This window comes from the organism of the source record quoted next, unplaced genomic scaffold (genome assembly GCF_019419815.1).
Source record: "Pyrus x bretschneideri cultivar Hongxiangsu unplaced genomic scaffold, Pyrus_bretschneideri_v1 Contig1, whole genome shotgun sequence".
Lineage (NCBI taxonomy): Eukaryota > Viridiplantae > Streptophyta > Magnoliopsida > Rosales > Rosaceae > Pyrus > Pyrus x bretschneideri.
Genome location: NW_025999390.1, coordinates 10,894,687 through 10,998,761, shown reverse-complemented (window position 1 = coordinate 10,998,761; position 104,075 = coordinate 10,894,687). Strand labels below are relative to the sequence as shown.

At 37.3% G+C, this 104,075-nt stretch overlaps 14 protein-coding genes, 1 long non-coding RNA gene and 1 pseudogene across 28 annotated transcripts; 9 read left to right on the top strand and 7 right to left on the bottom strand.

Moving 5' to 3' along the window:
• Window positions 1-507: 507 nt before the first annotated feature.
• On the top strand, window positions 508-4,171 carry LOC125477997 (cytochrome P450 734A1-like). Its single transcript, XM_048585584.1, has 5 exons — window positions 508-957; window positions 1,933-2,156; window positions 2,243-2,484; window positions 2,588-2,969; window positions 3,219-4,171. The coding sequence occupies exons 1-5, from the start codon at window positions 672-674 to the stop codon at window positions 3,693-3,695; spliced, it is 1,611 nt and encodes a 536-aa protein (XP_048441541.1). The 5' UTR covers window positions 508-671; the 3' UTR covers window positions 3,696-4,171.
• Window positions 4,172-9,447: 5,276 nt separating this feature from the next.
• On the bottom strand, window positions 9,448-14,746 carry LOC103939799. Of its 10 annotated transcripts, none has more exons than XR_007258830.1 (7): window positions 14,591-14,746; window positions 13,376-13,807; window positions 12,209-13,078; window positions 11,505-11,762; window positions 11,259-11,325; window positions 10,405-11,135; window positions 9,448-10,126 (listed from the first exon to the last, which is right to left on the bottom strand). XR_007258830.1 is itself a non-coding variant. In XM_009349911.3 (3 exons), the coding sequence occupies exons 2-3, from the start codon at window positions 13,775-13,777 to the stop codon at window positions 12,299-12,301; spliced, it is 1,182 nt and encodes a 393-aa protein (XP_009348186.2). In that variant the 5' UTR covers window positions 13,778-13,807; window positions 14,591-14,746; the 3' UTR covers window positions 11,921-12,298. The 10 variants fall into 10 exon arrangements, 1 of the variants encoding a protein (XP_009348186.2); XR_007258829.1 differs by having other exon boundaries at window positions 11,259-11,320; XR_007258826.1 differs by having other exon boundaries at window positions 10,405-10,540; window positions 10,682-11,762.
• A 6,048-nt stretch (window positions 14,747-20,794) lies between these two features.
• Window positions 20,795-24,138, bottom strand: LOC125477981 (protein arginine N-methyltransferase PRMT10-like). The gene is made up of 7 exons (XM_048585561.1): window positions 23,926-24,138; window positions 23,182-23,374; window positions 22,985-23,090; window positions 22,310-22,499; window positions 21,799-21,984; window positions 21,625-21,708; window positions 20,795-21,165 (listed from the first exon to the last, which is right to left on the bottom strand). The coding sequence occupies exons 1-7, from the start codon at window positions 24,136-24,138 to the stop codon at window positions 20,989-20,991; spliced, it is 1,149 nt and encodes a 382-aa protein (XP_048441518.1). The 3' UTR covers window positions 20,795-20,988.
• Window positions 24,139-26,432: 2,294 nt separating this feature from the next.
• Window positions 26,433-28,121, top strand: LOC125469418 (probable receptor-like protein kinase At5g20050). The gene has a single exon (XM_048566762.1). The coding sequence runs from the start codon at window positions 26,489-26,491 to the stop codon at window positions 27,983-27,985; it is 1,497 nt and encodes a 498-aa protein (XP_048422719.1). The 5' UTR covers window positions 26,433-26,488; the 3' UTR covers window positions 27,986-28,121.
• An 859-nt stretch (window positions 28,122-28,980) lies between these two features.
• On the top strand, window positions 28,981-32,777 carry LOC125477976 (acyl-protein thioesterase 1-like). 3 transcript variants are annotated; one of them, XM_048585543.1, is made up of 10 exons: window positions 28,981-29,104; window positions 30,004-30,099; window positions 30,613-30,727; window positions 30,999-31,035; window positions 31,120-31,189; window positions 31,340-31,444; window positions 31,807-31,957; window positions 32,046-32,128; window positions 32,308-32,401; window positions 32,491-32,777. In XM_048585543.1, exons 2-10 carry the CDS (start codon window positions 30,069-30,071, stop codon window positions 32,573-32,575), a joined length of 771 nt encoding a protein of 256 aa, XP_048441500.1. In that variant the 5' UTR covers window positions 28,981-29,104; window positions 30,004-30,068; the 3' UTR covers window positions 32,576-32,777. The 3 variants fall into 3 exon arrangements, with proteins under 3 accessions (XP_048441500.1, XP_048441504.1, XP_048441511.1); XM_048585547.1 differs by having other exon boundaries at window positions 29,098-29,126; XM_048585554.1 differs by lacking the exon at window positions 28,981-29,104 and adding an exon at window positions 29,348-29,725.
• A 124-nt stretch (window positions 32,778-32,901) lies between these two features.
• Window positions 32,902-35,768, bottom strand: LOC125477977 (deSI-like protein At4g17486). The gene is made up of 4 exons (XM_048585556.1): window positions 35,355-35,768; window positions 34,162-34,449; window positions 33,586-33,666; window positions 32,902-33,485 (listed from the first exon to the last, which is right to left on the bottom strand). Exons 1-4 carry the CDS (start codon window positions 35,506-35,508, stop codon window positions 33,325-33,327), a joined length of 684 nt encoding a protein of 227 aa, XP_048441513.1. The 5' UTR covers window positions 35,509-35,768; the 3' UTR covers window positions 32,902-33,324.
• Window positions 35,769-37,035: 1,267 nt separating this feature from the next.
• Window positions 37,036-39,795, bottom strand: LOC125477974. Of its 2 annotated transcripts, none has more exons than XM_048585539.1 (2): window positions 39,588-39,795; window positions 37,036-38,408 (listed from the first exon to the last, which is right to left on the bottom strand). In XM_048585539.1, the coding sequence occupies exon 2, from the start codon at window positions 38,354-38,356 to the stop codon at window positions 37,373-37,375; it is 984 nt and encodes a 327-aa protein (XP_048441496.1). In that variant the 5' UTR covers window positions 38,357-38,408; window positions 39,588-39,795; the 3' UTR covers window positions 37,036-37,372. The 2 variants fall into 2 exon arrangements, with proteins under 2 accessions (XP_048441496.1, XP_048441492.1); XM_048585535.1 differs by having other exon boundaries at window positions 37,036-38,405; window positions 39,588-39,794.
• A 1,883-nt stretch (window positions 39,796-41,678) lies between these two features.
• On the bottom strand, window positions 41,679-46,643 carry LOC103958279 (serine/threonine-protein kinase CTR1-like). 2 transcript variants are annotated; one of them, XM_048585531.1, is made up of 8 exons: window positions 43,906-44,207; window positions 43,677-43,754; window positions 43,433-43,585; window positions 43,065-43,228; window positions 42,768-42,915; window positions 42,528-42,650; window positions 42,370-42,442; window positions 41,679-42,265 (listed from the first exon to the last, which is right to left on the bottom strand). In XM_048585531.1, the coding sequence occupies exons 1-8, from the start codon at window positions 44,059-44,061 to the stop codon at window positions 42,099-42,101; spliced, it is 1,062 nt and encodes a 353-aa protein (XP_048441488.1). In that variant the 5' UTR covers window positions 44,062-44,207; the 3' UTR covers window positions 41,679-42,098. The 2 variants fall into 2 exon arrangements, 1 of the variants encoding a protein (XP_048441488.1); XR_007258814.1 differs by lacking the exons at window positions 41,679-42,265; window positions 42,370-42,442; window positions 42,528-42,650; ... (1 more) ...; window positions 43,065-43,228; window positions 43,433-43,585 and having other exon boundaries at window positions 43,906-46,643.
• Window positions 46,644-48,640: 1,997 nt separating this feature from the next.
• Window positions 48,641-49,497, bottom strand: LOC125469402. The gene is made up of 2 exons (XR_007251713.1): window positions 49,123-49,497; window positions 48,641-49,025 (listed from the first exon to the last, which is right to left on the bottom strand). It is a non-coding gene; the product is annotated as an uncharacterized LOC125469402 (long non-coding RNA).
• Window positions 49,498-50,355: 858 nt separating this feature from the next.
• LOC103958354 lies at window positions 50,356-53,552 on the top strand (annotated as a pseudogene).
• Window positions 53,553-59,065: 5,513 nt separating this feature from the next.
• On the top strand, window positions 59,066-60,997 carry LOC103958280 (protein kinase PINOID 2). The gene is made up of 2 exons (XM_009370538.3): window positions 59,066-59,728; window positions 59,992-60,997. Exons 1-2 carry the CDS (start codon window positions 59,148-59,150, stop codon window positions 60,890-60,892), a joined length of 1,482 nt encoding a protein of 493 aa, XP_009368813.2. The 5' UTR covers window positions 59,066-59,147; the 3' UTR covers window positions 60,893-60,997.
• A 5,323-nt stretch (window positions 60,998-66,320) lies between these two features.
• Window positions 66,321-68,030, top strand: LOC103958281 (early nodulin-93). The gene is made up of 4 exons (XM_009370539.3): window positions 66,321-66,587; window positions 67,137-67,198; window positions 67,295-67,370; window positions 67,487-68,030. The coding sequence occupies exons 1-4, from the start codon at window positions 66,509-66,511 to the stop codon at window positions 67,591-67,593; spliced, it is 324 nt and encodes a 107-aa protein (XP_009368814.1). The 5' UTR covers window positions 66,321-66,508; the 3' UTR covers window positions 67,594-68,030.
• A 7,333-nt stretch (window positions 68,031-75,363) lies between these two features.
• Window positions 75,364-77,716, bottom strand: LOC103958282 (pentatricopeptide repeat-containing protein At1g08070, chloroplastic). The gene has a single exon (XM_009370540.3). The coding sequence runs from the start codon at window positions 77,656-77,658 to the stop codon at window positions 75,448-75,450; it is 2,211 nt and encodes a 736-aa protein (XP_009368815.2). The 5' UTR covers window positions 77,659-77,716; the 3' UTR covers window positions 75,364-75,447.
• A 5,768-nt stretch (window positions 77,717-83,484) lies between these two features.
• On the top strand, window positions 83,485-85,273 carry LOC103958283 (RNA-binding protein involved in heterochromatin assembly dri1). Its single transcript, XM_009370541.3, has 4 exons — window positions 83,485-83,745; window positions 84,191-84,529; window positions 84,773-84,843; window positions 84,952-85,273. Exons 2-4 carry the CDS (start codon window positions 84,204-84,206, stop codon window positions 84,957-84,959), a joined length of 405 nt encoding a protein of 134 aa, XP_009368816.1. The 5' UTR covers window positions 83,485-83,745; window positions 84,191-84,203; the 3' UTR covers window positions 84,960-85,273.
• A 9,981-nt stretch (window positions 85,274-95,254) lies between these two features.
• Window positions 95,255-97,866, top strand: LOC103958286 (zinc finger CCCH domain-containing protein 39). Its single transcript, XM_009370544.3, has 2 exons — window positions 95,255-96,631; window positions 97,345-97,866. The coding sequence occupies exons 1-2, from the start codon at window positions 95,863-95,865 to the stop codon at window positions 97,596-97,598; spliced, it is 1,023 nt and encodes a 340-aa protein (XP_009368819.2). The 5' UTR covers window positions 95,255-95,862; the 3' UTR covers window positions 97,599-97,866.
• Window positions 97,867-98,160: 294 nt separating this feature from the next.
• Window positions 98,161-100,323, top strand: LOC103958285 (nudix hydrolase 19, chloroplastic-like). Its single transcript, XM_009370543.3, has 6 exons — window positions 98,161-98,770; window positions 98,986-99,126; window positions 99,210-99,314; window positions 99,437-99,536; window positions 99,646-99,738; window positions 99,939-100,323. Exons 1-6 carry the CDS (start codon window positions 98,282-98,284, stop codon window positions 100,223-100,225), a joined length of 1,215 nt encoding a protein of 404 aa, XP_009368818.2. The 5' UTR covers window positions 98,161-98,281; the 3' UTR covers window positions 100,226-100,323.
• Window positions 100,324-104,075: the final 3,752 nt, after the last annotated feature.

The window sequence follows — 104,075 nt, the reverse complement described above, 5'->3', positions numbered from 1 at the left end:
ATCACACTGTAAAAATTATCTCTGCAAGAAAAAAAAAAAAAGAATTAAAACTAAGATCGTTTAGCCAATGTATTCTAGCAAATATATAGACGGTTCGTAATGCTTTTACCAATTTTGTTCATTTGTTTTTATACAGTTTGATGAGTAAACAACCTTAGTTTTAATTGATTTTTTTAGAGAGGATCTTCATAGGTGATTTATAATATGAACGATTCCGATTATAAACATAAAGTTCTATAAATTGGTAACAAACAATTTTGAGTAGGAGTTCCTACTCATCCTTTGAGTAGCCAAGTATTATTCTTTTAAAAATACTTTCAAATGAATCCTAAAACAATAAAAATGCTACTCTTACAATATCTCTAACAGAAATGAAACTGACATGTTTTAATGGACCCAACTTCTATTAGAAGAGTGGTACAAAATATGATTGGAAAATGTGATAATTAATTGTAGCGTTACTCTTAAAACAATTCCTCTCCTCTCTCTCTCTCTCTCTCTCTCTCTCTCTCTCTTAGCTTTTTGTAGTATTAAAACCCCAAAAACCACCCAAGAAACACTATAACTAGTAAACAGCAGCACAAGCAAAGCAGGTAAAAGAAGCAAAGCAAAGAAAGGCTGCTTCACTCTCCATACTAAGGAAAGGAGAGCGGTTTTATTAGAACGTTAGGATGGAGCAGGAGCTCTTCTTTTCGTGGCTCAAATTTGTTTCCATATCTTTAATGGTGTTGGTTTTTTCTCTGAGGATGGCGGTGGTTCTCTGGTGGAGGCCCAGAAAAATTGAACAACATTTTGGGAAGCAAGGGATCAGAGGACCCCCTTACCGTTTCTTCATTGGAAATTACAAAGAACTTGCCGGCATGATGATCAAGGCCTCCTCTCAAACCCTTCCTTCCTCCTCTCACCATATTCTCCCTAGAGTTCTTCCTTTTTACCATCACTGGAGAAAAATCTATGGTACTTCCTTCTCTCTCTCTCTCTCATTCATCATTTTTGGTTCCTTGTTTTGAAGTCATTTCAAGTTTCAGCAACTGGGTTTTCAATTGTTTGGCTTGTCATCATTTCTCTTGTTTTTTTATACAAGCAATATTGAGGGAGGGGGATTCGAACTCAGACCTCGAGTGTAAAAGAAGAACGCTATTAAACATTTGAGCTACAAACCATTTCTCATCCTTTCTCTCGTTTTAAAACCTTTAAATATTTGGATATTGCACTGACATGTTTGGATCTTGGCCTTATGTTTTTCTTGAAAATCATTAAAGTGGCTGTTGATGTGTGCTATCTTCTACCATACATGATTGTTCCTTTACCTTGGTTTTGTGATGCTCAGAGTTTATGGCTTTCTGAAAGGCTTTTTTTTTTTTTTTTTTTCAGTTTTGGGTACTTCTCCTGAATCCTTTTTCAGGCTTTCTTTCCTTCTGAACTTGGATGCTTGATGTTGAAGTTGAGATTTTGTTCTTTTCCGCAACTTTTTTTTTTTCCCATTCATTTCCTTTAAAACCTCCATGGTAACAATAATCTTGTTAATGTCCTTTTTTTCCCCTTTTCAAAGTGAAATATGATGAAAAATGTTCAACTTTTTGCGGGAGTAAAGCTTTCACTATTTTTTTTCAGTTTTCCATGTCTTGTTTTCTTTTGTTTGTTTTTTTTGGAAGGCTTGAGTTTCCCAAATGAACTTGTATTTTTCTGTTTTGTATTGTTTATAGCTTCGCTTTGAGTTGTCTTCTTCCTTACTTTCTTTTGTTTTTGCTCTCTTTGTAGGGACTACATTATACATCCTTATAATTACTCCTCCATTATTAAATTTATTTATTTATAAAAAATTCAACCTACATTTTATTCGGTTACGTTCAAAGATTTTGAATCCTGAAATTTTAACCACATAATAATTACTTTACTGTTTTTTAATTTTCTCCAATATTGTTACCGCAGGTGCAACATTTCTTGTGTGGTTTGGACCTACAGTTCGACTCACTGTTGCTGATCCTGATCTAATTAGGGAAATATTTACCTCGAAGTCAGAATTTTATGAGAAAAACGAGGCTCACCCACTTATTAAAAAGCTGGAAGGTAATGGCCTCCTCAGTCTCAAAGGTGAAAAATGGGCTCGCCACAGAAAAATTATTACCCCTACCTTCCATATGGAGAATGTCAAGGTAAATATTTATTTAACTCCCTAATTATTTTTTATATTTACTTAATTATAAGAAAATTATTTGATTGAAACTATAACTCATTTCAGTTGTTGATACCGGTGATGGCAACAAGTATAGTAGACGTGATGGACAAATGGTCAGCAATGTCCAGCTCCGGAGAGGTAGAGATTGAAGTTTCCGAGTGGTTCCAAAACCTAACTGAAGACATAATTACCCGTACGGCGTTCGGAAGCAGCTACGAAGATGGAAAGGCCGTTTTCCGGCTACAAGCTCAGCAAATGGCGTTTGTTACCGATGCTTTTCAAAAAGTTTGCATCCCCGGTTACAGGTAACGTATATTAAAACTCCCTTGTGCATCTGTATGGCACTTCACCTTAGTATAACCGCCGGCGGCGATACTTAAAAGGTTAAAATTTTAATTCGATTTTCAGATTCCTGCCCACAAGAAGGAACATAAATTCTTGGAAATTGGACAAGCAAATTAGGAAGTCGTTGATAAAGCTGATCGATCGACGGGTAGAGAATTCGAACTCGGGCGACAATGTGCATGATAAATGTCCAAAAGATTTACTAGGTCTTATGATTCAGGCCTCAAATTCTTCCCCTTCTTCCAACATCACTGTCAATGACATTGTTGAAGAATGCAAGGGCTTCTTCTTTGCGGGAAAACACACCACATCCAATTTGCTGACATGGGCAACGGTTCTCCTAGCAATGCACCCACAGTGGCAGCTACAGGCACGTGACGAGGTGCTGAGGGTGTGTGGATCACGTGACATACCCACAAAAGATGATGTTGTAAAGCTTAAGACGGTAAGCCAAACAAAAGCTTTGGATAATGTTTTAATTAGGACGGAAATCGTGTTTTGTCTCTTGTCCCACGTTTGTTTCCTGAAAAAAACAAACGGCCACCTTTTGCTTTTTTGTTACATGTTTAGATTGAAAACATCCACCGGCAGCATAGTCATTTGCACATGCACAAGTTAGGCACCGAGGGCATTTCAGTCATTTCGCACTTTTGATTCGAACTTCTATTTACGGGGCAAATGATATGGTGTGCAGCTGAATATGATCCTCAATGAATCACTACGATTGTACCCACCTGTGATCGCGACGATCCGGCGGTCAAGAACAGATGTGGAGCTCGGGGGATACAAGGTCCCACGTGGGACTGAGCTTCTGATTCCGATCATAGCCGTCCATCATGATCAGAGCATATGGGGCAATGATGCGAAGGAATTCAACCCGGGACGGTTCGCGGAGGGTGTGGCGCGGGCGGCCAAGCACCCGGTGGCATTCATTCCATTCGGGCTTGGGGTCCGCACATGCATCGGGCAGAATCTAGCGCTGTTGCAGGCAAAACTAGCCCTTGCCATCATGCTTCAACGCTTCTCTTTCAGGCTGGCCCCCACCTATCAACATGCACCTACGGTACTGATGCTACTTCACCCACAATATGGTGTACCCATCATTTTCCAACGCCTGCCACAACATGATCAGGGTCAAGATCAAGATCAAGATCGAAATCAAGGGCCATGATCTCTTATTGTCACTATGCAATACCAGTCATTTGCGTGTGAGTGTGCCGTATGATTGGAAGTGAATTGACCGAAATACCCTTTTGGCCTTTTTTTTTTTTTTTTTTTTTTTTTTTTTTGTTTCTTTTTGTGCTGGGTTTCCTTAAAACTATAGAAGCTAAGCTTATTAAGGTCAAAGGTAATATCTTAAGAGAAAGATGTTGCACTCCCTTTCATCTAGCTTTTTACTGACCCTCATGACCATGGTTTTCTTACCAAAGGGGAAAAGGAAAAAAACTAACCCTGGCGTGTAAGCTTTTTTTTTTATTTTTTTATTTTTTTATTTTAAATTTCCCTGAATTTAATTAGGAATTAGTGAATTGCTAACAACTAGGTTAGCTTCCTTTCTCTATTGTTTGTATGTAATGTATATTCCGATCTCTTTTATTCTACAAGGGTTGTGATATCATTCGCATCAATGGACCTTGGTTGGTTACATATCTCTGCCTTTGAAGAATTTCACTTTTTCCACATTGAATTTATTGGGCAATTTTTGAATGTGGGCGTAGTTATATTGATCAATCAAAGCATGTGTTATCTTTTATGCACTCGAGTTCAAATACACTTCTTACATTTCATATTAGTTTAACGGTAGAGTTTTCGGGAGTTGTATATGTTAAACTTATTTCGAAATTTGGGAGAAGCGAGTTGGGTTGATTGGAAAACAAGCTGTTGGAACCCAAACAAATGTATTGATGTATGTTACCAATGCAAAGTTATGTGCGCATTAAGATTTGCATATTTCATGGCTTACTCTACAGCAGGCTGTATAATATATGCTATTCTATATGGGAAATGGCTACCAGTTACGATGAGAAACCCAATGTAATTATGTCTAATAAAATATTATGCATGCATGAAGATTTTTTATAACACCATTTGGGGCACCTAATAATTTATTCAAAATGTTGAGTCCGTGTAGTTAGTAGTAGCAAGCATTAGGAAACAATATTGCTCACAATGAAACAAGTTTTTCCATTTTACATGCATAAGAAAAACTTGTATATTATGTGATGAACATTAGGTGCTGAAATACTTGATCCTTGAATTTTTTTTTTCTCTGAATTTTCAAAGAGAATTGTTATTGGTACTTTAAAATTCTCATTTTACACTCTAAACTTTTTATATTTATATATATATAATATTTGTAAGGAGTGCATAATGAAATTTTTGGAGGCCAATAACAGTTCCTTTTAAAAAAGAGGTATTGGCCGATCCCCCCTCCTCTCGGAACTTGTAAGAAGCTACTAATTTCTCCCTGAACTTTGATTTAAGCCAATTACCCTCCTCAAGTTTTGTAACTGACCAATTTTACACTTGAATTTTAATTTTAGCCAATTATCCCTGTGAACTTTTAAAATTGGCTAATTTCCCCCTTGATTTTTAATTTCTCTCCAAACCCTAAACACTAAAATTCAAACAAAAAGTGTACAAGTGTACTAGATGAAGAAGAAGAAGAAGAGAAAAAACAATATGTTGTCTACAATATGGATAAAATTACCTTTCTGCAATCATAAAATTAAAATTTAACAGGGAAATTGACCAATTATAAAAGTGCAGGGGATAACCGGCTAAAATAAAAATTCAAGGGGAAATTGGCAAATTATCAAATTTCAATGAGTAATTTGCTAAAATTAAAGTTCATAAAAAAAATTGACAGCTCCTTGCGAGTTTAGAGAAAAATTCGACAAATACCTCTTTAAAAAATGTATGTACTATTAATTTTTGGTGTTACTAACAACGCAAGGACAAATGCAGCACCCAAGGCATGAAATATTGTTTTAAAGCAAATTAAGAGACTGCAATCCAGCATGCAAATGCACTTTTTCGATACATTCTCCTTTATGGGGTTTAGGGCTTTTTAGTTGTAGTTTAGTAAGGAGTAAGATTTGAGAGAAACCAAACCTTTATTTTTGTATTACTTTTTGGGATCTTCTCATGCTCTTGGAAGGTAGCCTCTCTGATTTTTGGGGTTTGATGGTCCCCATGGAAGCATGTGGTTTTGAGCTGCAAGTAACAAATCTCTCCTCTTTCTGTTTTGCTGTATAATTTTTAGCTTTTTGTTAAAGGAATCAACAACAGCATGCCAAGAGGCATGTGATCTCATTACTCATCCCTAATTGCCTTATTATATCATCCATAATTTTGAAATTCACGAATTAGAGGAATGTTAGCAATTTTCTCAATTGAACATTCTTATTCTACAATATTGCATGATGATTTAAATTTATATGTCACTTTTCGAAGATTAATTCTATCAAAATCAACAGATTCTGAAATCGTTTAGCATCTAGCGGTTATCAAATAAATAGACAAACCATGTTCTTCAATTAAACACTGAAAGTTTAACTACATTCATTAAACATTTATGATTGAATTGATTTTCTTGGGGTTGAACTAAAACATAAACGATTTCAATCACCGTTCAACATTGTAAAATTAGATAGAAAATTGAGAAAGTAGAACAAAATAGTCTGACTAAGAAGGTCGGTAGCATACTAGCATCAACCCCCACCCCCCCCCCCCCCCACCCCACAAAAAAAAAAAATCACCTCTCTGTCTCTCTCACTGCACGCAGAACCGACAACTTTGTATTAGGACACAATTGGGATTTACATTATTATGTAGATTGTAATCTGATTATTCTTCCTTATCACGACGATTATCTTAAAATTCGTGCTGCAAGGACATGAAGAACCATTATTATGTTATGTGCATTTCTTATTAATCTTGGTGAGGTGTGCTTCCTTTGCTTGCTTTCTATCTGATTCTTCATTAACTTTTTTCCCAGTTGTTTAATCTGTAACACGATTCCCCTGATTAAAAGTAATCCATGTCCTAATCTTAAAATGTTTAAATTTAACTTTTCTTTCATAGATTAGAGGCTTCTTTGTTCACTTGTACTTCGTCCTGAGCATGCTTCCCACATTAACATCTAGGGCAATGTCTCCCCAACTTTGCTAGGCGACAAAATCAACACTCCAATGACTGATGGCTCCATCTTAAAAGGTCAAGCTACATTTGTGAATAATATTTGATAAATATTTCCCTCTCCATCTTTATAATTTAATACATGAGACAATATTCCAGAAAAACTTGGGGTAAAGTTATAGACTTATAGTTATTTGAACAAACTATCTTCTTTTGTGCAAGTAGCCGTTCGATTTAACCCTAAGAACAGGAAGGGCAAGCTAATTGCCTAAATGTTATGGATGAGAGGTTTTTTAATGTAATCGACACACTGTCACATAGTATTAATAATCTACTAATATTATAACAAGCATGCATGCTATTTTTTATTTATTAGTATGAAATCTCTAGTATATATATCAAATTTATCAATCACCCTTCTTATAACATATAAATTAGGTACAACACCCTTCATTAACGCATGCACATTCAAAACTTTCTTGGCAGTCGGCATGGACAAGAGATTAATTAAACTGATTATCTCCATGAAAGATGTCCCAACTCATAGCTTGTATATTGTCTCAAGAATTAAAATGGGTTTTTTTGTCCCCTCCACCAAATTAAAAAACTGGGGTTTTATAGATCCCTAGGAAAATACTTAAGATCTATGGTTGTGACAGAGTCATCTCCCAATTCCCTAATCAAATTGTATAGTATATTACACCAGTATTGAAAAGCAATATTAATACAAATTCCCTTCAATATTGTCTCCCAAATTTGCAGCCATGCCAAAGGAACTGAGCTGGCTAATGTCTGCCCTTGATTAATGCGACCTTGACGGTCCAAAGGCCTAGCTCTTTCTGTTTTGCATGATTGGCCATTTTCTCTTGCCTCCATTTGCCAATTTCGTATAACCTTCTGACTCCTCCTATATACTATATCATACATGATTCCATATCTCAGTGTTCCAGATAGTTACCCCATCATCTTCTTCTCCACCTACCATATGATCACAAGGCTTGACTAGTTAGTTGTATACGTAATAATACACACACACACATATGTATGTATGTATATGCATGTATATATGCCAGATGTCAGATAATTAATTTAAGTGGAATGTGATGAACATGATCTGCATCTGATATAAATATTAAGCAGATCCCAACATATGCTGACAACCCAATACATTAATACTGATTTGATTGAATTTCTATCCAAGTTTACAGTAGCGTATACACATTTGCGTGTTCATTGTTCCAAAAGGAAGTGGCATGGAAAACTCGATGGAGAGACAAAGAAAAAGTCGGCCATGCATTTAATAAGTGTTGCATATCTTAGGTGAAGGTAACTAAATTTTGTGTTGGACATTCAGATGACAACTTATAAGTTATAACATTCTTGTCCATATTGAAGGTCATAATTAATAAGATGGTGCAGCCAAGCACCCCCAACCAGGTCATTTGTTGATAAGTTAAGTTCTCGGGTCGGAACAAGTTGCAGTAGCTTAAAACCGACTTTGCAAGTTAAAATTTCGTAGTGTTAGTTTTGTTTGTTTTTATTGTTGGTGTTTGGTTTAACTAAGCCATCTAATTTACTTAACAACATATAAGTTAAGTTCACGAGTTGATTGGAATAAGCTGCAGTAACTCTTATAAAAGTTTGATTCTGTGAGTTGGTAGCGTTTTTCAATAAAAGTCTGTAGTTTTAATTTTGTTTTTTTTTTTTTTGTGTTGTTGGTGCTTAGTTTAACCAAGTAAATTGACCTTTAAATGACAGATACATATCGTTTTCTGATTAATGACGGTTGAAATAAGAACCATTGAGCTTCATTAGGAGGCTTAATCCAACTAATTGAGTCACAGTCATAGAGAAGCATCTCTATCTGTCTCTATTTGTGGGAGAGGCAAAATCACATGGCATTGACAATCATGAAGAGATTATAGTGAGATAATAGGAGAGGATTTGGTGGAGCCACATAAATGCACCACTCATTTCTTAATCCAAAAACGCCTTTGCAAAGAATGACACCTTGGAATTTTGTTGGTCATTTTTGTGACAAGCCCACCTGTTTGGTTGCTCCTTTGCTCCTAAGATTCTATCTAATTACTCTCTATCTCTCAAGGAAGGAGACGAGAAATTAAGAAACAAAAGAAGAAAAATAGCAAATTTTAATCGACATATGAACTTCGAAGGACGCGTATATAAAGTTGCAGATTGGCATGTGGTTTTCCTCTGCGCTGCTTTCTGTCATCACTGCAGTCGAACACATCGTGGGTGAATAAGACCGTAGTAGTACCAAGCACTCAAAGTCATAGAATCCTTCTGCAAAATATATGTTATGTCCATCTTTTACCTTTAAATTGGACATCATTTGAAAGTTATCATCCATTTTTTCATGCAATTAGCCTCGAATCTAGTGAATTACACTATCTAACCCAAGCCTCTCTAACAAAGGCAGCCTAAGTTTCCAATCAACTGCCTCAACGCGTTTTGGGACGAACTAACTTGGTTTGTGTTCGAGTGGCATTTCTTCCATACCCACAAATCATTCGCAAAATTTTTTAATATTAGTCGGTTTGGACATCTACTTAGTTTCACCTAAAATTCATCGTAATCAATGAAGAACAGTAGTTGTGAAGATGTGCAAGAAATGCCCTTGTCCAAAATTTTCCTACTTAATGCATATCAATTCAATACTTTTTTTTTTATTAGCTTTTCATTTAATACTTGAATAGTAATTTTATCCAAAAACTTATGCTGTGATGTGCATAGTGGGCTTTCTTCCAAGCCATCAAATCATATCCTTGTCAAAATTTAATATGATTTCTGATGGTGGGTTGCAAGTTGCAACCCAATGTGGGATACATGAAGCCCAAAAGTCTTATCCCTACTTATTAGCAAGTACAATACCTAAACCTGGACCCCTTAAATTGTTTTTTCTTTTGTCAAGGGGCCCATAAAACAGTGCTGTTATGCGTGTGCGGACAATTGGCTGTTCTTTTGAACTTCAGACCCCTAAGTAACTTACATGGAACAGGTTCACCGTCACTTAACGTTCAAATCGGTGAACCCGCTCCATATAAGACCTTCTCCTCAAGTTAGTAATTATAGATATCCACAAGATATGAAAATCTTCACGAGATGCAAAATCATGTGACGGTCTCATCTCATCTCATGCAGTGAATTCTCTGGTGATAAAAAACAAACGAATTTCTGGCATGAGCTTTCTCACTGCCAGACTTGCCATAGGGGATGACGATACAAGTGATCACAGATTTGGCTGAATTATTTGTGATTGCCGAGGCAATGAAATTTTTCCGAGCGTGATGTCATCCTGGAATATTTTGCAGTTCACATTCATGAGCATATACCACGGACCAACCATCAATTCTTACCATAATCAAAAGTTTCTGGTAGTTGGATATGTAGCTTTCAGGTTGGTTTCTTGCCAAGCTGATATATAGTTTTCGTCGAAAGCACCTGCAGCAGGAACCATAAAAACTGTAATTCAGGCAATGCTTAAACAGAAGGTGCAGTAAAAACAAATTACCCCTTCAAACTACAAAGGACGTAAAAAACAGGTAATGTTTTACTACAGAAACTTGACAAGGACAGAAAACGAAGAGGTAATGTTTTTCTACAGAAACTTGACAAGGACAAAAGCTAATGATTAAGAACAACGACAATCTAATGTACCATTAACAGAAAAAGACAACTTTGTTTCCTTCCTGCAACCAATTTAACCCTTTCTGGCCTACCTCAATTCAACTCTTGCTGTAAAAGAACATGGTTGACAATTTTTGTAGATCAGGGCAAGCAAAAGCGTACTCATACGCTTTATTCGCAGTTCTCCATTCGCCTTTTCTTGGAACATATTGTTCATCACTCTGCTCTCTGGTCAAAATGGAAAAATGATCCAGTTGCCAAAGCTAAAGCAATGAGTCTAAGCTAGAGAACCAGTCAGATCTATTACATATAAAAACTACAATAATCACAAAGAATTGAAGATCTGTAGGGTAGTCGAGTAGCTTATACATTGACATCTACTTGCTGTTTACACCTGAAGATTTGGCAAATTGGTTACTGATTTGTTGACCGAAGAATAGAGGTTGAAACTTGCAAGTTTGAAACACTCCGAATCAGAAGCTGAGGAATAATATCAAGAAAAAAATTGCATACGTCCTGCTGATCAACTTAAGATATAGCTTCTGAATAATATCAAGAAAAAACTTGCATACTTCATGCTGATCAACATAAGATACCAACCTTTATTCCAGCAAGAGGACCACCATAACTCAGTGAATGGCGTATTCAAACACTTCAATAGAGAAAAATATGCAGCTAAGGTACATATTAATCACATCTTTTGGAAAATTTACAATGTAAAATTTGTCAAGCTACAACTTTCAGATGCACCTTAGAAGTAGAAACAATAAGAAACAAAGCTGACTTTTAGTATCTTGGTTTGTTTTGAAGAACTTTCCAAAAACTGGAAAAAGAAAACCTAGAATTCATCAGTTATTTAAAATGCATTTGGCTTCTGCATAATCAACACAAGCCGTTTACTCTCCAGCCAAATTTGTTGTTATATTGGTTCAATAACAATGCTTACCTTTTTCATTGAACTTTAAGCTTCAAAATATACTTCCCATGCTTATGGACAATTTCAATATCCTGAACTTTACATTCAAAAATACCCTTGATCAGAAAATAGAAAGGAAAAAAACACACAGAAACGAAGAATATTGTGAAAAAAGATCTGCGATCACATGATAATCTTGTAGCAGATGGAGAATAAAAAAGATATCACTAAGTAATTTGTAGGTGGACGCGCTGAAGAAAATGTTTGAATTAAAACCTTTCGAGCATCCAAATCACATGTCATCCTGTGTTAGCAACAAGATTGTCTTACATCCTCAGCAAAACACATAGCTAAGGCTCACAGGTGGCCTGACATAGTGACATGGACGAATGAAGAGACCGGATATGTTAATGAGAACAGCAGCATCAGAAGCTGTCTTAAATTGCCCTCGAGTCTAGGCCGAGAGAAAGCTGGCATGCCCCAAGCTCATCTTTGGAGACTTGAAAGCAAGGCGACAAGCCTCCTACTTTGGCCCTGGAAAACGCAGTGGATGCATTAATACTGCCCACAAATGAAATCATGGAGCATATTAAATACAACTCAAGGAACCGAAGCGAAACAAATTAGCCTCAGAAATCAACAAACAAAGAAAAGATACAACACTCTATATCACTAAATGTACAGATGTGTGATAAGCGAACATGCACATTCATTACTCTTAAGTTGCAATATACATCGATAATACCCAAATGCTTACACGGAAAATACAGAAACTTCATATGGTAAAGTTTATTTTGAACCTCTAAATATTGATATGCTGTCAGTACAAACCCAGAGAAAAGCAAAAAAAAGAATAATTGATTCACAACGAAGACTTTGATAAAAGGCATACTTGGAAAAGTTTGTACTACATTGCGTTTGAACTATGTCTTGTTAACTAAACACAAAAGAACATCAAAACATCTCATCTTGTTTCTTACAGTGGAGCGAGGTCATTAATGAAAATGCTCATCGAGATTCTACAGCTACAAGAAAAATATGAATCAGAAGACGCAGTTCCAGATTTCCTGTCATCTGATATGAATGCTGGTATCTCCAGAAATTAGGTTTCTAAGCTCCATTAAATGTTCATCATTTGATATATGGAGTGAAAGACGAAGATTTGTCACCAATTCTTCTTGTTCCCAACTTAAAGGTCCTGATGCATGTAATGCCCCTATCGTGCAACGGTAAGCATGCAACTCTAACCTATGGATCTCTGCTGCCAATTCTTCTTTAGCAGGAAGGAGAGAGATTCCTCCCTTATATCCCAATTGACAAATAGATTCAGCATCAGAAAACTGATCATCAAAATCTTCAGTAGAACTAGCTGAAACAGGAGGAGGTAACTTATTGGAATCATTCGTATAGATACTACAACTACCAACAGAGCACGTAATACTATCAGCATCATTCGATTTAAGGTTCACAGCAAACGCACGCCCAACATCACCATTTGGTTTCCTCCTTTCCACATCCACATCAGGCAATACAGTTTTTCTGTTGTAAAGAGAAGCACGTAAATCTTTTCCACCCTGCATACGTCTTGGTAAATCAACATCTAACTGTTCAGAAAATGTAGATAAATTCGCAGAAATTACTCGGAGACACCTGCCCTCTTTATCACCAGCTCTAAACTTCTCAGCAGATCCATCATATGCTTCATCTTGAGAACAAAAGTAGGGTGATCTTCTCTTCAGATGAGAGGAGGCAGTCTTTGTTACATTCTTCTGAGCTTTAAGGTATGAATTTTGGTTGAACTTTAGAGTTAAAAGTTCACCACGTTGTCGATTCTCATAATGGTTCAAACCCTGCAAGCAAGTAACCAAAGATTAGCACATGGAAACAACATAGAGGAAATCTACTGAAAGTTATTTATGATAAGTACTATCCTAAAACCAAAGAAAACTTCCAACTTCAAACATTCAAAACGAAACCCTACAGAGTTTATATCAATCACTGTTATTGATGCTTATATTTTGTACGACTACTGATTAACTTTAATCCATCTTTTCGAGGTCCTCATTAACACTTAAACTCTTGGACACATAAAACTGAAAAATGCTAATAAACAAATTGCATCGGGAAATATATTAGGATGATATTACCTTTCCAATCACAACCCATTTGTCATCTTGCCAAAACTGTCTGACTCGGATTTCAAAATTTCTGACCTTGTACTGCCGGGAGGATCCGACTGGCCTGATTAAAAAGCACTCCCTTCCCAAAACCTTTGTAATTGTTGCCATTTTCCAAGAAAGTTTGTCAAAAACCTCAATGACATCACCAGGAATTAAATTCTCTGAAACTTCCAGTGGAGGTGGGCATGGCCTGATGGCATCTCTGGATACCCTCTCCACAACGGCGTTATCAGCATTACCCTCATATGCATCATATCTGACTGTGTAGTTGTGGCCATTACCGCAGATTATCTTAGCACAGCACCAGCAGCCTGAAGGCATCTCCTTTTTGCTCAATACTTCGACATTGCTCCCTCGTTTGAATTTCATGATGCTAGATGCAAATTCCCAATTATAAACCTGCTTTCAACAATAGAACTAACGTAAGACACAAGACAGAATCCAAATTACAGAATAAGATTATATTAATCTCAGCATCTGATAAGGAAGAGTGAAGATCAATGGCAATTAATGGATTCGAAACAGTCATGAAATAAGATTAAAAAAAAAAAAAAAAAAAATTAGAGAATCTAAGCAAACAAGTAAGATAAAAAAAATATTCAATGATTTAAATTTCAACGTTTCTCTGCATCTTCTATTCAGCCAAACAGTCATGAAATTGAAAAACTTGCAGAAACCCTTTGGTTTAAGATTAAAGGAAAAAAAAATTGAACAAGATCAGAAATTCAAATCGGACTGCCAATATGCTCTGTTTGGCTGCTGAGAAAATCAAGAAAATTAAAAAAGCACCAAACTTTAAATTCCCAACTTTTTCATTGATTAAGACATGAGAAGACTCAAACCAGCATTCAACTGAGCTAAATTCAACTACATGGTTTAGTTTCATCGACCCAATTTCCCAAAACCATCTACCAAACCAGCAAAATTACAGACCAACCCAATATTTATTTTCTTCCTGTTTCCACCGTTTTCTCGGCAACCAAACAGTCTGGGGAAGGAAAACGATTGAACCCAATACGAAAAATCAAAACTTTTTTTTCTGTCAATTCATTCTCTTCACCCAGAAGAAGATTAAACTGAAAGGAGATAAACAGATTGCAAAGCAAACAAATTTAATAAAAAAATATAAATGCAGAGAGAGATTAAAGAATTAAGAAAAGTAAACAGAGCTTTTTCACTGACCTTCTTTCCAATTCAGAGAGAAAATTTTGGTAATCAGAAAAAGTTTGAACTCTGTGATTCTTGTTGTTGTTCTTGTGTTTTTGTGTTAGTTTTATTGTTTTTTTATGTGATTCATTTTTTTTAATATTTTTGTGGGTATTTAAAAGGTCCAAATATTTAGCTTAATAAGCAACGAATATGGCATGGTTTTGGTTTCTATGCCAAGTTGCCACCTGCCCAAAAATAGCTTGTTGAGGTGGGAATTAACTGTTTACATTTATCCTCTCCCCTTTTTTACCCTTTTCCATTTACGATTTGTATTTTGAGAATTATTTACCTCGGGTTAAATTTTGACTGCAAATCTGAATATATACAATTTGAGTTTATAACTTGTATTTTTGACAGATGAAAGGTTATTCTAAACTATAAAAAGAGAAATTCTAACACGGAAGATTAAGCTACAAGCCACTTACGAGTTTACAACTTGTTTATATTTACGTTTTTTTGTTTCAAATCGCTTGTGCGCAATTCCAAGTCAAACTTTCAAGCTATGTAAAAAGAAGAAAAACATTAGTTACAATTTTGACTATGTTATTACTTTCATGGTTACTAAATGAAAATTACTTTTTTTAAGAAAAATATATTTTAAATTACTTTAGTATAAAAAGAAGGAAATCCAACTTAAGTAAGGGGCAAACACATTGCTCTAATCAGCAAATTTAACATAATGAATATTTAATTGCATTTTCACGAGCTAATTAATTATTGGATTGTCACGTTGGCTTCTATTGTAGAATTGCGTTCGTTTGGATGCCAAATTGAGATATGGGTGAATGAATGGTTATCCATCCCAAGGAATTTTCCAAATATTATGTTGGATATCGAATTTATGATTGCATAATTTCTTAAACTAATGATTTTCATAAAATAAAGAGAGTTTTAATGAAAAATTCGCGGTACTATTTACTTTAACGAAAAATCATATTTTTACACTAAAAAGTCAATCCTGGTACTATTCACTTTACCCTTTATTTTGTCCTTATCATTAAAACTCAAAGTTTTCAAGCACTTTTCATTAGTTTTCCTTAAAATTAAAAAATAAATAAAAAAAGAATGCTTGGTATTTTGTATTAGGAAAGTTTGCGAAAGAATTCTCTAGTTTTCTTTTCTTTTTTTTCCTTTACTTTTATTCAAATATGAAGAAGGCGAGCCTTGACCAAAAGGTCACATGTTCAAGTTATGGAAACAGTTTCTTTGCAAAGTAAGGGTAAGACTACGTACGATTGACGTACCTCTCCCGACCTTTGCAAATCGGAGAACCTTATTGGCTTGAGGTCACCCTTGTTTTCACTTTTATTCAATATCAAGAAGAAGAGAAACCAACAAGTGGTGAATTGTCTTAGTAGTTAGGATTTCCTGCTTCAACTTTTTGCGTTCTAGATTTAGACCCTTCCCCTTACCTCTTAATGTAAATTAATTGAAACATTTCTTGTACTAAAACAAGGGAATCGAACATAAGAATTTGAGGAATCGAACATAAAATTATAATTGGGACAAATAAATATAGATATTCCTAAATTAGTAAATAGGGAAATAGAGGACTTTGATACTAAAAAAGAAGCAACATGATTTGATAATCTATTGAAAACTTGAAATTGTTGATAAAAAAAAAAAAAAAAAATCGAAAAGCATCTTTGGATACGTGAGGTTTTGTTTTTCTTTTTTCTTGGGGACCAGTTAAGGAAGACCAAATATATAATTAGAGACCAGAGAGTTGTCTTACTTTGAATTTGAACTGCAAACGGTGGCTAACTCAAAATGTATATGATCAACTGTTTTGACTAGAACCTGTGAAGAACATGTCAACACGCATATTGTATTTAACTTTCATATGTATAATATATCAATTTTGTATTGTATATACCATATAGTCGATATATACTCATAAAGTAAGCAACATGATGACAGTAACTTATTTGAAGTTTGCAGGGTTAGTTCAAATTACGTAATCCACGATTAGGGAGTAATTTTTTGGTGTACTAAATGTAAATGCTATCACTCTGCGTGTTACGAAAGGACAATAAAGAAATAAGTTAGACTAAATTAGATCAAAAACTAGATTTCTTCCTTACGCATGCATGGCGGTCAATACTTATTTTCTTCAAAGCACGGGGATCATGCTTGCAATTAGCATGTCTTTTCCATGCAGTGCATGGTGATCGTTCAAGGGTCAAGTTTTCATAAACCAAGCAATACGGCGCTATTTTTTAACCTTCATTTTTCACTTAGTAGAGAAATAATCTTAGACCCCAAAATCTGCAAATTTACTTCCGAAAATATAAAAGGTGTTTGAGATTTGAGATATTAAGGGGAGAGTTAGGGGCGTTCAAATCTTCTATATCCCAAAGTCTATGTGGTCTCTCTGTAATTTATCTTATTTGTTGACACTTGGTCATTCATTCAAACCCTACTTTACAATATTAACTCTTTAACTTATCTCCTTAATAGAAAAAATTAAAACCTAAAGATAAATTAAGTCAAAAGAACACATATCTCTCAAGAAAATAGGTCACAAATAAACCATAAAAATTTGTAAGTGCAAAAGATTTAAACTCGAGCTAGGGAACCTAATTTCTGGTAAAAGTATATAATTTTAATTTTCTAATGAAGTGACATTTGCCTGTCATTATCTTCATCAACCAGTTGTCGTTTATAATTAATTGTGATATATAGCATAACATTCTAAATTATTAAAAAAAAAAAAAAAAAGAAAAAAAAAAGGATGATGATGTTCATGCGAGACCACATATTTGGCAGTTTGGATAAGCCAACTTAGCCAAGCCACCGTGCAACCATAGCCCTCTCACCCTCAGTCCCTCCCATTTGGGTGGGCATACACGTAACAAGGATTAGTTGTACTTACTTCTTGTTTGTCCCTTGTGAATTGATAATCCATGCGTTAATTAACCCGTTATATACAAAATATATTCACCTTTTGTTTTCCGTCATTTCAATTTGAGAATCCATTAAAATTCTTTTTTCCATAGTGTAAACGAATTTAGTGTAGGTTATGTTATCTTTTGTCAAAATACTAATAAGGCTTATTTACACATATACCCAATGTCTCTGTTTTATACTCATTTGGCCAACGTCATTCCGTGTTTGAGACCATTAGCCAACGTCATCCTTTTAATTAAATTACCGTTAAAACAAACTTCTTAAACTTAGTTTTCTGAAATTATAAGGGTTTTTTAAAACTATTTAAAAAAGTTGATTAGTATAATATTAAAACTTAAAAAAATTGAACAAAGGGGAAGGGGACTTAAGGGAGATGATGATATTTAAACAAGGCGGAGACAGTAGAAGAGGGGGGATGTAGTGGGAGATGGTGGAGCATGGGCGCCGTGATAGCGATTGGGGTGACACCAACGATGTGGCCTGTCGGCGAGAACAACGAGGGATTGGCTTAAGAACGGGGATGGCCATGTCGACAGAGACTAGGTGCTGGTGGGGTGGTGATGGCTTGGATTATGGTGTGTTCCTTTCTATTTCAAAATTGAATTTAAGTGTATGATAATAAAACTTTCAATAATTTAACAGCAAGTTAACAGATTAGACTTAATTGGCTAACTGTGTTAAACACAATGACTAAACTAGTTTTAAAAACATAGGAACCTAAATTGACTAAAAAGTAAAACACAAGGACTATTTTAACATTTAAGCCTTGGTTTTTTGTTTACTTTTTTTCCGCTTTAGATTCCAAACTATTTTGCAATTTTGATTTTGTAATTTATCCACATGGCAATATTTCTTTGATTGTGTGGCCGTCACATGAATGATATATCAACACATTAACAGAAGTTTTAACAAAACTTAACAACACATAAAAAAGTGAGAGACTAAATGGTTAAGTGGATAAGATAGACATTTTCATAAGATTCAATAGAAGACAACAAGAAAACTTAGGTCTATCTTATCTGTTTGCTATTTACATAAAGCTTACATAAAACTAATTTATTTAAGCGAAATGTAGAAAACGTATATAGTTTCTTGGATAACACGTTTCTTCATAATATTGGTTTTAATAAAGTTGGAATGTCACTTTTGGCCATCCTCCATTATCCTCTGTGATATTCATGAGTTTGCTTGGAGAGCACAACAACATTCAAAGCTGTCGAACCAAAATTGAAACAACGTTATTCATTTCTCTCACCTTTCTATTTCATTTGTTATTCTTTATTTATGGGAAATAAATATGACCTCCTACGACACGTATTTAATGTATCGTTGCATACATGGATAATGGATCCACGTCATTCTTTGCCATTATCGATCTCTTTTGAGAAAATAACAAATAAGAGATCCCGAACACGAAAAGAACTTCCATACACTTAAAATTCTATAATATGGTTATCTTTTATCACACACCTAAGCATGTACGAGGGAGGCACAATATATAACAATGTTTGATTGACCTAAAGTATCACAATCCCGATGATCTTGGATGCTTGGGAAAATGTGGTAGGGTTAGAGGTGGGTGAAGATTGAAGCCTTATGGTTGGGAAGATATTGGGTCTTGACCAAGCCCATCCAATTCCTATTGCCTCCAAGATGACAACTAGCACCCTCAAATATATGAGCAAGAGCAATCAGAAATTGGTTAATTAAGTATAAATTTACGGCAAAACCAAGGACAAAGCTAGGAAATATCATCGTCTCAATGTCACGATCATATTAATGGTGATTACGAATTTACATTTCCATATTATCAACTTTTTTTTTTTTTTGTTGTAGAGAGCAAATAAGATATCTGCATATGTGCGTAAGATGAGCACGTGTGCTCGCTCTAACTAATGTGGCTATAACTACGTCTGCTAAAGAGACCACATATTTAAGTTACATAAAACCAAGTTTACAGTTTCGTAGGATGAGAGAAAATCCAAAGTACAAAACCGCAGAGGAACAGAATGACGGGAATTAGATGAATGGCATTCTCTCCTCCTGAAGAGTTACGAAGCAGACCAATTTCCTTTCTGGTAGCATGGTCTGAGTTTTCAATGGAATGCACCGGTAAGTCTCTGGAAGCTGCTGCGGTTTTTAGAAGCGGAGTTGAGGCCAGGGACAGAGACGCCGGCGAGAAGTTCACCAGGAAACTCTTCAGAGGCTCGGGCAGAGCTCGGTGATCTATGCATTTTTCGGAACAAGAAGGGGAAAGGGTAATCGAAAACGATGGAGAAGAAGAAGAACGAAGTGCTTTCAGATCTTATAGTGGAGAGGATTAGGAAAGTAATTACTATACATAATGGAGCTTGCTAACATTGCTAGAAAAGGCTGGAAAATCAAAGGATAACAGCTTTTGCTTGCAGAGCAAAAAATGCAGGGAAGTAGCATGAGAGAATGTCGACTTAGCTTAAAAGCAGCTTCCAAGACAATTTAAGGCATGCATGTGACGAACAAAAATGTCAAATTACTTCTTCTTAGCACAAAGAAAAGAGATTATGCATGTCATGCGTAACACACTTGTTTTATTTTAAGAGATTATCAACTAGTAGATAAGAAGACAAGAACATCTGAGTCAAAATCATGTGAATCAACGTCGATAACAAATTGAAAAGATCAAAGAGTCCCCACCACGTCAGCTAAATTAACGCTTCGCTCATCTGTTGACGGTATGGGATGAGTCGATAAGTAGAAGATAATTGAGTGCGAGGAGTCAAGTGATATTTTGTATAGAGGACAAGAAACATGGCCAAAAATAATTCTTATTTTAAGCAATTATCAGCTGAACATTTGAGTCGAAGGTCATGTGAAAAGATATAAAATAGACCAATTGGATAAAGAAGTACCCTCGTCCCTGCTCCTAATTCAATTTCAATTTCCTTTCGTCGTAGAATAAAGTGGCTTAGAATGCTTTGTCAAAACAAAACAAACATATGAATCCAGGTTTCATATCTGGTTGCTAGTTTTCATGAACTAGATGCCATTCTGGGGTGTATCGTTACTAAGAGCTTGCTAAAACTGGGATTCGACAAACAGCTAACTAAAACTGAATAACCACATTAAATCTCAACCCTAGGACATGATATTTTGTTTTGAAAAATTCATCAGATATTTTCCGGAAAGAGTATGATACATTTTGGGGCCGTATAGACGTTTGAACGGAACCCAGAAAAAGGGGGAAAAGGGGTTCAAACGTTCTCTGGTGTGACACTGCAAAACTAAATGTGACCATAAGGACCTAGTTCTCATCAAATTGACATAACTTAGCTTCAAAATATCAAAAAATCAAGACGTAACGAATATCTAAGGATAGTAAAACGGCTGCAAAGCCCGCTGCAAAACTCCCACACAACTTGCACATATGATTTGGAGGATTGATCACATCTTACAATCCAGTCTTACAGGATCTGTGTCTCCGGTCACTCTATGAAATATCTATCTGTGAAACGAGGAACTAACTCGCCAGATTGCTGTCTAATCTCACAGCTGAACTCAGCCTCCATCAATCTATGATTCTCCTTTGATCGTTTCATTGAGAAAGAACCATTTAGTTGATCCCCTTCAGTGATGCGAGCAGGAGGGTTCAACAGGAAAACCTGTCCAATAAACAAGGGGGGACAAGCATGGAAGAAAATTAAGTGCTGTGAAATCAATTTTTATTGGATTTCCTAGAACATAGTAACGAAAACGTTACATCAAAGATTATTCCACAAAAGCTAAATTTTAGTAAAATTTATCAACGTGCTCCACATAAATTTGTCATGCCTTTACTCATTATATGGTTCCTGGAATTGTGCCTATGTATAAAAGAAGGTAACAGACAAAATTACTCAAAGTTAATTGTGATATTCTACTTATTCAGTGGCCTGTCACTATAGGAATTATAGGCTCTAATTACACAAAACTAACAGTGGTACAGATAGATGAAGTAAAGATTTGCAAAGTTGATATTTTTTTTTTCATTGAAATTTGCATCTTCCTATGATATTGCCCAACGGCATGTTGACCTTGACAATTACAAAAATAAGAGGCAAAGGATTTTTGGCAGAACAAACCTGTTGGCCCCAGTGAGTACCATCATTCACACTAGGAGCGGTAGTCAACTCAACCTCTTCCTGAGCTGGATCCTCCTTTCTTCCCTGGTACACCAAGTTTTATGTTACATTGAGCATGAAAATATTGAGAGTTTTTTCATTCAAAAAGATAAAGGGATGTGAATATCAACTTACTCGAAATTGAACATCAAACCATCCCCCGTAGCCACAGAGCCTTGTGTTCTGAAGAGTTACTGTTGATGAAAAGTTTGATTTGACTTCAAGGATGTCAGTGACCGAGGCAGTTAAACAATCAATCTCCTTTATTGAAGCAGCTGTCCCTATAACTTGATGCGGATGAAGGTTGTTCCACAATGATGTCTGCAGAAATTTCATAGCGTGCAATTTAGGATATTGGACACCCAAAGGAGTATGCATTAATTGACAAATTGAAGAACATCTATTGTGTTCCATTTTCTTTATAGTAGAGAAAGTGATGTCAAGAATTAAGTATGACTGAACATAGTGAGATAAAGAAAGAAAAAAGAAAAGAAATTTTTAGTAAGTTGGAAAATCCAGACTAAAACCATATGTACAGTACAGTATACGGAGACTCTACCTGAACCACACAGCAATGTGTAACATAAAATACAAGTATATCAACAGACTATGATGAACTGAACACTCGTATAATTATAGGAATTACCTGAAGATAGTATTTCTTCTGTTCTTGAGAGAAAGGCTTTGTTAGCACACTCATATCAACACCATAATAATTTTTGGTCTCATCTGCGAAACGTTCCCAATGGTCCATAGAAGACTCATAATCATTACTTTTTTGATCCCCCAATCCAGTCCTAATAGGTGCCACCCACATAGTAGCATGGCTAGGATACCTATGAAACCACAAATTCATTCCAAGTTATAATTTAAAATCATCAGTAAACAATTTGAGGATTGCCTAATTAACATACTAAAACTAGTGGTAACAGGGTCAAAATAAATTTCCTTCCCTCCAACAGACAGAATACTGATTATTCCCATCGTGGTACAAGCAAACTCCAGGACTCAAATCTAAGGACCAATAACGAGGAGATAAGGAATTGGTGAAAGCACAGTTCGAAAAAACAATTTATCACATTTTCAAAAGACATGAAAGCTTTTCGACAAGTACCCATATAATCTTGTCACATGGGGCTGCATTCAGATGACTTATAAACAGATGCATAAACGGATGCAAGTGTTGAGTTTCAGATAAATACAGATCTTTTTCAGTACTCAGTAGAACAGAAATTCACCAAACTTTAGACTACGAACACAAAGTAATAGTTATAACAGTGTGGGTTTGCAACATCTGATGTAAATGCCAGGGAAAACTTACATGACTCCAGTTGGCTTTAACCATCGGTCACGCGCGCATATCACCGAATCAAACATCGATTCACGCAGTAGGAAATACCCCATCCACTCCGAAATTATCACATCCACTGTGCACCAATACAGAATTACATAAGCATGACACGAATCAAAACAACATTATTAAAACCTAAATTGTCAAATTCTTCAACAATGCCAAACCTTTCTCTGGCAGGACAACATCCTCCATGGAGCCCTCAATCACCTCAACCACGTCTTGAAGGTTATTCGCTTTCACAACAGCACGTGCATGTTCAGCCATGGAAGTCGCTTCAACGGCGTAAACCTTCCTCGCCCCGGCTTGCGCTGACCAAATTGCAAGAATGCCACTCCCTGCTCCCACATCCAACACAGCCTGCTCCACAACTAAACCAAATTAGTCCCAAATATCCAATAGCACAACAAAATTCTCACATTCCTAAGAAACAAATGTCTACTACATAGCAAAGATAAGTAAGAGACACCATTTTCAGCAAAATTTCGTTCTTTTCTGTCCAAGAAACCAAATTAATCCCAACTTTGAGATGGTATGAAAAAATTTCACATTCCAAAGAAACAAATGTCTACTTCAAAGCAACGCTGAGTTTAAAATACAGCCTTTTCAGTAAAGTTTTGTCCTTTTCGGTTCTTAAAACCAATAATCCCAAATTTCGACAGTATAACACGATTATAACATTCCGAAGAAACAAATGTCTACTACAAAGCAAAGCTGAGTTAAAATACAGCTTTTTCAGTAACTTTTCCTTTTCGGTTCTTAGAACTAAATTAATCTCAACTTTTCGATAGTATAACAACAGAGGGTAAAATTTATAGCTCTTTCCAGTAAAGTTTAGTTCTTTCCGGTTCACAGAGCAACGAAACAGGGGACAAAAGAATAATTAACTAGTGGGCTATGAGGTGTTGTACCTTGCCATGGAAGTGGTGCGTGTTCTTGAAAACGGCGTTGTAATAAGCGTCCATGCGGACTCGATCGGAGAGCATCTCCTTCTGGTGGTAGAGGAAGGCGTAGGTGCAGAAGTAGTTGGCGAAGTCGACGCCTTTGTCCACCGCGGCGCCGCCAGCGTCGCCATTGCTGGTGCCGCTTTGGTCCCCGACGACGCCGTTTTTGTAGCTTCCCATGAAGTTATGCAGGAAATGGTGGTGGCGGACTGGTAGTGGTCAGTGAAATGCTCTCTCTTGGTCGGGCAAGATGAAGGGAAGAGAGAGGAGGGGCTTTTTGTATTGGGGTTTTAGGGCAACGTCGATATAGCCATTGCGTCAACTTGCCACTTGCAAAGTCTTATTAATAAATTAGGGCATAACTATAAAAACCCAATTTTGATTCGACCTTACGTTACTTAAAAGTCTTCATTTATTCATTTAAATTTAAAATTCGTTTCACTTTAACTTGTTAATTTTCATTTTCAATCTTGAAATTTGTTTCACTTTATTTATGTTTTCTTGACCTTATTTTTTATTTTTGAGAGAGTCTCCTTAGCATTTTCATTCCAATAAATAATTTCAAATACAACGAAAAATCATAGCATTACAACAAACATAATTAATTTTAAAATAGGGGATAAAATCATAATAAAAAATGTTGAGTTGTGGTGTGAAGAATGAAGAATATGGTTTGGGTATTATAGAAAGAAAAAAATTGGGTGTTTTTGAAAAAAAATTAGGAATTTTTTGGTTATTTTTTGGATGTTTTACAGTTAAAATAATCTTGGCCGTTGTTTTTTTAAATTATTACTGTTGGAATGTTAGGATTGTACCACGTGGCAGTTGACCAGATTGGACAAATTAATTTATTGTTGGAAGCCAACGGCCCAGATTAAAGGCTGTAGGAAATCCAACGGCTCGAGTAGATCAAGAAAGAGTTGTTTGGCTTTGCGAGGCAGCACGTGTGGGGGGAGGAGGCGCTGTTGTCTCTTCCACCCAATCACCTCTAACTTTTTCCACCGCTGGATCACATTTTTTTTGGCCGAGGGCAGTTCAACCCGGGCAATTAGATGGTCGCTGGAGATGCTCTTATAGAATTCTAATTCATGATATTAAATTTAAGTGAAATTTTGCAAAAATAATATTGCAGTGCGAACATACATAGTTAATAGTAAGTAATTTTGAATCATGTTATTACATTGCAAGAGAATTAAACAAGTGATTAGCGTCGTATTGCCTTAAATTGGTTAGTACATTTGATATTCCTACTTAAACGACCAAAACTTCTGAATTCTACTCTCGCACTCCAAAATCTAAGTCGAAGATAAACAAAATTTACAACCCTAATAGTCAAAATGGATAATGTTAGGACACCATATATATGTTCTATATCGTATCATGTTTTTAACAGAAGCAAAACCTACTTGTATTGATGAACTTCTACATTTATTAGAGAAATGATATGATAGATATACATAAATGTGGTTTCCTAACATCATTCAATCAATCATAGTAAGATTATAATACATAAGCGTAAATGATGAGATTGCGGAGAATAGGATTTTTAATTTATGTAAGTCGAGTTCAAAACCCTCCACTGCAACCAAAAGAAAAAGAACTTGTATCAGAGCACAACATACATTGTGCTTAAAAAGTTTGTTTTGTATCATTTCAACAGTAGTAGAATTGAGCCGTTGGTTTATGTGGTTTTGTTTGCAACAACAAAAACAAAGGCCCTATAATTTGTTATCACGATACGAATCTATGCAGTATCACATGAACCCAAATTAGTTGGAAATCTCCCGTTAATCCTCGGTTTTTGGTGCATTACTGATGCAGCATCAGCAATCAGAACATTGTTTTAGGTTTCATCATCCGTAATATATTGCGGATTCTTTGAACCTGTTAACTTATTCGGACTCGGTCTTGCAGTTTTGCTACTCGGAAATTAATCTCGGATTTGGTCAGGTTTTCGAATAAAATACGAATTCAGTCAATGTCAATCAAGAAAAACGTCGCTTTGAGTACAATTGACGGTTAAGGCACCTGTCTTTACCTAAAGGGATTGAATCAGTCAAGATGTTCAAAACTATCATTTGTTTATGGTCAATGACTAGGTCAGATTATTTTTCACTTCATCCTTTTCATATGCTAATTGGTATTTTCTTTCGTGTAATTGGTGATTTATTAAGTAATGCAAGCAGTGACTGATTCATAAATTTTTAGCATGTAAATATTTATGAAACTGATGTAAACGTTTATGAAACGGAATCGGCTTTAGAGTCATTTGTAACATCTCATGCGAAACTTAGATGTGAACAGCTATTTGATTTCAGAAGAAAAAAAAATATATATATATATATGTATGTATTTCTGCAGAATATATGTTTCCAAATAGGGTTTACCCTTCCAACTAATTGACCAGATAAAAGCCTTACATATTACAATGAAAGTCAGACAAGAAATTAGGTGACTTCTGGGTTGTATCATATTATTTCAACTCTTGGCTGATCCGTAGATGCAAACATTTCTTCCGTTTAATTAAATAATGCAATATTCAAAAGAATATTATTACCATAAAACTATGTTTTTTGTCACAGAGAGAGACTGGATCATGTCAAAAGAGAGAAACTTCCCTCTCTCTTATCTCTCTTTATCTGTAAACAAGAATGAAGCTTTAGCAATGGAGGACAGAAAAGCTAAGATAGTAGCTGCATCGTCGATCATCACTCTCGTTGTCTTCATAATCGTTGCACGAATCTCTCTCAAACTTACCCCAACTTTCTTTCTCATTTGTGGGGCAGGTGTTGCTGTGATCCTTGCTGTGTTTGTATGGCTAGTGATCAGACATCATTACAATTTCCGGAGAAGGCTCTTGGAATCAAAACATGCGTCAGAAGGCCGCGAGCTGCGCGTGGAGTATAGTTTTCTTCGAAAAGTTGCAGGGGTTCCTACGAAGTTTAGGTACAAGGAGCTAGAGGATGCAACAGATCATTTCGAGACACTGGTTGGGAAAGGGGCTTCAGCTTCTGTTTACAAAGGGATTCTAAGTGATGGGACTCAAGTGGCAGTGAAAAAGCTCGATGTAGAGGAGCGCGGAGAGAGGGAATTCAAGTCAGAAGTTGCGGCAATTGCAAGCCTGCAACATATCAGTCTTGTGCGCCTTCTCGGTTATTGTTGTGTTCCCGCAGGACCGCGTTTCTTGGTTTATGATTTCATCCCAAATGGATCGTTGGATTTGTGGATTTTCTCTCAAAAGGGAAGGTCTATTCGGTGTGGTGGGTGCTTGCCTTGGGACTCAAGGTACAGGGTTGCAATTGATGTTGCTAAAGCGCTTTCTTACCTGCATCATGATTGCAGGTCAAGGATTTTGCACCTTGATGTGAAGCCAGAGAACATACTTTTGGATGAGAATTACAGGGCAATTGTGGCGGATTTTGGCCTTTCGAAACTAATGGGGAAAGACGAGAGTAGAGTTATGACCACGATTCGGGGGACTAGAGGCTACTTAGCTCCTGAGTGGCTCTTGGAGCATGGAATTTCTGAAAAAACGGATGTGTACAGTTATGGAATGGTGCTTCTTGAGATGATCGGAGGGCGGAGAAACGTTAGCTTTGTCGAAATGGGCGCCAACGACAAGTCCCACAGGAAAAGGGAGTATTTTCCCAAAATTGTGACTGAGAAAATGAGAGAAGGCAAGCTTATGGAAGTTGTTGATCAAAGGCTAATAGAAAGCGGAGGCATGGATGAAAAGGAGATAAAAAGACTAGTTCATATAGCTTTGTGGTGCATACAAGAGAGGGCTAGGCTTAGGCCTACCATGTCACATGTGGTGGAAATGCTCGAGGGCCGGACGCCCGTGGAGGAGCCTCCCGACACCCAAATGGTGGTTGTCGATTTTTCAGCAATGGATGAAGAGGCGGCGAACGGCAATAGGAGGCCAAAGATTGGTGGTGCCGCCTTGGCAACACAAATAGGGAGCAATGATGCATCCGCATCAACATGGTCATATGGAGATGCAATGTCCATGATAACTCCAAGATAGATCCATAGACATGATTGATTAGTTGCTTCTTAATTTATAGATATTTTAGTCTAAACAATGCACTTTTTAGGCTCACCAATTTTTTCTTCGTGGTAAATTTTATGCTCCTTTATATATATGAACATCTTTTAATACATAAGCGTAAGTGTTGAGAGTGCGGAAAATATGATCTTTGATGTTATAAATTTTATGCTCCTTCATATATATGAACATCTTCTAATCTTCTGTTACTCTTAATTATCTGTGGTATACACTTGTGTATTAAACTATCGATAAAGAAATATTCAAATTCATTTTTGTATTGTCCTTAAAAATGTTCACAAATCATAATTCCCCTCTCCCTTCGGCATGTAACTCACCTTCGAAACTAAATTCCTTGTTCCACTTTACTGTATATCGTCAAGTCTGTTGAACTCTCTAATTAAGTCATGTAATGGGCCAACGTAATAAATTTAGTATCGAACAAGTAATTAACAAGAGTTGAAGCTAACTGTTCACTCATAACAAAGAAAAATATCATTAGACAGTTATACCTGGAGGAAAAGAACATGATTTTATGAATGCGATAGGACCAATGTCCAGTATTTCAAGTGTCTGTGTATATTACAGGAGCATTTTTGCTCCCACTATATTTTGGTCTATGCTTATCATACAACTAATCTTAAGTGTCCGTGTATATTATAGGTGCATTTTTGCTCACCACTATATTTTGTTGCATTCTTATCATACAACTAATCATTTGCCATGTATCCTTTCACGTAACTCTAATTAACTTACATTTAAATGTTACCTTTTAAATTTTGAAACAAATTAATCTAGGTTGAGTGAATGACACATGACAGATTACCCAAGTTTAGGACGGTAAGGAAAAGTGCTTCCATATATTACTGATTCTGGAATTTGTCCTTCACCCTTCATATTTCACAGACACGTGGCACACATAGATGGTGCTACGAAGATCGACGGATGAGAATCCTCAGCACTTATAAGCGCTTCAATTGAAAACGACACTCTGAATTGCGAAGGCAGAACATAAAACGACAGAAACGGGGGGGGTGAACTAAATATTTGGGGACGAAGGGAAAGGGGAAGGGAGACAGCGTCCAAGGCTTGACTGAGGTATGCACTCTGCATCAATGGCGTAAAACCCTAAAACCCAATTTTATTTTCTGCTCAATTTTATCTGATTTTGTTTTTTTAATTTGCTTAACTTAATTTTAAAAATTCAATCTTTATATCATTTCTAGTTTCTGTTTTGCTGTTTTGTAGGAACCGAACCAAGCCTTTAATTTTTGAGTTCTGGGGTTTTTTTTTTTTTTTTAATTGTGTTATTGGATTGTGTGGTTCGATTTATGGTAGATTGCAAATTTTTGTAATGATTTTAGTTTTTCTGTTTTGGTTTTTTTTTAATAAAATTTTTGGTTTCTGGATTATGAGGTGTTAGGAACAATGTTAAAGATTGCAAAATTTCTTGTTATTTTAGCCCATATGGTTGAAAAGAGTGATTGAAGCAGCCTATGGTGCATGTGTATCTGTTTGGCATTTGGGAAGACCAAAACTCCTAATGCAGAACCCGAGTTGCTATTCTTCGAATGCCCTTGTGTTAGTGTTGTTCGGATTAGATTAAGGTTTTCACGTTCTTGATATGATGAGGAAGATGCTGTCCGATTGGTCTGGGGAGGGAAGTTAGCCTTAGCCTCGTCCGGCCCTGCTTCTACTAGAAACCAGTGGCGAATCGAGGTACAGATGGAAATCTATGTGAGCTGACAGCTCTCAAAATTGTATTTCCTGCAGCCGGAGTTTAGGAAGTAGTTACATATTGACCTCACTAGTTTTGTAATGATCATGTACTGAAGGTTAAATGTTTGCTAGCATTGTCAAAGTAATTTTATGCAACTGCTTGTTTGAGTTTTCGGAGGTTGCTCCAACATTTTAACTATGTGTACTTTATTTGTTTTAACATTATGGTTTCAAAGTTGTAAAGCTTATATGAATTTTCTGGTGTTTCTTAATTGCAGGATCTGTGCTCTGTACACTTGCTGCAGAGGAGTTTGGTCAGTGGTATTTACTTGAGGGACGTAATATGAGCTTTACTGGTCCATCTGTTGGTTCTGGTTAGTTTGTTTGCCTTTCTTTCCTTTGCTATTATCTTGTAAAGAAGTTTTGATACTGATTGCCATATCCATGAGTGGTGACTGAGTCATGTCATTTTGTGTTTGTGTCAAAGGACAATTAACCTTAACCCTACCTAATTAATTGATCGTGTCAAACAACTTGACACCAACGGACCTGTCTACTAATGACGCTGTGTACAAGTCGACTCGTATATTTTATGAGCTAGAAGCATATGACTAGGATCCCATTTGTTCTTAAACCAAACCATTACTCGAACATTAATATCCACTATCTAAGAGCTAGCAACAATAAGAAAACATATCCTGTCCTTTTATAAGAATTTGTAAAATATTCTAGTAAAAAAACGAAGAGATCACTCATGCTTTTATGGTTCTTCCATTTTCCTTGTTGAAGATTTTGGGCTATCTTTCATGCTTATCAGTTTGCCTGAGGTTTCATTGGTTCTGTTATTTACACCTTTCTCATTAAATTTGGTTGTAACATGATTTCAGGTGGTAGAACTGCTAGGAGGGCGTTTGAGTTTGGAAGAACCTATGTAGTCAGACCTAAAGGCAAACACCAGGCCACCGTAGTTTGGCTACATGGCCTCGGCGATAATGGTTCAAGGTGATACTTTGGCCCCATTGCTCATGTTACCAATTTTCTGAAGGTTGCGCAGTAATTAAAAAACTGAGGAAGTGTTTCATATAAATGACTTTTTTCTTAATTTCTAAGTTCCTTCGTAAAAGGGAAAAGTAAATTTTTTTTTTTTTTTTTTGTGTGAATAAAACTAGAGAATCATGTGATCTATAGAAATTAGATTTATCCTTTTTTCTTTATATGTATGCACTTGAAGTCGTAAAATTTTGTTTAAGATTTATATTTTTCTGTCTGACAGCTGGTCCCAGCTCTTGGAATCCCTCCCTCTTCCAAATGTAAGAATAAATACATTCAAACTAATGGAAATTGAATTTTCATAATTTACTGTAATGACTTGTGGTGAAATTTATGTGATGCAGATTAAGTGGATCTGTCCAACTGCTCCTACTCAGCCAATTTCAGTTCTTGGTGGCTTTCCTTCCACTGCTTGTGAGTTTTTTCCATTAATAATCCACACGCTAATGTATGTTCAGCAGTTGACCCGATTTTAGTGACAGAAAAAGAAAATGTCATTTGGTGTATTGGATACTAGAATCAAACGTCATTAACTCCCCTAAAATGCTTATGTGATATGAACAGGGTTTGATGTTGGAGAACTTTCGGAAGATGCTCTGGATGATGTAGAGGGTTTGGATGCTTCTGCAACACATGTTGCAAAATTGTTATCGACAGAGCCTGATGACAGTATGTCTCCTCTTGCTCGATTTTAGCATTTGATGAACTCCAATTGCCGCTATCATTTGTTTGAATTGTTTCTGAGTGGATACTTAGATTTCATTGCCCCTACTGATCGATGAGATGTTTTGAAAAGACAACTTCAAATAATTTACCCCTCTTCTCTGTGGGGCCAATATTGCCTCTGTATGAACTTGTAAATTATGGTAGCTTTTTTTCAAAGTAAAATCTATGCAGGACGCCTCTTCCACGAAACTTTGTTAATGCCATAATTCTAACACCACATACACTTTTGAACTTTCAACTGTAGTTTTACCTTTGGTAAACTAAATGGATTTCAATATCATTGTGTCGAGTTTTTTCTGTTACAGTTAAACTTGGCATTGGAGGTTTTAGTATGGGTGCAGCTACTGCACTATACTCCGCCACCTGCTTCTCTACAAGAAAATATGGGAATGGTAATCAATACCCATGCAATCTGAGTGCCGTTGTTGGACTAAGCGGATGGCTTCCATGTTCCAAGTTTGGCCTCTTACACTCTCCTCATCTCGACTGAATTCTTTTGCGGTATATTTAAGTGCCTATAGTTACAATTCCCATTCTCTTTCAGGACCTTGGGTAAGAAGTTAGAAGAAGTAGATGAAGCTGCAAGGCGTGCTGCCTCCATTCCGCTTTTGTTATGTCATGGGAAAAGTATGCACTATTATCTCTCGTATAAAAAATTTGTTGGTTTTATTAGTCTCTTGAATTTGTCTTCATCGAAGAAAAGGTTTTGTGCATCCTTGTCTCTAGCATCTTCTTGCGTAGGCACTCCGAATTTTAAATTCTAAGCCGGGCCTAGTTCATAATGCTGTGGATGTGATTTATTGCAGGTGATGATGTGGTTCCTTACAAGTTTGGTGAGAAATCGTCGCAGACCTTAAGTTCAACTGGCTTTCAGAATGTGACATTCAAATCCTACAACAGGTATGTGATTCTTAGATTATGTTGAAAAGTTGTTGCATAAAAATTTATTAACACAATGAAATACAAGAATGATTTGTTTGAGTATGCAGGCTTGGTCATTATACAATTCCGGAAGAGATGGACGAGGTTTGTGCTTGGCTAAGATCAAAGTTGGGGCTTGACGGGACTTCATAGAACGCCCGTGAAACTCTCGAGCAGCGGCAAATGAAGAAGAAGCACAGAATATGTAGGAAACAATAACTTTAATGTGTTCCGTACGACCTTTATGTCCTTTATGACCTGTTATTATTTGGCTGGTGGCACTAGTTAAATCGATATTCGCATGTAATAACTGGCATTCATTATTTGAATTAAGAACATGTCGTTTGGAAGTAAACAGTTATCTCTAACGTAGGACCTTGGTTTGTTTATGTTGTCTCCCTTCGACTGCCTGAGATTGCAGTTTCCTGTCGAGTTATTTCTGCGTATGCGTCAAATTACAGAAGAAATTAAACATGAACTTGGCGGATAAATGCTCTTGCGAGACAAAATGAAACAATTTATAGCATTATTCAAACATTTGAAAAAATTAGAAAAAATAAATAAATCAAAGACTGAAACAGTCGGATTCGTTTCCGCTTGCAAAAACAGCTCCCTTACAAGGCCCTCATGCACAAATCACAAATTACACCAAACTATTTCGGATTCCTCAGTTGAAAAAATGAAATGAAAAAGCCAAAACATGGTATAAAAACACGCGTCGGTTTAATGCTTGTGAACACAGACAATGAGTACCAATTCGGGCTTTCTTTCGGAAACAGGAGCATGTAATTTCCTTCCAAGTAAGCCATCCGTAACAAAGACAGGCACAACAATAACTGGCCCAACCACCCTTTTTCCGAACGGCGATTCCTTCTTCTATTTCCACAAGTTGAGGGTTTGTTTCACTTTTGAGCCTCTTTAACGAAAGTTACATCTCCACTTCCCGCCACCGGTGAAAGTGAAGCCAGTGGAGACAGCAGGCGTTTTTCTTGATCATCATCAACTTCCGCTGACTCACGAGGCGTTGTGATTGATAGGGTTTCAGTACCATCTTCTAGAGAATCTGGACCCAGAAAGAAGAATGTTAGTGATGTAACAGCTATAGTCACCACGCTGAATACAGACACTAAAATATTGGGTTGAAAATAGTCAAGGGAACTCACCTGACTCATGATGGTATTCGGGTATCTGTTTAACAGTGGTCACTTGAAGGCTTTCGGGAAGAAGACAACTGCACAAGGCACCTGAAATTACAACGAAAACATGGACCTTAAGATTTCGAGCAATAAATCATAACCATGTGCGTTTGCACATGTATCCGAGAATTCCCAATCACCATGAGAAGTAAAGGGCAGCACAGAAATAATACACAGAATATGACACAAGAAGATGAGAGACACAAATCACAGCATCTAAATCCAAACCCTCACGGATTGGGTCATGGCTAAGTTAAAGCTATCACAAATGATATGATTTTGCAGTTTTAAGAGACATTCATACAGTCCTACCTGAACGAAAAAAACTATTTCATGTGGTAATTACAATCATCTCAAAGATTTACATCACAGACTAAATCAATTCAAAAATCATCTAAGCGTAAATGAGTTCCAGCTAACACATACTACTAATTGCTTCTAGATTATGTCCATAGACCATAATACTTGAAACTCTAAAAAAAAGGATCAAACACCAATGAAATAGAGGAGTACTAGAATAGTCAGTAGAAAAGTTCTCTTTACCTAGGCGAGCAAGTCGATTCACCCATCCAGGAACCTGTTTTTCTGTCAACCTACGTGCCATGTCATCTGTGAAATGGTTACAATTCTTGGAGATGAGGTGATAGGTATCCCCATGATACTCTGCCGCAACATGCTCAATAAATGTCCTAAATTCAGAGGGAGGCATATTTATACGGCCAAGTTGAATGGAACATCGATAAATGAAACCTGGGCAGCTCCTTGGTTCCACTTCAAAAACTCCACTAACTGGGAAGTCATGGGCTCCAAAACCATACTCTTTGCCATGGACTGTTCATACAACAGACAGATGACATCGTTAAACATAATTAATCCTTATCTGCATTTCAAGGAAATGAACGATAATTTACTCATTGGTCAGTGCAATTTCCTGAAAGGACGATTCAAGATTCAGTTTGACTTGTAAAACCACTTTCATAAAAGCTTATAATAAAGTAATATCCAAAGTCAATCAACCAGACTAACACACCGAGAAATCTATCTCTAATACCTACACACCCAGATATGCAGCACATTCCAATTCTTCATAACCAAGTACAACAACAACAACAAAGCCTTTTCCCACTAAGTGGGGTCGGCTTCATAACCAAGTACAAAGGAGCAAAAAAGCTGGCCAATTCATATCACATTGTAAAACTTGATCACCATTGCACCATACGATATGGTATACAACAGCATCGCTCTAGATCCCGGTGTAAACCTTTCAATTCTTCCTACTACACATCTCACTACAATTGGATGCAAAGAAGCCAAAGTATTCAATGACATAATAAGAAATAACTTCACTTTATATGCAAGCACATTCATACTTCAAAACTGCAAATAAGAATCAAACAAATCTGAAAACCCGACATCTTTCCTTCTCCACGTAAGTATTGAAAGTACCGATCTTCTTTTTTCCCTTCTTGAAAAACCAATCTTTAAACTCATAAACAATAAGAATAGATGCATATCATCATAATTAAGCATGCCCAGAAAAGGAAACAAACGAATCCAAAAATTAACCAAACAAAAACCAACAAAGAAAACCAAAATGCAGAGATACCCAGATCACCAAAACACATAAAGAAACGAAAAATCAAACAAAAAAGAATCAACTTTCAGAATTTTCAAAAAAAAAAAAGAAAAAGAAAAAAAAAAGAAAAGAAAAGGATTTGAAAAGGTTTCAAATTTACCTTCAATACCGGAGTGAAAGATTCCGAGACCGAACCAGACGGTGTAATTATTGAGGGGGGTGAGGTCGTAGACATTCAACACCACCTGTGTCTCGTAGCCCTTGCTGCTGTTTTCAATCCCGCCGCCGCGTCGAGAGGTGTTCTCCAACCCCATTTTTACCCCCCAATTGTTTTCGAATTTCTATAAAAGGCCCCACAAAGATTTCCAATTTTGCGTTTTTGTTCTTCTTCTCCTCCCCTTCTCAGGCCATCGGAGAGACAGAGAGAGAATGTTGAATGAGACGGCCTTCAGTTCAAAGATCCGTCTTCCGGCCAGACGAGGATAAAAATAGAAAGCTTTGGGACTTCTGATGATTAAATTAAACGAAAAATTAACACAACCAAAAAAGTTTAATTTCAAAAATGGAAAGACCTCATGGGCAAGACAAGCTGGTGAAATTTTTATGTGTGTCGTTTATGCTATTTCTCACGTGTATATTATTAAAATTTTATAGTGTTTCAGATTAATGAAATGTTTTAGATGTTTTCATCGTTAGATTTTATCTTGACTAAAAATTTAACAGTTAAAAATTTTGAAGTATCTCTTACTTAATAGCATAGAAAATCAAGTTATAATAGTAGTAGATGACATAATTAATTATGATTTGCTCCAAAAAAAAAATATTCAAATGGAACTGGTTGAGCGCTATTACGACTTCATTTAATAATACATATGGATAATATAAATATTATATTATGTTGAATTGAGAAGTCCATTTACCTTGTTCTATGTCAATCACATGCATTTTTTTTCTTTTAAAGTGTATTAATAAAAAGTAAATATACATGTTAATTTGAATGGTGCTATCTAAACATTCTTTTTATTTTCACATATTCTCTGTTAATTTTTCTTTAAACATCTTTAATTCATTCAACCGACAATTAAAAATTAAAAAGATATGTGGAAGTAAATTTTACAAAAAAAAATAGCACAATTAAATTTGTTTTGTAAGTTTATTTAATCATAACATTTTTTTTTAATTACCTAATAATAAGTCATGAAAAACACATCAATTTATTTATCTCTTATTTTTACATATAATGAATTTTGTCGTCTAATACATAATTTTCTTTTAACCTTTCTGAAAAAGTCATATTTAAAATTAAAAAAAACAATAAAAAAGAGTTTTTGCGAACCTTTTTGGTTGTGGATGTTAGAAGGACTGTGAATTTAGCAGGAGCGAAAATTTGGAGCGTTTTCTCGCGAGAAGTTTTATTTGCTCAAGGGTAGTCACATGGGTAATTGAGCAAGGGGCGGGGCACTTTCGCCGGTCCACGTTGTGGTACAGCAGTAGTAGGACCGTGACCGTGTGACACCATCCTACACTTCTGCTTTTTTTATTTTAAAATTTTTTGAATTGCTTACGTAAAGGCACTTCTACCACTCAAAATTTATAATTAAAACCCTCGATTGAATCGAGTTTACCGTATATTTTGATTGAATCGAGTTTACCGTCGCATGATATTTTAATTCCGATTTGTTAAGCAAAGTAAATCAGCATTATTATATACAAATTTATTCTTACATGACAATGCATCATTAAATCAGGACGACACAACGACGGTAAACTCATTCTCGGCATAAAGACGTATTCTCATTACATTGGTGGACAAAAATTCCAAATATGCAAGTGTTGCGAAATGAACATATAAATACATTTCTTCATTACCTCTCGGCATCATATTTATCAGCTTGGTTCGTTAACAGAATGTGAAGAAGTTTTTCCGGGCATTCATTCGTTTTTCTATTCGAACTGAAGCACTAAATCACATACATTTTCTTTTATCAGAGAGTTTTCGACAACAATCAGTAAGCTACTGAAAACTGCAGAATTGGAGCAAACTTACTTTTCAAACCCTTTCGGAAAAAGGAGGATGACAAAAAAAGAAACAAATTCACCGGTAGCGCAAACGTATGCAATCACGGTTGGTTGTTGTCCGGTGTTGTCCATCGCCGGAGGCGTGCACTGCGTCTCCTCCTAACACCCGAGTCGCCAGTCTGAAGACTCGTTATCCTCTTCTAGAGTAGAAGATGCTGCTTCGCCCTCGTAGCTCTCCCCCCAAAGCCTGGTTGCTCTCCTTCTCATACTAACTTGTGCTCTGGTTCTTGTGGTACCAGACCAGCTGCTGCTCCTTGAACTGGACCCGGGTCGAACTACTCTAACTAGAAAGAATATGGTTAGCCAGCCCGCACCGTCATCAGCCGGCAAACTACTGCTATCATCACCCCTATCCTCTCCAACTGAAGATTGGATTGAGCTGAACAAGTCGCCAATATCCCTCTGTCGCTCCAAACTCCTCCAGGTACGCTGTCGCTCTGGATCTGCCTCTGATGGGCACACTAGTGGATGCTCCAGCCTCGCATGCGTCCTGAGATCTGCATAGGTTCCGCTATAATTACATGTCTCACAAGAACAATTTCTTGATTTCGAGTTCATGAAACAACGAGCAGACTCAACAATAATCCAATCTGTTATCTCCCCACGGCAGAGTGGGCACACGAGCTTCGGATCAGCCTGATGCTCACAAGATACGGCATTCATGGAGGAGAGCACCTCCTCAATTGTACGATCGTTTTGCACATGAGTAATTGTTGATTCAAGAGTTGCAGATGGAGACGACTGAGTATCTGATATCTGAGTTGCTCCTTCTGGTGGGATAGTTGGGGAGGTTTCTGCCGAAAATGACTTGCAGTACTGGTCTAGACAATTGGAATGGCGGTAGCTCGTGTCACACATGTAAGGGCGGCACCCTTGTTCATACGATGAACATATTAGGAGAACTGCATTGTGTGGATGCTCCAGGCAAACAGGGCATCTGGCTTCTTCCCATTCTTTCACATTGTCCTCAGTTTCTGAAGGAATTCTGGGTGACGACCACCTTGTATGACTGGAGCTGCATGGATAAGGAGATGCTCTATACCTATCAGGAGTCACAGAACGGCCCCTCCTATCCTTAGGCATTTGAGCTCTCAAAGATGTTTCACGCTCTCCCAAAATGATAGTAGCAGAGCTATTGAAACAAATAAAAGGCCACATTAACATGAGTAATAGAACAACCACCTCATTTACGAATTACAGATGACGTTCAGCTAAAGGCTTAAGCGCATACCAAGAACAGAACAACAACAATTACAAATAAAAAAGATGTCAAAATTCAACAAACAAAATGAAAAAGTCTCAAGTACATTCAAGAAATTAAACTGACACCACATACGATTAAATGCACGTGAGCAGGAGGGTATGAAAAGATAATACACTATATGCAACTTGTTACATGTTTGTAAATATTACTTTGAGTACTGAAACAACAATCAGAAACAAATGATAACATAAATGCAAAGGCTGCAAACCAAGATTCAATGCATTGTCATTGAAGAAAAAGAAAACTCACAACACAAAGATGACCACTAAATCAACATACATCTATTTTCACAACCAGAAATCACAACTAACATAGGGATACACCTCCCACAACCGCATAACTACAACAATGGGCATTTTTGTCAATTATCTTACAGCATCACCCCGGTACTTCTCCTTTAAATACAAATCATTAGCCTGCTTTTCTCTTTCTTTCCAACAAATTAAGTACAATGTAATAACAAGGACTGAAACTCTGTAAGTTGATTACAGACTTGAAAACGCAATTGTGAAATCAAACAAATTCATATGGTTGGTTTAGGACTGCTCTTATAGGATTTTTAGAAGTGCTTTATGAAGAAGCACTTAACAGGTGCTTCTCCAAATATCTCTTCTATGATCCATAAGCACATTTAGTGCTTTTGGCAATTCCAAAAGTGGTCCCAAACATGCTCATAGTTACAATCCAAACCCAGACCAGACGGGAGTTTTAGCAATCAGAACCACCCACCAATCATAAACTATCAGCTCAAACATGAATAATGAAGCAACGAAAATAAAAATCCTTAATTCCTTATCCAAATCAATCAAACAAATCAAAAGCATCACCAATTTCACAGCTTTACCAAAAAATAAGAAACCCCAAAAAGCTAAAATCCCCAATTTTTCGAACTCCACCATTCCTGAGCTGGAAAACCAGCTCAACTCCAACTTTCATCGCTCGAAACACCAGAATCGAACCGAGAAAAACTTGAACAGAAACAAAAATCCGAAAGCATTCAAATCCAGCTACAATCAGAGCTCAAATTAGGTAAAGGATTAGATAAATTACCAGATAGAATTCGGAAGAAAACAAAATTCCCAAGTTGAAGTTCCGATTCAATTGATTTTGACTCGGCGGAGACGTTAGATTCTAGAAGCCTTGCTGGAGCAGCTGATTGCTCAGAGCCTTTTGAGAGAGAAAGGGGGACGAGAGAGAGATGAAGAAGCAGCCTTTCTAGGGTAACTGACTCAGCAGCAGCTACCGAGAAGAAAGGAAAAGGTAAAGGCAGCCGAGAGGGTATATATAGAACTCGTATACCGACATACATACATACATACACATCATTTGTACGTATATACTAATTGTGATGGTAATCGAGAAAATTTTCGTCGAATATTACTGTCACACAGTCCTATAGTGCTACAACTCATTTAAAATTAAATTATTTTAAGAAATATACTATATTATAAACATCTTCTTTGTTCGTTATAACACACGATAACACATTATTTTGTTTTAAAATAGAATAATTTTAACATTATCAATAATAAAATTATGAGACAGTGAATAAAATAAGATTGTAGTTGACGTGGACGATTATGATTCCCTCAATTCTTTAATGTACATTTTGTTAATTTGTATGGTTATAAAAATCGGCGCCGTTTTATTGTATTTGGAGGTGGATGGTGCTTGAAAGACGGTGATGATACGGTCTTCGCTTAGTATTATACTTGGACAGATAATATTTTCAAAAGAAAAGAAAACAATTAAATAAACGTGGCATCTTTTTATTTATTTATTTATTTAATTGGCCTCAAGTTTTCAATAAATATTTGACCCCAAAATTAGAAATCGATTAAATGGCTTGGATCGATGAACATATGTTTCTAAATAAAAATCCAAATATTTATCAAATTAGCTTATTAGCAGACTGATGCGTATTTACATATATATATATATATATATGTATGTATGTATGTATGTATACAAGAATATTAATTAACCTACAACCATGTATGATTCTTGTAATAGATTGATCGTCAAATAATTGGGAGACATCGCAAATATTCGTAAATAATATTGCCGTTAATATAATACATGTTAAATGTACTTATAACGGTATTTAATAGTTAGAAAAGAGAAATTTATGACAAATTTCTTTTTAATTTTCAAGTTGTTAAAAAAATAGGTAGACGGGTAAAAAAAAAAAAAAAAAAAAAGTAAACGGGTACACGGTTATAGGTAAATGGGTATGCGGTTATGGGTATGGTTATACCCATTTATGTAAATACCCAATGGGTAAAACCGTAGGTTACCCACTCACCATAACCGTTGCCCATCCCTATTCATATCCAGTCATGTCATCTCCCATTGTTTAAGCCTATATTATTTAGGTAATTAATTGATGTAATTGTGTAAGGATACAATTAACGTCAACCAATAGGATTGTGCCTATTGTAACATAATGTTATAGGAGAGAATCTAAATTCGAGTAAAATATTTCGCAACTCTTTGTCAATGAAATATTTGCTCGACCAAAAAGAGTGGTGAAATTATTCTTTAGAACTGACACTACATCATCTTAGCAAATTTGTTTGTAATCACATCGTCTTATCTAGAGCGAATTTATTCCCTTATATGCGGCTAAATTCATACCTCTTCATTGCATTTTAGATTAGTTGAAAGTATAATATTACGTGTATTAAGAAACACTTCATCATCATTTTTTAATCCAAAAGGTATTGGGAGAAGAATAATTCAAATCGAGTGCATGAATAAATAATATTAACAACTAGGGACACATGCAACGCTAACAATCTAACACTTGAGAGACAATATAATTGTAGGAGGATTATTGACATATAAAAACTGATTCGGGGCTATCGGCTATAGGTAGGTAGGAAGCCTGACAGGGCCAGCAAGGTTTTGTGCAGTTTCAGCTTGTTTTCTGAGGGCCACAGACAGACAGCAAGGAAAAACTAAGGTCATGGACCTTCAAATGCACATGCTGCCCTTTGCCTAGAACAAATTATGCCACATTCCCAGACACAGTTCACGGGAAATCATTTCCGCACTCCCTCTTTATCCCATTGCATTCTCCTCTTATTTCTAGCCGAATGATTGAATAATTTGACAGTCAATCAAGGGACATAAACATAATATCCTTCTCAAATGGCTTAGTTTCCATATAGTAATCACAGTTTTGCATCAAAATTCACATCTAAAGTGGAATATTCATTCATGGGAAAGGAAAATATAAGAGGTTGTTCTATACAGTATATATTCTATAGGAAAGTCCACAATCAAGGTCTTGATGAACAATTTTCAGGACCATCCAGCTACCGAGGACCGAAATTTTCACAAACTTCAGCCTCTGTCTATATACGCTACCTATTGGCCCTATCACATCCCGGTGCTTGCCAAAACGACACCCAGCATGGCCAAACCCTACTGCAGGATTTTCATTAGACGGCGCACATGATAGTGGACGGCAACTTAGCCATGTCTCAGCATGTGCGCTTCCTCCTCCTGATGATCCAGAAATATTTACACGAGTGTGTATGTGAGCTTCAATACTTGTCACTTGATGTTCATGGAAGCTGACATGGCGCGTAGCTCCTTCGCAATTTCTAAGAAAGGTGGCCTAGATTTGGGATCAAATGACCAGCACCTCTGCATTAATGATCTCCACGATGGATCGCACCAGCTTGGGATTTCAGGTCGGAGACTGCCTTTCATTATACCGGCTGAAACATCATAATAAAATGCTTTAAGCAAGTTCTGATCACCCATAAGAAAGCAATTCAGTTGTCAAACTTCTATTTTTTGCTAAGATTAACTTAATGAATACCTATTATTTCCTCCGAGCGCAGGTCTCCATAAGGTTCCTCCCCAGTCAAGATGCCAAATGAGTAGACATCAACCTGCGAAGTCATTTAAAAACAGTAATGTAAGCGACAAAAAGATGTGAAAACTAGAAACATTTGATCATTTAATAATGCTCTTAACCTTTTCTGTCACCAAGTTGTTCTTGCCGCTCAAAAGTTCAGGAGCCATCCATGGTACGGTACCTCGTACTCCACCAGAAACAAGTGTCCTCTGCTTGATCTTTGATAAGCCCAGATCACCAATCTGAATGCATTAAGTTGAAATTTCAAATTAAAAAGTGGAAAAAAAATATTCATAACAAGAATAAAGGTAGAAGAAATTCTAATAAAAACCACAGGATTTTTTTCCCAGGTTGCATACCTTGCACACTGGACGCTGAGGGTCCCTCATATTCAAAAGAAAGTTATGCGATTTCAGATCAAAATGGACAATGTTCTTCTCATGAAGATACTGCAAACCAAAAGCTGCATCCATTGCTATAATCAGCCTCTTTCGACGATCAATAGTCCTGTCAATCAGAAATGCAAAGTTCAGAAAATGATTCTCCTGCATTACTACCTATCCATCACAGGGTCTACGAGTTAATACTGAAAATAGGGAAACAGTCACAGCACTCCAACTTTCAAATCCTTGTATTACCCTGTAAAACTATCTTACCAATCTTTCTTTCGCAAAACTTGTTTTAAGGAGCCATTCACCATGTACTCTGTCATCGTTGCCAAATCCGTCACTGGTCCATCTGACACTACACCATAGAATGCTACAATATTTGGGTGGTGAAGCTGACCTAGTATGTCAGCTTCCTTCCAAAAATCAGCATGCTGAAGAGAAGTAAACACAAAGAGTTAACAGATAGCATGTAGGTATAGCTGCACCAACTATAGTTCAGATAACAAGCCAGAGATGTCCTCTCTCCTCACTTTCTTTCTTTCTACTCCACGCAAGCATAAAAACCAGATAACTCTTTATTCGTGAAAAGTGATTTACATAATATTTATGCCGAACAGTGGGAATGAAACAATTACCAATCGCTCTTGCTTCACTGTGTCTTCAGTAAAGCAACTTGGCTTAATCTTCTTTATAGCAACATCAGACCCCTTCCATTTTCCATAGTAAACGGTTCCATATGTTCCTGAACCGAGTTCTTTCATGAACTCAAGGTCAGAATATTTTATAGTCTGCATAACAAGGTGAAAACAAACATTCAAACCTACATCCATTCACTCTTCGCATGCTTATAAAGCAGAAAATGCAACGTTCAAAAGTTACCTGAAGCTCTCGAGTGGCTAGATGAGAATAAAACGCAGCAAGGTCACTGGAGGTTCCACCAATCACTTTATTGTTGGCCTAAGAAAACAAAATCATAAATTGAAGCTGAGTAAAGTATACTTTAAATGGTAAAGCTACTAGAAACCTATAATAAATGTGTGTTTTTTTCCCTTCTCATTTCTTATATTGTGGGAGTAATAAAAGGAGATAAAAGTTTTCAAGTAACTACCTTTTCATCAAAGGTTATAATAGATGAAGGATCCTGTCGAAGCTCCTCATCATGCACATTACCTTTCTCTGTCTTAGCTGAATTCTGGGAGGTAGGGTTATGTGCAACTCTGTTCGATTTATCAACACAATGAACTGGGGTTAATTGTCCCTTCATCCATGAGATCTATAGGCTTTGATTGATGTTTTAGCAAGACATCAGAACACACAACACTGATGGCATGAGAAGAGAGTTGCAGAGCTTCCACTTCTTTGGATGATGACAGTGAAAGGTTATGCAAAGAAACACTCAATGAAGCTGGGACTCTGCTACATGAGACCTGTATGTCATTAATGCTGTTTTTGAAATTGTGTAAAGCGTCGATGACTGCTTCCCCATTAGCCAATTTGTTATCACCATCCAATCTAATTTCAATACTACATCCCACATCATTTAGAAAGTCAGAGGTGTTAGCAACCTCATAAGAGTCCAACAGGCGCATCTCCTTCTGAAACTCACAGTTTCCGGACATTCCATGAAAATTTTCATGTGAAGTTTGATATGGACCATCACACTTCCCAAAATCAGAACCAGTTAAGAGATCTTCCAGAATGTCCATTGTCTTCACAGATGAAGATGAACTCTCAATGGCATTAGAACTCATGAGAGATTGATTTCCCACGCCAGTAAATGCACCACAAAAACCTGAATAGGATTTGCTCGGATTATAATTCCTTTGCTGTGAAACTGCAGGGCCACTCCGTTTACTACGTTTCTCATTACCATATAGCACATCGATCAAGTAGTTGTCTTTCATTGAACAAGAATCCGTCATCCTCACCCTTTCTTCCACTGCATGCTCAGGAAAACCAGAACATTGCCTCCATATACTCGGATGATATACTCTCAGAGACTGCCCTTGCTTTGCAATGTTCAAATTCGGCCTAAGTCCGGGGTAGCATTTCCAAGCTGAAATCCCCTGCTTCGTTCGTCTGATCCCCATCTCAGTCATGTTGCTCCAATGATGATTCCGAACATGGTACTGATAACACCGCTGATTTCTAGCATCATTGACACCAAATCTATGGTTACGAATCCCGCTCATTAAGCCTCCCCACACCATATCACCACTATAAGAAGACTTCACAGGATACGCAGTAGTTCCAGCCAAAGAATCAGCACCAGAATTACAGCTCAATCCGTTCTTCACCAAATCACAATTGGCCTCCAAAGGCATAACGTTTTCTCTGTTCACATAACTAATCCCAGCCATTGCATTGTTTCCAAAATCCTGCTTAACATCACCACAACAACCATTACAACCCGGTAATGGTTTCGCAGGCAGCGCAGTTGCCACCTCCTGACTCGACCTCCCAACCCCATTACACAAAATCCGACCCGACCATGCCGGACAGCACTGCCCAAAACTCTTACCTACCACCCTCAAATTCCCATCTCTGGGATTCAGCGGATTAGCCCGAGACACCAAAAAACTCCCTACATTATCAAAACAATTACTCCCTAATCTGTCATCCAACAAGTCTCTGCCCTGATCAAAAGATTCACACTTTTGGGATTCACCCAAAAACCCTATTTCCACATCGTTCTCACTAGTACCAAAACGACGGCGAAAAGCCGATTGCTTTGCAAGCAATTGCTGTTTCAACACCATTTTTCTCAGCGATTCATCGCCGGACCGTACGCCTCCAAAGTTCTTCACCGCCGCCTTCTTCTCCACCTGAGCTCCGCCGCTCAAATGGCGGCGGTGGGTCCCTACATGTTCGCTCTCTGACTCAAACCCATCACTAAAGTTCACACCTTTCACGCAATTCACATAACCATTGACATTATCACTGCCATTTCTACAACAAACAAAAACCCAGAGCCTTGGTGACTTACCGTACAGCTCGAGCTTGTCGTACTCTTCGATCATGCACCGAACGTCGTCATCTGACGCGATGAGGGCGAGAGGGGCGGCGGAATCGGAGCCGGAGCCGGAACACGGGAGCTGGAACTTGAGAGTGAATGTGGAGTTAATGCTGGGGCAAAGATCCAAAATATTTGATCGGAGCTTCGAGAGCCCGATGTTACGGTCCACGGACACAATTCTGGCCTCGCCGCCGACGTAGCGTAGCTTCCCGGACGGCGGGCGGGAGCGGAATGCGCCGTTGAAGCAGCAGACGAGCTTCAGCTTCTTGGGCTGGTGGCAAGTGGGCCTTCTGCGACGGGAGAGAGGTGGCTCATTCATGGTTGTCATAGAGAGAGAGAGAGAGAGAGTGGTCGTTTGGGTGCGTTGAGAAACAGTGTGCGTGATGAGAGTGTTTATACTATATGGGAGTGTAGCGGGAGAATGTCAACTCTTTGCCCCAAGAGTTTCTCAAAATTTCCAGGTTGCCACTCTGTTTCCGAATGAATTTTTGTTGCTATTTATTCGTTTCCTGTTTCGATGTACATATCATTTTAGTTTTTTTTTTTTTTTTTTCCAAATGTGATCAACATAGTTAGTTCGTAAATAAAACCTAATTAATTAATAAAAAAACAAACCTAGATTTTTTTAGGAAACTGTTATTGGTACTCTAAAAATTTCATTATACACTCTACACAAGTGTATTTTTTTTTTCTAAATATAAAAAATTTGAAGTGCCAATAACAATTTTTTTTTTTGTATAATAAAATTGTCTTTTGATAGTTAAAGAAATTGTGTGGAAATTAAGTGATTCTCTCACATTTTTTTTTCTCTTTTCTTTCGCCCTTTTTGATTGATGAAAATTGAAAGGTAATATGATATAACTTGTAAATGGCTGGAAATAAATAATAATTATTGTATAACTTTAAGAAGAACTAGGAAGATAAGGGTACCTTTTTTAGGTTAAAATCTACCTAATATGATTCTTGTGAGATAAGAATGTTCCAATCATAAAACAATAATGTTATTCTTACCATATTTTTATAGCACATTCATATACTATCTCCTTATGTGGCATATAATATAGACAGTCCACATTATTTAAATTAATCAGAATTTAAATTAAATTAAAAATCATTTAATAAACCAATAATTAAAAAAATTGATGGAATTAAATGGTGATTGTGGCATACAAGGAGTCTTCTCCTTCCTTCTCCTGTTCAATCCTACTTCTTCTCCCAGTTTCTTCTTCCTCGCCACTTCTTTCACACCATTTTTTTCACCCTAGTTTTTTCACGTTAGTGTGAACTACCATAATCTCAACTAATTCTCATACGGCAAAGATTCATTGACGTCGACAATTACAATCAGATGTCAGTGCAATTTTCACCAATTCGCTACAAATCTAATCCCAATAGACATGAGATTTCTTCTTAGCCCTCAAAGTGTCGAGCTTTTTGTCTAACAATACATGTTTAATACTAATCAAGTATTGTGTAATTCATTTAACAAAAAGATGGTTTTGTCGTGTATATTTAATTTACTTCCGTGTATATTTAAGTTTGAGTTTAATACATATTCGGTTGTCATTTTGTAGTTAAAATTTCATTGTTTATATTTTGTAGGTGCATGTGTTGCTATTTTGCTTTGATTGATTGTGAAGGATAGAAAGTATATATGCAGGTTGAGATGAATCATGTAAACACGCAGAAATACGAAGTTATGTTCTTGAATGTAATAGTTTGAGAGTCGAGTTTTCTTTTTCGTTTAACATGTTTCTTTTAAAGAGCAAAATTTATATGTTTATCTTAGTTATAGAAAATTCAAGAAAGATTGAATACACACACACACACTGAACGCATATTTCATTAAATACACATTCATCACTTTTTCGTTGACAAACAAAAAAATGCATCACTTTCTGTCATAAATTGAACGTATTAATAAGTTAAACTCATACTTCGAGTTGTTTCATGCCATAAATCAACTCGAACGCATATGAATAATCAAAAAAAAGAAAAAACCAAATCCAATATAGTATGGTATCCTGTGGGATCCTTAACCGTCCAAATTTATATGAGAAACAAACAAATCAACCAACGATGCTTCACAATTGAATGAGTCCATTTTTGAACCAAGAGGTGATTACGGTTGATTGGAGGAGGAAACAATCTTAATTGACGAGTGGCATTTTTGTTAATAAGAAGCCATGCAAGGGTATTATTCCATTGAGCGGAAGGATTCTCGTAGGATGATGACTTTCCATTTGGCCTGTTGGCGGTTATATTCCAACGAGATAGCCTCCTCTTTTCTTTGTCTTCTAGTCCAAGTAGGAAAACCTTCGGAAGATATAATTTAACTAAATTTAATGAGTCTGTGCTACATTGCACCGAGTGCACACGTTTGGAAATTATTGGAACATCAATACTTCTTCAAGTCTTAGGAATTTGCATAGACGAATAAAAGTAGGAAAATAAATATCATAAGGAATTTGCATAGATGAATAAATTTAGAAAGATTATATTCACACAATCTAATGTACTTTTTTAATATTTTCTACACACCACTCAATACTTTTTCAAGTCTTAGGAATTTGCATAGACGAATAAAAATAGGAAAATAAATATCATAAGGAATTTGCATAGACGAATAATTTTAGAGAGATTATATTCACACACTTTTTTAATTTTTTAATATTTTCTACACATCATTAACACTTAATAAAAAAATATTAAAAAATTAAAAAGATGTGAAAGAAATAATTTGGAATGTGTGAATATAATCTCTCTAATTTAAATAGAGATTATTTGGTTTCTAACGTAAACGTCGTAGCTTTTCAAAACTTGATTAAAAATTTTAAAATATGTAAAAATGAAGCTTGAGAAGTAGGGAAGAGGCATAAATCATGAACAAACGGGTTGTGCTTTATGAAAAACAAAAAGAAGCATATACATATTGCAACCCAGTACATTTTCTTCGAATCATAATCCTAATCCTAATCGTATTTTTTATTTATTTAGATTCTCAAACGTGGAAGATTGAATATCGACACCGGCGCAAGTTAGCATCTGAGCCGAGGTGTGCGTGGGCCACTGATGATTCATTCCGATGACAAGGAGGGAACTAAGGAGAGACTGCCACGTCGAGGAGGGTGCTGGTAGGTGGGAAGAGATCTTCTTCGCATCTCTTCGTTAAAAGTTCGATGATCAAATGATCCGGGTTCTTGAAATTTAATCTAACGGTAAAAAATTATTATAATTTTCAGGATCCGAATTTTAAGCATCGTTGGATCAAATTTCAAAAGTTAAAAGCTGGGTTTTTGGTCTGTTTACCCGTTTGGATTCGGCGGCGAACCGGAGGGCTCCGATTGTGGCAGTGGAAGCCAGGTTGAGCGTGAAGAATCCGCCGAGGAGTACTGCGGCGGCTGTGCCAAGGGTGCGGAGTTGCTTCGGAAACATGGGTGGTGGAGTTTCACTCGGGCGATTTGTCGAACAGTTGAAGGGCGTGGAGTCAACTCTGTGAGGCTTAAGGCTAAGGCTCCAGGTGAAATGAGCCGCACCAGAAGGATTTTGTTTTGCTATGGAATGATTCTAACACCGACCCGGCCCACGGAGGGAAGTCCGTTAAATTTGGAATGTTAATGGTGATGGGGACCTCATTACCCTCTTTTGTTTGGATTTCCGTTATTATTTTTGAGCTAATTACAAATAAACTCCAAGTTTGAGCCCTTTTAAAGAGTATTAAAAAGGCCACGTTCTTTTATTTTTTTAACATTACTAACCAAAAGTATTAAATTATTAACAATTTAAACTACTTTAGGATAATTATCTCAATCTTTGTAAGTCATATAAAAAATCAGATACAAAAGTAACTTGAATTATTAAAATATTAACGCTTTAGTAGTAGTGGCAGAAAAGTTAAAAAGTTGTGCTTCTTTGAAAGTGATCGGAAAAAAATGTAGTTTGGAATTAGCTCATTCTTTTTAGTATTTCACATTATTCCCTCTCTTAGACTAATGACGTAAGAGGCTTTTGAGTGAAATCTCGAACACACGTCTTTCAACAAAATAAAATTTAGGTGACATTGAACGAATTGATCATACGTCATAATGCGAAGATTGTTTGGTATGTGTTATCCATTAATCTCTTATACTTAGATCTATGTTAGGTAGGGACAAAGTATAAACAAGATGCAACCTTGAAACATTTGACTTTTTTTAGAATAAATAATAACGATGATATCAATGCTTAAGATTCATGTTCATAACCTTGGGCAACAAGCATTGAACACTTTCTTGGATTTTGGTTAGGACTAAAGGTCAAAAACACAAAGTTAAATTGCTTGGGCTGTAATCCTGTCATGTTTCTAAGTCCCCAAACATAAGTTTCCAACATAATTTCACTTCCCAGAAGCCGTACTCCAAAGAATTGCTACCACTCTACCATTTGACTCTCTCTCTCTCTCTCTCTCTCTCTCGTCAGGAAATGTTACCACCTTGTATAAAAATCCTCGTCACAACATAGTCTCTCATCATACAGTTGTTGTCTCTCTTTAATTTGTATAACATGAAAATATGGAGACCATTTCATGTTGTGTTCTGTACTTTCGCCTGCGTCTTTGTGTGTTTATCTCGTGCATCATCAGACACCCTCAGGCATAGACAATACTTGTACAGCAATCAAACCCTGGTTTCTGCCGGCGGAGTGTTTGAGCTAGACTTTTTCAGCTCCCCCTCTGCGCCGAACAGGTACTTGGGAATCTGGTTCAAGAATGACAAGAACCAAAGCCAGTTTGGGTTGCAAACAGTAACAGCCCCCTTATGGATTCCGATGGAATGGTGGGTTCCTCGGGAGTACTTCTCACCATCCGGAATGATGGGAACATGGTGATCATTGACAGAAGAAACATTTCATATATTGTGAATTACGAAGCACTTGCGTCAGGGAATAACACAACTGCAACGCTTCTTGACTTGGGAAATCTTGTTCTGGTGGAAGGAGGAGACACGTTTTGGATGAGTTTCAATTACCCGACAGATACTTTTCTTCCTGGAATGACGTTGGGGTTGTTCAACATAAACACCGAGCAGTTGAGGAAACAGTTTCTTGTGTCCTGGTCAAGCACTTCTGTCCCTGCTCATGGTACTTATGCTCTAGGCATTGATCCAGTGAACAACACTCAGTTCAACGTCTGGCGCAGTGATGGAGCTTACCAACAGATTGGACTTTTGGGATGGCCATGAGTTTAATTTCTTCTACAAAAGCGCGTCAGATAATCTCAACGTGAGTTCTAGTTGGAAAACTAATGAGATTATGTTACTTTTAGCAATAAAAATAGTAGCATGCCTTCACGCTTCGTGTTATCCTCGGATGGGCTGATTTATGAGTTCATGATGATAGGAAATGAGATTAAGAATGTGGATTATTCACGTTGTGCTGACACAATGGCAAGCAGTTCTACTCACTGTTTGGTGAGGCGATCATCAGCGTGCTCAAAAAGAGAGAGTTTCTCAAATGTCAAAGGAATGCTGCCGAGTTATTTGTTTCCAAGTTGGCCAATTCGGATAGATCCTTATGACTGCGAGATCATATGCAGGAACAATTGCTCATGTGTTGCATATACATATGATTCTTTGCCAGATGATGGAACTATATGTCAACTTTATTATGGAAATAATGTACCTCATAGTTGGGCTGTACCTTCGTCAGGTGTCAAATGTGATGCTGTACCTGGTCGTTTAAATCAGATCTCATCTTCAAAAACTGGTCGGTACAGGTAACAGCACCATTTATGTGCGTGGTAACGCCTCTAAATCTGGTAAGCTTTTACAATTACTCAACATTTGATAATTAGAAGAAGAATCAAGAGCGGAACTGTGTATCTTTTATTATTCAAATGCCTTCTAAAGTTTTTTAGATGGTAAGATTTGAACAGCCTCCCGTTCTCTCCCTAAAATCTGGTAGAGAATATTTTCATTTTCTTTCCTCAGATGGGAAGCTGTTGACTTTCACATTTATGGTGATTCCCTTGGTGTTCTTCTTGTTGACCTTATTGCTATGGATAAAGTGCAACTCTTTAGGTATGTTAACTGCGCTATCGATTGCCCAACACAGTAAATTTTGCCAAATTAATATGTTGAGTAGACTGACTTCTTTGTACCAACAACAGGAATTTATGGATTCCGTAATGGCACGAGAGATAGTATGAGGCTATTATTGTCGCAGTTGAGCTCCGATGATAATGCTAGCTTTCCAAATCTTACAGAACTTGGAAGGCAGAAGGATCATGAGTTGCCACTGCTTAGCTATTCATTCATAGTGGCATCCACTAATAATTTCTCTCTTCCAAATAAGCTCGGACAAGGTGGTTTCGGGCCTGTTTATAACGTTTGTGTTGCAATTGTACTGCTTTTTTAACAATAAGGCATATGGTGTGACGGGTTTTGTCGATTTCTCTTTTGTTAAGTTATATTTAATTGGAAGTTTATATGAAAGAAAAACCTTTATCTGCTGTTTGTTGCAGGGCAAATTACAACAACATGACATTGCAGTCCTGGACAAGGACCCGTGGAGTTCAAGAACGAGGTGCAGTTAATCTCTAAGCTCCAGCACAGAAACCTTGTGAAGCTTTTGGGTTTTTGCATTCACCGAGAAGAAAAGATACTAACAGACGAGTACATGCCCAATAAAAGCTTGGATTCCTTCATTTTCGATCTGTAAATTCATCTATGCCCCTTCCCTATTCTGCTATTGGTTCTCACTTTAGTTCTCTCTTGCTGTGGAATTGCAATTCTTGCAGATAAAACAAAGACAAGGTTATTGAATTGGGGACAGCGCATACACATAATCGAAGGGATTGCTCAAGGGCTTCTTTATCTTCATAAGTACTCTAGATTAAGAATTATTCATCGCGATCTGAAAATTAGCCACATCTTATTGGATGCTTACATGAACCCCAAGATATCAGACTTTAACTTGGCTGGAATTTTATCCGGGAATGAATGTCGAGCCAAAACAAATCGGGTTGTTGGAACATAGTAAGTAACTTCATGCCTGCATTTGTGTATTTATAACACATGTTTGTTATGTGCTGCATTACTTGTCATAAAACTTAAATGACTCATTTTCTCTTTTCACTGAAACCAGTGGTTATATGTCTCCCAAGTATCTGATGCACGGCCTTTTCTCAACTAAATCCGATGTGTTCAGCTTCGGAGTCATTGTGTTGGAGATTGTAAGCGGCTGGAAGAACGCAAAATTTTATGAGTCAGATCATTCTCTGAACCTACTATGACATGTAAGTGGCAACTTGCCTTGGTTCTGACTCAAAATTCTTGTAAGTTATACCGCTGTTCTGTATTATCTAGGTTTAAAATGTGAAAATTGTTGCAGGCTTGGAATTTATGAAAATCTGGGCGAGCAGCGGAGTTGATGGATCCAACACTGGCTGATTCAAGTTCAATGGAAAGACTTGTTCCCTGCATTCAGGTGGGTCTGTTATGTGTCCAAGACAGTGCAGAAGATAGGCCAACCATGTCGGATGTTGTTTCAATGTTGAGCAATGAAGGGGCAACTTTACCTACCCCTAAGCAGCCTACATATTCGAATTTAACGACAGAGGTTGATAAACCAATAAATCAATTGCCTTCTATAAATCTATTAACATTTTCGGAAGTAGAAGCACGATAACAGCTTCGAAAGAGAAGGGTAAATCGTTGCTTGTAAACCAAGTATATATGCAGCTGTATAGTTACATGTTCTTGTTCCAACTGTCAATATGAAGCCACCTGAGGTGGTCATTTTCTACTTTTTACTTTCTTCTGGGTTTTATCCTCTACCAAAATGTACTTATTTGTTTTTTCTTTTCTCCATACACATATAAAGAGTAAGCAACAATTTTTCAATAAATTTAGCAGCACCCATTGTTTATATATTCAAATTCCAATTTATACTGTTCATTTTTGAACAGGGTGTCCGCTATTTATACAACAACGGATTGTTAATATGGTGTTGATAAATCATCGATACCATGTAAATAACAAGACGTACGACTTTTTATCGATACAAAATATGTCCTACATAGAGCAAAATAGACGTCCATCACAAAGAATTTCTTGTCATGTATAATCAAATTAACAAGTATTTCAACCAACTCATAGCATAACAACAGAATAAATGTAAAAAACATAAGAAGATTAAAGGTAGTTCCGCAGCATATGTATCCATATCGTTCTGGAATTTTTTATCCAATTGCACTGAAATTTATGCTTCTCAACAAATCAACTTTTCTTAAGAAACCCTAGGGTTCATAAACTTCTCCTATATTCATATCATTATTGTGTAAAATCTCGTTGTGGAGTTGTCAGGTTGGGCATGTTTTGCTCAGTCTGTGATCCCTCTACATTATTCAAGGAGTGGAAGTTCACAGTTTAGACAATGACATTGCTGCATGTATCAACCGACTACTCACATTTTCGACCCAAAAGATATGTATCGCTTTTGAGAAAATTTTGTCGTTTCTAATCTATAGACGTACTAATCTCGAATTATAATAAAAGACTATTATCTTTTTCTTTAGCATTAATTTTGTATTTGGGGGTTGGATCAATAAATGAAATGAAATCTCTTCAAACATGATCATTTGAAATGATCACTGAGATTTTGTCCATGATGATATGAAAAAAACCAAACTTTCATGCAATACAAAACACATATAACTAAATTATTTATCAGAAAAATTAATGTCCTCTCTGATACTGTCTTACCAACCTGATTTTGTTGTTTTTGTTTTAATCTCAAAGAAAAGAAAATAATGTTGTTGAAAGCTTTGATTGGTGAGGGGAGAAGAATGTATGGGGCAAGTGATGGAGCATTGAGTCTTCCTATATATATGCTTCTCTGTAACACTGCACTTCTTGCTACGTATGCTGCCTGAAATTGGAACAAGAACACTGCTACCGATAAGATCCTGTGGAGAAAAAGTGCAGAACTGAAAGAAAAAGGCAGAAAAAGGGGATAAAAAATTAGTATTTAAAAAAAATATATGAATTCGGCAGAGGGAAAATTTTCAGAGTTTGGAAAATTCCAAAATAATTCCATTAAAATTGGCAGAGGGGACAGGATTTGGTTCCATCCTCCTAAATACATTTCATCTATCAAATTCAAACCCATGTCTTCAATTTTTTTTCCCTCGTGAATAATATTTGTTGCTTTTTTCATTAAAATCTCTCTGGATTTGTGAACAAAAACAATGAAAAAAAAAAGGATCTCAAGCCAACAACTTTGCGAGGTTTAGTGAGAACATTTGTTGTATGCAGCCTTACCTTTACTTTGCAAATAAACTATTTCCACAACTCAAATAAGTCACAAAGGAGCAAGTTTTTTGTTGCTTCAAGGCTCGCTCTCTGTGAACAAAAGCTATAGTTCAAATTAATTGTGCTTTAGGGTCCCACAAGATCAAACACCATGGGATGGGGTAAGTATTAACAAGAAAGTCCAGAATCACACTGATTGGGTGATCTTTGTTGTCCGATCTAAAGCTAAAAGGTGGGACTATGATGTCTTTCAATGGTGGGATTCATGAAAACAAAGATTATATATTAAAGGGGATTTTGAACTAACTTACAAATGAGAATACACACAAGCCTATCAGCAAGCATAACCCTAGTTACCCAACCACTAAGGATTAACTAATATTTTGTGTAAAAAAGTATATTGAAGTACTTCTTACATGATATTGACAACTATGTAATCGAAGTATAGATTGTCTCGGTAACATGAACAACATGCCGATAGTCTATAACGTCTTCATATACTTATCGATATTAGATAGTCAGACATGTCACGTGATCAGATGATCTGACCTAAAATTCTTTACACAAATTACTAAATACAAACCCTAAACTTTTGAATACTAGAAGGCATGTTATGATCAATCATGCATATTCGTTAATCTAAACACCTTCACTCTGTATGTCTCACAAACATAAATAACCAAAATCAACCTAGGCTCCTAAAAGTGGTATTTGGGTTGCACTTGTATTTTCATAAATGCCTGTGGACCAACCCAAAACAGGTCCCCTACAGGCTACATGGGTTCACATGCATGACAACAATATCATAAACATACTAGGGCAGAAGATGTGAAGTGTCACCAGCCAGGTAACCCTAGTATGAGATGGAATTAAATACAGAGGCACGGGTATTTGGTGCACCCACCACATTTCCACTGAGCAGTGGCCTGTCTACTAATTTACCAAAAGCTCCCTAACTTTTCAAACTAACTACTGTTTTACTGAGCCGAATATCCATTTTTAAGGTGGGCAATTTGACTGTTTGATAGAAGTTGACCGGCTGATAACATACTTAACAGTGGTAAAACACTAGCAGTATGACATGTAGTTGAGGATAGGCGTGGGTCGAGAACTTTTATTATTTTTCTTGAAAAACGGTCGAAGCTTTTAAGGGGAAAAGAAAGGAGCGACGCTTTTTGACCGCCTGCTTTGGAAAGGCACATTTGTTGAGGCAAAATAACAAAAAGGCCACCCGCTTAACAAATACAAATAGAAAAATACTTGGCTTCGAAAACCCTTGTTGTAGCCAAATTAAATAAGGTAGTATTCCGTCACTTAGTATTACGGTCTGATAGTATTTTTTTTTCGCTTAGAAGTGAGAGTTCTTAAGTTCGAATCTCGTGGATAACAAATTCGATACCAAATTAGGCTGCCTATTGTGTGGCTTAACTAAACTCCTCATTCTCTTAGTATAAAAATATCGATGTACTTAAAAAAAAAAAATTTAAATAGTATTCTTAAAAAAGCCATAATTCAAGTTCAAATTTACCATACCTAGTCAATTATCATTCAAATAAAATTCATTTAATTCGTACTTAAGGCTTGTTTTTTTTTTTTTTTTTTTTGGGGTGAAATTTGGCTTGTTTGGGACTCGCTCTAAAAGAGCTAAACATGTTTGATTAAAAACTTTAAAGTATTTATGGGTCGTAAAAGCATTATTTAAGATAATTAAATGTTGCATCCATAAAATTAGAAGAAATACTTATGCTCGTAAGTGCTTATGTTAAGAGTGCATATAGGCATAAGCATTTTATAGGAATTAACTTGGCTCCTCAAAGAATGAGGAGTTCTTCTTTAATTCACTACGTGACCGATTTAAGAAATTTTTATGCTTATGATTTGGATCGTTTATATTGTAAAGCACTTTGTAAAAACCATCTATACAAACAATCAATAAAAACAACTTCAAGGGAACTCTTTACATTTCTAATGGTAGTTGTAGGTGTCAAATTATGATTTGAGAAAGAAAAAAAGGATAAGAGCCCATGCAGACATACAGGTAATGTACTGCAAACTGCAGATAGACAGAAGCAAATGACGTACACACACAACTAGTTAGATTCTAATTACAAATTACAAGCCCTTTGTTTGGCTGGTTTTATAATTTTAATATGACGAAACATGCGTCAACCATTTGTTTTGGAAGTCACTTTTGAAAACAAAGCATAGTGGTTGTGTCAGCCGAGATGAGCATGCCCACCACAACATCAATCTAAAAGCTCTTTATTTGCTGCAGCCTGCAGTCTTCCGTTAGGCAGATTAGGTTTGGTTGGTTGCGATCCGCTATAAGAAATTAAAACCCTAGAAATAGAAATGGTGAGCCAGATTAAATTTCCATGGACTTGCACTATGCATTTCCAAATGTCGATTGAATAATTTAATTTGATAACAAAATAGCCATCCTCTTGATCCCCTTTGTATGCATCTTTTGGGAGAGCCCCACATGATTCATCAAAAAGTGAAAACAATGGCATTGTTGTGAAATTTTTTGGAAACATGGGCAACTATATATAAAGATGACTTTCATTAGCTACCTAGAACATTGACTCGGCACTTAAGGTCCTCTCCAACCGAATGGTCCAAAGAGCCAGAGAGCCGAAAAATGCTTGAAAACTGTCCCCAACTGAGGGTTAGGCTAGAGGGCTCGTGGGTCCCACGGAATCTGAAAGGGCCAAAGGGTTGGCCCAATCCAGCCAGCCAGCCAGCCTAGGGCTGGCCAGAAATGTGAGCATTCCTATCGGATACAACCGACAGGTAACCGACAGGAATATGTATATTCCTATCGGTTATATCTGACAGGAATGTTAGGTCAAATTTTCAAATGCAACGGCTAGCTGACGTCAGCTAGCCGTTATTTTTTAATATTTTTTTTTTACAGTTTTATTTATTTATTTTATTTACAAATTTGTTTTCCTATAACTTCTATTTTTAAATTCTATTTTTTTTCTATAACTTCCTATAACTTCTATTTTACAAAATTTATTTCATATTTTTTTTTAAATTCTATTTTTTTTCTTATAAATTCTATTTTACAAAATTTGTTTCATATTTTTTGTAAATTCTATTTTTTTCCTATAACTTCCTAAGCCATTATGCAACATTAAATTAAATTAAGTAACATGAAACAACATTAAATAACATTAACCAACATAAAAATTATACAACTTAAAAAAAACATTTAACAACATGAAACTTAAACAACATTTTTAAAAACATTTAACAACATCAAACTTAAACGCCGACTCCATGCTGACGTCACTTAGCCATTGGATTTGAATTTAAGTTGTAGTTTTTAAATAATAAATTATGTTTGGCCCTATGGCCCCTTAGCCCTTAGTTGGAGACGGTTTTTTGTGACAAGGCTAAAAGAAGCCCTATGGCCCTTTGGCCCTCAGTTGGAGATAGAGGCAAATATGATCATGTACTATTCATTAAAATATTAATTTCTTGGAGGGCCAGAGGGCTAAAACGAGCCATCTGGCCAGTCTTCGGTTGGAGATGGCCTAAGTTAAAAACTTGAGTAGGGACGTCCAGACTACATTATTCATTGGATTAACTCTTACAAAAACAAGAACACTCTAAATATTATGATTTAACTTGATTTTATGATTGGTCACACTTAATGTGGGAATTGTCTGAATAAAACAATTATCAAGAAGTTTCTCTCCTTAACTTTTAACAAAATTTGGCATGTTTTGTATTAGAATACGATCATTTGATATGTATGAGTGAATGGAGAGTGAAACATTTAAAATGAGAAATATCAATAATGTCTTTCACGCATACTTTAACACGTAAACTGATTATACTTTGTTATTATAATCCAGTAGTATCATACACTAATTTTTCTTTTATGAGCAAAGTTAGCGCTTTGTAACTTTGTTTGAACATCACATATTTTGAATACGCTAAATAACCTCATCGCCTACTAGTGCCCACAAACCATTTCGTTATAAAAGCCCTGATAAAGCACACATAACGCACTCTCTCTGCTCCTTCACAACAATGGCAGCCATAACAACCAAAGACGATTCGGACTATGACAGCAGCTGCTCATCCATAACGGTTCCGGATTCGAGCCGGAGCTGGATGAGCAACCTGAGCTTCAGCAGCCGCCGCCAGAGCTCGGTCTCCGTTTGCTCCTCCACCACTGAAGCCTCTCTGCTTTCCTCTGCTCACAAGCCCCACAAGGCCAACCAACCTGCATGGGAAGCCATGCGGCGGCTCCGCAGCTCCAAAGGCCGAGTTGGGCTCGACCATTTTCGGCTCCTCCGCCGCCTAGGAAGTGGCGACATTGGAAATGTGTACCTTTGCCAGATAAGAAACCCAGTTGTGGGTTTGCCGCAGTGCTTTTACGCGATGAAAGTGGTTGACAGAGAAGCACTTGCTATAAGAAAGAAGCTGCACAGAGCTGAGATGGAGAAGGAGATTCTGGACATGCTTGATCACCCTTTTTTGCCTACTCTCTACGCTGAGTTTGATGCTTCTCACTACTCTTGCTTGGTTATGGAGTTTTGCCCCGGCGGCGACTTGTTCGCTGCCCGTCAACGCCTCCCCGGAAAATGCTTCAGCATCTCATCTGCTAGGTAATTACTTCGTTTAATTAATCTAAGTTAGTAGAAAATATTCTCTTGTCAGATAGTCTGATTATTTTAGTCATAAATGTTCTGCTCGGTAATCAATTAATTTCATTTAATTAAACTTAGCGGGTACTTGATAATTGGATGTGTTATTTCATCAGAAAGTTTGATATATTATGTTACGTTCTGTTTTATTAGCCTTGCTTTATTTTGTGGAAGTGGAATAAAAAATTGAACTAATTACAATTTTTGGGCTGAATTAATCGCAGGTTTTACGCGGCGGAGACACTGTTAGCTCTAGAGTATCTGCACATGATGGGGATTGTTTACAGAGACTTGAAGCCTGAAAATGTACTGGTTAGAGAGGATGGACACATCATGCTCTCAGATTTTGATCTCTCCCTCAAATGCGACGTGGTTCCAAAATTGCTAAGGCGAAAATCGGAGCTAGAATCGGACCAGAAGAGCGCAAAGAGTTCATCAATGTCGTATTGTGCTGCCGCGCCCATGCAGCCTGTGCTCTCTTGCTTCTCTGCCTCCCACAAGAAAAAGAAGGGCACAGTCACAACCATAACAGAACAAGTTGGTGCTGATAATGATGTTAATCATGATTATGATGATGATTATAAAGAGCTGAACCCGGAAATGGTGGCCGAACCAATCCACGCCCGCTCCAAGTCATTCGTGGGGACCCACGAGTACTTGGCGCCTGAGGTGATCTCAGGGCAAGGCCATGGAAGCGCGGTGGACTGGTGGACATTCGGAGTGTTTTTGTATGAAATGTTGTACGGGCGGACGCCTTTCAAAGGAGAAAACAATGAGAAAACCCTAATCAACATTCTTAAGCAGCCATTAAGGTTTCCAAGAGTTGTGGTCAGCAGCAGCAAAGAGCTTGAGGAAATGGTCAGAGTTCAAGACTTGATTAGCAAGCTACTGGTGAAGAATCCCAAGAAGAGAATTGGGTGCTTAAAGGGATCTGTGGAGATCAAAAGGCATGATTTCTTTAAGGGTGTGAATTGGGCTTTGATTAGGTCAGTTAGGCCTCCTCATGTCCCTAGTAGTGATTTGCATAATAAGAATAGGAATAATCGAGTTAATTACTTGCCTAAGTTAAGCAAAAAGGAGAGGGATGAACCATTTCAGATCCCTCATCATGTTGATTATTTCTAATTTTATTGCTTAGGTTAATGTTGTACATAGGTAAAACAGAAAGCATATTTATTTTCATGCTTGACACCAAAGAAACTAAGAATTTTCCTTTGTTTTTCCTACTAATATATGAGAATCGTGATTTAGATAATGTACAACAAATTAGTCACTCTGTTTAATGTCCAGATCTTATTACTAAACTGAGAAAATACTTACACGCATAGAAGTGTACATAATTAAATTACATAGAACAATGCTATTCATACCATATTTTTGTACCACATTTTCATGCCACTTTAGGTGATATTTGATATAGACAGCCACATCATTTGAATTAATCAAAATTTTAAATTTAATTCATTATTTAATAAACTAATAATTAAGAAAAATTAGTTAATTAAATGATGATTGTGATATACGAAGAGTCTTTCTCCTTTTTTTATTTTGCAAATTTTTCAAATAATGTGACTGTCCACATCAAATACAATCGAAAATGATATAAAAATATGTTATAAATAGCATTACTCAATTGAATATCGTCACAGCCACGTCCAAATAGTTTTGAGTCTCTCTCATTCGCATAAAATACAAATAAATGAATGTGCAAGTAGAGGTGTAAAGTAGAGGATCCCATAATTGTCCCAATGTTATTTTCATGAGCAGTCTATGAAGACATGTGAGGACAATAATTACTCTTTGTCAATGATGGAAAAAATTATAATAAAAAAGAAAAATTAAATCATGTTTTTGCTTTTTTACTTTTTTACAAAATTCATCTACTTTCTGCATATGGGCACTTTCATATCCACGCATTCACATGCTGTTTTTCACCGAGAAGGAAACTAACAAAAGCATCATGCTTCCTTCCCTTCTTTTTGTTCTTCTGATATTTCTGGTCACGTAAAGTGCTGGCTTCTTTTTCCTCTTCCCCATATCCACCCAAGCACTTTTTAAGGAGGATTATCAATAAATTAACTAAAAGAATGTACGATTAGAGAGCAGTCCTAAAGCATCTACCTACCAATCAGTTGAATCCATATGATTAGCATTATTGTTGTATGGAACATTTCAATCCTTACATGTTCACCGAACAAAGTTTAGAGTATTAGTTCAATTTATGAAAAATAGTTAAGTTCAGAGTGAACAATTAAAAGGATTCTTAAGACATATCAGCCAGGATTTGGATTTAATAAACATCTAAACGGATTCCTGAGACAAATCAATTAGGAATTGGTTTTAATCTAGTCATTTATGTCCAGACAATTTTCCCAACACATAGGAAGGACATCCCTACGTTGGTTGAATGCATCACTTGTCATGTAATACTATGTAGTTAATTGGTGCAACCTGATTACTCGTACGTATATCAGTACGTAAGATGTGATTGTGCATAATATGTATAAAGATTTTGAGAGGGAAACTGCATGCCCCCTAAGTCAACGGTATGTGCATGAAGGGTCAATAGAGGGGTTGCCATTTTGTCTATACCATTGATGGAAATCCAGACTGATCAGAGGGGTTGATCGTGTAGTCTTCATCACTACTTTTTGCAGCAGCACGCGAAGGAAAGAGACAGGGCTGGCTATATGGCCTGGCTAACCTCTCTCTCTCTCTCTCTCTCTCTCTCATGGATTCCAGTATGCTTCGGCGTATCTTAAGTTGATACACTGGAATTTTATCCGCTAAAGTTTAGAGTTTAAGATATTCTTAGCATCCCGGTGTTAAAATATCCCAAAGCATATATAGTAAAACTTTTTTTCTTTTGAGCTACAAAGAATACTAGAATTTTCGCCCTCTTTCGTTCTTTCTTTAAAATTAGGTCTAAAGCCTGGTGTTCATTGTATGTAATATATGTGCATGGGCCTTGCTAGCTATCGGTTTCACCAAACAAGTGAGCGAAACAGCTAGGAATTGTAATCATGCTCTTGAACTCATATCATTTGAATGCGCTCGGCCTAATTAAACTGGGTATATATGAAAACCAAGGAAATGAGGACTGTATAGTACATATCATGGCCAAAATAACAAAATATTTGAGAACAATACTTGACTACTTAAAGATGAATAGGAACTCCTACTTAAAATTTCTCAAAATTGTTCATTGTCAATTTATAAAACTTTGTGTTTATAATCAGAACCGTTCAAATTATAAATTACCCTATAAAGATCGTCTCTACAAAAAATCAATTAAAAATAAGGTTATTTAACCATCAAACTATTTGAAAACAAATGAATGGTATTGGTAAAAGCATTACGAACCGTCTATGTATTTGCTACAATAGATTGACTAAATGCTCTTAGTTTTAATTTATTTTTTGCATAGATAATCTTTATAGTGTGATTCATAGTATGAATAGTTTTGATCATAAACACAAAGATTTGTGATTAAAACACTAAGATTTTTTAGTATGAGCTCTTATTCATCTTTAAGTAGCCAAGTATTGTTTAATATTTGGTAGACTTTATACATAATCAATGCTATGTGGTTTAGAAATTTAGAAATTTTGAGTTTCACTGTCGCGTGGCATTAATATTAATAATCCAAGCAGTGTCATACTAAAAAATTACTCTCAGTAATTGCTTGTACAAGTTATAATTAAATTCATAATTATGTGATTTGCAAAAGGAAATTAAAAATAGTTAATATATATGTAGTGTATTGCATTTTAAATTATACTAGCTAATCAAATATTCTTTGGCCAAAACATGTTTGTGGTGATTAGACAAGCCGCCTTTTCTCATGGCTTTCAGAAATGATATAAGAATTCGACCAACAGAGTGTTGCTTATCATTCTCTTTATTGACAACTACGTACAGTTTGTAGCAAAATCCTTGTTTTTCATGTATTGGTTGTTTATAATTATAGCAATAATGCTCGATTGCTTTAGCATTAAGAAAGAATTAATTAGTTACGATGCGGGACCAAATTATTTGTTAAGTGTAATCAACTACACAAAAGTTGCATAATTTCAGTTCAGGAATGTGAACGATAGTATTTTGTTTTAAATTTTTTATTATATTTTTCTTTCTTATGAAATTATTGACTGCTCTTCAGCATCATCAGATTATCAGATGCCATAATCACGAATTTATCAATTTAATCCTTCAATTTTGACAACCATAATGACAATCAGATTCGTTGTCGCCAGAAACTGGGAGTCAACAAAAGGACCTCTAAGGCTTGGTGGTCAAGGTCTTAGGTCCAAGTTTGAGGTGTAGAGTGAGGCTAGAATTGGATTCTATAACCTTAATACAAGACCACCCCTCACAGGTGCCCCAAGGTTTGAATTGACGAATGTCTCCCAATGATCTTTCACTAAGTGGAAGTAACATTCCAATCTACAAAGTACAGTGAATTAAAAAGTGTTCGATCTTTCTCTTGATTCTCTAACTTCAAAATATGATATTAAACTGTAACATTATATACCCTAAAATTATTCACGGATGAGAAGAATGAAAATTGAATGAATTGAAATGGTTGATCTGTCATCTATTCATGGAAAGCAAACCTTGTTTTGTTTACCAAAAGACAACTGAGGCAATTCTTTTGTGACATAAAAGCTTAAACGGTTATAGGTAAATAACCACGATTACTTGTCCGTCATAATCATTATCCATCCCTTTCATGTCTTAATGGTAGCAACCCATTTTACTCAACTGTTTCATAGCCTTTGGCTAAGAACCGGTTATTTGAATCTCACCCAATTCCTATGAAATATTGCAATATGCATAAGGAAATTAGTCAGGAAACTTTTCGAAAGAAAAGTCACTGCCCTTGCATATCAAATAACTTTTCACTGCAATTCACTCGGAACTGCCAATTTCCATTCAAAATAGATTAAACATTATTTTTTCCTAACATATTTTACACAGTACCATCACACATAAATTGATAGGAAAATTTTATAAACTAATTAGCCATGTTAGGCTAACATTATTACTTTGATTAGTCGAACGTACCTTGTCTTCGGTCAACACATCCCAAATTTTTTTTTTTTGGTCCGTACAAGTTTAGTCATCATCTAGTCTCATTTCGCAATCATGATACCAATATTCTAAAATTTAAATTTAGATAACATGCTAAATTTTTCATGTTCATAGGGTACTATTTTGGGGAAGACAAATACACTGAATAAACAAATACAAATGGGAGCTACCTTAGCTCGCTAGCTTTAGGTATATTTGTGAAGTGACTTGTCAGTCGACATGGCACTTTGGGCATATTACAAACAAAAATATCAATCTTAGTCGACCGAGAATTGGAACTAAGAATCAAATGAATGAAATCATCTTTTTTATCTTTTAGTTCACCTACCTTTGGTCACTTGATTAACGCTTGAAGTCTTAAAACAGAAAAGTGTTACAATTATCTCTCTTTTAATAATCGATCATTTGACGAGAAAGATATTAATGTATTTGTGATAAAGAGGTCTTCCTCGTGACGCATTTTTATTATTGTATTTGAGCATTATGTGGTCAAGGAGATAAATAATTCAATTAACACTACAAGTATTACTAAATTACTATTCTTCGACGTATGCATTTGTAAGAGAAACAGATACAAGTTGATGTACAGTAGAATCTCTCAGACTTGTGACGGTGCAAAAACAGACAACACATGAAACCAAACACCGGCGACCCACTCAACGGAAAACCATGAACTGGGAAAGAGAACCCCTATCCGGGATTTTGGATGCTATCTGCAACAGCAGATCACTTGGTGATCTCGACCCTTGCTTTTAGGACACCTGTCTCAATCTCATCAACTGCTGAGGTGCGTATGGAACGGAAGCACAAGGGCAAACCCATGGTATTGCGGCAGCTTTGTCCCAAACCAGTTGCAGTTTCCACTCCCAACTCAACAGAAAATGACTTTAATAAAAGTGGAATATGGTATCTAAATAAAATAACATGCAAAAGTTTGAAAATAAGTCAGATTGTTTGATTCGTGGGTCACTTTAGTAACATCAATGGATAATATAAGCGGTGTGGATCTCAAAGCCCGTTCACCTGTAGAGATATTTTAATAGGGTAATACTAAAGTGACTTATTTTAAAAGTGAGACTTTCAATACATTTTCTACCATTTTATTTTTAGTACAATTCTCGTGTCAACATTGTAAAAAACTATGCAAAAATATGATATGACGGAAAATCAATAAAAAATCTCATTTTTAAAAAGTCTTTTAACATTTCTCATTTTAATACAATTAAAATTTAATTACAGTACTGCCTAATAAACATTTGTTATGTGTTTTAAAAATTATATTATCTGTCAAATAAATAATTATAAAGAAATAAATTGATGACACCAGAAAATCGCTCTATATTTTATTTACATTGGTACCCTCAAGGCCTCAACCATCACTTGGTTTACCCAATATCCCAGACAAAACCATGGGCACTTGGAGGATAAAAAGCCTGAACTGACCAACCAACAACCAAAGGTGAAACCGAAAACAAGTGCCTCGGACCCCAGAATTCAGTGAAACCACTCACTCACTCACGACATCTGTGCTTCCTAAACCTTATAAATATCTACCCAAATCCCACATTTCAATTCATCCAAAGAGTTTCAAAAACCTTCTTCATTCACTTCTTCAAATACCTATTTTTTACAACTAGTTAGTCTCCTACAATGGCAAAAAATATGGCCCCGTCTCCCTTTGAAAATACCTCAATTGACCAACTGGCCATGGCTAAGCGCTATTCTCGTGGTATGCTCATGCTTCTATTTTCTGTGGCTCCGCTCTAGTTGTATATTTTATTCCTCTCTCTTATCATGTAACAAGCATTTTCCGAAAAAAAGCTTTGTCCCTTTGACTTACTTCATTTATATATGCATTATAGTAATTAATTACTGGTTTTTTCTATTTATTAATTATTGGCTATATTTTATATTATGATGGTTTTTGAATTTGTCATGTGATGATTCATGATGTTAAGCATCATGGGATTTCGGATTCCCATGAATTGCAGCATCTAAAGCTCTTTACCATGAGTCTCTCTAAAAAGCATATATATTTGCAGACTGAAATCTGATATGCTAATAATGTGATTAAGATTTTGTATTGTTCCATGTAAATGGCTTTTCTTCAGAAAATGGATAAAGTATAACGTATCCTTTTTTCAGTGGGGGACCACACTCAGCCATATATCCCAAGATTTTCATTTATATAAATTAATTTTCTTCTCTTTTTAAGTAATTCACTTTTACAATTTCTTCTGGAAGTGTAATTATTTTTCTTTTCTAATTGGATCATCAGAGGGTGTAAAAGCAGGAGCTAAGGCAGCTGTTGTTGCCACCATTGCCACTGCCATTCCAACTGTAAGTTTTCAATCTCATCATATTTCGGGCTCTATAAATTACTAGCTACTGTTTTCAGGGTTTACATCTAATTCTATATATGCTTAATATATGCAGATGGCTAGTGTGAGGATGCTACCTTGGGCAAGAGCCAATCTCAATCCCACTGCTCAGGCCCTCATAATCTCCACAGGTTTTCTTTAATCCTTGCCCTAATTATGTATATCATAATCTTCTTAAAACTTATTAATTACAGCCTTAATTATCATTATAATTGAAGGAAAATATTGTTAATTTGATGGCATGCAGTGGCTGGAATGGCATATTTCATCGTGGCTGACAAGACTATTTTGGCAACTGCAAGAAGGAACTCATTCAATCAAGTGGCTCATCATGGAGCAAGAATTAATCACTAATAACTAGCTAGGGTTTATGCTCTTGTTGCCGCATGGTGTGAACCCAATCATCTTTAAATATATAAATAAATAGAGATGGGTTTCAATCTAATAGCTCTAGAGCGTTTATGTACCAAATTTTCAGCATTAATTTATGAATGCAAATTTTATAAAGCTTTTGAGAGGGAACTGTAAGTAAGCCTCCAAATCAACGTACGGTATGTGCTTGAAGACGTCAATGGAGGCCTAATTGATGTGGAGATCACTACATTTTAGCTGTACGAGCGCAAGGAGCTTCTATTCTTCTTCACTTGTATGCAAGAAAGTGAGTATTAGCTATATGGCTAGGATACCCGATCCGGTTTAGAGCCTCTCAAAGGGTTGTATTGTTTATGTATGACTTTCTTCAGGTTTCACCATATGAGAAGTTATAATATATACTCAAGAATTTCATGTCATGGTCATCGATCTGATTGCTTTTTGAGCTTCATAGTGTTTGTTTAAGTTCCATGCAAATCTTTGACACAACGATTTATATCTGCTCAGGCCTGATTAACTGGATACATTTGAAAGCAAGGGGCCAGTTTGAAAACTTCAAGCTGATTTGTATACCAAGGAACAAATATATAGTAAACTAAATTCAAAATTGTCGTTACAAAATAAATTAAAAAATATAAATGAATTATATAATTATGTTAATTACAACCATGATGCCAAGACGATATATATTTAAAAGTTATGAGAACGCTGAACAGCTATTGCTTCCATATTTTCATGTTCGTAGGCTCTTAGTCGACATGGACCACATGGTACATTGTCCATATTAATCAAACCAAGGATCTCTTTATTGACAAAACGAAAAAAAAAAAAAAAGGAATCTTTTTACCTTTAATTACTTTACCCATTGACTACTAAGTTAATGCTTCGGAATGACCAAGGGCTACATCTTTCATGTCACCGGTGCAATGCAATGTATGTCTATCTTTTTCTTAAGCAATTGGCTGTGTGAGAGAAAAAAAAAAGACTTGGATTTATTTGTGTGTGAACAATAGCTTGTACAAAATTACATTATTGTTCATAATTTTATTTTGTAATAAAAAACTGAAATTTCTTTTTATTGTTGAAGACGGTTGTTAATAAGCTGTTTATATTTTATTTTATTATGTTGGCCATTGAGTTTCACGAGATTTGATTGAGTTGATAGATTTTTCAAGCTACTGGCTCTTGCCTCATTTCAACAAGGTAAGATGAAAGTTGAATGCGCTACCCCACAGTAGCTACTGTGCACTGCCTTGTGGCGGTGCAAAGACAAACAACTTATGAGACCACTGGCCCCCCACTTAAGGAAAAATCCTGCAACTCGTGAAAAGGAGAGCAAAACCCGTCCAACGTTTTGAATGCTAGTCTGCAACAGAAGATCACTTGATGATCTCAGCCCTTGCTTTTAGGATACTTGTCCTAATCCCTTGAACAGGTGATGCGCATGGAACCAAAGCACTCCTGAGCCAACCCATGGTTTTGGCAGCTTTGTCCAAACCAGTGGCAGTTTCCGCTCCCAGCTTTATTTGTAATTAAAATGACATTACGTTCTTGTCTAGACGTTAACAAAAATAAATTTTCATTTTGTACTTTATTAGATCAATTAGAATAAATTGAAACTTGAAACTTGTCACATCCCGGTTCGGGTACGGAATCCGAAGCCAATGAGCTCGCGCGAGAGCAACCCACTGAGAAGTTCTCGTCCCAGAAAGCCTCGTGCTAGGTAGAGATGAGAATATACATATAAAGCTTACATGATCCACTTCCCTAGACGATGTGAGATGTAACAATTCATCCCCCTTAGGGGCTCGATGTCCTTGTCGGCACACATCCGGCCATGGATTGGCTCTGATACCAAATTGTCACATCCGGCCCGAGATGTGGTGGGGACCCGGGCCGGGATGTGACAATTTGGTATCAAAGCCAATCTATGGCCGGATGTGTGCCGACGAGAACATCGGGCCCCTAGTGGATTGTTTCATCACACATCGCGTAGGGGAGTGGATCCTGTAAGCCTTATATGTATATTCTCATCTCTACCTAGCACGAGGTCTTTTGGAAGCTCACTGGCTTCGGGTTTTGTAGGAACTCCGAAGTTAAGCGAGTTCGCGCGAGAGCAATCCCATGATAGGTTACTCATTGAGAAGTTCTCGTGTGAGTTTCTAGAAACAAAACCATGAGGGCATGATCGGGGCCCAAAGTGGACAATATCGTGCTATGGTGGAGTCGAGCCTGGGATGTGGTGGGGCCCAGGACGGGATGTGACAAAACTGATTCTATATCACTAGTAAAAAAAATAGCTTGCACGACGAGGTTTTGTGTGACAAAAAAAATTTCGTCGCCTAAGTGGCACTTGCATGATGAAAACATAGATTGGTCGCACAAAAATGGCAGGATACAAAATAAAATTATGCAACGAAAATATTTGTCGCGTAAGCGGAACGAACACGTGTGTTCGTCACGCAAGGAAAAGAGGAAAAAAAAAATTGCCGCCAAGTGTTTGCACGACAAATATTTCCACATATTCGTTGCGCAAAGTTTTACTGAAAATGGTCAAATGCTCTTTAAACGCTCCCATTTAGTGCGCATTTATAACACATTTTGTGCGACCAAGAGGTTCGTCGCGCAAAGTGTTACGGGTTCTATATAAACAAAATTTGAGAACCCTAGTTTTCAGAGGTTTTGTTTCAAAGGTGATGACCGATTCGACTCATGATTCAATGAAAAGTTGCGAGGGAGAAGGTTCTCGCGAAGGAAAGGTAAAAAAGAAAATTATTGTTGAATTAGTTGTCTTACATTTGATATGGTAGAATTTTTTTTTTTAATAGTCTATTACTTTTAAAATTTTGTGGTAGAAAAAAAAATGAGGAAAGCAATGTTGTGAATAGAAAGGTACCGTCGTAAGCGATTGCCCTCCTTTGAAGACAAAAGTAGGGCTGATGCGTACACCGAACTTAGGTTTGATATTGGGGGTTTGGTGCAGAACCAATGTTCTACCAAGTTTAAGTCTTGGAAAATGGTGCCTAAGGAGTTGAAGAAGTCCATGGGGGGGGGAGTTATCGGTAAGTTTGTATTAAAGAATGTATAATTATTTTTTGTTTAAAAGTAGTATTTTTTTCAATTACTAATTTATTTTTATTGGCATTAATACAAGTTCATTGGGATGGTGATGAAATTGATGAGAAGTAGTGGAAGTATCTGGATGACCTTTTCAAGATGCATTTTTGGCAGTGGAAGTTCAATGTGCATCGGGCTGCGGAGCATAGGGGAGTTCCCGATGCCACTGTTGATGCCCCGGAGGAGGAGGATTGAAGTTTATTTGTTTTTTTTTTTTAATGAAATAAGATAATTTGGATGTTATGTTTGACTTTATTTAATAAATTTATGTTATATGGATGATTATTAATATTTACATTAGTTATAATATGTATTTGGGTTAATAAATTAGTTTTGTTAATTATTGTGGTAATGTTTAATTAGGTTGGAGTTTTTTATTTAGATTAAAATAAAATTTTACCTTAGTTAAAAAGAAAACAGAAAAAAATGAATTTTTTTTTAAATATGCATGTTGCGCAACCAATAGAGTATTCATTGCACAACTTGTTTACATTAACTAATTATAAAGAAAACGAAAAAAAATAAAAAAAAATTATTTAGACTTGTGCAACGAATATATATGTTCGTCGCGCAAATGTACTTTGTGCGACGAACACTATATTCGTCGCGCAAAATGATTTGTGCAAAAGAAATCTTTATAATGTGACTTCAGCTGCAGAGGCAAAAACTGTAGTAAAATTACAAAATCCCCCTCTGCACCTCCTCGCCCTTCATTTTTCTTCAATATGGCATCTGTTACTTTCATTTTCTCTCAATTTCATCATCTAATACTCCCTCCATTTTCTTCTCTAGGTTGATCAAGCTATCTCAATGTGTTTGGTAAGCTTTTTTTAAGGTAAAAGTATTAATGTCAATTCATACTAACGCCATGAAATCCGTTATCTATAGGGATATTGTGTGTGATTAGCGATTTGTGGAGAACGATTTGGAAGGTATTTTCTTCATTTTATTTTTTAAAACATATAAATTAATTAAATTATGTTGAAATTATGTTGTGAAATTATATTTATATTATGTTGTTAAATTTGTACGTAATGTACAAATACGTGCTTGTGGTGTACGAAGTTAATTGTAATTAGGTTCATACCTTTTTTTTTTAGTAAAACTTAGTTTCCCATTCGAGGATTAGTTGGATTTCGCGCATGGATGTGAAAGCATGACTGCGGTCCAATTGATTCTTGAATTGTCCCATTATTGGGACTAGTTTAGGAATGCACAGTTATGGCGCATAGTTTATGGTTTAAGGATTAGGTTTCGGGCATGATAATTTTGGTGTCATCTCTGTACATTATTCGGGTGGCACATAGGTATTTCATATCTATGTTGTCCATCTGAAGAACTGTACAGAGATGTTGTCGAAATTTCTCCACGTCGAAATATAATCTGATGTAGCCATAAATTACATGACATAACTTTGCATTCCTGAATGGGACAAGGCCCTTAACGGAGGCATAAGGTGACAATATTATGATGAAGTTGTTGTGATTGTTGTATTGTTATTGTGGTTGCAAAAATTTTGGATAGAACTTGGATACAGAACCTGAATAGATGTGCAGACGAATACTTGGATGGAATCGAGAATTTTATTGACTTTGCACGTACATACAACCCGGGTGCAACTAGAATTCGGAGTCTTTGTAGGAGGTGTAACAACACGTTAAGGGACACAATTGAAAATGTTCGATTTCATTTAGTAGTGAATGAAATGGTAGAGACCTATAATACTTGGAACCATCATGGGGAATAATTAGACAATGCTTCGTCTTCAAACGCCACAAAAGTGGGCAATGTTGAACCTAATATGGGTCCCAATGAACAAGTCATGGATATTTTAAATGATGCTTTACCATTTGCATCAACAAACACCAATCAGGAAGGGGAAGATAACGTGCCTACACCAATAGACAGTGCAGAATTTGAACAATATGAAAAACTATTGAAAAATGCCAACCAAGAGTTATACCCGGAATGAGAGGACGTTTTGGTTCTCACAGCCATTATGGAACTAATGCACGGAAAAATGAAGTATCATATGTCGAACCAGTGTTTCGATTACTTTTTGGGACTTTTCAAGAGAATGTTACCAAATGACAATTGTTTGCCGAAAGACCATAGAAACGCACAAAAGGTGTTGAATGGTCTCAGATTAGGTTATGAAAAAATTCACGCTTGCAAAAATATTTGTATTTTATTCTATAAAGATAATAAAGCATTGGATAAATGCCCTGTATGTAATGAGTCGAGGTTCAAAATGACAACTTAGTATAGAACTACTAAGATCCCACAAAAAGTCATATGTTATTTGCCTTTGAAACCTGGGTTGCAGCGATTGCATATGTCGACACATATTGCCATCAACATGAGATGACATAAGGAAAAATGAGTAGACGACGATGTGATGAGGCATCTTGCAGATGGGGAGGCATGGAAAGATTTGATCGAACGTTCCCCGAGTTTGCTGCTAATCCCCGAAATGTTAGATTTGGACTTGCCAGTTACGGATTCAATCCGTTCAGGGTTCTAAACCAACACCACATCACTTGGCTACTTTTCGTATTTCCATAAAATTTACCGCTTTGAAAATGCATGAAAAAAGAATACATGATGATGACTTTTTTGATAATTAAGGACCCTGGTAGGTCAATCAATGTTTACTTAAAGTCATTGGTTGATGAGCTAAATGATTTATGGACAAACAGTGTGCGCATATACGATAAGTGTACTGGGAATATGGTCACTTTGCGGGCATCAATTATGTGGACTGTGAATGATTTTTCCGCATATGCAATGGTTTTTGGGTGGAGCACTAGGGTTATATGGCATGCCCTGTATGCAAGGATGATGTAACATTTGGTTGACACGCTGGAAAAGTTTGTTACCTTGGTTATCGGAGATGGTTGCCATGGGACCACGAGTGGCGGGAAAATGATAAAGAGTTTGACAGGAAAATAGAGCCTCGCCTCAGACCTAGAGAATGGTCCAGTGATCAGATTTTGAAACAGCTTAACCGTTTGGATTTTGCTTTATTTGGGAAAACAATGAGTAGGACCAGACCTTCTACACATATGAACTGGACGCACAAGTCTACGTTTTTTGAGCTCCTGTATTGGTCGAAAGTAAAATTGAGACACAACCTCGACGTTATGCATGTTGAGAAAAATGTATTTGACACATTGGTGGGCACCATTCTAGATATCGAGGGCAAGACAAAGGAGACGATCAAAGTTCGTCTTGATTTGGAACGAATGAGAATACATAGGGTTTATGCAACGGGGATAAGATATAAGGGATCCCCAGAATGTTGGATTGGGACTTGCCACTGACGGATTTCATCGCGACGAAGTTTTCATCGCTTTGACGTTTGTGCAACGGGGATAAGCTTTGCACGACCAATTTATGTTCGTCGCGCTAAACATTAAATGTAGTAGTGTATATATCTCATTTTGTTTATCTTTCTCTTTACGTGACTAAGTTACGTTACAAAAGAGGTTGACACAATATAATACAACTAGTATTAGCTAAGATACTTTCCCTTTTGACCAACTTGATTTATATGCATTTTCTTAATTAATTATTGGTTATAAGTTATATTATATATATAGTTAAGCATCATGAGATTTGGGATTCCTATGAATTGTTAGTTAAACTCTTACCATGAGCCTCTGAAAAAAGCATTTGTTGGAGACTGAATCTGCTATGCTAATTATGTGATTAAGATTTCTTTTTTATTGCCATCTTGCTCTTGCTGCCATATATTGCACACCAAGCACTTTTTTACTGGGGGACCATAGTGATAGTCATATATTCCAATATTTTTATGTATTTGTAATTATTTTGTTTTTTATTTTCAAGTAATTTGTCTTAAGAAATTCTTCTAGGAGTGTAATTCATTTTATTTTCTTAATTGACAGCCATTGTTGCTACCATCGCCTATGCCATTCCAACTGTAAGTTTTTGGATATCATTTATACAAAAAATTTATAGTATTCCGAAGTATTGCTAATTCTGCCACTTAGAGCGATTAGAGCTAATGTAACAATTGTCAAGAAAATTGGACAATCGCTGAACTGAATCTAAGGGCACTGAGTGCCCCGGCATATTACAACCGCTCGTAGAAACTACTTATATGGGATTTACATCTAATTTTCTATAATTATATATATGTAGCTGGTTAGTGTGAGGATGCTTGCCTTGGGCAAGAGCCAATCTCAATCCCACTGCTCAGGCCCTCATAATCTCCACAGGTTTTCTTTAATCCTTGCCCTAATTCCCCATCATAATCTCCTTCAAAAGCTATTAATTTCTGCCTTAATTATCATTAATGAGCTCATGTTGTTGAACCATTTTACGAGGTTCCTGAGATTTAAGTTCTTGTTGTTGAAGGGTGTGTGAAACATTTTATGAGGTTTGGCCTTGGCCAATTATAAATCTTGAACAAAAGTTACAAAATATGAGGTAAGTTGTGATCAAAATAAGAAGTTTTGTGAGATGAATTGTGGATTGAAACAGAACTTAGATGGAATATTGTTAAAATGTTTGAAGTTTGGATGGTTGACTGTAACTTTTTAGTCAGGGTGGTAAACGTATATAAGTTATAGAAAAAATTTAGGTGTCATTTGTGCAATTTTTTCTTAATTTAATCATTAAGACTCTCAACTGCATAGAGGATTTAAAACGGCACTTTGGCCTAAAAGCATATACAATATGTACAAGTGGTTTTCACCAATTGTCATTACATGAACAAGAACCATCTCTAAAATGGTGGAAACGGTTCCCATCTCTTGCAATAATCTCCCTATTAAAGATCTTGGATATCAGCTTTGTTGCTGAATGGCAATTCCCGCAAACACGAAGATTCTTTACTATTCGAATCGTTGTGCCTGGCTTCGTGCTGATCAAACCGAAGGCAATGGCTAATTTCTCACTGTGATGACTCAAAGCCACTTCCTTCCACTCCTCACCCATGTCGTAGAGCACCTCTGATGTGTCCGGCACAAAACCCGCCTTATCCAAAAGCCTATCGATTTCTTCCAACATCTCGTAGATTTCTTTACTTAATGGGTGAGATTTGTCACTGACGAGAAACTCATGAACAACACTATTGACCTCAATAGAGGTAGAGCCAGGAACTTTCTTGATTCCCAAGTCGTTCAGCCTCGTTCTTATTCTTGCCATATCATCCCACCTGCCAGCTCCTGCATAGATATTTGATAGCAGAACATAAGCCCCGGCATTTTCAGGCTCCAATTCGAACAGATGTTTGGCAACGGATTCACCCAACTCCACGCGCCTGTGGAGTCTACAAGCTCCAAGCAGAGAACCCCACACAGCACCATCTGGCTTCATTTCCATGCTCTTCATTAGGGCCCCAGCTTCATCAAATAACCCGGCTCGCCCTAGAATATCTATCATGCATCCATAGTGATGCAGATCTGGTGAAATATGGTAATCCGTCGTCATGGACCTGAAGTATTGGCGTCCAAGGTCTACAAGACCGCCATGGTTACAAGCAGATAAAACTCCCACAAATGTGATAGCATCTGGGTTGAATCCTTCATCCTCCATTTTTGAGAAAAGCTCAAGGGCTGCAAGCGCATCCCCGTGCATTGCTAAGCCGGATATCATTGCATTCCAAGAAGCCAAGCTTTTGGTTTCCATGCCATTAAAGACTTGTGTTGCTGCCTCAATGTTTCCGCATTTTGCATACATGTCAATCAGGCTCGTCCAGAGGCAAGTATTGGTAAACTTCTGGAAGTTCTTATCTATGTAGGCATGAATCCACTTGCCAAGATCAAGAGCTCCTAAATGAGCACAAGCTGGAAGAATGCCTAAGAATGTGACATCATTAGGCTCTGTATTTGATCGTAGCATCAACCGAAACAGCATCAAGGCTTCTTTGTAGTGGCTCTTATGTGTATAACCACCAATCATTACATTCCACGAAATTACATCCCTTTGCTGCAAACCATCAAATAAACCCCGAGCTATGTCCAATGCACCACACTTTGAGTACATATCAATAAGTGCACTGATGAGGCGAAGATTTGAACCAAGTCCATGATCCTCAATCCAAGACGCAACCCATTTGCCCAATTCGAGAGACCCTGACTGAGCACAAGCAGAAAGCACCGTAACCATAGTACTCTCATTGGGAGAGACATTTGCTTTCCGCATCTCCCCAAACAAAGCCAATGCCTCTTCAAATCGTTCCCTTTGAGCATAACCCGAAATCATGGCATTCCAAGACACCACATCTCTCACAGGTATTTCATCGAACAGAACACGAGCATCATCCATACAACCCCTCGAAACATAACCGCTGATCAACGCTGTAAACGAAACAGCATCTCTCAGAAGACTTTTATCAAACACCAGACGTGCACTATCCAATTCACCATTTTGTGCATACATATTGATAAGAGAAGTGTGCACAAAGGCATCAGACTCCAGTCCAAGCTTCACAACATGTCCATGAACCTGTTTCCCTTCGTGGGTCGCCGCGGTTTTCGCACAAGACTTCAAAAGAAAAGGGAAAGTATAAGAATTCGGCTCCACTCCCGAAAGGATCATCCGGACATAGAATTCCACGGCCTCTATCGGCCTAGAGCTCAAGGAATGACCTCGAATGATCGTGTTCCAAACAATCTGATTAGGGTTCTCGATGGATTCGAATACCGAGAGAGCGTAAGAGAGATCCCCGAAGGGCGAAACGGCGCAAAACTCGACGAGCTTGCTGAGGGCAAAGTGGGTGTTGTGGAGGCCGGTTTTGATGATGTGGGTGTGGACTTGTTTGAGATTTTGGATGCTTTTGCATTTGGAGAGAAGGGTGAGAGATGGATGGGTTTGGAGGAGTTTGTACGGTGGGTCAGCGGCGGGGAGGACATGAAAATTGCAGGGTAGAATGGGCAACGATGAAGAGGAAAACACCATGATTGAGTAACTTGAATTTTGGTACACTCTGGAAAACGTAGGGATAAGGGAGTATGGTTGGTACAATTTGAAATACAGTTTAGTGGGTTAGTTAGGATTACCCGCCAAAATTAACTACATTGACCCTTCTTAATAATATTGACTGATCTTGTTTTTTTTTTTTTTTCTTCCCAGTATTTTGTGTAAAAAAATTATTTTCGTATCTTTTTGATTAAATTTGATTATTCTATTTAAGATGATTTAGATGTTTAGTGATGTCAAAATTATGGACTGTTTTTACAGTTACAACTTATGAGAGTAGTTGATTTCTTATTAAATTTATAAATTATGCATCTTGTCTTTTTTTGTGACCGAACAAAAGAATGATGAAATCAGCCGGTTCTTAGATTTTTTTTTTTTGGTTTTTTTTTTTTTTTTTTTGGTTTTGATATAGGTTATGGTTCAAGCTACTTCTGTACAAAAATATACAAGGGTAAGTTGTGTGTGTGTGTGTGTGCACGTAATTTATTCTGGATTGTTGACGGAGGTTGAGCTCAACATCAATTTTTTTTTTTTTTTGAACGCCAGCTCAACATCAGTTTCACATTTAAATATACAATGAGAAATAAGTCTCATGCGACTGACGACAGCATGAGAGTCATTGTTTTATTATTGTGACGAAGGCAGAAAATAAGTATCTTCGAGATAGTGCGCCACCCCTAGGGTCACATCCAACTTGGTAGGCATGGCAATGCGAACTCCAATTCATGCAGTATATTATCTTCAAGCATTTTCCAAACATTGCCAGGAATATGGAGATCCAGTTTAGTATATTCACATGCTCAAATATGGGATTAGTGGTTCTTATATATTCTTAGGTTTCATGAACTTAACCTAGAAATCTACGAAAGAAAAGCCATCAAATAACCCTATTCGTGTCACTCAATAATAAGGTTTGATGGTATTCTTCTTCACTTAAAAGTGAAAGGTCTTAGGTTCGAATATCGTAGATGGCGAATTCGATATCAAATTAGGCTGTCTATTGTGTGGCTTTACCAAACTCCCTTTCTCCTTAATGTAAAAATATCGATGTACTACAAAAAAAAAAAAAAAAAAAACCCAATTCGTTACTCACACATTTTGTTTCCATAATTGACCTTGCAAAAGATAGGATTCATATGAATTACGAGCAATTTAATTAGTTTTCTAAAATCTGAATAAAATCCACCAAAGACTAAAGGATAGGATAGCAAGGATAGAGCTAGCTTTTAAGAATTGATGTGTTCTCTATTTCACACAGCTAGTCATTCCTCATTAGTCATTACTCATTAGTGATTAGTAGTGTTGAAACTTTTTCAATCTAATTAAGACGTTTTTACGCGATCAGTTATGGTGATTAGGGTTATTGAGTGCTGTCTAGATCTGAAAAATATCAATCCATACAGGTGAGAATATTCAAATATTCCAAAGGCACGGCTATTTTTTTGCTGGTGATGCATGTCGATGGGAATTGGGGATCCGATATGCAGTTGTAGATTCTCCAAAAGTGTGTATAATTGAGGGGAAAGATGGCCTCATCCTTCCTTTCCCCTTCCTTTTAAAAATAGTCGCACATATTTGAGGGAATAAAGATTGAAGGGCCACTGTCCAAGGTTTTTTTATTTTAATTCACGTGGAATTTCATCATGTCTGGTGACCGAAAATGTGGTTATCGATTAGGATTCTCCCTTATCCAATCATAGGTCAACACGCAAGCATCTTTTTGCCACCTCGGATTGCATGGGACGTGTATTACGTTGACATGTCAGCAAATGCGGACACCGGCCCTGTGCTGCTATGAGAAAATTTTGTGGTATTTGGATCCCACATGTTATAATAAAAGTTTTTTTATCGGTATTATTGGTACGTCCTACTTCAAAAATATATTAATAAAGAATAAAGGTTTTTTGTCCAAAGTAGTTATTATGATTGGCATAATTCCTCAATTCAGTTTCTGATATATATTTAAAATCGATAAAAGTGGTTTATGAGATTGTCCACCGACAATCATTTTGGTCATTCTATGAGATCGAAGTCTTCGTTAAATTAAGGGTATTTTTGTCAAATCAACATCTCCCATTGAACTAATGATTTCTTCAATTTAACTAAAAAATTTCACAGATGACCAAAATGATTGGTGTTGGACAATCTTAGGGACCACTTTTATCCATTTAAAATCTCAAGAATCAAACTGAAGAGTTATGATAATCTCAATAACTATTTTGGCTAAAAAGCCAAAAATAAATTCCTGTGTTAAATTTTGAATGAGGTAATAATCAATATGAAACCAATTCACCATATTTTGAGTTGGCCAAAAAATTGCTCCCATGTCCCAACTATCAATCACTTGGATTGGTCAGAGAGGGCATGCAAATTATCTGATGCGTAAGTTTTCATGTGCATGAATCATTTACTTTAGAAATATTCTTGTTCTGGATGAGGTTTATGATGCAGTTGCTAAAACCCTAGATATGCTATTTCTTCCTTTTTGATCATGCTAAACCCACGTGGGAGGTGGGTCGCTGACCCAAGTTGACCTTTGGAAAAATGGTTTGGCTGATCAAAGAGTCTAATCAAATATTGGCTGCTTGAGAATATGATCCAAAATCAACTATATATTAAGGTGTATAAAAATGGAGCTAGAGTGCATGCCTTGAGTAATCAGTTTGATTCTATTCATGCATTCTTCCCATGCATGAACTTTGAAAACAAAATATTATAATACCAAGCTAATAGACATGTAAACTTAAACTAATATAACATAAAAAATGCACTATTGATTGGATTTAGAAAAAATGAAAAATCAGGTCGTTGCATTCTCAAATTTTCGTAAATATTTTATGCCATACCCCAAATTTCCCAAATTGGTGTTCCCACTTGTAAAAGGATACTGTTGGAGATTTGGAGTTTTAAAAAGAAAACCCCTTAAACTTTGTTCATTGGATTTGCAGCAGCATGCATGCCTGAAACCCTAAAATGTTATGGGGCAGTTGAGCTACAGTCTCCCCAGACAAGAAAAGCCTTGTGTTGAAGCCACTTTTGTGATATAGCAGGTTTGGTTCTCCAGCTCATTCTGCATAAACGGCGTCGTCCGCCGCGATGCTTATTCCAATTTCTGAAAGAATTCCTTTTTTAACAAAAAGAAACGTGGAATTTGGTGGTAGGCGACCTGTAAGATTTTCTAGTCACACCCCTCTTTGCTTTCTTGGAGATTGATTTTCAAACACGTGGCCGACATTCAACTGTTAGAGGATCCAAAGTCACCTCATAATTGAGTTTAGATATTCCCAAGCAAATCAATAATTTAACTTAATTTCACATGCGTGTGTGTATATATATCCACACATCCCATTTCACTTCTCATACACTCTTTGATAAATTTTGTCCGTTGATCTTCTTTAATTCATCCGATCCAACGGTCGAAAATTAAAAAAGTGTGTGAGAAGTAAAATGAGATGTGTGGATATCGCACCCCTATATATAATGCATGCAGAAATTTGAAGAATTTGACTCTACATTATATATTTATATTTCTTATAATGTGTGAAGAAAGTTTAGGTTTCACTATAAAACTAATTGATATAAGCTCATGCAAGGTCTCTTCTCATCAGTGTATCATCTCAACACGCTCCCGATAGAAAATTTGGGTTTCACTGAATAACCAATCGGCGATATATGAAACAACCCAATTTACTTATAAGCCCCATGCCAGCTCACTCATTCCATTAATGTGAGATTCATTCTCAACACCCTCCCTCAAGCGTGGTGCATTTTCAAGCCTAACACATGAACAACACAAACAAGGTGATGTGGAGCACATGTAGCAATTGAACTTCACACGCTGGCAACCTGTTCTGATACCAATGGTGGAACCTCCACTTTCTTCATGGTATAGAGCAAGTTGACCCATGTGTGAAGCCCAACAGCTACACATACTCCATGTCACCCCGTTATGTTGTCCACATGTTAGGCTTGAAAATTCGCCACATGTGAGGAGGAGTGGGAGAATGTGAGGACAAAGTCCCACATTGGTGAGGGACTAAGCTATGGAAGCGCTTATAAGAGGTTGGGCTACTCCCCCATATTGCCAATTGGTTTTCTGGTAAAACCTCAATTGTCTTCACTCCCTCACGTGTGCGAATTTTCAAGCCAAATACATGAAGAACACAACTGGTGTGACATGGAGCTCGTGTAACTATTGGACTTCACAAATGGGACAACCTGTTTTGATACCATGAAGGAAGTTGAGATTCCACCATAAAATAATTGGCAGTATGAGAAGTAACCCAACTTATTTATAATTCATGCAAGATCCCTTCTCTCATCAATGTGCGATTCATCTCAACAATATGAACAAGTTTCACACGAGTCTTTGAATATTTTTTAGGACTCAAGGTGCACTCGTCATTCTACTCTGAAGAATTAATAGTTGCCTAATTCAATTTTTTTTCTAGTTTATTTTGTTTTTAAATATTCATTTCAGTCCCGACCAATATGAAACAATTAAAATGAATTGGATTTTACTATTGAAAATCCAATTCACATGCATAAAGATTAACACTAACATATATAGTTAAAGTTATTTAAACAAATGTGGACATCAAGTAATCTTCGAATGGCATTTCAATTATTGCCAAAAGGCGAAAGGGAATCGAGAGAGAAGGTAAGAAGAATTTTGCAATGGATGTGTATTTGGAGGAATTGATTCCAAGTGAAAATGTTTTAGCAGCATGGAAACAGTTGTGTGCCTATAAACTTCCATCTGGGGAAGGTGTATTTGCCAGATTGGATGAGAATTAGCCCTCTTGGCGTGTGACGTATGTGTGCATGTAAACTTCCATCTCAGCTTTCCATGTGAAGAGAGATTTTTCAATGTGACCGTCACACGAGGTGGTACACCACGTGTTCCTATATAAATAATGGATTATGTGTGTTAAAAGGTTAATAACTTAAAAATTAAAATTCTCCACCACTTGCATAAAAACACATGGTGTACTATCCGTGTTCCCGTCACAACTAAAAATTTCTCACATGTGAAAACCAATGTGAATATTATAACCTATATATAGGAAGCAAAGATTTACAAAACCATGCATGTTTTTAATCCAGAGTAATGTTACGGACACTAAATTTATTCACCAAATCAAGTTTGTAATAGTTAATCTGTGCCACATAATAATTTATGATAAATCCACATAAGCAATTGTAATATACGTAATAGAAAAAAATAGAAAAAAAATAATGCTTAGATATACCGCATTATTCATGCATTCAATTACAATTAACGACTATTCATCATACACATGTTGTGATAGAAACCGTTCATCTTCCTCCACACAAGGATCATGTACCCAGAAAATGAATCGTAGTAGAAACGATTTAGGCACAATTTCACAATTTATTGTGATTAATATACATGACTGACTAAACAATGTCAAACCCTTTAGATATCAGAAGAAAATTATATTCCTGGGGCCTCTTTCAAACTTTCAACTTCAGGTAGGAGCCTCCCCTCATAACACCTACATATCTAGATGTTGCGGATATACTGAGGACATGGAGAATAAATGTTGCATGGAGAATAATGTAAAGATGGGGCAGGGAAGGGGGTCACTCCCCTAGTAGAATTTTGTTGCGAAAACTATGTGTGCCTGCACTCATCAACTAGCCAGGTTTTTTCTCAACCTTTAGAAACCCACTTGCCACCCTTTAATTCTAACTCCCAGCAGCAGAAGTAACCATCCAACATTTATATGAAAATACAATCTTAAGGAATCCCAATCCCATGCATATTATTGAGGGAAAAAGAAGCAAGCAAACCCATCTGAAGAAAGCTGGTAGAGAATAAAATAGGAACATCCATGGCCCCGCTCCACGGACTCACAGTCCACGTAGGAAGCCTAGCTTGAACAACTACTATATAAACCTCCTTGCCCATTCAAAACAAGATCACCAAACTCATTTGACAAATTAAGTTCTTCTTTTAGTGTTCTACGCTAAGCTAGCACAAGCCAAGCACAGCTAGTACAGTTTTCAGTTCATTTATTCCGAGCTTCTACGTATCTTCAGGTGAGCTTGCTCTTCTCCTGATTTGTGTTATGCAACTCACATCATTCCTTTCGTTTGAAACGTGTGTACACACAGTTCGCCTCTCTGCATGACATCCTGTCTTTAGGAAAGATAGGATTGGTGGAGGAACCTCAAGCTCGTATATGTAATATATGAGATACATATAGTCCATCTTTTGCAAGACGTCCCGTCTTTAAGAAAGGGAAACCTCAAGCTCTTATTTGTTATAAAACATTGCAAAGGGAAGGATCCAGTAGACTATTAATTTCTTTACAAATGTACAATGCATTTTCTCTAACAGATTTCCATGGAAGGAAGCCTGCCTGCCTGCCTGCCTCTAATAAATTTCTAGAAGAACAAAATGAAGAATCTAGCTAAACTGTTGGTTTGTCACTAGTATTATATATATGCTAATTAGTTCTTATACTATTTATTAAATATGCAGGAGGGAATTAAGAATGAGCTGGGCAGGAGACTGGATGTGCGGAGCATGCCAGCACACGAACTTTAAAAAGCGCGATGAGTGTCAACGTTGCGGGTACCCCAAGTATGGCGGACCTGATCCATCAACATATGGATGCAACCGGACGGAGGTCTTGGCCGGGGACTGGTATTGCAACTGTGGAGCTCACAACTATGCCAGCAGACCCAATTGCTATAGGTGCAGCTCAATGAAAACTGACTATGGTGGTGCTGCCTATAGCATGGTATCTTCTTCAGGAGGCTATGGTTCAGATGCCAGCGCCCCACCTGGATGGAAACCCGGCGACTGGATGTGCAGTAGGTAATTAATTAGCCAACATACACTATCTAAAACCCTAAATTGCCTGCATTGTTTATATAAATATCACATTTAACTAAGAAATGTGTACTACTAGCTAGTACTTTTGGAGGATGTGGAACATTTCTTTGCATCCTCACCTGTCCCCTAGTGTGTACCAAATTTATGGTGACATCTCAACTTCTTTTAGCACCGTCATTTATATTTAATTAGTTTGCTAATTTGAGTGTATCTTGAATGGATCAGAGTTGGATGTGGAGTGCACAATTACGCGAGCCGAATGGAATGCTTCAAATGCAAAACACCAAGGGATTATGGTAATAAGTTTGCATTAGTCTTCAAAATTATCGTTTATATGTTAATTTATGTACACAAGTAAAAGTGGCTCAGCATCTAATTTACAAATGTTTATTACTTGGTTGCAGGTCTGTAACATGATCTACTTGATCAGGTGGTGCTGTTTAAGGAAATGGAGCATTTAAAGAATTAGACTCTATGCACCGTCTCTTTTCGCATTTGCACACATCTGATCCCAGCTCAAGTGGAGTCTATTTTTTTTTTCCGAACTCATCGTTTTTAGAGATAAATAAGGTCAGGTTGATCCTGGTTGAAGACATACTTTCACAGGGATAGCCTTTCAACTGACAACTGTATTGATGGAGGGTTTTCTAGGTTTCTGTAGCAAAGTTGCTCTTCTATGGAGCCCAGAAAATCCCTTCTTATAATGGAATTACCAAGTTTTCTGTATCAAGGCTGCAAAGATCAACGGAAACGTTGAAGTCTTAATTAGGGTTTCAACCCAAGGAAAAAAAATTCAACAGACATTAGATTCAAGGAATCTCTTTGAGTTGATCACTTTAAATGACAAAAGGCCTTCTCTCACTGCAATAATGTATGAACCCTTTAAGCATCAAATATCCAGAGAAACAAATATTTATGCGGATAAGAACCAGATGCTCTGATTCAATAAAGCATAGACGCAATACAATATGACAAGTTCAAGGTGAGTCAAATTCAACTTTTTTCGTTTGGAAATTTAAAAGCTTTTGCATTTCATTTGATAGCTAGCAACGCAAAGCACACAAATTTATAATCTCTCAAGGCCTCACCATCATGCGCAATAGCTAGACAGACACTTGATTCCATCTTATGCATGCTTGCCCTCCCCTTACTGCTAAATTTGGATAAAAGTTTTCAACTTCCAACTTCATGAGCATGCATAGGTTCCCTTTCGTTATTGACTTTAAATTAGTGCTCAGGTTTAGGGGTATCTCATATCATTCAGACATGCATTGTCATGTGTTTAACTTTTTCACATGCATATAGAAGTGCGTGACTGCCTTGATATACTACGATATGACATCCCCGTTGCAAAGAAGTTCCTCTCGCAGCTTTATGGTTATATGCTCCATTATTTGGCTTTTATAAAAGATTCTGGGTTTACTCCATCTAATCTATACCTTATGTTCTATACCTTTATGTTCACATGCTTTACATATTACCGTTAGAGCAAATGGGTCCAGTGTTTGGTGAACTAGTTTCCCCAGCACATAACACAGACTTTAAATTTACTTTTAGTTTTCTTTTCCCCTTCCTGTTTTGGTATCATAGTCCAGGAAAAGGGTTCCAAGCGCTGAAGATCATATGATCAAAATTATACAGTCCAAGATTCTGAACTCATTATGTCTGGCTTCCTCCTCCATCTTTTCCTTTCCATAAATACAAGTCCACATTAAATTATGAGCCCAAATAATTACACTGTATTCTTGAAACGACATTATTGTTATTTGTTACTGCCAAACTTACATAAATAAAGGCTCATGCTTTGTCCAAATGGAGAATACTGCAGAAATCCTTCTTTGCGTTATCCAAATGAAGAATATTGAAATCCATCGCTATCGTGTCTCACCATCCAAGACCGATGAGAACAATTGAGAGAACCCTTTTCGTAACATTGCATGAAACGGGTGATCAGTCATGTGCTAGCTGCTGGCATGATGTAGTAATTACTAATTAGTAAATGTATACTAGCCAGAACAAACACGACAACAAACAAAGACAACATATCCAATTCATGCTTGAATGAAGATTTCAGCCATTTGTTTCACCAAAAAATTAGAGCCATATTACAGTTGCATGTGCAAATAAAATATATGTAGGAAGAACCTGCTATGATTCATGCCACAAGATATCAAGCACAGAAAAAATGAACTGCTGTGATTCATGCCATCAGGGACAGCAGTTAAAACTTAATTGATTCGTTTAATCGATCATGGCATTGACATTTTATTTTATCAGCCACCTTTGGCCACCACATTGTTATAATATTGATCAACCGTGATGCGATAGCCAAAGAAATATTGCATTAACTTTCATGCTCTTGCTGCAATTCCATGCTTTTAATTTCATATGGGGTTTTGACTCAGTTTAAAAGTCGAGTGCGCTGAAACTTCGGCCTCATTACAACTAAAATTAGACCCTAATTTAAAATTCCTAAAATATAAACGGAATGACTACGTACAAAATACAACTAAAATATGCAACGTAATTAGTATTTGTTATTTTGGTATAAGGTAATGAAATTTTCTACAAAAAAAATGTGCATAAAATTGTAAATGTAGATTACAAGTCATGATGGATTGTGTGTACTTTACACCTGAATTCAAAACCCCATCTTCTTAGGGTGTAGTTTTATAATATCAGAATATTAAAAAAGAAAACAAGTAAAGATGATATAAAAGCTAACAACGATTTTCATTTTTAATGTTTTTAAAAAACGATTTAGAAAAAAAAATGTTGTTGAAACCAATTTTTAGTAAGAATGCAAATTAATCATGTAAAAGTATTTGAAGTGCTTTATGCAAGAAGCACATAACTGATGCTTCTTGATTCTTGCATTAATTGCTTTTGGAACTCAAAAAATATTTATTCTAAAAGTGTTTTCAATCATAAAAACACTTATCAAACGAGCTTGGAAAATTTGTTAAAATGATTAGACTTCAAATTTAAATTGTTGTGCTTGTCAAAATTAATATTAACCATATTGTGATTTAAAATTAATATTATAATGGTTGAATATTGATGACATAGAGATTGTTGAAACCAAATTCACGCACCACCATGCGTAAAGAAGATGCACAAACTCAACTACCTGTATAAGAGTAAACGAACGTAAGACAAACTTAGCACTGATGGGGTACCGGCCAAAGGTTTCCCGACGATCAAGTTAGTAAGCAATTTATGAGACTCAAGTAATGGGCAAGAGAATAGAGTATGTCATAATTGCTTTTACCATAGATGATTCCTAGATGGGTGTATTTAATATTTATACTAGTCGAGAGGGATCTTTTAGAGTGTAAAAACAGTATTGAACCAGTAGAATCCAAGAAAATATCTAGGAGTAGATGTAGTGTCCCCTTAGGAATGATTATTTGCATCGCACGCCAATTCCTAGATTATAGGAATCTCTAAAAATATAGAAAACTTATCTGAGTCCCAATCAAATTAGGTTCCGTATCTTGTAGAACAAGAATGATCAATCTCAGCGAAGACGGTAGACTCCGCATACTTTTCCAGAACACAATTGGCCCGTTTGAGCAGTTTAATCTAATCGGAGCTTGAGTTTATGACCGAACTTCTAGTTTATTCGTGTTTCAATCCGACCAAGAAAAATCAAGGTGCCACATCGATTAAACTCTATTTTGGCACTTAGAGTTGGTTCATGTTTATGAGGAGAAAAACGCTATGGCAGATGATCTTGTCAGTTGAAGTTATAATATGAATCATGGGTGCCATTATTTTGAAAATCCACCTAAATGGATTAGAACTCATTTATTGGATGATATGATTGAAATCTCTAGGACTCAAGCTCCTTATAATAATTTATTGATCTAGGTTTGCGGTGATCTATCCCTTGTCTAAATTTTATATTAATGAAAGTTTTATTGTCAATCAAAAGATGATGAAAAGACATTTTGTGACAACCCGTCCTGGATTTTACAGAACAAAAAGGTATTTTTCGTATTTTCATTTTGGTTGGGTTTTATTTGTTTAAATTATTGCTTTTTGACCTTAAATGGTGTGCCTAAGGGGCCCACCCCTGATTTTGATTCCCCCAGCTCCCCCCTTCTTAGCTGCCATGTGGCAATTCCTTAACCCCTTTTTTCTCTCCTCCTCATCCCGAGCTCACACTTTCTTTCTCACTCTCGAATCTCTTTCTCCTTCTCACAGATCTCTCTCCCTCTCTCTGATTTGCTCACACCCCTGCACACACCTATTTGGAGACAAACGACGAGGAGATAAGACCGTGCACCACCACTGACACACCCCGATCGAGATCAGGGCATGCTGGCCGTCACGTGGAAGTGACGTAACCATGTGCACAGTGCGGAAGCTAATAAAATAGTAATATAAATAGTACGAATAAATAAAACTAGCCTTACACAAAGTAATAAAAACAAGTGTAAGCGTAAGTGCGACACAAAGTTCAGAGCATAAAGCCTAATGCAATCCAAAAGGAAACGACACAACAGAGCACACCCGAAGGTGGTCCTACACTGGTGATCGTCTGTCAGATATGCCGGGGAAATCCCCAGGGAAGCCACCAAACGTGCTAGCCAACTAGAACTTGGAGGGGCACAAAACAAAAGCGTGAGTGGGCAAAAACAAAGCTTTTCGAAAATCATTTAATAAATAAGTTTTAACCCCTCGCCGTAAAACCTGTATACTTCCCAGAAAATAGAATATATATATATAAGTCATGCTCAGGAATATGCTATGCCAAAACCTCGAAAGTAAAATGCAAGTGCTCAGGTAATAACGCATCAATATCATATAATCTGTCAGCCGGAGTCACCTAACGTGACCTGTACGGCTGAATCTAGAGCTCAAATCTCTGTCTCACTAACTAGACCTGCACACGAGTCGGAACCACCTAAAGTGGTCTGTACGACAGGCCTGGGTGTAATATATATGTATACGCTCAAGTGCTACGATCACGTGAAGGCTGGGCGAATAGTCGCGGGTCACCTACGAGTCGGAACCACCTATAGTGGTCTGTACGACAGGACTGTGCACCTAACTTGGATCCAAGCTGAGCGTGTGGTGCGGGAGGTGAACATCACGTGAAGGATTGTGCCCAACTCAGGGCGGGAGCACTAACACCGGAGGTGCAGGTTATGAGCTCTCTATGTATCTAGAATCACTACTGAATGTAAATATAAATCACAACTCACCTGGCACTTACCTGTGCGTCCGCAGCACCAATACACACACATATATAAATGCAAGTAACCATGCATAACAAACGGCGATATAATATATGGCATTTAACGAATAAACATTTCAAATCATTTTCTGGGAGAATATAAGTATATAGGTATATACGGAAAACCAAAAGCCCACTCACTGATATGTGGAAGGGTCGTAACCCCCCTGCCTCGAGTGACCACGCTCGTCCTCGGGATACATCTCACTTATATGCGAAACAACTATAAAAACGTAAATTTTAAAGCACATAACCAAACTTAAGAAATAACTTCTCATACAATGCTCAAATGGGGTGTATGAATACACCAACGTGATCTACTCAACCTCAAGAACATCCCCATATTTTTAAAGTAATTTTTCACCGTCGCACGCGCCCCCACGCGCCGGCCACGCGCAGGCACGTGCCTGGCACGCTGACTGCTTCAGTTGATGCCGTCACGAATATTCCGTTATCTATAACGGTTTCCGTCAACGGCATCAGGAATATTCCGTCAGATTTGACGGAATATTCCGTCGTCTTCTCCGGCGAGACTCTAGCGCCGAAAAATCGGGAAAACTTTAAATCGTCCTATCTTCTTCGTTTTTCAACCAAATTTCACAAAATTGGTACCAAAATGAAGCTTACAACGAGAGGAACAAAATCATACCACTTTCAAGTGCTAAAATCTACAAAATCTCACCTGAAAAATCACCCCAACTCCGGCCAACCTCGAAACTCGTGATCCCGACGTCCAAAACCTTCAAACGAACCACCCCGAGCCTCCTAGGGACCTCACCAAGCTTCCTACAAGCTTGAAATTACCAAAATCATGAGAAATTACGTGTGCATGAACAGTACCAAAATCGGGCAACCCGAGTTCGACGTGAAAACGAAGGTAACCTTACCTGAAATGGGTATGGTTGGACTCCTATGAGCCTCACGAGCATGGATATGTACTTTGTTTCTTCGATCTGTGAGGATTTGATGGGTTTGTGTGTGTGTCCATACGTTTGGATAGGAAATGGGAAGGAAAGGGAGCTCGGGACAGGGTGCAGGGATAGGGGAAAGGGTGTGGGGTGTAGGTTAGTGTGTGTGTGGTCCAAAACATGCCAACAAAAACCCAAAAACAACCACACGATGTAAAAATCACATTAGGGCAAAATCGTTTTTTCACGCGTACGTTTTTAAAAAAATTTCGGGACGGGCTGTCATAACCACCCTCGACCACCTCCTTGACCCCCCCCTCCGCGTCCCCGACGAACAAAAAGAAGAAAACCCAGCTCCGGCGAACCCTGGGGCTTTCGAGACAAAACCCGGCCACCTCACAGCGAGTTTCATGTGCATTTATTATGGTGTTTCCGTCTTCGCTAGTTTGCGTGACACTTTGACAACGGAGTCTCTATGAGTGGACCCTTTCTAAAATGCATGTTTTAATAGTAGAAATGTATACATGAAAAGCATGATTTAATGGTTACGTTTTATGAAACGTTTTATAAGTAAATTGGATTTACATTATGTGATTATCATGCTTTACTGAGAATATTTTGGAATACCATATTTTATCGAACTTATGTTCTTTGTAGTATGATGGATGACTATATACTATTTATCAACATATTTTTACACTTCTTTGTAGTATATATGATGGATGACTATATGTTATGAAGATGTTTTTGAGATATATGGATTTATGTTGGAAAGAGTATATTTAATGTTTTGTGCGTATCTAATGGTCACTGGTCGGGCTTCGGGCCGAGAAAGATATATGTAGATGGCTTCGGGCTGAGGGAGATATATGTAGAGGGCTTTGAGCTGAGAGATATATGCACTGGCTTCGGGCCAAGAAATATAGTGCCTATGGGCGATTTGATACCACTACTTAGCACACTATATATGATGTATGTTTTATGAAGGTTTTATGGCATGCTAGGATTTCGGAAAACCTATTACATATTATACTATCAACTTGGTCCACTCATGTTTGTTTTGCGCCCCCTCAAGACTTAGAATCAAGGCATACAATCCCGACGTCAAGGCATTTTCACATCGGCATCTTCGAGTCCTCTCGGTGTAGGATCCACTCCTTTGCTCATTCAATTTTATATTATTTCCTTTTAGTGTTCTAAATTAGTTGTATACTCTGAATACGTTCCTCATTTGGATATTAATTATACTTAAATTTATAAGTCTTATTTATTTTCATTGGTTCTCGTGCACACTAGTATGGCTTCGTCACCTTCAGGTGTCGCCCAGCACGTGCCTACTCTGGTGTTCGGGAAATATCAGAGTCGGACGTGTCACATTTTATCTTGTATCACAAAATAAAGTTGTGGACAATAAATTAATTTTGCACAAACAAAACTTTATAGTTATTTTTAAAAAATAAAACCACAAACTCATCCTCATTTTCACTTTCTGTTTATCGTTCTCTCTATTTCTCATTTTTTTTCTTTAAAAAAAAAAAAAATTATCCACACACATGTAAGCATAGCGATAAAAAAATAAAAAATAATAAAAAAAAAACCTATTTTGGCTAATTTCCCTCACTAAGGCCATCTCCAATGGTTGGGCTAAAAATCAAATTTTTTAGCACATAAAATTTAGTTTTTAGTCTAGAAACAGCTTTTCTGTTCGAACCATTCTAACCTAAAATTTTAGCCCGGATTGACACACCCCGTCCCGAAGGAGGGCATGCTGGCCGTCACGTGAGAGTGACGTAACCATTTACACAGTTCGGAAGCTTTAAAATATACAACTACTAAGATAAACCACCCGAAGGTGAGTCCTCATTTGGTCCATTCTGTCAGAACACCGTTGAATTTCCTCGTAGTCACCACACCTGCAATTCTTGAACCTGGAGGGGCGCAAAACCAAAATTGAGTGGGTCAGTAAAACAAATCTTTTCCAAATCCAAACACTTCTCAAAACTTTGTAACCCCTCTCCGTAAAACTTGTATACTTTCCCAGAAATAAAGTATATACTCATATATGTAATATATCTCAAATTATGCTAGACAATATGAATGTATGTCATGCCAAGTATCATAACAGAATGCTCATCATCTCTATGTGAATATGATGGAATAACATATAATCAATTCAACATTCGGCTATAAACATAGTTCATCCTCTTTCATTCTAATCAACTCAGCCCTCGGCTGCATATATAACTCATAACTAACTCATCATAATCAACTCAGTCAGCGACTGCATATATAGCTCATAATCAACTCATCACATCAACAACATAACATCTGGCAGCCGGAGTCACCTAACGTGACCTGTACGGCTGCATATAGAGCTCAAATCATACTCACAATAACTAAACAACTGAACCTGCCCACGAGTCGGAACCACCTAATGTGGTCTGTACGACAGGCCTGGGTGTTACGTATATATACGTTCTAGTGCTACGATCACGTAAGACTGGGCGAATAATCGCACGTCACCTACGAGTCGGAACCACCTCTTGTGGTCTGTACGACAGGCTATGCACCTAGCTTGGATCCAAGCTGAGCATAAGGTGCGGGGAGGTGAACATCACGTGAAGGACTGGCCCTGCTCAGGGCGAGCACTAACACCGGGGATCAGGTTATGAGCTCTCTAAGCATCTCAAGCTACTCATTCTTCATATCTCAATCGTATTTCAATCATATCACAATCATATTTCAATTATATCACAAACATATCTCGATCATGTCAAAATCGCATCTCAATCATATCACACTCATATTTCATTTGTATTTCCATAGTATTTCAATCGTATACCAAACGTATTTCATGCGTATATCGAATGTATTTCATACGTATATCAAATGTAGCTTACCTGGGCCTCCTCAGCACCATGCAACAGTATGCATAATTATGGTAATGCACATATTAAAATATGATGCATGTATGACAGGATATTTAATTCGTATTTCTTTTAAAATACGTTTTCTGGGAAATACGTCAAGTATATATATATGGAAAACAAAACTGCCCACTCACAGATCACATCGACGTCTCGTAGGTCCCTGAGCCTCCCCTAGATTGGTTACATTCTTCTTCTGTATAATTTTCACCTATACAAAAAGTAACCAAATTATCGTTATTTAACGTGCATACACCAAACATTCGTCAATAACTTTCTCATACGTTGCTCAATTTGGGTGTATGAATATACCACGGTGATCTACACGACGTCACGAACGCGTGACAATTTTTAGAACTCAATTCGGACCACGCACGCGCCCCCACGCGCCCCGTCTACGCGCTGCCCACGCGCGCGTCTTCTTCCTCGCGTCGCCGGACTGGTTTCGCCGGAGTTGGTGTTTTGCCGGAATTTCTGGGTAAATTTCAAAGTGTCATAACTTCTTCATTTCTTAACCATTTTCGACGTACTATATATCAAAATGAAGGTATTGACGAGACGAACACATCCATACCTGCCTCGACCCCTAACTCGCCGTGGATTCTCCGGAAAAAGCCTCGAAAGCTCCGGCCAACTTTGACCACAATGATCCCGACGTCCAAACTTCTCCAACGAAGTATTCCGAGGCTCCTTGGGACCTCACTAAGACATCTACAAGCTTAAAAATCCCAAAAACACGCTAGTGTAAGTTTGCATGAATAGTACCTAAATCGGACTACCTCGAATCGACATGAAAACGAAGGATTTCTCACCTGAAAATGGTATGGTTGCACTCGTACGAGCTTCACGAGTCCAAAAATGCCCTTGGTTCCTTCGATCCATCAAGGTTTGGGTGATGTGTGTGTTGTCCGTACGTTTTCAGAAGGAAGAAGAAGAAATGGGAGCTCGGGAGAGAGAGAGAGAGAAAAGTGACAGAAAAGAGACAGAGGGAGAGGAAAACACGGGAGAGTGAGAGACAGTGTGTGTGAGTGTGTGTGTGTGGTCCAACACATGCCACACCACACAACCAACACTAAACGTAAATGTAACGAACTAGGGGTAAAAAGGTAAATTCACACATACGTTTTTATAATCTCGGGACGGGATGTCACACGGATTATTAAAGAATGAACTTAGAATATTTTTTTGTTAAATTAAATTTAAAAAAATAAATAAATATGTAAACTATCGTAAATTAATTTTATGAACATTTTAATCTAAAAAAATTTAAATTCCAATAAATATTGGGTGGAGTCCATTTCTATTTCTGAGCTAAATTTTGGGGGAAATTTGGCATTGGTTTAGCATTTAGCATTTAGTATAAAATTTTCCCTTAGGTTGGAGTGGGTTTGGGAGGAAATTTTGAAAAATAATTTGACTTTTAGCCCACATTGGAGTTGATCTAAAAGAAAAAGCTAAAGCAAAAAATGGAAAATGGAAAGAGAAGGTGAAAACCCAGGAAGACATACGTGGAAAGCCAAAGGTGGATGGCCCACAAAATTAGTAGTCCCCGCAGGTGACGTAACCAACCCTCCTCCGTACGTGCATTTACAAAAGGTTAAACAAAAATTTACTGCAGCCGTGACTACCACTTAGCCAAGTCAATCCCCGTCGGTTTTTCACCCCGAAATCGCAGGGTTTTGGGACGCGTTTAGGGGTTTAAGGCCGTCTTACACAACTCTTCGCCCACTCAGTAGTCGTGGGTGGGACTCAGAGAGCCAGTAGTGCTCACCGATTCCCCTTCTCAAATTAGGGTTTTTTGGCGGCTAGGTTTTGACTCAATCCCAATTACAATTTGATTTCTCTGCAAATCCTATTGCTTCCAGGCTTTATGCGTTCCCTGTCCTTTGATATAAAAGTTCATTTCTCCAACTCCAATTTGGTTTTTTAGCCCCAGTTATCCTCTGGGTGTCTTGATCAAATTTGACACTCCAAGTTGTGAACTTTGATCATCCCCCTCATCAGGGTTGGTGGGTTTGTGAATAAATTTGGGATTTTGCACAGGTTTTGTGATTTGGGTTTTCTGGAATTGGACTCTGCCTGTTGATCTGATTGTGTTATCTGGTGCAGTTCTTTGATTCTTGCTTGCTATCATACATTGAATTTGTATAGGATTTGTTGGGGGATTGAAAGTTTTGATCTTTATTTGATTGGTTTACAGAGGAAAGTTTCCGCTCTAGAGTAGTTTTCTGAGGTATGAATTTTTCTGATCACTCACAATTTAGGCCACCGCAAACGCCTTACAATGGCGGTGGCAGTGACGTGGTTAATTGCTGGCCGCCTGCGTTTTCAATGAACAATGATGACCAGCATTCTCAGGTTGAGCAGCAACCTTTTAAAAGGGCTAGGAATTCTGAAGAACGCCAATCGAATCCGATGCCATACCCGCCGATGAACTATAGGGTTCAGCAGCCGAGTGCCCCAGTTAACAAGGGAGCAAGCAACATTTTCTATAAGACCCGTTTGTGTGTAAATTTTAAATCCGGTATGTGTAGGAATGGTGAGAATTGTAACTATGCACATGGCATTGAAGATATCCGCCATCCCCCGCCCAATTGGCAAGAACTTGTTTCCATACGTGATGAGGATCGGCCATTGTCTGGTAATTGGGATGATGATCAGAAAATAATCCACAGGATGAAGCTGTGCAAGAAGTTTTATAATGGTGAGGAGTGTCCTTATGGAGATAGGTGTAACTTTCTTCATGAAGAGCCATCAAAGTTTAGGGATGATTCGGGTAGGTTTAGGGAGAACACAGCAATAAGCATTGGAACTACAGGAGCACCAGTGGCTCATGGGAGTGGCTCTAATCCTCCTGAGGAAAATAGGCTTGTAAACGCGGGTATGGATGCTTCCCGGGGAAATGTGAAGCCAGTGTATTGGAAGACAAAGTTATGTAATAAGTGGGAGACAACGGGTAAATGCCCCTTCAGCGAGAAATGTCACTTTGCTCACGGGCTAACAGGTTCTCAGTGCTAGTGCTTGGTATCTTAAATTAACAGTTATCATTATGCTTGCTTCTCTGCTTAGTATGATCAATTTTAATATCAAATCTATGTTAGACTTTAAATTTAGGCTGACAATCGTATTTGGAACTGAATCATTGTTAGCTTTTGCAATAGGAGTCCTGGCATTTTACTGCGATTTGTAGATGAGGTTAGAGGAGCAATGGTGCTATTACTTAAAGCATGTAGGTTTCGTTTTGAATGACACATAAGCTGACTGGCAATGTTGTTTCATAGATTGAATTCCGAATACAGGGTAACAGAGGTTCCTTTGTAAATTGATGCTTCGGGTAATTATTCCATTTCATTTCAAAGGAAACTGTTTCGGTCATGCGTGCATTTCCTTGATTCTTATTTCAAGGCCTATGCACGAGTATATTGTGTGGTTGTTGGTGTGATTTTGAACTTTGGTATTCCTAATGCCTACTCTGGAAATTGTATATTTTGTCGTGTACTCGGTATATATGTTAACAAGCAATCTATGGCTGTGTAGCGTTTATTTGTTTTATGCGAATGGCATGCCATTAGATGATTAGGGATTTCTTTTAAGATGTTTGTGTATCGAGTTTGTTTGTAAATGTTGAGGAAGGTGATTAAAGAGAAGGTTAAAAAAATGTGGGAACTGCCCTTTTGATGCTAATACTGGTTTTCTAATATTGACTTTTGATTTCAGAGTTGCAAGCGCCCGGTGGACGTACCGTTGAGGCAGAATTTCTGAATACCCCTCCCCTTCCGATACCCCAAGTTGTTGCTGCTGTCAACTCATCCGCAACCGCAATAGCAGCACTTCCTGCTTTAAACAACGATGGGGGGCAGAGGAAGAAGGGCATGCTAAAATGGAAAGGGTCCAAGAAGATCAATCGCATATACGCTGACTGGCTTGATGATGTTCCGCTGGTGCACCAGCACAACTTAGTCGAGAGCTAAATTTGAGTTCAAGCTCTTATCTCGGAGGCATTTTTGAGTTGGTTCAAGAATTCCAGAGTGCTGGTGCCAAGTTTCGAAATTTTTGCTGTTAGAGGATAATTTGATTACGGCGTTTGATCATTGTCTGTTGGTCAGGTCTATAGGTTTCTGGTTCTTGTTATTTATAGTATTGGTTCCTCTATCCTCAATAGAGATTGTTCTAATAATGTTGCCAAAACTAGCTCTTGTTTTTTGAAAGATCAAATAAAGCTTTTATGTTCAATTTCCATTCTCCTAGTCTCTTTTATAAAGAAAACTCTTAAGTTTGTACGCCTAGATGTGAATTCTCAGGGGACGACGAGCCTGAAGGCCTCGACCCCCCAACTGTAAGATTGTAACTCTTATGTTCAATTTTGCTTCTCTCAATCTCACTTTACGAAGAAAAGGCAGTTACCAAGTTCTCATGTGGTCAAAAAGAGCATATCACGCGCCATAAGTTGCTAAAGGCCGTTGTGCGTCTCAATCAGTGACAGTTGTCATCACTCCAGCCTCCTTAGTAGTTTGTCACCACCCACCTACGTTCGCTTTCCTTCTCTCTCCTCTCTTCGTCCACTCACCTCCTTTCTTTCTGTACAAAATCCACTCTCCACACCCTGACCAGACGAGCTCTTTCTTCCCCCGCCGCCGCCGCAGCCACCGCCACCATGTCCATAAACCTCCAGTCCCACGCCTTCGCTGGCAATCCTCTGCTATCCAAGACCCCAAATCCCAGCGACCCGTTTTCACCATCCCAAGCCCTCGAGACCCTCAAAACCCAACTTTTGGAAGGGGCCCAATTGCCTTCTTCCCTCAGCTTCAAGGTTCTGCCCTTCAGAATGGGCAGTCCTTTAGCCTCCTCCAGCCGTGGGGCCGGCGATTCCGCGCCAAATTGTCATCTGGGTTGGATCAGTTTGTCTGAGTTTAAAGGTTTCCTGGCCAGTTGTGGGGTTCAACTGAGTGGAGAGTCGCTGGTTTATCTGGGTTCTCGGCCCGAAGACGATGTCGTTTATTGGGCAGTTGATGTTTCTGCTGAGAGTAACTTGGTTACTGAATTGGGTAGCAAGCAATTGTGTTTTGTTGAGCTGAGGACGCTTATGATGGCTACTGATTGGGCTGATGCTCGAGCTATGGGGGAGTTGGCTATTGCTGGACATGTAAGTGCTTCTGCTCAAAAGTGCTTAAGAATGCCTAATATTTTAAAATTGACATGTTAGTGAGATCAAGTTCTTTGAATTGCAATGCGAATGTCTTTGGTATGTCTAGTGAATTAACCAATTGAAGTTTTTTATTTCTGTTTACCGGTTGTGTGGTGATCTCAATCGGTTCTGGAAATAGTTTAAGAGATGTTGAATGATTTTGGTGTGATCAGGCTAGGGCTTTGCTAGATTGGCATAGTATAACACAATTTTGTGGACATTGTGGAGAAAAAACAGTCCGCAAGGAAGCCGGTAGGCGGAAGCAATGTTCGAGTGAGCTGTGCCGAAAGCGGGTCTACCCTCGTGTTGATCCGGTATGATTGTGCTTGTGAGTTTCCATTTCAAGCATTGGTTCAATCTCTTGTATAGTTGTCTCATACATTTGCCTTTTGAACAGGTTGTCATAATGTTAGTCATTGATAGAGAGAATGACCGTGCTCTATTAAGTAGACAGTCTCGATATGTACCTAGAATGTGGAGCTGCTTAGCTGGTTTTATAGAGGTAAGCTCTATGGGATATATCACTCTTTGTTAACACTTAATAGTTTTAATATCAGTATCAATGCTCACTTTCGGGAGGTCTGTAACATGTTTAATTAGTTTCGATCCTTTTGTTGTCCTTAGCCAGGAGAAAGCTTAGAAGAAGCAGTGAGGAGAGAAACGTGGGAGGAGACCAGAATTGAAGTAGGAGAAGTTGTCTATCATAGCTCTCAGCCATGGCCTGGTATAAACTTTGTGTATGTGTGTTGTTTACAGATTATTGTACACCCCATATGGATTTCTTTCTTTGTTTTATGTTGATTGATTGAGTTCCTGTTTTGGTTTGTTTCCAGTTGGACCAAGTAGCATGCCGTGCCAGTTGATGGTTGGCTTTTTGGCATATGCAAAGTCACTTGAAATAAGTGTGGACAAGGAAGAGTTGGAAGGTACCCACTAAATTAGCCTATATTTACGATTTTATTGGACCTTCGATCATGTTTCCCCTTTTATGTTTCCCGTGGAAAAACTGCAAGAATGTAGTAATTATGCGAGGCATTGCATCTGATAGTCATAAAAGCAACGTTGTACGCAGCCGATCAGATGAATTTCTAATGTTTATTTCTCCTTAAAATTTTTGTTTAACTAGATGCTCAGTGGCACAGTAGAGAAGATGTAAAGAGAGCTTTGGCATTTGCTGAGTACAAGAAGGCACAGAATACGTTGGCATCAAAGGTAGAACAGATATGCAAAGGAGTAGAGAAAGAGCAGCGCTTGTCTGCCGACTTCAATGTTGAAAGTGGTGAACTCGCCTCCATGTTTATACGCGGGCCATTTTCAATTGCCCATCACCTTATCTCTTCATGGGCCTATCAGGATGCAACCGATGGTGCCGCAGCTCTAAAACAATCTAGCGGTTCTACTTCGAATTTGTAGCATGGTTCAATTCTTTTCATCCGTACTCCAAATTCCCGGACTACTAGTCTTTCGATAATCAAATAAGCTCGGATATATGTTGATCCTTGCCCATTTTATCGTTGACCTAGCCCAAGCGATCCATGGGATCGATACATTTCTTAAGAAGAAGATTGTTTGGAGGCAGAACGGCCTGCCACTCGTCTGAAACAATGATTACGGTGTTCACCGCCCTCACCAGCAGGACCTGGACTGCAATTCTTGACGGGTTTCGTGCCCCCTCCGTGTCCCGTATTTTTATCGCTTTCAATTGCAGGAATCACCACATGCTCCATGGTTTGTGTGTCAGGGTACCACAACCTCAAAGCCCTGTTCATTGCCATGTGACCAGAAAAATGTTTTCGCCGCTGACTTAAAAGGTAAGTGAAGTTTTCGATGAAAATCGAAATTGGTATCTTCCAGGCTTTCACATATTTGTGATAGATACGTAAGCAAGAAAGTAACAATAAATTAACAAAATTGACTTTGTAGCTTTTCTTGGTAAAAACCAGCCATCTAAGAGAATACCTTTATCATCATAGCTAGCAGGGCCGGTCCAGAGATTTTTGAAGTTCAGGGCGACGTCAAAAAATATGCCTTTATTTCATATAAAAAAAATATTTGTTTTCATACGTAAAACATCGATAAAATTATATTTAGAAAAACACTTTAAACTCAATAATTTAGAAATACGGAATAATTAATTTATTTTGTATCAAGAGAAGGGAACTAAAAAACTTCGGGCTTTTAAGTAGATAGAATATGAGTTTTGTTTTCCATCTGAACTTTTAAAGTGTTTTTATATAAATCGTGAGTTGTTTTTTCTTATTTACTAACCTCGTCAATATAAGACTAAAAAAATATTAATGTTTTTGAGTCTTTAAGGATATATATAAGTAATGAATGAACACTAAATAAAACCTTTTAAGGACACGTAATATTATTTGGAAATTTGGTCTAAAAATTTAGTCTACGCATTATTTTTTTGTTGAAGATTAGACTTCAATTGGAACAGATATTTAAAAATAGCAACCCCTATAGCTACTAGCTAGTAAATAAATTAACAACCAAACAAAAATTTGTAAAAATTGAAAAAAATAAACATGTACCTATTTTGAACTTAGGACCTCTCATTAATTATAAACAACAATAACCATTGCTTCTAATTAAACTTCTCGATCATTTAGCCAAATTTTATAAATTTATATTGTTATGAAAAGAAATTTGTAAAAATTGGAATGTAAATAAGTACACATGGTGTTTTGAACCTAAGACATCTTCATTCATTTTAAACAACAAAACCACCAATTCTAGTTAAATTTCTTTGTCACTAAACCAAATTTTATAATTTATACTCTTATTGATGCGGGAGGCAGACCTTGAAGAAAACAATTTGAAGACCACTATAATGCATAGGAATAATAAGGCTGTGTATTTTAATGACATAGGAACTTGTTAAGTCATTTTTAGAGAGTTTCTTAGGAAGTTGTAGTATATTTATGCCCCTTTATCTTGAGTTCCTTTAAATATTGATGTATCAAAAGCCTTTGGGGCGAGACTTGAATGAATTAAAATATATTTTGCTTTGTGCAATTGAAGTGAGTGATTTCTCCTTCTCCAATCAAGCATTTGGTTTGGTCATGTGAGCGAATCCACAATTAGTGACGTGAGCGAGCTCCGTTACCCCTGGTTGAGTGAATCCCAGGTTATCTATTCCCCTCTCCTCGATACCCTTGGTTCTGTCCTGCATCACTTATAAAAACATAAATATATCACCCTAATAATTTTGGTGCCCCCAATTTTTTTGGGCCTCGGACGGTCACCCTGCCTGCACTGGGCCTAGGCCGGGCCTGATAGCTAAAGACGAGGACATGGCATCAAAGATTCTCAATTAGGTTTCATGGGCTATGATGAAGCAAAACTTCTCCGTAAAGAGATGGTTGAGTGATATAGCATTGGAAGAAATTAAGATGCAAATGGTCCCATTTTGGGTCCAAATGAAAGGGGTCCCTATGTATCTTAGCTCTTATGAGAATGCACAGCGAATTGCAGGAAAAATCAGGGAAGTCTTGGTGGTGGAGGACTTGGCACATGCTAGGGGTTTTCCTTAGCGCAAGGGTGATGGTACTACAAACCCATTACCAGCTGGATGTTGGTTGGCCAAGCAAGAGGATCGAGACTCATGGGTGGAATTTCGCTATGAAATACTGCAGAACTTTTGTTACAAATGTGGGAGAATCGGACATGAAAGTGCTGAATGCTTTTTTCAACCAAACACGAATAGTGTTGCGGGGTATGGTGATTGGACGTAAACGAAGATGGTTCGGGATGTGCAAGAGATTACCAGACCGGAGGTGATTTTTCAAGGACAGATGAGGTGTGCTGGAGAGAGTAAGAAGAGAAGGCAAGCCACGGCTATGGAGGGAAGCTTTACTATACGGGCCTGCCCGAATAGCAGTGCTGGGCACGAGATACAGAAGTCGCCACAATCTACTGGGCCTCAACTTTTGATCAGTGATAGCCTGACTCAAAGGCAGGCTAGGCAAACTATTGGAGAGATTGGGGCGACCATGCCAAATATTGAAACTGAAATCTTAGGGATAAGGCCTATTGTTCCCAACCTACCTGCTTTGCAAAATTCACTCCCGCAATTAGTTGAGTGGGGTACCAGGAAAAACCATTTTAATGCTGTCTTTGGGAAGTTGGGAATAAATCGGGCAGCCGAGGGCCCGATGGCCAACTTTAGAGAGTATAACAAGAGGGCAAAGGGTGAAGGTAGCAGCTTGGGTAGTGGAAAGAGGAAAGGTTGGAGGCCATCGACAAGGGGGCTAACTATTAAGGAATGGGGCATCAGAGCATGTGTATCCCCATCGCAGATGAAGGATACACATGCTTAGTGATGACATTCGCGTATAGCGTTGCTTCTGACATTATGTTTAGTGATGACATTGAACCAAGCTCCGTTGATGAATGTCGACGTAGAACAGATTGGTCAAATTGGAAACAAACAATCTAGGTCGAACTTGATTCGTTTGTGAAACGAAAGGTGTTTGGGCCTGTAACTCCTACTCCACCACATGTGAAACTTGTAGGCTACAAATGGGTTTTCGAGATGAAGTGTAATGAGAAGAATGAAATAGTGTGATACAAAGCACGCCTCGTAGCGCAAGGTTTCTCTCAACGCCTTGGGATTGATTACGAGGAGATGTATTCCCCTGTAATAAACGTCATAACGTTCCATTTCCTTATCAGTTTGGTAGTTTCCGAAAAACTGAATATGCAGCTTATGGACGTGATAACCGTGTATCTTTATGGGGATCTAGATACGAAAATGTACATGAAAGTTCTAAAATGACTTCCATTGACTGGTTCAAATAGTTCTAGACCACGGAACACTCTCTCAATTAGATTGAGGAGGTTGCTATACGGATTGAAACAATCCAAGCGGATGGGTATAACTGTCTGAGTGAGTATTTGACAAATCAGGGTTATGTGAACAATGAACTATTCCCAAGCATGTTCATTAAGAAGTCACATTCTGGATTTGCAATCATTGCAGTTTATGTCGATGACATGAACCTCATTGGAACTCTTGCAGAGCTTGATGAAATTGCCACGTACTTGAAATCGGAATTTGAGATGAAAGATCGTGGGAAAAATCGATATTGTCTTTGCTTGAAGATCGAGCATTGTTCGGATGAAATCCTAGTACATCAATCGAACTACACCCAGAATGTGTTGCGACGTTTTAATGAGGATAAAACGAAGCCTTCGAGTACTCCTATGGTCATTCGGACTCTAGATGCTAAACGAGATCCCTTCCATCTGAATG

Bases quoted from the DNA above. Each gene is read 5' to 3' on its own strand.
- LOC103958285 (XM_009370543.3), top strand. From the start codon at position 98,282: ATGTCCATAAACCTCCAGTCCCACGCCTTCGCTGGCAATCCTCTGCTA. The intron at 98,771-98,985 runs GTAAGTGCTTCT...TGGTGTGATCAG, and splicing joins AGTTGGCTATTGCTGGACAT to GCTAGGGCTTTGCTAGATTG. The intron at 99,537-99,645 runs GTATAAACTTTG...GTTTGTTTCCAG, and splicing joins TAGCTCTCAGCCATGGCCTG to TTGGACCAAGTAGCATGCCG.
- LOC103958282 (XM_009370540.3), bottom strand. From the start codon at position 77,658: ATGGTGTTTTCCTCTTCATCGTTGCCCATTCTACCCTGCAATTTTCAT.
- LOC103939799 (XM_009349911.3), bottom strand. From the start codon at position 13,777: ATGAAATTCAAACGAGGGAGCAATGTCGAAGTATTGAGCAAAAAGGAG. The intron at 13,079-13,375 runs GTAATATCATCC...ACTTGCTTGCAG, and splicing joins AATGGGTTGTGATTGGAAAG to GGTTTGAACCATTATGAGAA.
- LOC103958280 (XM_009370538.3), top strand. From the start codon at position 59,148: ATGGCAGCCATAACAACCAAAGACGATTCGGACTATGACAGCAGCTGC. The intron at 59,729-59,991 runs GTAATTACTTCG...AATTAATCGCAG, and splicing joins TTCAGCATCTCATCTGCTAG to GTTTTACGCGGCGGAGACAC.
- LOC125477977 (XM_048585556.1), bottom strand. From the start codon at position 35,508: ATGGGGTTGGAGAACACCTCTCGACGCGGCGGCGGGATTGAAAACAGC. The intron at 33,667-34,161 runs GTAAAGAGAACT...TTGTAATTTCAG, and splicing joins GAATCGACTTGCTCGCCTAG to GTGCCTTGTGCAGTTGTCTT. The intron at 33,486-33,585 runs GTGAGTTCCCTT...TTCTGGGTCCAG, and splicing joins CGAATACCATCATGAGTCAG to ATTCTCTAGAAGATGGTACT.
- LOC103958279 (XM_048585531.1), bottom strand. From the start codon at position 44,061: ATGAAGGGACAATTAACCCCAGTTCATTGTGTTGATAAATCGAACAGA. The intron at 42,916-43,064 runs GTAAGATAGTTT...TCTGATTGACAG, and splicing joins GTTTTGCGAAAGAAAGATTG to GACTATTGATCGTCGAAAGA. The intron at 42,443-42,527 runs GTTAAGAGCATT...ATGACTTCGCAG, and splicing joins ACAACTTGGTGACAGAAAAG to GTTGATGTCTACTCATTTGG.
- LOC125477981 (XM_048585561.1), bottom strand. From the start codon at position 24,138: ATGGGAAGCTACAAAAACGGCGTCGTCGGGGACCAAAGCGGCACCAGC. The intron at 21,709-21,798 runs GTAAGTTGATAT...TTGGTGTACCAG, and splicing joins GGTTTGATGTTCAATTTCGA to GGAAGAAAGGAGGATCCAGC. The intron at 21,166-21,624 runs GTTTGTTCTGCC...TTTATTGGACAG, and splicing joins GTACTCACTGGGGCCAACAG to GTTTTCCTGTTGAACCCTCC.
- LOC125469418 (XM_048566762.1), top strand. From the start codon at position 26,489: ATGCAATATTCAAAAGAATATTATTACCATAAAACTATGTTTTTTGTC.
- LOC125477997 (XM_048585584.1), top strand. From the start codon at position 672: ATGGAGCAGGAGCTCTTCTTTTCGTGGCTCAAATTTGTTTCCATATCT. The intron at 958-1,932 runs GTACTTCCTTCT...TTGTTACCGCAG, and splicing joins TCACTGGAGAAAAATCTATG to GTGCAACATTTCTTGTGTGG. The intron at 2,970-3,218 runs GTAAGCCAAACA...TATGGTGTGCAG, and splicing joins ATGTTGTAAAGCTTAAGACG to CTGAATATGATCCTCAATGA.
- LOC103958286 (XM_009370544.3), top strand. From the start codon at position 95,863: ATGAATTTTTCTGATCACTCACAATTTAGGCCACCGCAAACGCCTTAC. The intron at 96,632-97,344 runs GTTCTCAGTGCT...TTTTGATTTCAG, and splicing joins CTTTGCTCACGGGCTAACAG to AGTTGCAAGCGCCCGGTGGA.
- LOC103958283 (XM_009370541.3), top strand. From the start codon at position 84,204: ATGAGCTGGGCAGGAGACTGGATGTGCGGAGCATGCCAGCACACGAAC. The intron at 84,530-84,772 runs GTAATTAATTAG...TGAATGGATCAG, and splicing joins GGCGACTGGATGTGCAGTAG to AGTTGGATGTGGAGTGCACA.
- LOC103958281 (XM_009370539.3), top strand. From the start codon at position 66,509: ATGGCAAAAAATATGGCCCCGTCTCCCTTTGAAAATACCTCAATTGAC. The intron at 66,588-67,136 runs GTATGCTCATGC...TTGGATCATCAG, and splicing joins GGCTAAGCGCTATTCTCGTG to AGGGTGTAAAAGCAGGAGCT. The intron at 67,371-67,486 runs GTTTTCTTTAAT...GATGGCATGCAG, and splicing joins GGCCCTCATAATCTCCACAG to TGGCTGGAATGGCATATTTC.
- LOC125477976 (XM_048585543.1), top strand. From the start codon at position 30,069: ATGAGCTTTACTGGTCCATCTGTTGGTTCTG. The intron at 30,100-30,612 runs GTTAGTTTGTTT...ACATGATTTCAG, and splicing joins TGGTCCATCTGTTGGTTCTG to GTGGTAGAACTGCTAGGAGG. The intron at 31,190-31,339 runs GTGAGTTTTTTC...TGATATGAACAG, and splicing joins TGGCTTTCCTTCCACTGCTT to GGTTTGATGTTGGAGAACTT.
- LOC125477974 (XM_048585539.1), bottom strand. From the start codon at position 38,356: ATGCCTAAGGATAGGAGGGGCCGTTCTGTGACTCCTGATAGGTATAGA.